Below are 140,591 nucleotides of genomic sequence, written 5' to 3'. Positions count from 1 at the left end.
ATCCATTACTTAGTATTCTAACTTTAAAAGCAAATAAACAACAACAATAAGTTTATTTATAGAGCCACCAACAGACCCAGATATTCCTCTACTGAGCATTTTTATCCTAAAGGCTCCATGCTCCACTGCAGAGATACTTGCTCAACCATGTTTATAGATGCTCAATTCAAAGTACTTAAGAACTGGAAGCAACCCAGGTGCCCATCATTGGATGAATGGATAATGAAGATGTGGTACATTCACACAATGGAATTCCACTCAACAGTAAGAAAAATATATATAATGAAATTTGTAGGGAGATGGACAGACTTGGAACAGATCATACTCAGTGAACTCACACAAACCCAGAAAGACAAACGCTGCATGTTCTCCCTCATCTGTGGTTCATAACCTGGAAGAGCTTAAGTTGTCAGCATACCTGACAGGTGACTCAAGGGCAGGGATAGAATGATCTGTGGGAGGCGGGGGGAATGGGATGTTAGGGAGAAATAAACACAAAACTAAACCCAAAATGTACTGGTACCAAAGAAACCTTTCTCCTGGATAGTAGACTAAGATATAACCCTCAACAGGAGTATGGGGGTTCACTGAGTAAGAAAGGCCCTGAAGAGGGTGGGATGAAGCCTAACCCTAAAACATCCAGCTCTGGCCTGTAACTCCCGGTACCAGAAATTGGTTCCTACCCACATTGAGCCGTTGATCAACGAGATCCAAGAGGTTCCCAAAAACAAGACAGGCTTCTGTCAAAGCACTTGAGGTAAAAAGGTAAGACCCTATCACTGAATACATGACATGCCGTCAGCACAGAGCACTGAGAGACCCAGCTGGGATCTGCAAGAGAGCCACTCCCAAGGTAGTTAGCCCACTCAGTACTGGAAAGCACTACAAGAGATACTGGGGGAAAGTGGCCAACAGCATTGTGAACAAGCAGGGGTCGGTCACAGTTTCTCAAAAGCAACTAGCCTGACAAGAAGCACACACCTATGCAATGGTGGCACACAGTCGTGGTGGGTAACCAGTGGCTCTCTGATTGGCTAAGAGATCTGCTTGGTGGAAAGGAACCCATAGCTGGAACTGGGAACCAGGTCACAATCCTATGGAGACCAAGATTAGAGTCTCCAATGACAAGCTCCTACTAGTCTTTGGCCAAAAGAGGGGCTGCATCCATTAGAATCTCTCTAAATTAACACGTTTATCCTGTTTAGCCTACGCTGACTTTATTCTCCAATGGAGAATCTATTTTTCTTGTTCAGAAGGTAGCAAGACCCAAGAAGATAAACCACCCCCTACTACAGCCAGGGCCCAGATGCAACCACAGAAGAATTAGCGAGATGAGCAAGAGTGCTGCTTCTGTGAGGAGCCTGACAATCTGCGCCAGGGTGAAGGAGAGAGACACTGAGCAAACTCAACACAGACCAAAGCAGAAATCCAGAAACTCCTGAGAGCTTAACACTGAAGTAGACATAAAACACACCCACCACAACTCAAGGAATTTTGCAGAAAGGGGACGGAAAGATTGTAAAGGTCATAGGTTCAGAGGGCATATACAGAGGCATTGCCCCCTGAACAACGACTGCTGCTCTCACAATACATGACCCACAACCCTATGGGGAGTATGAGAAACCCCACTGAGGAGGGACCCCAGCTGAACTGGGGCAGGGAGGAGGGAAATGATGGGACCAACACATGATGTGTCCATACAAATTATGTTCTTTTTTTTTTTTTTTGGTTTTTCGAGGTAGGGTCTCACTCTGGTCCAGGCTGACCTGGAATTCACTCTGTAGTCTCAGGGTGGCCTTGAACTCATGGCGATCCTCCTACCTCTGCCTCCCGAGTGCTGGGATTAAAGGCGTGCGCCACCACGCCCGGCCAAATTATGTTCTTAATAAGAAAGAAAGAAAGAAAGAAAGAAAGAAAGAAAGAAAGAAAGAAAGAAAGAAAGAAAGAAAGAAAGAAAGAAAGAAAGAAAGAAGGAAAGAAAGAAAGGAAGGAAGGAAGAAAGAGAGGAAGGAAGGAAGGAAGGAAGGAAGGAAGGAAGGAAGGAAGGAAGGAAGGAAGGAAAGGAGGAGGGAGGGAAGGAGGGAGGAGATAACGTTTAGTTTCTGTATCCTCTCGTGAGAGCTACTAGAAAAGATGTTCCTCCTCAACTGCAGAGTACACCAGGACTAAGGAAACTAAGGGTGCAGGCAGTACATGATCCCAGATGGTTATGGAGGTAGATCTCAGCCCAGAGGAGGGAGGGAAGAGGTCTGAGAGAGGGGTCAAGTTGAAGCTGGAGCAGAGCAAAAGGCTCCAGGAAGGACGTTCCCAGGCAGAGAAGATGCCAGGATACCCAATGCATCCAAAACCATTGATAAAGATTTAAACCAATGACAAAGGCTTAAAAGTAAAAAGCAGGGGCTGGAGGGCTGGCTTAGTGGTTAAGGAGTTTGCCTGCAAAGCCAAAGGACCCAGGTTCGATTCCCTAGGATCCACGTAAGCCAGATGCCCAAGATGGCGCATGTATCTGGAGTTCATTTGCAGTGGCTGGAGATTCTAACACACCCATTCTCTCTCTCTCTCCTTTCTCTGACTCCCCCTCTCTCTCTCAAATATATATAACTATATATGTATGTACATATATATATATATATATATATATATATATATATATATGGATTATCATCTTTTAAAAAGTAAAAATAAGACAAGGGGCTAGAGAGATGTGGTGGTTTGAATCAGGTGTCCCCCATAAACTTAGGTGTGCTGGATGCTAGGTTCCCCAGCTGATGGCAATTGGAAATTAAAGCCTTCTGAAGGCAGTGTATTGTTGGGGGCGGGCTTATGGGTGTTATAGCCAGTTTCCCCATGCCAGTGTTTGGCACACTCTCCTGCTCCTGTTGTCCACCTTATGTGGGCCAGAGGGTGATGTCCATTCCTCTGCTCATGCCATCATTTTCCCCCGCCATCATGGAGCTTCCCCTCGAGTCTGTGAGCCAAAATAAACCTCTTTTTCCCAAAAGCTGCTCTTAGTTGGGTGATTTCTACCAGCAATGCAAACCTGACATCAACAAGAGATGGCTTAGTTGTTAAGGTGCTTGCCTGCAAAGCCTAAGGACCTAGGTTCCATTCCCCAGTACCCACATAAGCCAGCTGCACATAGTGGTACATGCATCTGGAGTTCATTTGCCTTGGCTGGAGACCTTGGCATGCTCATTCTCTCTCTCTCCCTCTCTCTCTCCTATATCTCATAAATAAATAAAAATTCAAAAATCTGTTAAAAAAATCAAACAAGGCAACTGTGAACTCAAAAGAAAAGGAATTTATGCAGGAAAATAGAAGTAGTCTTAGTTATATATGTGGTTTTGTCATGAAGAACATGTCCATTGACACAATATTTTAAACACTGAATATTAATTTAACCAACAGTAAACTACCTTGAAAAGAGGGACATAGGATGGGTGTGCTAGGGATGAGGGTAGAGAACTAGGGTTTTGTTTCCCATAGATGAGAGTACACCCAAGGCTGAAAAAGCAAAAGGAACCATACAGGCATATAACTTATAGACAAAGGCAGAAGCCCACATGCATGTGCGCGCACACACACACACACACACACACACACACACAAAGAGGTGAAGTAAGAAGAAAAATGGAAGAGAATGGGAACATCTGTTTAATTTTCCAAAAAAAAAAATCTGGTACAAATACCTGACTCTTTGGACTAGTTTCACATAAAACTGGCAAAACCTCAAGAAAAAAAATTGAGAAGAAGTAGAGAGGAAGAGTAGGCTACATACAATACTATTCCCTTGATGTTTGCCAATAGTGGCACCTCATAGAAGTAAGGATTCATTTTCTTCTTGCAGTTAGGCTTTGGACTGCTGTCCTCCATGAACAGGAATCATATGATCTAATACTGGTAATATCATTAAAATCTTCCAAGTATGTGTTTTTCATAATCATTTGGAGAAAGAAAGGGCAGAAGTCAACATGAGTCATGTTGCTGAAATGTCTTAATCTTCTGGCTTAAAATGAAAAATCATAATCCAAAATTTCCATGTTCCATATGATTATTTTCTCCTGATTTTTTTTTTTACATTTAGCCCTCTTCCTTGTCCCCCCCACTCTGGGAGCAGCACCCCCACACACCATCACACCTAGTAAAGAGGGGGTGTTGTGACCACTGAAGATGGAGTATCTTCTCCCTGGAGACACAGGCATGGGGTGTTGTGACCACTGAACATGGAGCATTGTCTTAGGGTGAGGACACAACATGGAGACCTCCATACCACTCTTGGGTAATGCTGCAAATGAAAGGCTAAAATAGAGGTGAATTAAGAAGCGCCCATTCTTTTCCAAAAGTCATGTGGAAGCTGGGCATGGTGGTGCATGCCTTTAATCCAACTCTTGGGAAGCTGAGGTAGGTGAATCCCAGTGAATATGCGGCCACTCTGAGACTACATAGTGAATTCCAGGTCCACTTTGGCTACAGCAATACCCTACCTTGAAAAGCCAAACCAAAAAAGAAAAGAAAAAGTCCCAGGAATCTCACACAATTCCTCTTGAACTCAATGGAGAACAGCAGTAAATAAAAACATTCCCAATCATTCAACCTCTCCCAAGAATCCCCACAGAAGATCCTCATCAATTTGATTGTCTGCATGAGGAAGAGAAGGGTTTCAGTGTACCTAGACAGGTAGCATTTCCCGCAGGAAACCCAGAGAGACATTTCTGATGGCTGCAGAAACACCAGGTCTCTTCAGTGTGAACCAGCAGTAGCTGGGCACCGGGCTTCCAGGTAGGTGGGGCTGGTGTGTGCGCTCATTTTCTTCCATCACACCAGGAAACAAAAATAAAAGTTAGAAAAAATAATTTTTAGCTTATGGGCTGGGAAGATGGCTCAGAGCTCATGCTTCAAGCAGGAAGGCCTGAGGGGGTCTGGGACCCATCAAGTGCCATTCTCCAGGACCCACATACACAGCTGAGCATGTCCGCGTACTCTGTAGCCCCAGTCCTGCAGGGAAGAGAGACTGGAGAATCTCTGGGGCTCACAAAAACTGTAGCTCCTTGTTCTGTGAGAAACTCCTTCTCAGGAAATACATGGATGAGTGCTGGGGGCAGGACATCTGACTCTCCTCTGGCCTACAAGTGAATCTGACCATGTATGTGCTTATACCACACACACACATACCACATACTACACAAACAAACAAACAAAAAGACAAGGACTGAGCATGGTGGTACAAGGCTCTAAACCTAGCACTTAAAAGGCTGAGAGAAGGATCATCACTAGTTCTAGACCAACCTGAGCTACAGAGTAAGTTCCAGATCAACCTGGATTAGAGTAAGACCTCACCTCAAAAAAATAAAACAATCGGGCTGGAGGGATGGCTTAGCAGTTAGGGCATTTGCCTGCAGAGCCAAAGGACCTAGGTTTGATTCCTCAGGACCCACGTTAGCCAGATGCACAAGGGGGCACACACACCTGGAGTTTGTTTGCAGTGGCTGGAGGCCCTGGTGCACCCATTCTCTCTCTCTCTCTCTCTCTCTCTCTCTCTCTCTCTCTCTCTCTCTCTCTTCCACTTTCTCTGTCAAATAAATAAATAATAAAATATTTTTAAAAAGAAAGAAAACAATTGCAAGATATTCAGTAAGTCTAGAAAAAATAAATAATAATACCATCTCTGATTGATCTAACCTGTTTTGAAAGCCTATATAGCCAGCATTGAGTTAAACATATTTACATATTTGCAGCCATCACTTTTCTCATTGAATCTTATTTAAGAATGCCATATGTGCTCCAATTTGGCTCCTTGTTAGATGCATGATCTATGTTCTGTTTTGTTCTTAGAAAAAAAATAAGGAAGCTTGGGCACTGATCACCACCTTTTCCTGAACTATTTCCCATCTCCTGGTGGAGCAGGTGAAACAGGCTGTGTCTCCTTGTTTTTCAGCAACAAAAATCTCAAAGTTCTAGGCCAAGATTGCCATTTTAAGTAACTAACAACTGTTCTCTCACCTTCTTGCTTCCCCAGTTCCTCATAATGTTTCTTGTTTACCACCAGGTGGCAATGAATAAATACGCCCAAGCAGGCAAACACTAGAAACAGTCTGAGAAAATAGCATGACATTCCAAAAAAGTTACAAAAGCAAAATGCGCATAGAACTGATTTGTGATGAAAAGGCATGAACTTTAGATTCAGAAGACATGGGCTTGAGATTTACTTTGTGTGTGTGTGTGTGTGTGTGTGTGTGTGTGTGTTTAGTTTTTCAAGGTAGGGTTTCACTCTGGTCCAGGCTGACCTGGAACTCACTATATAGTCTAAGGGTGGCCTCAAACTCACGGTGATCCTCCTACCTCTGCCTCCCAAGTGCTGGGATTAAAGGCGTGTTCCACCACACCCGGCTGTTTTTGTTTTTGTTTTCTTTTCGAGGTAGGGTCTTACTCTGGTCCAGGCTGACCTGGAATTAACTCTGTCATCTCAGGGTGGCCTTGAACTCATGGCAATCCTCCTACCTCTGCCTCCCGAGTGCTGGGATTAAAGGTGTGCGCCACCAAGCCTGGCTCACACCTGGCTTTTTTTTTTTTTTTCTAATTTTATTTTTATTTATTTATTTGACAGGAAAAGTGGGAGAGAGAGAGAGAGAGAGAATGTGTGCACCAGTGCCTCCAACCACTGCAAATGAACTCCAGACAAATGCACCCCTTGTGTATCTGGCCTACATGGGTCCTGAGGTATTGAACCTGGGTCCTTTGGCTCTGCACGCAAACACCTTAACCTCTAAGCCATCCCTCCAGCCCACCAGCCACCTTTCTTGAGACAGGGTCTCACACTGACTTGAAGCTCACCCATTAGGCTAGACCTGCTGGACCTGAGCCTCAGGGACCCTCCCAGCTGCCTCCTTGGTGCTGGGGCTCCAAGCACACAGCTCCACGCCTGCCATTTCACACGGGTACTTGAGATCAACCTGGGACCTTCTACTCCTGAAGCAAGCGTCTTCTCAGTGGCATTATCTCCCCAGTCCTCTGAGTTTTATTTCTGTCATTTCTCATTGTAATCTAGGATGCTCCTTTTTTAAAACTCACTGGAAGAATAAACACTTGGCAAGGTCATGAATATTTGATCAGGAAATATATATAAAGATATTTGTGCATTGCTAAGCTCTTTATACTCATTGCTGAGTAAGATAGACACAGTACAGAAAAGAGAAAGGATTTGAAAAAAAAAAAAAACAAAAAACAGAATCTAAACCTTATACATTTTCCATGGTGTTTTCTTCTTCTGAAGGGAAACTCTCCCACCATGTTCCTATTACAACATTCTTCCAAAATCAAGAAAGCCTTCTTGTACTGAAGAGATGGCTCAGTTGTTAAGGTGCTTGCCTGCAAAGCCTAATGACTGGGGTTCAATTCCCCATTACCCACGTAGTCAGATGCACAAGGTGGTGCACGCATCTGGAGTTCATTTGAAGCGGTTAGAGGCCCTGGTGGACCCATGTTCTCTATCTATCTATCTATCTATCTATCTATCTATCTATCTATCTATCATCTATCTCTCATAAATCAATAAATAAAATATTTTTTAAAAGCATTGTTTTGGTTTGGTTTGGTTTTCAAGGTAGTCTCACTCTAGCACAGGCTGACCTGGAATTTACTATGGAGTCTCAAGGTGGCCTCCAGTTTATGGCAATCTTCCTACCTCTGCCTCCTGAGTGCTGGGATTAAAGGCATGTGCCACCACACATGGCTTCTATTTCTTTTTGTAAATGTATAAATTTTCCTTGACAACTTCTATACTTACAGACAATAAACCATGATTACTCCCTCCCCTCCCCCGCCTTCCCCTTCACAACTCCTCTCTCATTACACCCTCTCCCTCTCTCCATTAGTCTCTCTTATTTTGATGTCATCATCTTTTCCTCCCATTATGAGGGTCTTGTGTAGGTATTGCTAGGCACTGTGAGGTATTGGATGTCAAATATCAAGGCCAATTTCCATCTGGACAGTTGCATTGTAAAGAGTGGTACCCTCCCTTTGGCTCTTACATTCTTTCTGCTACCTCCTCTGCAATGGACCCTGAGCCTTGGAGGGTGTGATAGAGATGTTGCAGCGGTGGACACTTCTCCATCCCTTCTCCTCAGCACTACGTTGCCTTTGGGGTCATCCCAGTGGTCACCACCACCTGAAAGAGAAGCTTCTTTAACCAAAACTAAGAGTAGCGTTAATATATGAATAGGAACGTTAAGTGCAGTGTTTACGGGACAGTTTGGTGAGTGTAGTATACGCATTTAGCCAGACAGGAGTAGGCTTTATACCCCTAAGGCTCATGACCTCCCCTGCCATGGGCTTTTGATTAGGTTTTCAGTGTCTTTTCTATTTCTTAACAACTCTGCAGTCCTCTACGCGCCTCTTGCTAATGTTCTAGAACCTTGCTTCTTTCTTTTGGAGCCCTCAGCGGTACCCTCCTTCACCACAGTGTCCACAGGAAGCTCTCCACTCAGGCCACCTCACTGAGAACCAGGGCTCATCCTCCCACTGCCAGCGCAGTCCCGGGACCCTTAGCCCACACTGTCTTTGCCAGGTGCGGGCCTGGGACATGCCTCGTGTTCTGTTTCCTTGCTCTCTCTGGGGACAAAGCCCAACTTTACCACCTGTCTTGGCCCATTTGTTCTGCTCTAAGCTGCGTTACTTATAAAGAACAGAAAATTATTTCTGACAATTCTAGAGGTTAGGAGATCCAATGGATGCTGGCATCTGGAGGTTTTCTTGCTGTGTCATGCAATGTCAGAACACTGGTGGGTAAGAGATGGTAGCAAAGATACTCTCGTAATGGCATCAATGTGGACCCTCCTGACCTCATTGACTCTTAAAAGAAAGTCCCACCTTTCAATACTGATGCACTGGGGATTAAGGTTTAAAACGAAACATTTGTGTATTTATTTGACTTGAGATGGGGTGGGGGATGGAAAGAGAGAAAGAATGAGCAAGCCAAGGTCTCCCACCACTGCAGATGAACACCACAACAGATGTACCACTTTGTGTACCTGGCTTTATATGAGTACTAGGGAATTGAACCCAGGCAGTCAGGCTTTGTAAGCAAGTGACTTTAACCACTGAGCAATCTCTCCAGGCAGGGATTAAGTTTCCTACACATGAACTTCGGAGCACATGCCAAACCACAGCACAGCTTCTTCAAGAAATGCCTTCAAGCCATTCAGTTTTCAATATGTACAGTCAAGATTCCTCATTAATCAAATGCAACCTCATCGCATTAGTGTCTGCCTGCTTCACTCCAGTCCTAAACCTGACATTGGTCTAAGTTGTGGCACGCCCGCCAAAGGGGTGGGTGTTCCACAAGAGATTCAACCTCACTAGGGAAATTATGCATTCAATTATAAAGCCGAGGGCACCATCCTTGGAAGAGCGGGGTGACCTCTGTGAAACCATGAGTGTGCCTCCACCCTGATACAAACAGCTTCTCCAAAGGGAACACTGGATTTCCGAATAAGGAAGGAGACCACCACTGTGGAGGAGGTGAACCAGGTCAGGAATCACAAGCAGGAGGAAGGCAGAGGGGTGAAGCAAAACATCTCCTCTGGGAAAGTTGCCCCACGCTAGGTACGAGGCCTAAGAATCAAGCTCCTTAGTTGAACTGCCGTCAGCCTCACCCTCCCTGAGGATATATATCTGACAACACACAGGAAGGAGTATCTGAGGAAGGTCCTTGCTGCTTAGTTTCTAACAGCAAAAATGTAGAGAGGAAAAACAGAATCAATACCAGGACTAAATCATTTCTGCTCAGTGAGGACAGTGCCACCTCAAGAAACTGGTACTTCTGGTGGTCACCATCTTGGGAGTCACTACTAGCAGCATTTATTGGTTGGGGCCAAGATGTGTCCCATACAATGAAGAATTTTCCCGCATCCGTCAAGGACTTTGAGTTTCCTACTAGACATCTGTGTGGGAGAAAAACATCTGAGCTAAGGATTTAACTGCACTAAATATAAACACAAAGTAATTTTTTTTTTTTTGCACAATTCTCAGACGTAATGGCTTTTCTAAGAATAGACAAACCAAATAAGTTCAGAACCTTTAGAATTTTATTTGATTTGAATTTTACCATGAATTGTTGCTCATCTGATAAAAAAATTAAAACACTGGTGGCAACTTCACCCCCAATATTTAAATCAGCAGCAAAGCACACCTAAGTTTATCTGTTTGGATCTTCACAGAGGGCTGAGTGTTATTACTCTGGGTCTGCATCTGTGCACAGGGGTGAGTATTAGAAGTCTATGGATCTTCATACAGGCATGTTATTAGACTAAGTTTGGATCTACATACAGGGGTGAGTGTTAGTAGTCTGCCTCATAACACCATCTGCTGTGTGTATACATCAAAATGAGCACTGCTTTGCTGTAGATTTCATTATATCCTTATGTTATACTTAAGATACTATTTTAGTTTTCACTCATACTTAAGGTAAATTGTATTATTTATTAACTTAATTTCAGCAGGGTTTGAGGGACATTCACTAATTTTTATAGGAAAAAGGCAACGTTAACTAGCTTCACGTTGCTATGACAAAATACCTAAGAAATATATCTGGGAAAGAAACATGTTCAATTTAACTCCCAGTTTTGGATCACCAAAGTCCAAGACCAGGGGACCCTGAATGGTCTGACCTCTAGTGAACATGGTAAATGACAGCATAGTGTACCCAGGGGAATGAGTGGTCACAAGTAACCTGCATGGGGAGAGAGGAAAAGACAAACAACATGGGTCTTATTACCCCTTTTGATGTCTTGCCTGCACTGGCCTAAGGACCTCTCACTAGGCTCTATCTCACAAAAGCTTCTCCACCTTCAAGCTCCCCTTCCCTAAGGACCAGCCCTTTAGCATATGGGTCTTTGGAAAACCCTATTCTTATGCAAACCATGACAGAGGTACTGGGTAACCTTAAGTGTAAAGATGTAGTTCAGAACACATGCTAGAGGACAGCCTGCTACAGTCAAACGAGTCCACTAACCCTGCATATACCGATATGGAGAAGGCTCTAAGACCAATAGCTGAGGGGAGAAAACTATTTCAGAAAAAATCCATACAGCGTATACATCTGATTATCAGTTATAGAGAAACACATGAATACAAAATGTCGATGACTGGATCAGAGCAGTCACACTGAGGCAGGCAAGCATAAGGAACAGTGGGGCCAGCCACACGCTGCTTGCCTGCGGAGTAAAGACACCCTTCTCCTGAACAACGCACTAGCCACCTGCTGGGAACCCCCACCTGTGCTGAGCTCACTCACACCCTGGTCCACATAATAAGCTGGTTTCCTGCTCCCATGCAACCATTATTGGTGATCAATACTTATTCGAATATATTCTTAGATAGATGAGGATTGGAACAGCAGAGAGAAGCCTTCCATCTGAACTGGTTTGGGGTACCGGTACAATAAGGCAAACTATGTCCTCTAAGTGAACTTTTGTTTTTGTTCATTTTGAGGCAGGGTCTCATCAATGTGAGGCTGACCTGGGACTCACTCTGAAGCCCAGACCACCCTCAAACTCATGACTATTCTTCTATCTCAGCCTCTGATAATTGTGTTTAAAGGTATGAACTACCACAACCACCTCTAAGCAAGCTTCTTAAAAATATTTTGCTTATTAATGAGAGAGAGGCAGATAGAGAGAGAGTATCAACTCACCAAGGCCTCTAGCCACTGTAAATGAACTCCAGGCACATGTGCCACGTTGTGCATCTGACTTATGTGGGTCCTGGGGAATCAAACCTCTATCCTTGGGCTGTGCAGGTAAGTGCCTTAACTGCTAAGCCATCTCTCCAGCCCTCTAAGGAAGCTTTTTTTTAAAATTTTTTTTATTTTTATTTATTTATTTGAATGTAACAGACAGAAAGAGAAAGAGGCAGAGAGAGAGAGAGAAAATGGGCACACTAGGGCCATCAGCCACTGCAATTGAACTCCAGACGCGTGCGCCCCTTTGTGCATCTGGCTAACATGGGTCCTGGGGAATCAAGCCTCGAACCGGGCTCCTTAGGCTTCACAGGCAAGTGCTTAACTGCTAAGCCATCTCTCCAGCCCCTAAATAAGCTTTTAAGGAGAAATCCCTATTTATCGTCTTTTCTATGTATAACTGTGTGTGTATGATTAAAATCAAATGCATCATGGGAAGGAACACGCAGAGTACAGAAAATGTGATAGAACCCAAACCTGTCCTTCAAGCCAGAGGAACACCCAGGCTGTGTCTCCAAAAAAGATCTATCCTCCCTCCTCCCCCCCCAAAAAAACATCCTATTAAGAAAAGCCCCAGGCTGTCTCCCTTGAGTGGCCTACTGCCCTGGGAGAGTGTATTCACACCGTTACTATGGCTTTACTCTTGATAGAGTTTCTTTCTGCTTAACCATTTGTGTGTAACTTTCTTCAGTTCCTTGAGGAAGATGTGAGGAACCTAGAAACCACCAGAGAGAGCAAGACCACCATGAACCTGGGGGGCGGGGGGGGGGGCAGCTAAAACACATTCCCTTTCAGGAGCTCAAGTAAGCACCGCCCATGTCAGGGACAACAGAAGAACCAGCGCTCACATTTGGCCAGGCAGGACCAGGGCTCCTTCACCTTCGGAGCCCAGTTTGAAGGACGATGTTTACACATAAAAGATCTATCTGTATGGGATCCTAACGGCCATTTCCCCGGAACCACAGCGGGGGGCACAGGTAACACGTCACTGTGACTCACTGCGGCCCTGTCGCGTGGGTCTCCAGCCCCAGCCCCCCGGGGCTCGCACATCCCCTCACAGCTGCTCAGGGGTCTGCTGTGCTCCAGCTGTTGCTATCTGTCTCAGCTGATTCCTTCCAGCCCTTGACCTCTCATCTCACGACCCCCTTCCTGCAGCTTCTAGACAGGAGCCGGCCAACCTATCAAGAGGACACTGGGTCCACTCCTTTGTACATCCTTTAAGTGATCACTGGGACCTGTTTCTCAGGAGGGAACCTTAAGTTTTAAATATTTTATTTATTTATTTATTTGACAGAGAAAGAGGAGGGGAGAGAGAGAGAGCATGGGCGCACCAGGGCCTCCAGCCACTGCAAACGAACTCCACACCCATGTGCCCCCTTGTGCAGCTGGCTAACGTGGGTCCTGGGGAATTGAACCTGGGTCCTTTGGCTTTACAGGCAAATTTCTTAACTGCTAAGCCATCCCTCCAGCCCAGAAACTTTACTTTAGATGGGCATCACACCCTGCCAAAACTCTGACGGCACAAGCAGTGGCCCATGTTAGCTGGCTGCCTTCACTCTCCCAACACCTAGATGCACAGTCCTGTCATCCAGTGATGCAGAGAGGTCCCTTCTTCGCCACTGATTCATGTGCTGACTCCTCAAACCCCAGGATTCCAAGAACCTGGCCATCCTTACCAAGCCACTCACATGAGCCAGATTCCTGGTGTCTACACGGACAAGCAGGGCGTAAAGGCAGTGGTTGAAACTCTGCTGTCAGGTCATCCAGGTTTGAGTTCTGCGGGTGTCATTCGTAGATGCAGGACCTCAAGTTAGTCGCTGAACCTCTCCTGATTTCCATCTCCTCATCAGGAAAATGAGCAAAGCACCTGAGTCCCTGTGAGAGCAAACGGTGTTATTTGTGGGATGCTCCGGGCAATTGTGCTCAATAGGGCCCAGCAAGAGAGCCAGCCATGCTGTCCCAGAGCCCACTGGACGCGCGTGCAGACGAAGCTCCTGCCCGACTTCCCTGCAGAGCAATGTGCACGTTAGAAGTCAACAGACCACCTCGTTTCCTGTATGTTGTTTTAACTCAGAAATCTTCCACGAAAAAAAAAAAAAAAGAGTGCTGAAATTGTGCTGGGTCATTTGTGACTTTGTTTCTGGTTCAAGTAGACGATATTCTTAAATTCTTAGAATTAATTATCTTCACTGTGAAGGGCCTTTGACAAATTGTGACGTTTTGCCTCAGACTTCAGTTAAGAGCTTACCCCCACCCCAAAGCCAAGAGAGATCAAAAGATTTTCCTACTGTCTCCTGGCTTGTAACGGGTGAAGATCAAAGGCAAAAAGAAGCAGGATTGACCAATAAAAATAGGACATTTGATCTCTTCCACTGTATGTGCGTGGCCATGGATCACATTACCAGACTTTCGACAGAAGAACTCTGTCCCATAGTTATGTCTGGGCTGAGGAAATGGCTCAGTGGTTAAAGATGCTTGCCTGCAATGCTCCCTGGCCTGGGTTCAATTCCTCAGTACCCATGTAAAGCTAGATGGACAAAGTGGCGAGTGCATCTGGAGTTTGCCTGCTGCGCCCATATTCATACTGTGTGTATGTGTCTGTCTGTCTGTCTGTCTGTCTGTGTCCCTCTCTCTCTCTACAAATGAATAAACTTATTTTTAAAAGAGTTATGCTTGTCCATCACATACGTTGGTTAATTACAATTAGGTGTTTCATAAAGATTTGTGATAAAGGTCATAATCATTACAACAGTGCCACGGTAACTGGCATGTTCCGGTAGGGTTTTCAGCTCTAAGCATTGTAACAAGGCAGCCAGGGATGTATTTCCAGCAGGAAAGGTGGTAAAGGAAGATGAAACAAATCCTCCCAGGGAAGTAAAAGACGAGAAGAGCAGAGCAGAGAGCACCTCCGAGCCCCGTTGGACAAAGACAACCTGTTGGCAGAAGGCCAGGCCCACAGGGGGTCAGGACTGTGGGGAGGCTGGCACTGAAGGAAAGGCCGGAAGTGAGCTGAGAGACAGCGACCTTCACATGCAATCCAGCCACTGCTGGGGAGACTCAAAGCAAAGCGCAGAGCACCATGCAGCAGCACAAAGCCAGGAGCTGGGCTGGAGAGCAGATGGCAGGGATGAGACGCCTGAAAAAGAGTGAAAAATAAAAACGATATCTGAGTTCAGCGGGAATTTCCACTTGCTCTGTTCTCCAAGCAGGTACCAAGCAGCAAAGAAAACAAAAACTGTCCTCATCAAGGCCCATTGCTCTTTGTATCCTGCCCCTCCAAGCAAACCCGGGCTAAGACCAAAGCCACCGTCGACGACTTTGTTGTTGCAGACATCCATGCGGGGAGACAGAGGAGGCCAGGTCCCACCTCCCACCTCCCTGCAAATCCTCATCAATGCTCTGCCTTAGTACCCTAGTCGCTTTTGACCAATTCTGTGCTCCTGAAGGCATTCAACACGCCTGACCTTTGCAGTGCTTCTCTCACAGAGACCCTTTGCCGGCCTTTCTGGCTCCCTGCCCCCCATTCTCCACTGTCAGCCCCGTTTCTCAAAGCACTCCCCCACAATAGGCACACATCCTTGGACAAACGAAACTCTAATTCACCACCACCATGTCTAGAGCATCTTCCCACATGGGGGTAAGGCAGAGTCATTCCAGGATCACCGCTTTCACACTCAAGTATGTTTTTATTTTTATTTTTTTTCCCTTTTTTTAACTTTTAGAGAGCGTGAGCATGAGAGAGTGAGAACTGGCACGCCTCAGCAGCTGAAATCGAACTCCAGACACCTGTGCCACCTAGTGGGCATGTGCAACCCTGCGCTTGCCTCACCTTTGTGCCTCTGGCTTATGTGGGATCTGGAGAGTCGAACATGAGTCCTTAGGCTTCTCGGGCAAGCGTCTTAACCACTAAGCCTTTTCTCAGCCCTAAAGTATGCTTTTAAGTGAGTCATAACTGTCAGTGATGCTAGGCATTGGCTCACTTCTCTAACTTACACATCTAACCAGATAAGATATCCCATGAGTCTACAAGTGGAAGTCACATGTCCCTCTCTCTCTTTCAAAGCATGGCTCAGATGTAAGACCTTCTTATTTCTTCTCTGGACCTCTGTCTCCCTGACCAGCCTCTGTTCTCTGCCTCCACTTGCTTGATTTAGGCACCATAGGTCAGAACACACATCTGAACACATGACTCACATGTGCAAACCTTTTGTCGGCTTTGGGTCTCCCTCAGCAAGCTGGTCCCCAAAGCCAGCCCCAGCCTGTATTGCTGAGCTTATCTTGCCTTACCTTCTCACCTCAGCCCACCAGCTACCACACCACACCGCAGTTCCTGGGCAGACGCCACTCTCCCAGCGTGGTTATCAAGCTTGCCTGCCTAGGCCTGAAACAGGCAACTCCCGTCTCCGGCCCCAGCATGTCCCATGGAAACCCTGCTTCAAGCCTTCTCCTTTCCCTAACTAAATCAACAGCCTCTTCACTTATTCCTGCTGCTTCCCTGGCCCTTGACACCTGCTCTTCTCTCCAATAACTGGTGCAGCCCATTCCTGACACTCCCCAACCCTCTGCTTTGTCTATATGGTATGCGTCCCCTCTGAAAGTCCTGGCTCCCCTTCATCTGTCTTAACTCTTCTTCCAGGATTTCTTATCAACTGAAAAATGTGATTTGTTATTTATTTAGGCAATGTCTATCTCCTCCTACTATCAACATGTTCACTGGGGCCAGGAACGTAGGGTTTTCTACTTGTTTACCAGCATGTCCCCGCTGCTTACAGTACATTAGCAATGGCCTGTCCATCAGAGGGGCTCAGTAAGTTTTTCTTGAGTAAACAGGTTAAATTTTTCCTATATTGATGGGCTAGAAAGATGGCATAGAAGTTAAGGAATTTGCTTGAAAAGCCAAAGGACTCAAGTTTGATTCCCCAGGACCCAAGTAAGCCAGATGCACAAGGTGGCACATACAACTGGAGTTCATTTGCAGTGGCTGGAGGCCCTGGTGTGCCCATTCTCTCCTTCTCTCTCTTCCCCTCCCCCCTCCTTCTCTGTCCCTCTCAAATATATAAATAAAATACAAAAAAAATATTTATTGCTTAGGTATCCTGACAAAGTTAGTTGCCTGTGTTCCCATGGCTATGTTTCTGCCTCTACCGAAATTGAATTTCAAACAGATGCAGCCCCTTGCCACAGAGGTGACAGGATCATAGACTGACAGATTATATTTGAAGAGGTATGGTCTCAGGAAGGCTGGGGAAATGTTCAAGGTCTGCACTTGAGAGACAGACAGCTAGGACTCTGCAGAAACCACACTTGGTAACCTTTCTACTAATAGTTCTCATAGCAAACAAATGAAAACTAACTATATTTAACAATACAGTGGGTATCAGATTTTCATTTTTTAATGTATTTTATTTATTTACTTATGTCAGAAAAAGAGGGAGAGAGAGAGAGAATGGGTGCACCAGGGCCTCTAGCCACTGCAAACGAACTCCAGATGCATGTGCCACCTTCAGCATCTGGCTTACGTGGGTCCTGGGGAATCAAACCAGGGTCCTCTGGTTTCATAAACAAATACCTTAACTGCTAAGTCATCTTCTCCAGCCCAAGTTTTCATTTTTAATACATATTTTTAAAAATCAGAGGAGAGTAAGAGAGAGAGAAAAAAAGAGAAGGGAGAAGGGAAATAAGGAAGAAGGAGAAGAGGAGGGAACATAGAGAAGAGAGAGGCAGTGTGTGTGCATGTGTGTGTGTGCATGTGTGTGTGTGTGTGTGTGTGTGTGTGTGTGTGTAACAGTACAGGAAGAAAGAAATACTCTAGAAGCCGGGAGTGGTGGGTGGCACACGCCTTTAATCTCAGCATTTGGGAGGCAGAGGTAGGAGGATGGCCGTGAGTTCAAGGCCACCCTGAAACTCTATAGTGAATTCCAGGTAAGCCTGGGATAGAGACCCTACCTCGAAACCCCTCCCCCCAAAAAAAGAAAGAAAGAAGGAAAGAAATAAAAGAAATAAATGCTCTAGATACCTTTTCTTCATTTGTGCCCTGCTCAGAACCTAAGACACATACTCAGTAGGGAGTGTTCTTTCCTCTCAGAACACTCCTCCTTGATGGCTTAGTCTCTGCTTTTTGTTGTATCTGAAGCAGGAGGGATCAAAAGTAACACTGCAGCCGGGCGCGGTGGTGCATACCTTTAATCCCAGCACTCGGGAGGCAGAGGTAGGAGGATTGCCATGAGTTCGAGGCCAGCCTGAGACTCCATAGTGAATTCCAGGTCAGCCTGAGCCAGAGTGAGACCCTACCTCAAAGAACCAAAAAAAAAAAAAAAAAAAAAAAAAAAAAAAAAAAAAAGTAAGATTGCAAACTCCTCCCTCCCTTCCTCACCTGCTCAGGGATACTGCAGTCTAGAAGGCTACTTTCTACCTAAGAGCTTACCCACTTTACTAAGAATATGTGAAAGTTGCTATCATTTTCATATCACATTGGTAAGGAGCATACCTGGAATTTGAAGATGCAGATGCAGTTACAGGTCTTGCTCACAAGGTGGCGCACATATTTTCTCACCTGTGGTCTGAGCGGCTGAGTTGGGCAGGTTAGTTTCTTGCAGAAGGATTACCCACCTGCCCAAATGCGTATGTGCTCTCGTGCATAAACATGTAACGGTAGTTTTCTGACTAGAACTTGGAATGTATTACAAGATGCTTGGTAGAGTCCCTTGATGAATAGCTCCTTAAAACCAAAATTTATGAGAAATACAATTTATGCCCAAATCTCATACTGACCAAGTACCTCTTTCACAAGATGAGCAATACACTATGACTTCTAAACCATGGGACCTATAAACTTAAAAGCGTGTGAATTAGCCGGGCATGGTAGTGCACACCTTTAATCCCAGCACTGGGGAAGCAGAGGTAGGAGGATCGCTGTGAGTTCGAGGCCATCCTGAGACTACAGAGTGAATTCCAGATGAGGCTGGGCTAGAGTGAGACCCTACGGCGGGGGGGCGAGGGGGGGGGGAGTGAATCACGCCAGTTGTCTTCCCAGCTCTCTGTGGAAGAGGACTCCCCAGAACTTCTAGCTTGAATGAGCAATAAAACTGGACTTTTTTTTTTGTAATGTGTATCTTTTTTAAATTTTTTTGTTCACTTTTTATTTATTTATTTGAGAGTGATAGACACAGAGAGAAAGACAGATAGAGGGAGAGAGAGAGAATGGGCGCGCCAGGGCCTCCAGCCACTACAAACGAACTTCAGACGCGTGCGCCCCCTTGTGCATCTGGCTAACGTGGGTCCTGGGGAATCGAGCCTCGAACCGGGGTCCTTAGGCTTCACAGGCAAGTGCTTAACCACTAAGCCATCTCTCCAGCCCAAAATTAGACATTTTTGAAGGAAACTGTAGTAGTTTCATTCAGAAGATGGAGTGGTGCAACATTTTATCTATCTCCTCTTTCATGCTCTCAACACTAAAGACCAACTCTAACACCTAGTTGATTTGCTATTTTCTCTTCCCCTCCTGAGATCTAACTGAGAAACCTTTACAAGAACCAGGATCTTACTGTGTTCCCGGGGGATTCTGATACTTAACACTTGTCTCAACTTGATCTCTTGAATTTTTGACATGCCCTGCTTCACAGAAACACATTTGTTCCCTTCCTTTCCCTCCCACCTTCTACCTGCCCAAGCATTGACACCACACATGAATGCCTTAGCATCGCTGTCTTCTCGGGCAGTCATGCAAACAAGTCAAGATGGAAACACAAAGGTTTCTCATGAGACACACAAATATTGTCATAAGTAATTGTAACTTACATCTCCCCCACATGCCTGAGCACTCCACCTTCTCATTTCACTGCTGTAGAAATAAGTTGGAATAATAAGATGATTGTGATTCGGATTTGGTTTTGTTTTTGTTTTTGTTTCCTGAGGTAGGGTCTCACAGCCCAGGCTGACCTGCAACTCACTATCCGCCTCAAGCTGGCCTCAAACTCTCACAGCAATCCTCCTACCTCAGCTTCCCGAGTGCTGCAATTAAAGGTATGCACCACCATGCCCAAGGGTTTTATTTTATGTTGATATGAGATATGTTAAGAATGGAGGGCTGGAGAGATGGTTTAGTGCTTAAGGCACTTGCCTGCAAAGCCTAAGGACCCAGGTTCGATTCCCCACTATCCCTGTAAGCCAGATGCACAAGGTAGTGCATGTGTCTGGAGTTCATTTGCAGTGGCTAGGGTCCCTATAGTGCCCATTCTCTCTCTCTCCCTCTCTTTCTCTCAAATAAATAAATAAATAAAATATACTTTTTAAAAAAGAATGGAGGTAAAAGCTCCTAACGACATGACTATAGTCTCCTCTTCCATGAGGTTCAGAATCAGCCCTGTGTCCTCTTTGGTGTGGCTGCCCACCCTGCCCCCCACCCCATCATTGAACTTGAGACTCATCTTCGATATAGCTCACTGCTTTTCCACCCCCTTCTTGCCCCTGAAAAATGCTTTGGAGAACTTTAATACTGCCAGGATAGATACAGAACTTTAAAATATAGATAGATAGATAGATAGATAGATAGATAGATAGATAGATAGGGACTAGAGGGATGGCTCCGTGAATAAAGGTGCTTGCTTGCAAAGCCTGATAGCGCAGGTTCAATTCCCCAGTATCCACATAAAGCCAGTTGTACACAGTGGAGCATACAACTGGAATCTGTTTGCAATGCTAACAGGCTTTGGTGCACCCGTTCTCATTCTCTCTCTGCTTTTTTCTTTTTTAATTATCTTACTTATTTATGAGATGAAAGAGAGAGAGTGGGCATGTCAGGGCCTCCAGCCACTGAGAATGAACTCCAGACACATGTACCGCCTTGTGTATCTGGCTTTACATGAGTACTGGGAAATCAAACCCTGAGTCCTTAGGCTTTGCGGGCAAGTGTCTGTTATTTTTCTTGGACGTATGATTTCATTCTAGCCCAGGCTGACCTGGAACTCACTGGCCTCAAAGTCATTGTGATCCTCCTACCTCTGCCTCCCAATTAAAGGTGTGCACCACTACGGCTGGCTAGCATTTGCTTTCTTAATGCTGCACGAGGTAAGTGAATCAAGAGTGATTTGTCTCAGTTCCTTCTAGAAGTTTCATCCTCTCCAGCCTCTTCTTGGGATTTGAGCTTCAGCCAGGCATCCTGTTTAATCAAGGGGCTTCTTTGAATCAGTGTCCGCCTTGATCCAGCAGGCTTTACCATGGGTTCTCACAAGTAAACCTGTGTATAAGAATAGATATGAACACGAAAAGTCTGTACCTTGAAGCTGCACTGTGGGGCAGGAGCTTCTGTCCCCATACTTTAACAGGTTTCTTATTTCCTTATCTGAGATCAACATGATCATCCCCTTAGCTTGTTTTTCTGTTGCTATAAGAAAGGACCTGAGACTGGGTGGTTTATGATAAACAAGGAAGGTTTGGGCTGTAGAGATAGTTCCATGGTTTTGTGTGCTCTGTTCATAAGCATGGTGGCCTGAGACTGAGCACAAATGTAAAACAGTGAGGTGGAGACACGCACACCTTTAGCCCCAGTCCCATGGGGGACCAGAGACCCTGGAATCTTCAGAGCCCAGGCAGCCCCAGAAGGAATACAAGGAAACCCTGGCTCCAGACAGGTGGAAGAGCATGGAGAGATTCACCACAGATTCTCTCCTACCTCTCCTGCTGCAGGCCAGCATACGGGGCACCACAAAGGCACATGCACGTACATACATCACACACCACGCAGTACATCACACACACACACATACACACTCAACCAAAACTAAATTTATAAGAAAGAGAGAAAGGCCCATTCAGGTTCTGGAACCTTTGGGGACCGAAGCATGGCACTGGCATCTGAGTGTCATCTGCTGGGGACCTTCTCACTGCACCCTAACATGGCAAGGCAGAGTACAGGTGATAAGTGGGCTGTCCTCCTCCTCTTTTTTTTTTTATTTATTTTCTTATTTATTTATTTATTTTTAAATTTAATTTATTAGTTTTCTTTTCAGCAAATACAGGCAGTTTGGTACCATTGTTTAGGCTCATACCTCCTCCCAATGGCCCCTCCTTGTTGATGTAAATGGGTCATGCATTCTGGAGTTAGCCCACAGTTATTTGTATGATAAATGTCTCTGCATATCATGACCCAACATGTGACTCTGACATTCTTTCTGCCCCCTCTTCCACAAAATTTCCCTGAGCCATGTTGGGTTCATTTTTGGTCTGCTTCAGGGCTGAGGTGTTGGGGGCCTCTGAGGCTCTGGCTGTCTGATTTGTTAGGAGTTGATTTTTCTCTGTGTTGGTCTCCTTTGTCCTCCTCTTCTTATAAAGCCACTGACGCTTGCACGGGGACCCACCCTCTTGATGTCATCTCATCTTAATGGCCTCCCAAAGACCACGCCTCCAGATACCACGACTGACTTACGAACTTGGGGATTAAGCTCCCCACATATTCAAGCTGTCGCATCACCAATGACCCTCATTTTGCAGGTGAACCAGCTGAGGCTAAAATAGCCCTTGACTGACTCTTTATCACACAGCTACTAAGTAAAATATTACATCCTTCTTGTAGACAGCACTGGTGAGAACACAATGAAAGCTTCAAATTGCCTCGATCTCAAATCGATCTGGTATCTGATATGAAGCCCCAGTACCTGAACAACGTCCCGTGTCTTCTTCCTGGTGTGGACCAAGGGAGGAACATTCCGTGGAGGGGGTGCAGCCGCCAGGCGCCTCTGTGTATATTAATCAACCAGTATTTGTTTGAGTTAACAAAATTTGCCCTTTGAAGATGGAAATACCTTCCGGTGGGACTAAGCCTGCTTAGAAGTCTCCCAGAAAGTCGGACAAGCCGTGGGTGTCACCCAGTGCTGCAGGAATCCAAGTGCAGAACATTTAACCACAAATCAAGAGGTCTTTAAGGTGATCTTCATACAATGAATGAGAGTGAATCATTGACTCGAGAACAAATCAACACACAACTTTATGAATAAGTCTCACACACACGAAGGAGAAGAAAGAACTCAGAAACCCAAGAATACATTCATTCCAGGCGACTCCCTTTTGCACAATTCAAAATCAGGAAAACCCTAACCATGATGCTTTGTGACAAGACACTTGTTACTTTGGGTGGAAGGAGATGAGAGTAAGACCAAAGTGAAGTGTCCCTGACATCATTTCCTCTTAAATCCTTGAGTTAGGGTCATTCAGCAATGAGTTCAAATCCTCACTCGACAACTGGGGAATTTAAGAAGTAACTCATGCTGCCTGGACTTTAGATTTTTTTTTTCCATCTATAAAATGGACTAATAAGACCTTGCTCAAAGGGTTGGTGTGAGAAGTAAGAGAAATGATGCGTGTAGGGCGCCCAGCAGCATGCGTAGGTGCTGTAATAAATGGTGACTATTATTATCCCCACCCCTGAGCCTGATGTAAACCAGGATCAGAGAAGAGATAGGTAAGCGCACAGGTGAGAAGGAAAGGAGAGGACCGGCCCAGGCTAAGATCAAAGATGTGTACAAAATCCACCCCAACGCTGCTGCACAGGAACGAGCTGCCTCTGCCTCCCACAGGCCACACAGGCTCCACAGTCTTGCCTGCAAGTGTGGGCTGGCCCTATGCAGTCAGCAGTTGTTTTGGTCCCAGCGGCACAGGACCCGACCTGGGCTGCTCGGGGAAGGGACACTGATCTGATAAGTTAATTTGTACTAATGGTCTCCTTACGGTTACCAGCATCTTCGTGAGTTACACCCCATCATGGCATAAGTTGCATTTTACCCAGCGCCTTATATAGACATCCAAGGCCTTGACCTAAGCTGGATGTAATTTCACCTCCCCCTGGGTCAGAAAGGAACCAGGTGGACAGGGAGGTGAGAGACAATATAAACAAGTAGTGTCAAGGTCAAGGCTGCAGGAACAAGCCAGGGTTGGGGAAGTTCCCCACTCTAAAGACGCTGCAGCTCTCCTTGATGGCAGAGTGAACACAGTAGCAGAAAGACTGGGTCCTTCCTAGGTAGGGAGGCCGGAGGTGGAGTCGTTCTGGGAGGTCCTGTCACCTCCAAGGCCTAGACTCCTAAGACATCAGAAAAGAGGAAGAACTTTGAGTTGTTACGTGATGTCGCCTTAGGAACTCCATACGGGAGATGCAGCTTAGCAACAGGAGCAGCTAAAGCATGCAGAGCAGACGGATCCTCAAGACATCTTGTGAAAGGGGGAAATCCAGAGCCCACAGACAACACAGAGTTCTGGAAAAAACCCATATTTATCAATACTGACGGATGCCTGAGGCAGGAAGTGGAACTGATTTGCAGGGGCATGAGGAAATGTTCCCAAGTGAGGGAGCAGTCTGTAGCTCTACTGAGGTGGCAGTAATGAGGGCGTGTGTGACTGTGCGTTGGTCACAGCCCATCAAACTGTACTCTTGCAATGGGTGCAATTTATTTCATGTACGTGACCCTGTCATAAAGTTAATTTTAAAAGGAAGCGTTTTCTATCTTAGCCGTAGAGGTGGTTTGGCTGGGTTAGAGTAAGCAGAGAGGGAGGCCATGGCAAGTCCCAGCCTCCGTCAGTCGGCTAGCAAGTCAGCATTTGCTCAGTCCTGAGGAAGAAAATGCTTCCCCACCCTGTTGACCATCTTCTGATCATAAGGTGGACATGATGACTCCCGTTTTGTAAGGAAACTGAGGCACAGAACAGCTCAGGGGACTGACCTAGGTTTTCCAACTCCAAGTCCTGCTCGGGCCATTGTCCAGGACAGGACTTGGAAGTGGCCTGCAGCATGATGCGGGCCCAGGAAACTGAAACCCCAAAAGTATAAACACCCTGACACAGCTACACTGTTAAAGGTGGATCTCCTCTCACTGAAAAACATAAGGGGGATGGGGAGATGGCTTAGCAGTTAACATGCTTGCCTGCAAAGCCAAAGGACCCAAGTTCTATTCCCCAGGACTCACATAAGGCCAATGCACAAGGCAGCGCATGCATCTGGAGATTGTTTGCAGTGGCTAGAGGCCCTGGTACTCCCCGGTTTCTTTTTTTTTCTCTCTCTCCCTCTTTCTCTCTCTTTCCACCTCTCTCTCAAATAAATAAAAATATAAGTATATTTTTTAAAAAACATAAGGAAGCAGGGCATGGTGGCACATGCCCTTAATCCCAGCATTTGGGAGGCAGAGGTAGGAGAATTTCCATGAGTTCAAGGCCATCCTGAGACTACATAGTGAATTCCAGGTCAGCTTGAGCTAGAGCAAGACCCTACCTTGGGGAGAAAAATAAAGAAAAAAAAAAACATAAGGAAGGAATGTCACATCAGGATCGCCATTAATAGAGGTAGAAGATTAGAGACTTTCAGACCAAGATAGAGAATTTTCCCTAAAACAAAAGCCAAGCTCCTTTCCAGGGCTCGCGACTCCACCTCTTGCTGCATGGCTCAGTCCCTCCCCACCCCCCATTCCCTTGAGTCCCAAGGGTCTTCTAATTTTAACACACTCCAGCAAGCAGCCCATGCATTACCTCACCACACTCTGGCTCCTTTCCACGCAGCGATTGTCCAAAGCTTGCTCCATTTCCCCCATCTGTTGGCTCTGCACCCTTCGCCCATTCCTCCCTGCTGAAATCACAAAGCACTGACCCCAGAGAATGGCCCTGATTCTCCTCCTCCTCCTTCTTCCCAGATCCTGAACATCCCCAAAGAAGGCTCGGTGCAGGGTGTATCTATGGGCCCTCTTGTGCTCAGTTTAAAGGCGCGCAGGTCGGGCGAAAGGCAGTGCGCTTAGAGCACGGCGCGCAGAAAGGGATGAACGCCTGAAGGCAAGCGCAACAGCAGTTGGGAGTTAAACCTGCCTGCGGATCCTAGTGAGCGGGAGGAGGCAGAGTTTTACTTCCCACATTTAGTTTCTGTTCAGATGATTTTTTCCTTAAAAAAAAAAAACAGAGCTGGAGGGATGGCTTAGAGGTTAAGATGTTTGCCTGCAAAGCCAAAGGACCCTGGTTCCATTCCGCAGGACCCACGTTAGCCAATGCACAACGTGGTTCAAACATCTGGAATTTGCAGTGGCAAAAGGCCCTGGTGTGTGCTCGCTCTCTTTTTCTCCTTTACCTCTTGAAAATAAATAACATGCTTTTTAATTTTTTTTGTTATTTTTATTTATTTGACAGCGACAGACAAAGAAAGAGGCAGATAGAGAGAGGGAGAGAGAATGGGTGCGCCAAGGCCTCCAGCCACTGCAAATGAACTCCAGACTCGTGCGCCCCCTTGTGCATCTGGCTAACGTGGGTCCTGGGGAATGGAAACCAGGCCGGCAGACTTTGCAAACAAGCACTTTAACCACTGAGCCTCCTCCCCGGCCCTCAAGGTGACCTTTCTAATGAATAGAAATAGACAAATATAGATTACATTTATTTATTTGTGCCAGTGAAGGGTATAAGATGGGGTATGCCAAGAAATTGGGGACCACTTTTATCTAATAATATATCTGTAAAGAAGGGGAAATGAGGGCTGGAGGGATGGCTTAGCGGTTAAGACACTTGCCTGCAAAGCCAAACGACCTTGGTTCGATTCCCCAGGACCCACATAAGCCCACATAAGGTGGCACATGATCTGGATGATCTGGAGTTCGTTTGCAGTGGCTGAAAGCCCTAGTGTGCCCATTCTCTCTCTTTATCTCTCTTAAATAAATAAAAATAAAATATTTTTTTTAAAGGAGAAATGAGAAGCATTAATTCTAAAAATGAAATAAATACCTATAATCTACCACCCTGTCTCCTTCACAGAGACCAAAACATGCAACAATTTAAATGACAAAAAAAAAAAAGAAAAGAAAAAAAAAAGCTGTGCATGAGTCACAATGGGCTGAAGCCAGGGAGGGGTGTAAAGGAGGGGCCCAGGTGTGGAACCTTCCAAGGCTGCATCTACCGACCTGGAGCCACTGTCCCCCCCCACCTTGCACCTTCCTGGGGTGCCTGCCTTCTAGTCATCCGTGTGTTTGCCCAGGGCTAGCAACCACCCCTCTTCAGTTTGTCTGGTGCAGGCATGGCTTAGTCTTCCCTGCCGCCTTCAGAGCTCAAAGCACGCACAGTAGAAGCTGGACACGCTTACTGGGAAGGGCGGAAAGCAGTCTGAAGAGAAGTGGAGAGCCCAGGATTGAGACCACTAAGGGAGGCAGCAAGCTCCTTCCTTCTCCATTCCTCCTGGGAACCCTCTCCGAGCCCCTCCCGTCGGCTCTGTGGAAGCATCTCAAGGTTCAAACTCCTCCCCTGCTTACCAGGGCCTTGTCAGTGGACCCGTCTTTCCGCCCTGGCTCTCAGGGCCGATCCTGTGCCCCAGCCAGCAGTCAAACTGGTCCCTTCGCCACTCCCTGGGCGCACCTTGAGGCTCCCTGCCTGCAGGCCCTCGCCCGGTCCCTTTCTCAGGCTCTGCCACTGCGCACCCAGGTCACACCGGCTTCTGCCTGGACGCTCCCCCCGCGAACCTCCTTTCCCCGCCTTGCTGAAGGCTCTACCGGACTTCCCAATGCGCAGGATGAAGGAGGTCTCTTACCCTCTACCTTCCCAGAGGCCGAGCGCGGATCTAGGGTGTGCAGCAAAGTTGGGGAGGAGGAATAGGCAGGAGCTCAATTCAGGGAGGTAGAATCGCCTAGCAATACTTTCACAAGAGACCCTCATAATAGAAAAAAATCGATGACATCAAAATAAAAGAGAGACTAACGGGGCTGGAGAGATACGCTTGCCTATGAAGCCTAACGACCCCGGTTTGAGTCTCAATTCTCCAGGACCCACGTTAGCCAGATGCACAAGGGGGCGCACGCATCTGGAGTTCGTTTGCAGAGGCTGGAAGCCCTGGCGCGCCCATTCTCTCTCTTCCTCTATCTGTCTTTCTCTCTGTGTCTGTCGCTCTCAAATAAATAAATAAAAATTAAAAAAAAAAAAAAGACAGACTAACGGAGAGAGGGAGGGGATATGATGGAGAGCAGAGTTGTGAACGGGGACGGGGGGGAGGGGAGGGAAATATCATGGTTGTTTATTGTCTGTAAGTATAGCAGTTGTCAAAAAAATTAAATTAAATTAAACTTGGCCTGGCGTGAAGGCGCATGTCTTTAATCCCAGCACTTGGGAGGCAGAGGTAGGAGGATCACTGTGAGTTCGAGGCCACCCTGAGACTACAGAGTGAATTCCAGGTCAGCCTGAGCTAGAATGAGACCCTACCTCGAAAAATACAAGCAAATATATATATATATATATATATATATATATATATATATATATATATATATATATACATACATACATACATACACATATTTGTTTATTTATATATTTAGAACTTAAAACAAAACAAAATAAAAAGGCTGGAGAAATGGCTTAGTGGTAAAGGCCTATGCCTGCAAAACCTAAGGACCCAAGTTCTATCCTCCAGGTCCTACATAAGCCAGATGCTCATAGTGGGGCATGCGTCTGGAGTTTCTTTGCAGGGGCTAGGATCTCTCTCTCTCTCCCTCTCCCTCCCTCCCTCTCTCTCTCTCTCTCCCTCTCTCCCTCTCTCCCTCCCTCCCTCTCTCTCCCTCTCTCTCTCTCTCTCTCTCTCTCTCTTCCTCTCACTGACTGTAATAAATAAATAAAAATAACATTTATTTTTAAAGAGCCTGATCAAACCCGGGTTGTGTGGAGCCTCAGCCCTGGGAACGTTTAACCAATTCCTGGTCCCACCCGCCAGGCGGCGCCCGCAGTCTCGCTCCTGTTCCGCACGCACGCCTGCGAGGTTTGAGAAGTTTATTACCTACCTGTCTAACAAGTTTCCACGCCGCCCCGCTGGCCCTTTAAGAAGGTGAACCAGGTGAGGCCGAGGCCCCGCCCCCCGGCGCTGGCCCCGCCCCCCGCCCCCGCCCGGCCGGCCAGGCTCCCCCCCCCCCCCCGCGCGCGCCACCCCGGCCCCCCCCAGTCCCTCGGCGACCTGGTCCAGCCGTCGGGGCCCAGGTCCCAGGTCCCGGGCGGCGGGCGCCATGGAGCGGCGCTGGGCCCCGGGCAGGCTCGGGCTGCCTCCGCCGCCGCCGCCGCCGCTGCTGCCGCTGCTGCCGCTGCTGCTGCTGCTGCTGCGCGGCCCGCTGCCCCCGGGGGCGCGCGCCGAGGAAGGTACCGGGTCTCCCCCGCCGCGCCGCCCGGCCCGCCTGCGTGCAGGAGCCGGCATTCCAGGGCAGGCCCTCGGCCGCGCTCCGGTGCCCCCTGCTCGCTCCGCCTAGCCGGGCGATCGATTGGCCTGGCCGGGCTTTTTTGCTCTTTAACCTCAAGCTCCTGCACTCTGGGCCAGTCACCCCCCAACTCCTACTGGAGTGCAGTTATTTGCCTGGGTGTTTCTGGGGGGGGGGTTGCGCGGGGGGTGCAGAGAGAGTTGCTGGTCCCCAGCCAGGGAGCTGTATCCAATCCCACCCCCACCCCCCCCACCACCACCACCACCACGCACGCACGCACACACACACACACACTCCTGCATTTTGGGACCCTCCGTTTGCCCGGCCCAGAGCTAGGAGCCCTCCGAAATGCCAGCTTACCTACCCAGGACAGCGAGGAAAGTTGCCAAGGGTGGGGAGCGGGTTGGAACCTGGGCCACACTGGGCTTGCTAGGTTTATAATAGGTGGCCCAACGCGAGCTCACCGAAAGCCTTGCACACCCTCTGTGACCCACTTCCCAAAAGCGGAGCTGCGCCTAAGCACCCCAGTTCCTAGCCGACCCCCACCCAATCATAGGCCAGACCAGGCCTTGGACAGTGGGAGTCAGGCAGGGGTGTCCTCCAGGGTGTCCCCTCGGGTCTGACGAGAGAGGCCCAGCTTCCCCTGCCATCTACCTGTGACCGGTCAGCAGCAGATACCCCCCTTTCCCAGCGGGAGTGGGGACTGGGGGTCTTGGCTGGTATAGTTTCCCCAGGCTGTTCTCAAGCTTACAGTCCAGGCCCCGGCACCCTAACCCTTCACGCTCTGCAGGAATATGGTGTGACCCCTGCAGTTTTCCCGCTCCTCATACTCGGGCTCCTTTGCTCCCCTAAGCCTCGGGATATCACACTATTAGGAAGAAGATGTTGTAGCCTGGGGCTGGCCCCCCCCCCAGAAGGCGGGCTGTGGGTTGTGGGGCCAGAGGTGACAGCCCCCTTTGACTTCCCGCCTTCAGTCACTCTGGTGGACACCAGCGAGGCACAAGGAGAGCTGGGCTGGCTGCTCGATCCCCCGGAAGATGGGGTAAGTGTCTGAAGGAAGGAACTGGGAAAGTTCAAGGCCGAAGGCCAGTGAGAAATGGGGTGGAGAGGTGGGTGGAGGAGCCGAAAAGAGCAGGAAAAACTGGAAGTGTCTCCTCCTGGGGAGGCGGTGGGGGGGGGGGGGAGAGGCTGAGTCAGAGTCTACTGAATGGGACTGGGGGGGGGTGTCCCACTGTGAGCTGCTCGGGTGAATACCTGTGATGAGCGGCGGGGAGTGGGGGGAGACGCTCACATTCCCCAGGGAGATCCTGCCCACCCCGCGTTGAGGAAGGCTGAAGGGTGGGCCAGAGCCTGGAAAGCATCTTCAGGAACTCCATCCACCCCACACAGAGCACAGATAGATTTCAGGGAGTCAGGGAGCTCCACAAAAATACAAATGATGTATGGACATTTTTTTTTTTTTCTGGAAGAAAAAAAAATAAGAGAGTCAAAGCTTTCATCAGATTCTTCAAAGGGCCTTAGACTGCCTCAAAGCTAAAAGCTGCTCCTCTTAAAGGCCCCCTTGCCCTTGGCATGTTCATGTCCCACGCTGGCCAGGTGCGCACCACGCATGCCAGCCCTCTCAGAGCATTTACAGCCTCCTGCACGTTCCTTCCCTCCCCTAGTACCCCCCAGAACCGGTGAACAGAGGTGGGTGTGGGTGTGTCCCAGGAAACACAGTCGGAACCCAGCCGAGCTGGCCACCTGGGTGCTGGAGGCAATTCTTGGCTTTCCCTTCCAGTACCGAGGCTGTGTCTGGGATCAAGGTTACTGCTTGCCTCCCCTCTTTTTCCGAGGGTCAGGGCCCCACTGTGTTCTCTCCTGCGCTGTGCCTTATAATTAGAGTTAATAAACTAAGCCATCAAGTATCCTCCAGGAGGGGCTGTTTGGAAAATCCTGGATTAAGCCAGCCCTAATAGGCAGCTCATCTCATAAACCAGCTAATCATTCCACGAGGACCGTCCATCTGCTGGCTCCCACGGGCCCTTTCTTGTGCCCGGCCAGTCCCACCCAAATAACTCTTCTGCTCTGATTGGACCCCGGTGGGAGCAAGTCCCCTTTCTCGGCCTTGTGCCAGGAGGACAGTAAGACATCCAGCAGCTGTGCATTCCCTTGTCCACCCCTTGTCCTTCCCACTTCCTAAAACAGACTTGCACCACGCCACTCAGGAGAACCCCCAGAAGGCGCCCATGTCGCCGCCAGCAGCTCCTGAGTGTTAACTGAAAGGATCCTTCAACTGCTCCTGGCCTGCTGGCTCTTCCCCATCTGTCACCCCTGGAGCCAACTGGGAGAGAGTCCGTTCCAGCTGGGAACATCTGCTTCCTGGGGTTCCAGCTGCGGCCTTGACAACCTGGCTACCCAGCTAAACATAACCGCCCACCACCGCCCTGTCCACCTGCCCTGGCCCCAGCCCTGCCCTGGGCAGCTTCCTCACAGCAGGCTCTCCGTGCCTTTGCATTCCGGCTTCATTGCCATTCAGACACCCTTTGCCTTGTCTTTGAACTCTGACATCACCCAGAAATAGATACTTCACAACCGCTTGTATTTCTGTCCCACCTCACCACTAATGCTTAATTAATGATGGCTATTTCTTCCTTCTTTCCTTTTGCCTTATCCCAGAGCTGAGCATAGCCATGGGGAGAATGTGCCCTGGGGTGAAATAAAAACCTAGGAAATATAGACTTTTTTTTAATGGCCCTGGTATCTTCTTTACCAAATGATGGGGTAGAATCTAAAAATATTAGTGAAGCAATTTATAAACTTTGGAGGTTTCTTTCTTAAGTATACCAGGCAGGGAGAATATTTGAGAATGGCAGTAGCTTTGTGGAGGAATGATATCTGTCTTACAACATCTGCAGTAACTAAAACCTGGGTGTTGGCGAGAGTCCTTGCGCCTATGGAATGGAATACAAAGTCCAGAAACAAACCTCCAGATATCATACTGTAATGTGAACGCCACTGGAGTTGCAAATCAACGTGGAAAGTATTATAGGGGTCAGAAAATCTGCGCTGTGTCTCTGTATGTGCGCCCATGAAAGTGACAAGAGGTGATAAATGAACAGGTCTGTTAATTCTGGGGTATTCACAGAGGAGACTTCAGGAAGGGATGGACAGTCGAGGCTTTTCATCCAGGGCTTTGGGAAGGAGTTGGGGGAGGGGAGGTGTTGACAAGCTTGAGTGAAGCTGCCCTGCTGTGCCTAGGGAAAGAAGTCTGTGGGACACCGACTTCTCTCCGGTCAGCTCTCTTCCTGGTAGCAACACCTTACTGATGCAGATTTCCTTCAGAGATGGAAATTTCTTTCACCCCAGGACAGCTTGTCGGGGCTGCTCCAGTGTCTGAACGTTTTCCAAATAACCATCCCTAACTAGGCCAAAAGTATACTTTGGGGTGGTAAACCCTGAGCCCCAAGAGTGTTAACTAGTCACCATGCTGACAACTAGGTGTCCGTAATTTTTAAGAAAGGAAAGTAAAAATACTGCTGCACACTTAACATACAAAATTGAATTCTAGGGAGATTAAAATATAAACTTAAAAACCAAACCTATAAAAATTTTAAGACAAACAATAAATGAACGTGACAGTCTTGGCATGGGTGAGTTTTCCAGCCAAAATACATAACCCAAAACTCGTGATGTTATGGTGTAAAATATTAAATATGAATCTACTTGAAAGATACCATTATCATGCCATTTCAAGAAGTGGCATGGCAAAGACTATTTGAAAGTTACATATCAAGCAGTCAATGTCTATAAATGTTTGAAAAACTCATCTGAGTGAATAATGATAGATAATAAGATATAAACATGATCTGTAAAAATATAAATTACCAATGACCGAGAGAAATACATAGCCTTCCCTTAAAGTAATTTCAGGAAAAATGGTGAGAAGATGTTTTGAACACAGGACTGGCAAAATCACAAGAATATTAATCTCCAATGCTGATGAGCTGTCTGGAAATGAGCCCTCATGCAATGTTGAGGGAAGTGAAAACTGAGAGAACCTTCTGGAAGACAGTTTAGTCATACCTTATAAAAGTTTGTAGCATAGTAGTGCTACATAAATCTTATATTCACTTGTATGTTTTTCTAAAATTAAAAAAAGTTATAAGCTGCCTAATTGCCAAACAATAGGCGAGTGATTAAATTATTATGATTCGTCCAAGCAATAGGGCACTATGTAATTGCTACAGGAGAGAGCTCCACACATGCTCGTGCAGACATTGCTGCAGAACATTATTTGTTAAAACAAAGTAGGTTACAGAATAAGCCTTGTATGAACTTACTTGTATTAAAAACAAAACACAGAAACATTTAGACATTTCTCTGGAGGTGTTGAGAGTAGTCTGGAAGGCCTTCTTCCAGACTCTGAGGAACAGCTGCCTGTCAGAATGGGGGAGGAAGAAGGGAGAACTGACCTTTGAAAGTCTACCCCTTCACCTGTGATAATAAGTACACGTGGCCATGCAGATTGAGAATATAAACTCTGGGCCTAAAGTACCCCTCTTTACACCCCAACTCTGCTTCTGGTAAGTTAAACAGGTTCCCTCAGGTCACTCCATTCCACAAGTCACTCCACAGTGGCTCTGCCTCAGCTTTCTTGTGGGAAATGTGTAGAATAGAGGCTGGCATGTTGTAAGTGCTAGATTAATGCCAACCATTATGATTACTAGCTTTAAAAATTCTTTCAATATAGAAAGAAAATTAAGGGGGTCAGACTAGATCATGCCTGAGAGTCCAGCCAACCCTTAATTGAGGTTTTGAAAGCAGCTGTAGTAGGAAGGAATATAGGAAAGGGTGAGATCCTTCATTCAGACAGTTCTGTTCTTATTCTCACTCTTCTAAAGCCTGGATGTTTTAATGTTAAAAAAAAAAAAAATATTAAGCCAAGTCAGGCATGGTAGCTCACACCTTTAGTGGATTTGCTGTGAGTTCAAGGCCACCCTGAGACTACATAGTGAGTTACAGATCACCCTGGGCTAGAGTGAGACCCTACCTTGAAAAGAGACAAAAAAAAAAAAAAAAGAAAGAAAGAAAGAAAGAAAAGAAAAAGAAAAAGAAAAAGTCTGGGCTGAAGAGGTGGCTTAGCAGTCCAGGTGCTTCCCTGAAAGCCTAAGGACCCACATAAGCCAGATGTACAAGGTGGCCCATGCATCTGGAATTGGTTTGCAGTGGCTAGAGGCCCTTTTCCCATTCTCTCTCTCTCTCTCTCTCTTTCTCTCCCTCTCTCTCTTGTCATGTCTGCTTTTCTCTCAAATAGATAAATATTAAATATATATGTAAATAAGTCTCCTCTGGACAGGCAGGCAGGTTTTGAATGGGCTTTGCCTTTAGGGGTACCTACAAGTGTGCTGGTAAAAATAAACTAGGACATTAAGGATATCTACCCCATATCAAAGAAAAGCCCCAGCCTTAAACACTTAATCCGCTCTCCTGGGTGAGGGGTCAGGTTAGACTTGACGGATCCCAGGGACATGAGGGATGTGCCCCCCGTCCCCCCCCCCACGTCCTCTTCACTGGTTCTGGTCCCTGACTCTGATTCTCTTCCCACAGTGGAGTGAGGTGCAACAGATCCTGAACGGAGCACCCTTGTACATGTACCAGGACTGCCCACTGCAGGAAGGTGGGGACACTGACCACTGGCTTCGCTCCAACTGGATCTACAGAGGGGAGGAAGCTTCGCGGGTCCACGTGGAGCTGCAGTTCACCGTGCGCGACTGCAAGAGTTTCCCAGGAGGAGCCTGGCCTCTGGGCTGCAAGGAGACCTTCAACCTCCTGTACATGGAAAGTGACCAGGATGTGGGCATTCAGCTCCGACGGCCCTTGTTCCAGAAGGTGCCACTGCCCTTCCATGCTCCCTCAGTGTTCACAGTGATCCCTGCCTGCCTCTTCCCCGTAACCCAGCTCAGCCAAGAAAAGCCAGAGTGGGGTGGGGCTGGAGAGATGGCTTAATGGTTAAGGCACTTGCCTGTGAAGTCTAAGGACCCAAGTTCAGTTCCCCAGTACCCATGGAAGCCAGATGCACATGGTGGCACATGCATCTGGGGTGTGTTTGCAGTGGCTGGAGGCCTTAGTATACCTTCTCTCTCTCTCTCTCTCTCTGTCTCTCTCTCTCTTTCGCTCTGTCTTTGTGTCTCTCTGAAATAAAGTATATATATTACAGAGGGAAGAGAGTGTACATGTAAAATAAGGAAAAGAATGTTGGACTGGGCACCAGGAGGGCTGGATTAAGTACCTTTGGCTGTGCCCTGACTTTGTCATTACACCTCTCCAGGCTTTGTGTGCCTTGTCATATAGGGCCAGCCTTTTCACCTTACAGGCTGATACTTGCGGTCACTGAAAGAGCAGGATGCCACAGTGTTAAAAGTAAGCATAGTGTGGAGGTTTTCAGACTGGTTTTTTTTTTCCCCCATCTGGCATGACACACCCTGTGAGTGCAGCTGGAATTCCATAGCGCGGTTCCTCGCTGCCAATCTCCAGTGCCGTCCTTCTCTGTCCTAGCATGGAAACACATTGGGATGCATAACAGTACGGAACACGTCATGATAGGATGTGCTCTCGTTTCCTTCCAAAGAGCAAAGGTTGTAAAGTTTGTTATTGGTAATAAATTAGTTATGACTCATTCCATAACTGATCACCTTGTTGGCATCAGGCTTGGGAACACTCCCAGGAGTGGAAGTTCCGTGGGTTTTATAGTGTCTCGCTTTCTGCAGGAGTCTCAGCCCAGGCCTCATTGTAGCTGTGTGGTGTCAGACAAGATCTGTGATTCCTCTTAGCCTTGGCTTCCTCATCTGCCAAGTAAGATGGCAAGACATCCATGCCATCAGATGATAACTGTAGGATTACTGCATGGACTAAATGTATACAAAAGTGCTTAGGTTGGCACCTCATATAAAATAAACTTAGATCATGGCTATGTAAATTAAGTATTCCTGACCCAAACGGTTTCAGATTTCAAACTTTCATGGACCTATTTCTTTTTTTAATTTGCAAGCAGAGAGATAATAGAGAGGAGACAGAGAGAGAGAGAGAATGGGTGCACCAGGGCCTCCAGCAGCTATGATCTCCAGAGGCACACACCACTGTGCAGCTAGCTTTATGTGGGTACTGGGGAATGGAACCTGGGTTATAAGGCTGCAGGCAGGTGCCTTATCTCTGCAGCCCTCGTGAACGTTATTTATCTTGGGAACACAGCCCAAGTTTAAACATGAAAGACATTTAGGTTTCAAATATACCCTTTATACATAGCTTAAAGATAGTTGATACAATGATTAGTGTACCTGTAATTTTGTCACCCATACATGAGGTCATGTATGCAATTTTCTTTTTTTAATTAATTAATTAATTTATTTATTTATTTATTTGAGAGCGACTGACACAGAGAGAAAGACAGATAGAGGGAGAGAGAGAGAATGGGCTCGCCAGGGCTTCCAGCCTCTGCAAACGAACTCCAGACGCGTGCGCCCCCTTGTGCATCTGTCTAACGTGGGACCTGGGGAACCGAGCCTCGAACCGGGGTCCTTAGGCTTCACAGGCAAGCGCTTAACCGCTAAGCCATCTCTCCAGCCCCATGTATGCAATTTTCTATTTGTGGCATGACCCGGGCACTCTCAAGTTTAGGAGTGTCTCAGGTTTGGGGGTTTTGGCTAGGGATTCTCACCCTGTGCGGCAAACAATTGTTTCTGTGACCTGGAAAGGAGTTTATCATTACATCTTCTTCTCTCTCTCCTGCCTCCCTCCGCCCTGGCCCCCAGGTAACCACAGTGGCCGCCGACCAGAGCTTCACCATCAGAGACCTGGCATCCGGCGCCGTGAAGCTGAACGTGGAGCGCTGCTCCTTGGGGCACCTGACCCGTCGGGGCCTCTACCTTGCCTTCCACAACCCGGGAGCCTGTGTGGCCCTGGTGTCCGTGCGAGTGTTCTACCAGCGCTGTCCCGAGGCTGTGAATGGCTTGGCCCGGTTTCCCGAGACTCTTCCTGGGCCTGCCGGGCTGGTGGAAGTGCCTGGGACCTGCCTGCCCAATGCACAGATGAGCCCCGGGGCCTCAGGTGTACCCAGGATGCACTGCAGCGCGGATGGCGAGTGGCTGGTGCCCGTGGGCCGGTGCCACTGCCAGCCTGGCTATGAGGAAGGTGGCGGTGACGTGGGATGCACTGGTAAGGAAGGAGGTGGGGGAAACTGAGGGATGAATGCCGGGGCTCAGCAAGCTTTCTCTTTCAGCACGGTCCAGCACCCCCGGCCCATGCAATGGGATGGACCACAGCTAGGGTGCCTCTTCCCACCTCCATTAACCTAGAAAACCCCTAACAGATGCTCCAAGAGACCGGTTTGAGAGGACAGGGACCAGTTTGACGTCACAGTCTCAAGGGGAAGCTTCCTGATGACGTGGTGCCACACTGGCTGGACATTACTTCTGCCGCAGCACTTAGGAAACAGCCGCAGCAGAGTGAGCTGGCTGTCGCTCGCCAAAGCCCACTCCAGCCACACACCTCCTCCAGCGAGGCTCCCCCCGTTCACACTGTGTCTGGGGACCAAGCGTTCGTGGGACTTCAGCGTGTGGGGGACATCTGACCCAAGCCACCACACAGGGTGATTCTAAATCTAAATTCTAAATCACCACAGAAGCTGGATAGTCCATTTCAGTGATTTTTTTTTTTTTTTCAACCTGAGTGGTAAAGGTGCAAGGGTGTTCCCATATAAGAGATTGGAATAAACTGAATGTGTGGTTGATTCTTGCTGTAAAAACAACAACAGGTCTGAAGAGATAGCTTAGCAGTTATGGCACTTGCCTGTGAAGCCTAAGGACCCAGGTTCAATGCTCCAGAGCCCGCGTAAGCCAGATGCACAAGGTGGTACAGGCATCTGGAGTACGTTTGCAGCGGCTGGAGGCCCTGGTGTGGCCATTTTCTCTCTGCTTGTTTCGCTCTCACATTCTCTTTCTGAAATTAATTCATTAATTTAAATTGAAAACAAAAAAAAAAAAACCAGTTCTGCATTCTCTCGCCAGCCTGCCCTAGTGGTACCTACCGGACTGACATGGACACACCCCATTGTCTGAAGTGCCCCCAACACAGCACAGCTGAGTCTGAGGGAGCCAGTATCTGTCCTTGCGAGAGTGGCCACTACCGAGCCCCTGGGGAGGGTCCCCAGGCCGCGTGCACACGTGAGTCCCCACGTCAGGGTCTGGCCAGTTGGCAGCAAGTGCTGAACCTCTGCTGACGCCCAGTCTGGTCAGGATTTTCTGGAGACCACCCGGCGTGTCAGGCACCGAGTTTGCAGCCGTGCCGCTGAGCTCTGCTCTTTTGGGGGGAATGCTGAGGAGGTGTCAGTACACGACTCCGTCTGTGAGTCCCATCTCTCATGAGACGCACCGCTTACTTTCCTTTTCGCTGTGACAAACCACCTGATGAGAGGCAGCTCACAGCTCTGAGGGACACAGGCCATCTTGGCAGCTGGAGCTGGAGGGAGATGGTCACGCTGCTGCATCCACAGGAAAGCAGCAAAGCCACCGCCAGTGCTCAGCTCACTTCCTCGGTGTTTCGTGGTCTGAGACCTCCTCAGCCTATTGAATTGCGCCACCTATAGACAGGGTCTCCCCCCACCTCAGTTAACCTAATCTAGAAACTCCCTCCCATGCTCAGAGGTCATTCTAGATCCTGTCCAGTTGGATCAAGATTAACCATTCACAGAGGCTTTGGAAGACTTCAGAAATTGGGGTGACGGGAAGAGGTGGGGTTCAGTAGCTTGGGTGATGGAAAAGCTGACACATACTGATGGCCTTTTCTTCCCCCACAGGTCCCCCATCTGCGCCCCGAAACCTGAGCTTCTCTGCGTCAGGGACTCAGCTGTCCCTGCGTTGGGAGCCCCCCTCAGATACAGGGGGACGCCACGATGTCAGATACAGCGTGGAATGTTTGCAGTGTCAGGGCACAGCGCAGGATGGGGGCCCCTGCCAGCCCTGTGGGAAGGGTGTCCACTTCTCCCCAGGGGCCAGGGGACTCACCGCCCAGACTGTCCGAGTGGAAGGCCTCGAGCCTTATGCCAACTACACCTTTACCGTCAAATCCCAAAACAGGGTGTCGGCGCTGGACAGCTCCGGCTCCACCAGCGCCTCTCTCCGGGTCAACATGGGGCATGCAGGTGAGGAGTTAGGGAGGGAGGGCCCAGGGCCGCGGGGATGAGCGGTGGGAAGGAAGCAGTGGAAATGCTGCTTGAATTACTCCTTCTTCCCTTCCCCGCCCACCCTAAATGCACAGAGTCGCTCTCAGGCCTGTCACTGAGGCTGGTAAAGAAAGAACCGAGGCAGCTGGAGTTGTCCTGGGCAGGGTCCCGGCCCCGCATTCCTGGCGGCAACCTGAGCTACGAGCTGCAGGTGCTGAACCAGGTGAGAAGGCTACCAGACCTGCCCGGGTGCACCCCATTTTCCTAGCCTGTGGCGGGGTGTGGGGACACGCCCAGAACGAACTGGCTTTCTCAGGGTAAAGATCTGCAAAGACCCTTGCTCATACCGTGGTAATGCCAGCACTGCCCAGGAGCTCCCATGTCTGCCCATCATCTCCGTCGAGATCTGGCTCTGCACAGCCTCGTTAGCTCGAGTCCCGCCCGCAGGATGAAGAATGGCACCAGCTGGTTGTGGAACCCAGGGTCTTGCTGACCAAACTGCAGCCAGATACCACATACATCGTCAGAGTGCGGACACTGACTCCACTGGGCCCTGGCCCTTTCTCACCTGACCATGAGTTCCGAACGAGCCCACCAGGTAGGTCACCTGAGGCCGCACGCTCCCATGGAGGTACTTTAGCCCCTCTTCCAGTCAGTGACCCTTGCTCTGTGCTTAGATGCACACACACATATGCTCAGTCATCACCCTGTTTTAGGGGACAAACATGGATCAGGTGTCCACTGAGAGAACTGACCCTGGGCATATTCAGGGCCCTTCTTTGTTATTTTATTTTGTTTTGTATTTACTTATTAGAGACAGAGAGAGGGAGAGAAAGAGAATGGACAAACCAGGGACTCCAACCACTGCAAATGAACTCCAGATGCATGCACCCCTTTGAGCATCTGGCTTATGTGGGACCTGGAGAATCGAACCTGGGTCCTTAGGCTTTGCAGGCAAGTGCCTTAACTGCTAAGCCATATCTGTCTAGTCCAGGGCCCTACTTTTTTGTATTTTATTTATTTATTTGAGAGAGAGAGAAGTAGGCAAGTAGACAAAATGGACATGCCTGGGCCTCTAGCCACACTGCTAATGAAATCCAGACACATGCACCCTCTTGTGTATCTGGCTTGCATGGGTCCTGGGGAATCAAACCAGGGTCCTTAGGCTTCACAGGCAAGCGCCTTAACTGCTAAGCCATTTCCCTAGCTGAAGGGCCCTACTTTTAAAACCTCCACCCGTCCCCCATGGGATACTAGCTCCCAGACTTCCTCACCCCTTTGCCCAGTTTCCAGGAGCCTGACCGGTGGGGAGATCGTGGCCATCATCTTTGGGTTACTGCTTGGTATAGCTCTGCTGCTCGGGATTCACATCTTTCGTTCAAGGTGCTCACTCTGTTCCCCTTCCCACCCACCCCTCCTGGGTCCCTTGGCCTGGTGAGAAGCCCCGTCTGTAGCCCTGATGACCTTCCCGTCCCCTAACACCCAAAGTGTGGGTGGTTCCCATACTCATCCTACACACCTATCATGTGGGTTTGAGGGAAAATTCCTCCAAAGTTCTCTGAGTCCCTAAAGAAGTTTCCCCACAGGAGAGGCCAGCGGCGGAGACAGCAGAGGCAGCGTGAACGTGTCACTGATGTGGATCGAGGTGAGCCAGGAGCACCTGTGCGTGCTCTTGAGTGTGTGTGTGTGTGTGTGTGTGTGTGTGTGTGTGTTAGGTTAACTTGGAGTGTGGGTGGGGTTTATCATCCCCAGGGCTCTCATGTTTTGCCACCTAATTAATTTTGATTAATTAACTCTGCCCCGCTAACTGTCAGCTGCTCTGAGGCAATCATCTGCTAGTCCTTGGTGCCAGTGCGCGGCCACCCTCAGCTCTGGGCAGCCTTCCCCATCCTGGTGGCCAGGTCCGTGGGCTGGAGCCAGGCAGGAGGGGAGTGAGGCCCTTGAGGCATGTGGCTTCCTGCTTGTCACCTCGTTAGGTAGCTTTGCCAGATGGGAGCCTGCTGTCCTGTCTGAGTGGCTGGAATGGGAGGGGAGGCTTTGTCGGTGAGTGAACGAGGTGTGACTGACTTGAACCAGCATGGGGACAGAAGCTGGGTCACTGAGCTGTGGGAGGATTAGGTAAATCGGGACAGGGAATGTGCTCCAGGGATGGGTTCTGGCCACTGGGTGGACAGAGCTCAGGGGTGTAAAGAGAAAGAAGCAAGCCGGGATAGGGAGGCTCCCTGGTAAGAGGAGACGTGCTCCTGGCTTGAGCCGAAGCCAGAAGAGCATGGAGAATGGGCTGGTCCTTTCTCCTTACCTCCCATGTGCTCTGAGCCCTGAGGCTGATCCCCATCTTTCTCAGAGGACAAGCTGTGGCTGAAACCCTACGTGGACCTCCAGGCCTACGAGGACCCTGCGCAGGGAGCCCTGGACTTCGCCCAGGAGCTGGACCCGTCCTGGCTGGTGGTGGATACTGTCATAGGGGAAGGTGAGCCCCGCTGGGAGTCCTGGCTAGTCTCTCACGTGTCGCAACACAGTTCTGCCACCAGCAGGCCCCTTCCTTCCAGTCTGAGTTCCCGGGTGAGCCCATACCTGCTCTGCCCGGTGTCCTCTTTGAACGTCTGTGTTCATAGCAAAACCCCTATCAGGTGCCCCCAGAAAAGCCTCTACCTCCCACACACTTGGCTCTGCGGTTGTGGGGTTTCTGATAAAGAATGATAAACGCATCGTCTCTGCCCACAGAGGTATCGCCTTGCTCGGGGCAGGCTGCTCTCAGACAGGACAGATTCATCAACCTCTAGGCCTTCATTCCACCCCATCAGGAACCCAGTGTCCTTGGGCTGCCCTGGTCCCCTGGGTCACCAGGGGAAACGGATCTGAATGGAGAACAAAGCTTGGCAGTGTCCTTGCCACTTGCGCAGCCAAGCTGGTCAAGCGTGGCCAGGGGGCTCACTCGTGGAAGACAGGCAGGGGTCAGCTCCTGTTGCTCGGGCACTAGCCCTGGACCGGCCCGCCCTTCACAAGAACGGAGGAGCAGCCGTCCCCCTGCACAGGGATGATCCCCTCCACTTTGGTTTGCTAAAACGTTTGACAGACAGAACGTGTGTGCGTGTGTTTGTGCACCAGAGCTGCTGCGTGCCAATGAAAACAAACTCCAGGCCCATGTGTCACTTTGTGCATCTGGATTTCTGTGAGTTCTAGGGAATCAAACCCTGACCAGCAGGCTTTGCAAGCGAATGCCTTTAGCTTTAGCCACTGAGCCGTATCTCCGGCCCCCCTCAGTCCCTTCATGTTTAGTGAGCACACTTACAGTAAGCCAAGCACTGTGAGAACGGTGGAAGAAAATAGTGATTGGTTCCAGACTCTCCCTTTCCCAGAGTGGATAGTCCAGGCCCTGGCCCAGGAAGCTCAGGCACACAGCGCTGTGGTTCTCCAGAGGTGCTGAAGGACCGGAGGCCATCGCTTTCTAGTCAGGGTAGCCTGACAGCGTTATCTAGCCACAGCCTTGTTTTCCTCCCACCTAGGAGAGTTTGGGGAGGTGTATCGGGGAACCGTCAGGCTCCCCAGCCAAGACTGTAAGATTGTGGCCATTAAGACCTTGAAAGACACATCCCCAGATGGCCAGTGGTGGAATTTCCTTCGAGAGGCAACTATCATGGGCCAGTTCAGCCACCCACACATTCTCCATCTGGAAGGCGTCATCACAAAGAGTATGGACGGCGGCTTCCCGGGGCTGGGGTGGGGGTAGGAGGGAGTGCCAGCACCAGAAGGGGGCAGTGGGCTGCCAACGGCATGAAGCCTGGTACCGGCTGTGATGCAGTGTGCTCTGTCTCAGGAAGACCCATCATGATCATCACAGAGTTTATGGAGAATGGAGCTCTGGATGCCTTCCTGAAGGTGAGGCAGGCAGAGGGCCAGCCGGAAAGGGGTCGTACCAAGGGACATCGTGCCTTGTGGGGCAGAAGGGACCCTGCCCATCTCCTGACTCACCCTGTTGCAGGAGCGGGAGGACCAGCTGGGCCCTGGACAGCTAGTGGCCATGCTGCAAGGCATAGCATCTGGCATGAACTACCTCAGTAGCCACAATTACGTACATCGGGACCTGGCTGCCAGAAACATCTTGGTGAATCAGAACCTGTGCTGCAAGGTGTCTGACTTCGGCCTAACCCGCCTCCTGGATGACTTTGATGGAACCTACGAAACCCAGGTTAAAGCCCCCCACCCCCCCCCAAACACACACCATGTATACCTTCACTGCCCCATTCACAGTTACCCGGGCACACACCCACAAGGGCTAGCGCTTGTGTGGGCACAACCTCTCCTGTCCCCTTCACGCATGGTTCCTTCACCCCTACCCATGCCCTGAAGCACACTTCTGTGCTGTGCCCTCTCAGGGAGGAAAGATCCCCATCCGTTGGACAGCCCCAGAAGCCATCGCCCATCGGATCTTCACAACAGCCAGTGACGTGTGGAGCTTTGGGATTGTGATGTGGGAGGTGCTGAGCTTTGGGGACAAGCCCTATGGGGAGATGAGCAATCAGGAGGTGAGCCTAGATTACTTCTTCCCATCTCCTCCCAAATCCTCCTCCATCACCACCACCTTCCGTCCATGGTCTTTTCCTGAAAATGCCTTATTTTTTAATGACTTTTTTTTTTTGCACTCCTATTTTCTATGGTCTCTTTACTTTTTTTTTTTTTAATTATTTATTTATTTATTTGAGAGCGACAGACACAGAGAGAAAGACAGATAGAGGGAGAGAGAGAGAATGGGCGCGCCAGGGCTTCCAGCCTCTGCAAATGAACTCCAGACGCGTGCGCCCACTTGTGCATCTGGCTAACGTGGGACCTGGGGAACCGAGCCTCGAACCGGGGTCCTTGGGCTTCACAGGCAAGCGCTTAACCGCTAAGCCATCTCTCCAGCCCCTCTTTACTTTTTGTTCAGTACAACTTCTACCTGTGTCAGGTCTGCTTAAAGGTGACATTGTAATAGTCTTGCACGAACTTTTCTCCTGGGCTTCCAAGTTACTTTCCTCAAACTTAGGACAGCCTTCTGGGTTCCTCCCTGCAGGTAATGAAGAGCATTGAGGACGGATATCGGCTGCCCCCTCCTGTGGACTGCCCTGCCCCTCTGTATGAGCTCATGAAGAACTGCTGGGCATACGACCGTGCCCGTCGGCCTCATTTCCTCCAGCTGCAGGCACATCTCGAACAGTTGCTTACAGACCCCCACTCCTTAAGGACCATTGCCAACTTTGACCCCAGGTACCTATGTTTGGAAAAGAATAGGAACTCAAAGGGCAGAGCTGAAAAAGCAGAAATGGACATTCCATGATCTTCAACCGAGGCTGGGCCCTGAGAAGCTCTGGAGAGTCCTCCACACCTGCTGAGAGCGTCCAGGCTGACTTGAGTAAGGTCCCATCCACTACGGCTAGCCGTGGTTGGGTGGAAGGCAGGAAGCCAGCCAAGTACACTAAACATGGCAGTTTTTACAGGTGTAGAGAGGTCAGTTCTAGATTACCTGTATTTCATCCAGGACCCTTCTCAGAGTGCCTTCCTGCCCCACTACGTTGCATCATTACCAGAGGCAAATCTCTGGGGTGTTTTTGTGACCATCTGGAACTTGAGATACAAGTTGCTCCTACAAGTATTCTTGCATACGTAGAAGAGGCCTGTACATTGGGCCTGTGGATGCCCTTCTTACCAGCACAAGCTCTGTGCTGGACACTGGCGATGCAGCAGGGCCCAGAGCTTGCACAGCTAGGTGAGGGTGAGGCAGGAGGGGCTCTGGGTTGGCCTCTGACCACACAGAACTGTGACAGGAGCCCAGGCTGACAGATTGCAGACAATGACCAACATCTAACTTGGGGAGGGGGGGGGGCAACAGCTCTGAAACTATGAGGCCACACAAGGGGCTGGTGAGTATCAAGAGCCAGAACTGCTGAGAAAATGGGACCATGACAGGACACTGCCACTGGCCATTTCCCCAAGCTTCCTATAGAAAAGTCAGTATCAAAATTGTATCTGACCAAAAACGTAGCCAAAACGGAAGTGGAGGGAGGAGGTTAAGTGGGTGGGGAGCTGGGCAGGCAGGGCTGGACTTTTTAAATGCTTTTATCGGGTAAGGCAGTCAGTCTGGTACACTGGCCTCCGTATCAAACCACCATATATAACCTTGTTTCTGCGAGAAACGGCGCTCCCGGTTCCAACTTCTAAAACTATCTTGCGGAGCACAACTCCCTCGGACGGACGCTGGAGACTGTGTGCGCTAATCTTTCTGGAATGTTGGATATTTTTCCCGGGCAGATTTTCTTTGCTAATGGTTTTTGGCTCTGGCTGCCTTTAGTACAGGAACACTCATTGTGCTGTGGGAGCCTGAGCGCAAGAACAACGGCGTGGGTCAGTCGTGGAAGAGCAGGGCTGCCCCCCGGGACTCGGGTGGCCAGCGTCGGGGCCTGTTCGGCTTTCAGCTTCCTCTCGGCCCAGACGCATTGGCATCTGAGGTGCCAGAGGCCCACTTCCACTGGGGATTCCCTGACAGCCACCTTCACCAGGTCTGCCCATGTAGCAACATGTCAGTCCACTGCTGCCTGCTGACTCGAGCAGAGCACACCAGGAAACAGGCCAGGAAGTTGGTTCAGACAATGGCCAGCTAATCCGCAGGGCCCGGATAAGCCCTGCACAGGCACCCCCGTCGATGCTGGCTACAGTGTGGTGGCCCAGGCCAGCCAGCTTCTGCACTCCTGGGGGACAAACAGCCTCATACTCCACAGGGTGACCCTCCGCCTACCCAGCCTGAGTGGCTCCGACGGGATCCCGTACCGCAGCGTCTCCGAGTGGCTGGAGTCCATCCGCATGAAGCGCTACATCCTGCACTTCCGCTCGGCCGGGCTGGACACCATGGAGTGTGTGCTGGAGCTGACGGCCGAGTGAGGACTGGGGCCGGGCAGCCTGGGCGTGGGAGGGCGGCAGGGGCCCGAGTTTCCAGACTCAGAGCTCCATCCCTCTTCCACAGGGACCTGACACAGATGGGAATCACCCTGCCAGGGCATCAGAAGCGCATCCTCTGCAGTATTCAAGGATTTAAGGACTGAGTGACCACTACTGAAGCAGCTCAGCCCTCCGCCAACCTCAGGGAGCAAGGACAGGGCTGGTCACTCCCTGCGCCTTTCCTCTGTCTAGCAGACAAGAGGCTCTTGGTGCTGCTCCTGCCCGTTTGTTCAGGACTTTGCTTCTGGACCCGGGAGCTTTATTTTTAAAGAGGATGTTGGGGGGGGGGACACGTAAGTGAAAGGGGTCATGGGTGGGCAGGGGTATTGGGGGAGGGTTTAATATATAAACTTACATATGCATATCTATTTTTGTAAATAAACAGGAGCTGAGTTTCATCCCATCCCCTGGTCTTTTTTTATCTATCCCCTCCAATGTTCCCCTTAGGAGTGTTTGTACTACCAAAGAATCAAGTACTAAAGAGTCTGGAAAATGAGGTTTTTAATCTGTCGCTGTGGCCACAACCTGGCGTCCGAGGCGGGGTGGGCATTCAGGCTGCTGGGGCCAGGCTCCCAGAGGGTCAGGCTTCTCCCACCCTCAGCAAGCACGTTGCAGGGGCTGCTCGGGTCAGCTGAGGGCATCGGTGCGGCGGTGCAAGCAGCAGCACTGGCCTGGTGTCCCCCCTTGGAGTGGGGACCTCAGGACTGTGGGCGATCCCTGCAGGACAGGCAAGGGCTGGACCTCAGCACCCTGAGGCCTTAGGTCAGGGCACTTGAGATACCAGGGAGGGGTTTGGAATGGAGGGAGGGGCAGGACGGTAGAGGCAAGGATTGGTCTCAGTATGGGTGGCCCATGCCCACGATGGGGAATGGGCCTGCCGTTCCTCGGGGAGGAGGCCTCTCCTCGCTCAGGTCTGGGCTCGGGCAGAGTAGCACTTCCGACACAGGACGTGGCCGTCCAGAGGGAAGCAGCCGTTGTCATCTGCCTCGATGGAAAGGGGCTTCCCACAGTCCTAGAACAAGGGAAGGGGGTGTAAGCGGGGCACTGGCCAAGGACGTCCATGCTCCTCTGCCCTACTCTCCTAGGGCTCCATCTGAGACGGAGGAGAACCGAAATGCCTCGTACGTCTCAGGGTGGAGGTCTGCGTCTTGCATGTGCTACGGTCATGCCATCCCCCACCCCACTCCTCTTCCTCCCCAAGCCTCTCCTATCGATGGGGCAGCGGACAGGCAGCGTTTCCAGGGTGCCCGCTCCCCTACCACTAAGGGGCTTCTCCCGTCCTGTCTCACCTATTCTGACTGCTTCATATTTCTGTTAACTTCACTGACTAAAAGTACTTCCCTTCCATTGGGAAGTCCCTTCCTTTGTTTTTCTATGGCTCAAAGTGACCTCCCCTCCCCAAGACAAGAGGGATGGCGGACCTCACACTTGTAACATTTCATGTGGAAGTTCTTGTCCAGAGCCACCACGCGCACGGTCTCATCTCGGCCAGGCTCGGGCATGATTGGCTCGGCGCACACGGAGCACCTCGGGGCGTACTGCCTGCAGGGGCGGGAAGCAGGGCCCGGACCCGGGCATCAGCAGGACTCCAGCACCTCAGGTTTCAACCTCCAGCAGGGTGCAAGATAGATAGAGACCAAGGTTGTCTGGCCACGTGGCACACCTGCTTGTCCTACACTGCTGGATGGAGGAAGTTCCCAAGAAAGGCCAGAGACCAGTGCCACAGGCAGAAGGAGGGCTTTCCTGCCTCTCAAACGATGCCCATCTCCCACCATCTCCCACGTCTCCAGCACAGGTGTTCCTTCCCACCACGCCTTCGTCCCACCCACATCACAGTTCAGCAGGAAATAAAGGAGGCATGAAAACTCCTCCCTCTGCATGGAGATGTCTCTACCCCAACTACAGAGGGGCACAGAATCCCGTTATTCCCAGACAAGGTGGGAGACAAGACCAGTTTTCCCAGCCCAGCCTGTAGATAGCTACAGGACCGTGCCTGCCAGCCAGCGTGATGAAGAAACCAGTGCCCCCAGCAGTGAGCTCCGAAGGAACTCACAGCTGCCCACTCCAGCACACGCTGCTGAGCATATAAAAGCCTCCCGAGGCTCAGCAGCTGTGGTCAAGCACAAGACTCCTACCCAGGCCCGGAGCCACACCTAAGTCCAGACGTCAAGATGTGGACCAGAAAAACAAGACGTGGTGTCTGGGGCTGACTTGGGGGCCCGGGTGGAAGGCTGGTTACCGACCAGATAAAGCATGAATGGGACCCAGAAGATCCCAAACGGGGGTGGGGGGGGAGCCCTCACTTGTGGTAGTCCGGGACGCAGTGGGGCCGGTTGGCCTGGTCCACAATGAAAGAGGTGCCCTCCAGGGGGCAGGCGCAGACCACGCAGGTGAAGCACTGTGGGTGGTAGGCTTTCCCAGTGGCCCTCAGCATGCGGTCAGTGATGGGCTGCCCGCAGGTGTTGCACTTCTCCAGGGTCTCCTAGGAGTCACACGCAGCAGGTTGGCGGGCGGTCAGGTACACCCCAAGGGCCAGCTTTCGGAGACACGGCCGCCCCACACTGCAGCCAGAAGCCCCAACCCTCCCAGCCGCGACCCGACTCACCGTGTAGCAGCCCTCGCAGAACGGCGCCCCTTCCAGGCTGTAGAACTGCTGCCCCTGGAGCTGCTGCTCACAGTGGTGGCACGTGAAGCAGGGGATGTGGAACAGCTGCCCCAGGGCACGGACCGCAGGCTGTGCCCGGGCCAGAGGCTGATGGCATCGGCCACAGGACTCTGAGAAGGCCAAAGAAGGGCATCTCAATGGGGGGGGGGGGAGACACAAGCTCACAAGGGAGCTGTCAGCAGATGCCCAGCGCCATAGCAGAGACAGAGCCCCCCCTCCACGACAGCGGACAGGGGACTCACCACTCACGGCCACGGTCTGCCTTTGAGGGTGCTCCATGTCCTGCATGAGCTGCTGGGTCAGTTGCTCCAACTCCTCCACTTCCTTCAGGGTCAAGGGCCCTGGGGTCCCAGGAGAGCGCACCTAAAACCCAGTCCTTTTCGTCATATTATCCAGGATCGCTCCCTCCAAAAGTCCTCCCTCTCCCGCTGAGCCGCGGCTGGCATCCACAGATGCTCAGCACGGGCCTCTGAAGCTCCTCGTCCCCCTTCCCTGCACCAACCCCAGCATCACACAATTAGCAGAGAGGCAGATGGGCCTTAGGCTGCATCTCTCAAGAGTGGGACATCGCCACCAGCTTAGCCCAAACCCCGGGTACCCCCAGGCAATCACAAGACAGGCCAGAACAACTGAGCGATGGAGGCCACACACAGGATAGCTGGGTTCACTGAAGCGTCACTGACTTCACAGAGCATGCTCAGACAGGGTCTCCCCACAGATCAGGGGCACACGACGCGTGCACATACGCGCGCGTGCACACACACCTACCCGGCCCGCCTGCTGCTGAGCAGCCCCTGTCAGCATGAGGGTGCAACACAGGCAGGAAGTGCATGTTAGACCTCCCCTCCCCCCCAGCTGGCTGCAGGAGCCCAGAGCCCAGCTCCTCACAGACACCCTGGAGTTGATCTAAGGGAGGGATTTCTGGTCTACCTCCCCAGTAGGCTTCAGAAGCAAAGGTCCAAAGGCCAGTCCATCCATCCTATGTATAGGGGGACCCTCAGTGCTAGAGACTAAAGGAGAGGGGAGGGGGGGGTCCTTAGATAACAGGGCATTTCATAACCTTCCGAGCTTTGTGAGGGGCACCAGCATGTCCATGAGACAATCAAAGAACTCTGGCTGGGTCTTCTCTACAGCTGGGTTAAGTCCACCCAGCACTGTGACCAACAGCACTTGCTGACCGCCTGCACTTCTCCAATGCCTAGAATCCCAAAGCCCCCTGTGCGACCTACTCCCCACCCTCAGAGCTGAGCTCCAGAGCCGGACCTGCCCAGTTAGATTCTCCCCAGGGAAGCAGACCCAGAGAAGTCAAAACCCACCCCGCCAGAAGACCAGAGCCGTCTCCCTTACAACTCCCACCACCTCTCTCCCTTAACCGACAGGGGCTCTGAACACAAGCTGCACTTTCCTCCTTTCACTAGGATTCCCTTCCTGGCATTGCAGGGGGCGGGGGGGGGGGGGATAAGGAACGAGACTCAGCCCACCGCTGCTCTCTGTGAAGTGTCACTGCGTGTTCCTCTGGTTGGAAAGGTAAACTCATCATCCACACACCTCCCCATGGGACCCCGCGTCCTTCCCGCAGGACATGAGTGGTCACTCTGCTGCCTTCTCTGCCTGCCATCCGAAACATCACTGCTTAATTCCCACGGTTCCAATTCTTTCTCCCTCCCCACCCTTGACCTTAAACCTATGGTTTACAACTTTCTTGGCCCCCAAGATCCTTCCCAACCACCTCTCACCTCTTTTCTGGTCATTCATCACACTAAGTGAACCACAGAAGGGTTTGAATGCTTCCATGACTCCCGGCTGCCCCCGGTGCCTGGCCCACAGCGCTGTCAGATTGCCTTTGTGACCAGCTCTTTCTACAAGGCCAGTCAACCTCAGCCACCCTGGGTTATCGGGGCCCATCTCCACCCCTGGGCCGCCGCCTGCTTCCTGTCTCTGCCCTGCACACGGCCGAGGGAAGGTGGAGAGGTCACTGAACAACGCTGCAGAGTTCTCAAAACACCGCAGCACCTGCCACACCCTCCAGCCCCAGCTCCCCCCCCCCCCCCGTGGAGATTTGGTTCCAGCAGTTCCCCAGTTCTCTTCCCCACAGCAGCTGCTCCAAACCTCTCCCACCTCCCCAACCCCCTAACGACTCTGCCCCCCCCCCCAGGATCGTGGACAGGTGATCTCACTCCCTAAACGACTGGCAGCCAGCCAGAGCAAGCTCCCTGATCTGATCATCCTTCCTGTCCACAGTAAACACCATGTGACCCTGTCCTCACTCTCCTGAATGCCCCTGCAATCACTCCCCACCCTCAGGCACCAATAGCCTATTCCCAGCTGGCTTGTGTCTCTGGGTTGATATGCACACCTGACCACCCCCCTCCCAACCCCAATCACATAGTCTTTCCTTTTACTTCCAACCTTTTGGTTTTGTTTTGTGTTTCTGAGATACAAAGTCTCACTCTGTAGCCCAGGCTGACTTGAAACTCACTCTGCAGGCCGAGGTGGCCTTGAACTCTGCAATCCTCCCGCCTGCCTTGTGCTGGGATTACAGACATATACCACCAAGCCCGGCTTCACTGTCAATCTTTTGAGATGGGAGTACAGTACCAATTCCACGTTCTCACTGCTCAGACAAAGCTGCCCCTACCACAGGGCACAAATGAGCACCCCAAGGCCAACTGTGATGTCCTAAGAGTCACATCCAGCCATACTTGAGCCCGCCTACTTCATGCGCACCCCACTGGTTTGGAAGCCGCTGCTCGTCCCCAGAGTGACAGGCCCAGCTGAACTCAAGTGCCCACACGCGGGGAGTCTGTTGCTCAACATGCCGACAGCTGGACCCTCCTCTTCCCCAAACCGTATCCCCTCCAGCACTTCTCTATTTTGTCAGCAGTGCCATCACTCCCCAACACGCCCAGTCTCAGATCCTCCCTGGCACAATTTCTCTCTCCTCACTTGACTGCTTATCAGCTGCCTCCTCCTGCGGACTCTTCCTTTGTAACAGTTCTCAGGCCTAGGTCCATTATTCATTGCAACTAATATCGCTGTGACCTAGGACTGAAATCACCTACATCCCAGATATCCCTGCCTCGAAGACACATCTCTGGTGGAGAATGTTTCTAGAAAGCTTCCAAAAACCACTGCTTTCACCAGCCCCCTTGACCAAGCCATACACTACTCACTAGTGGCACCCCAATACGAACCAGCTCCCTGGTGGCACTTTCATTCCCTAGTCCTTTTGCCCCCACCACCCTCTCTACGTACAGCCTGATACTTTTCCCCCCAAGAACCTTCTGCTTTCTGTCCCCGAACAGCCCTTGTGTATTTGCACCTTCGCATTTTGCTCCATGCCATACCCATCTGGAAACTGCCCTCCTCCCCTCCCTAGGCTCTCAAGTGCCCCCATCCTTGAAGGCAAACCAACTGTAACTTGCCACTCCCCATGTTAGCTCCCTGGTCTATGCTGCTGAAAGTCACCAAACTCTTGAGGTACAGAAACTCATTAATACTCCTTATACTGTGTCCGAGCACACGACCATCCATGCCAGGTGAACTCTATGGACAGTTGGGCCAGAGATGCCCGTCAGGGTCCCTTCAAATTGGACGATCTCTTCCCCTGAACCAGAGGGCAACGCCTGTACCGCCCGCTTCTCTTCTGAGCGTTTAGAAAGCATTAGCTCACGTACTCGTCACTGCACTGTTTGGGACAGACAGTGTCATTTCGAAGATGGAGACAAGTGAGGGGCAAAGTTCGCCCTACTTGACTAGGATCTAACAGCTCATGAGAATACGAGCCTGGAATTCTACCCCGGAGCCATCAACTCTGGAAGGCTGATCTCTCTTCTCCCATGCCCCAGATGTCCCAGCCTCCAACACACAGCCACGTCCCCTGTCCTCAGCTCAAGCAGCTCCACAGGTATCTTACTAGCGCTAAAACTCTTATCTTCGGACTGGCCCCGGGGCACACTGAAAGTCCAAGGCCAAAGAAGGAAAAAAACCAGGGCTGTATTGGTGAGCTCATCCACCCCTTTGACATTCTGCAGCAGGGGTACAAGGGAGAGCTGACCCAACCCTTCTACGTCTGAGCCCTTGTCTCCCGAGTCAGGCAAGCCAGGTCCCTCCTACAGAAAAGCTTTCTCTTCCCAATATCCCACCAAGTAACCCCAGAGGATGAAAACTCACATTCCCCTACTGCCACACCCACCATGACTCTTGCTCCCCCTAACACACAGAGAGAGGGAGGGGGGGCAGGGAGAGAGACGGGAGAAAGAAAGAGAGGGAGAGAGAAGGGCATCACTTTCATTCTCCAGCTCTTGATTCAGCCCGACCCCAGCCCAACGGGTTCCTCACCTGGTTTTGGTTTTGAGCTGGAGGAGGCACTGGGTGCTGCTTCTCCTGAACCGGAGGCTTCTCCTTTTGCTGAGCATAGGTGGAGCTGGGGGGCTGAGGGGAGCCTGTGCCCACGGAACCTTCCTGAGAGCCCAACTTTTGATTGGGCTGTGACCCGGGTCCACTTGGAGAACCAGGGCTGAACTTGGAAGCCACAGGAGTAAACTTAGGAGCCACTGGAGCAAACTTAGGGGCTGGGGCTGGAGCAAGGGGCCCACGGGGCGGCTGTGTGCTAGGCAAAGACGCCTGCGGCATAGGCGGCTGCTGCGGGTGGGCCTGGGGTTTGGTCTGGGGTGGAGGCTGGACTTGAAACTGAACCTGAGGCTTGGCCTGGGGCTGAGGTGGGGACTGGGTGCCAGGAGTAGCCTTCCAAGGAGGTAGGGGTGCTGTAACCCCAGGCGAAGGCTTTGTGCTGGGCTTGGGAACAAATGGAGTGGCAACTGGTGGGGGTATGTATCCAGAAGACACCTGCAAGGAGAGGCAGGGAAGAAAGGCATTTAGAGGAGGATGTTGCTCCCATAGCTTTATGCCCCTTCTCGCTCCTGGGGCCCAACTTTTCCTCCTGTCCTGGCCCTTACCCGGGCTTTGAAGGGATCATTCTTGGTCATGTCATCCAGCAGTGAGGACAGAGAGTCGATCTCCAGGTCGATACTGCTCACCTTCCCCCTGGGCTAGAGGGCCAGGGGTCAGAGCACCCATGCCTGGAATCCCTTCCAGTCCCACCCGCCATCGGGGAAAAGACCCTCGTCCTCTGACCTTGGGGGTGTCCCCCGACAGCTGCCCTCCAGAGGCCTCCCTACCTGTGGTGGGAGCGGCGGGATGGAGGCCTCAGGCGCCCCCTCCTCCTCCAGCGGAGGCGGTGGGGAGGGGAAGATGTCCTCTTCCAGGGGCGCAGGGGGAAACTGATCGAAGAACGGCTCTTCGATCGGGGGAGGCGGAGGTGGGAAGGCACCTCCCAGGGCACCCTCCGAGTCGTCGCCGTCCCCAGGGAGTGGAGGAGGAGGCAAGGGGAAGTCTGCGTAGAAAAGGAGAGGACCATCAGGATGGGCTTTCTTCTCCCACTCCCCTCCCCTCCGCCAACACATCCAAAAACTCTTCTGCAAACCAGAGTTTGTGAGGACGACAAAAAGGCGAGCAGGGCACCCCAAGAGCACCAGGCCAGCAAAGGCACCCCCCCCCCGCCAGGGTTCGGTTAGAGGAGCCTTGCAGCTCCCGTTACACTTCGGAGAACAGATCCAAACGGGAAGATTCCTGGCCCACATTCCCGCCTCCCACCCCCAGGCGGGAGACTTGGAACCGTACCAAGGGCCCTGGCTCCCAGCCAGGCGCTCCACGATGAGGTAAGAACATCTGCTTGGGACAGGGAGGCTGCGCCCAGCCCCCTCCGCAGCGATCTTTCCAGACGACCCCAAATTCCCCCAAACCACCATCCCCCCCATACACACACCCTGGGCTCAGGAGTCCGACCCCCCAAAGCCCAGCCAACATACCTTCGGGAGGCGGCGGGGGGATCTCACCCACCCGGCCCATCTGTGCGCGCTGGGCCCCAGCCGCCGCAGGAGGCTCGCCGCTGTCCCCGGGCCGGAAAGGGTTCACTTTGGGTTTGGGGGCCACCACCGGGGCAAACTTCTTCTGCGGGGCGTAAAAAGCCGGCGCCGAGACGGACACGGAGATGGCGGGAGGCGGGCGGGGGGCCGCCATGGCCGGGCCGGGCCGTGCTGCTGGAGAGGGGACAGGAAGGCGCAGGGGGGTGTCGCCAGGTTACGCAGCGCCGCACCGGCCTTTAAGGACACCGGGCCAGTGACGAGGGGTCCCCTCGGCGACCCTCCCGTTCCCGGTGCACCACCCCTCACCCCTCACCCCCCGCCGGGCCACACACCCATCCTCTCCCCCCACCAGGCCCCGGCCGCCGGGCCTCACCGCCAACCGGAGCGCGCGCGCGCGCAGCGTCCCGGGTGACCGACCGCCTCGGCGCACAGTCAACTCTGCGCCCCGGGTCCGTGCAGCCTGCAGCCCGGCGGGGAGGCGCGCAGCCGCGGCGAGCGGGGCGGGAGGGATGGGCGGGGAGAGAGCGGCGCCCAGACCTTACAAGGAGCGGCCTGGAGAGGGGGCGGGGAGAGCCGGCGAGGACGGAAACACCCCCAGGAAAGGGGCCCAGATCCTGCCCCGGGGCCGGAGGCTCTGCAAAAGGTCCGCCTGCCTCCCTACTCACCGCCACCCCCGCCAGGCACAGACCACCCTTCCCCTAGCACAGGCCTCTGATGTCATTTCCTGACCTGCACCCCCCCCCACCCCGCCCTCGAGACCAGGCCAGACCTGCGGGTGCTCGAGATGTGACTCACGCACCGTCCCCACTCGGGGCCGAGCGGGGAGACGGCTGTCCCAGAGGTCCCAGCTCCCCCACCCCGTCTCCAAGACCGGGGTTACCTGCGCCACCCCCGCCACCCCCTGCTGCTGCTCCTCCACCGATCAGCCCGCTCTGCATCCCAAAAGCCCTCCGGTCACCCGGGGACGGTTCGAACGGGGGCTGGAGCCCGGCTCCGGGGTGGGCGGGGATTACGAAGGGGGCGTTCTCCCTCTCTGCACCCCCCCTCACCTCGCCCCACCCAGTCTTCGGCGGCCCGCGGGTTTGCGTGCACGTATCTGGGCGCTCCTGGGGGCGTGCTGACGTCCACGCTGGGCAGCCTCTTCCTAGGGCTTCGAGGAATTCACATCACCCGCGCCCCCACCCCCGGCCTGCGGATCTGTTGCCCGAGGGAGAGTCCGGCGAGGCCGCGGAGGAAGGTGCGGCGGAGCCGCGGGGCGAGGGCCGCCCTGGAACTGCGAACCTGGGAAGCTCCACGGAGACCAGGACACTGGTCCTCCACGGTCCTTGCAGCGTCCGCCGTCACCCCCGGGAGACTTTGGGTGACAGCGGGGCTCTGGGGGATTCCGAGTCGGAGCTCGGTGGGGCCCTCCGCTGGTCCGACTGGATTCCCCAGCCTGCGACTCTGCGCCCCAGGCTGCAAGAAAGAAAACTGATGCCAATTCTTTCCGATCTTTTTTCCTTTCCTTTTTTATTTATTTATTTTTGTTTAAGTTTTGCTGCCGTAATTCTTCCGCATTCACTGTGTCCAAAGTGTGGAGTCATGCGATTTGCCCTCTATTCCAATATCCACCCCCACGCCCCCTCCCCCGCACTTCCTTTGCCCTTACGCTGTCATCCCTGAATGGCATGTGAGGCAACCTTTGCCTTCAAGTCTACTCCGTTTCCAGGCGCTGGCACTCCAAACCCGCCTTACTTTGCAGTCTAGAAACTCTAACCCCGAGAAAACGGCTGGGCGGAAGGGTGAGCTGAAGATGTGGGCCCAGGGCTACATGCTGGGTAGAGTTAATTCCCTGCACCCTGATGCCAGGTGAGACCCAGCTTGATGCCCAAGGAACAAGTAGCCTCCATTCGGCCGCACTGTCTCCATGTGTAAGAGAAATAGTACTCAGTCCATCTGCCTCATTGTGTCACGCTGAGAAATAAGTGAAGTGGGCTGGAGAGGTGGCTTAGCGGTTAAACGCTTGCCTGTGAAGCCTGAGGACCTCGGGTTCGAGGCTTGATTCCCCAGGACCCACGTTAGCCAGATACACAAGGTAGCGCATGTATCTGGAGTTCGTTTGCAGTGGCTGGAGCCCTGCTGTTCCCTATCTATCTCCCTCCCCCCCCCTCCCTCCCTCCCTCTTTCTCTCTCTGTCTGTCGCTCTCAAATAAACACAGTTAAAAAGAGAGAGAAAGAGAGAGAAGTGATGAAATGCCATGTCTGAAAATCCTATGTAGAACTCAGTATTATCATGCAAGCCCCAGCTCTGCCCAGAATGGAAATACCCACCCAGTCTTCCCTGACACCATCTGCTCTACATGTCTTGCAATATGTGGTGCCGTTTCCTTCCTTTAACCTTAAGTCTTTAATTATAGTTATGACTATACCTGCATTGTCTTCCCAAAGCCTGGTGGTCTTTCTTTTGTATGGCATCTCACTGTTTTGTTTTGTTTTGTTTTGTTTATTTATTTATTTACTTTGGTTTTACGAGGTAGGGTCTCACTCTGGCTCAGGCTGACCTGGAATTTGCTATGTAGTCTCAGGGTGGCCTCGAACTCATGGCGATCCTCCTACCTCTGCCTCCCGAGTGGACTGCTGGGATGAAAGGCGTGCATCACCACGCTCGGCTTCTCACTGTTTTTATTACCAGTATGTATGCCCAGGTGCACATATTCTCTCTGACACGCACAAGTAGGTCTTAACTCTGTCCTGATGAAGGTCTGTTGCAGATTTGATGCTGGATTTCCTATGTATGTTGGAGATTGTTCCTTGGGCTTTTTAGACCAAGTCTCATCACCATCCATCCAAATATACCCACTTGAGAACATGAAGATAGGTTTCAGATAACTGCACAAGAGTAAAGGCCGCTCACCCTCTGAAAGCCTCCTTAAGGACCATGCATACGCGTAATTGTGAGACAGCTGAGCCTATTTATAAACCAAGAATAGGAGAGTGCGTAGGCAGGCTTGGTTTTACTGACAACTCACGAGCATTTTGAATGCAGAATACTGGAGCTAAGAGTTTTAAGCCAGACAGCCTACATACAAGTTGAAGCACACAGAGGTTCCGGAAAGCTCAGAATGACTGGCAGGTTGTCTCAAGCAGAGGTCTTAGTGCTATTCAAATGGCCACAAAGAACTACCCTAATGTTTCTTAGGTATTTTCTTAAGCAAGCAGTTGTATTTGACATTCTCAGGTAGCAGAGTGTAGGAAATAAACAGATGTCTCCTTCTAGAGCAAAATAAACAGCTGGGGTCTAGGCTAGGGAGAAGTAAGGAAATGGTCACTGATCTTTGCTACCTAAAACAACTCTACACACCTCCAAGTACTACTGGCTACCATGTACCCGGCAGTTTTCTTTTAAGGGATACAACATAAAATAAGAAGTTCAAAGCATCCAAGTGTGAAACGATGATCAAAAAGTGAATTTCAGCACCAGGTGTGGTGGCACACGCCTTTTAAATCCCAGCACTTGGAAAGCAGAGGTAGGAGGATCACCATGAATTCAAGGTCACCCTGAGACTACATGGTGAATTCCAGGTCAGCCTGGGCAAGAGTGAGACTCTACCTCAAAAACCAAACAAAAAGAAAAGTGAATTTCATAACAAAAAGATGCTCCTGATAGGAGGCCCTTTCCATATGCTGGCTGCAAGTGGGCAGGAGAGCAAGGACTTCAGGGGCCTCCTTAAGCAATCTGCCAGCTGCAGCTGTAGACCATGGAGACATTAACCAGGACTACAGGAATTGCTCATGTAGGGCTGGGTGGAGCTCAGTGGTAGAGTGCTTGCCTGGTCTGCATGACCCCCTGGGTTTGATGTCCAGCAGCGCACACACCTTTCATGCACACACACAAACACACACAGAGAGTACACTGTAGATTGCAACATGATTCTAAGATCAATAAATATATTTCCTCCCTGTGGTGGTTTGATTCAGGTGTCCCCCATAAACTTAGGTGCTCGAATGTTGGGTTCCCAGCTGATGGCAATTGGGGAATTGAATCCTCTTGTAGGCAGTGTCTTGTTGGGGATGGGCTTATGGGTGTTATAGCCAGCTTCCTTTTGCCAGTGTTTGGCACACTCTCCTGTTGCTATTGTCCATCTGATGTTACCCAGGAGGTGGGTGATGTCCACCCTGTGCTCATGCCATCATTTTCCCCTCCCATCATGGAGCTTCTCCTTGAGTCTGGAAGCTGAAATAAACCTTTCTTTCCCACAAGCTTCTCTTGGTCGGATGTTTTCTACCAGCAATAGGAACCTGACTGCAACAGGAAAGTTGGTAACAGGAGTGAGGCTGTTGTTAGAAATGTGACTCTGTGGCTTTGGCCTTTTGGGACTGCTTTGCAGGATGGATGTGGATGAATTTGAAGTTGTGACCTAAGAGATGCCTTGCAGTGCTGTTAAGTACAGCTTGGTGGACCATACACGTCAGAGTTGAAAGACCTGAACGCAGTAACAATGAACTGTGAGGTTTGGCTTATGAGGGTGACAGAGAATTTTGCCTGGACTGGGCTAGAAATAGTTTGCATGAGAGGCTGCCGTTTTACCCATGCCCTAAGAACTTGTGCAGGATTTCATTGGGTAGAAATGGACTGATGTGAGCAGAGAGATATGGCACAGAAAAAAATTAAATCTTTGGGCTGAAAATGCTGCCCATTGAGCTGCAATTGTTTGGGAGATTACACTAATTAAGATTGGGCCAGCCGACCTACATTGAGACAACAAGAAGAATGCAGACTCTTTTGAAGGGGCCAGAATGCTGAAGGAGTGTCCCGTTCTTCAAAGTCTGCTTTACTCCCCCTGGATTAACAAGCTGGCAGCCCACCTGGTATTATGGAGTATAACAAAAGCAGGAAAGAGAGGGTCATTGAATTTGCAACATGGTTTTGTATTTTGGAAATGGCCATGAGCAGTGTGAAGCCAGGCTTGTTAGATTACCTGCATAGAGACGCTATGGAGCCATTAGGATAGATTGTGGGTTGCAGTGGAGGCCCAATGTAGATGCCAGGTCTATGAGTGGCTGCCAAGGAGAGCTGCCAGCAATGGATGAAGTTTTCTCAGACTGTGAGTAGCCTAGCTGGAGGGGTGGAATTGAAACTCCAGAGACTTGTCACTGGTTAGAATTATCAGACTTGGAGACTCATCACTGATTAGAGTTGTTGGAATTGAAGCTAGAGTTTGATGTCTGCCTTCTTTAAATCCTGTATTGGTTGAATACTTCTTTGTTATGCCCAATGCAATTTTTTGCAGTTTGAATGTTTGTTCTGTACCCATGTGCGTTTTGGGGGACTTTTTTGGTATTGCAGCTTAGTTGAAAGACCTTGAACTGTGGGGATGTTTGAACATCATTGGGAGTGATAAAAACTATGGGGACTTTTGAAGTTGAATGAATGCATTGCATTTTACATCATGGATGGTTATTAGTTTGCGGGAGCCAGGGCCAGAATGTGGAGGTTTGATTCAGGTGTCCCCCATAAACTTAGGTGTTCTGAATGCCATATCCCTAGCTGTTGGAAATTTGGGAATCAAAACCTCCTGGAGGCAGTGTATTGTTGGGGGCAGGCGTATGGGTGTTATAGCCAGCTTCCTCTTGCCAGTGTTTGGCACACTCTCCTGTTCCTGTTGGCCATCTGATGTTGCCCAGGAGATGACGTCTACCCTTTGATCATGTCGTCAATTTCCCCTGCCATCATGGAGCTTCCCCATGAGTCTGTAAACCAAAATAAACTTTAACAAGATGTTGATATTCACCTCCTAAGCTGCACAAATTATTTGCAACACATATATTATACTCTTTAAAAAATATTTTATATATTTATTTACTGGAGACAGAGAGAGAAGCAGATAGAGAAAATGGGTGTGCCAGGGCCTCAAGCCATTGCAAACTCAAGATGCATGCATCACCTTCAGCATCTGGCTTATGTGGGTCCTGGGGAATTGAACCTGGGTCCTTAGGCTTCACAGGCAAGTGCTTTAACTGCTAAGCCAACCATGTTTCCAGACTTATTTTACCTTTTTTTTTTTTTTTTGGTTTTTCAAGGTAGGGTTTCACTCTAGTCCAGGCTGAAATTCACTATGTAATCTCAGGGTGGCCTCAAACTCACGGCGATCCTCCTACCTCTGCCTTCTGAGTGCTGGGATTAAAAGCGTGCGCCACCACACCCGGCTCTTATTTTATTCTTTTAAGCATTCCTGCCTACTCCTCTTTGCCACCTCCAAGTCTCTTCTCATGCCCCAGACTGGCCTTCCATAAACTTTTCAATTCTGCCTCCACTAGACCCCCACCAGCTTTTCTTTCCATCACATAACATCAAATTGTATCTGGCCCCCCACATGATCATTATGTATCTGAGTTGTATACAGTGCTTTTGTATGGCAGCATATTTCTAGAGAGTTTCTCGAAAAATTGTTAACAGAATTGGGATGGCAAGGGCTTTTATACAGTTGTAGTTTCTCTTGTAATCAGGTATTGATTTTATAATCTAAGAAATAAAAGAAAGGCAATAAATGACACTCATCGTGTGTCTGCTTTTGCCTGGTGTGTTCCCTCCCCCCACCCTCTCTCTCTCTTTCTCCCTCTCAGTCTCTCTCCCTCTCTGTCTCTCTTTTCTTCCAGTGAACCTTGTGGGCACCATGTGCAGTTTCCCACCTGTGGCCAATTTGTTGCTCTGCAGATCCCAGTGGCACTTGCTGGTCGTGGAAGTGAGGCACATGCAGAGCTCGGGTGGGGACCGGGATGACATGAGGGCGGAGCTTTGTGGCCAAGGCCCAGGCCAAGCGGCTTCCTGCTGAACCCAGTGGCCACACCCTCAACAGAGGGACAGAAGTGACAATCACAAATGCTACTGGGACATCTTTCTTCCAGATCATTCCAGAAAGCTGCTGATGTCACAGTTCCCATCCTCCTCCTCTAGACACTTTCTCTTCCTCTTCCCCAGCCTCAGGTCAACCCGTATTTGCCAAAGAGATACTCCAAATATAAAAATACATAATTCTAATTTGTGCCCTAAGTAGGAAAAAGAAAGAGAGAGGTTTTTGTTTTGTGGAAGGGTCTCAGTCTAGCCCAGGTGGAGCTAGAACTCCGTCTGTACCTCCGATTTTTAATGCTGGGATGATAGCCCAAGCTACCACGCCTGGCTAGGGTGGGTTTGCGTCTTGCTTTCTTTTCAGTAGCTATCCATCCAGCAGTGCTTGCATGGTGAGGATGCACTCACGACCAGAACTACGTGGCCTTCTCACCACATAACCTTCAAAACCAGTCCCAACGCTGCCAGTTGACATTGCAAGGTCATGAGAGCTGAATTTGCCGGGGTCGGAGGTGGAGCAGAAGCAAACAGGAACCCTCCTTTTCGACTGCTGGGCCAGATGGGCACCCAAAGGCACCGCAAGCGTCAGCTCACCAGAAGTGTGGGGGCCGGAGCCAAGCAGATGGTGTGACGGTGAAGTCATCAATGCTTGGAGCTGTACAGGGCACACAGGAAAAGAGGCCCGCCCAGGGCGCCAGAGCACCCGCAGGTTGCCGGCACAGAGGTCACCACCAGCGGGTCATCTGCCCGCTTGCTGCTTGCTGCACCCAGAGGAAACCAGAATCTGGAGAGCCTGGCCCAGAAGCTGCAGTGTTTGTCACTAAAAATAGCTGAGCAAGTCATCAGAGGGCGAGCGCACTTCAGAGTGGGGTTTGAGTATGGACAGATGCGGGTCTTGAGTGAGATGAAACACTGATGTCCCTGCTTCCCACCTCCACTCCCTTTTCAGTGAAGCAAGCCTTGTGGACACCCACGGGATGAAGCTGACCCAGGAAGTGGGCACTCCCGGACTGACCCATGGAGCTTGTTCAGGCTGCCCTCCCTGACGCTCCTTTTTGTTTTGTTTTGGTTTTTCAACCGTACCACCCATAGATGGGACCTATGTAGCAAAAGGAGTGTACCAAGAATGGCAGCTGCTGAGACTGTCACCTTGCTCAGTCAAATCAGTACAAGCCTTGTACCCCAGCGTGAGCTATGACACTTGTGCCAACCAGCAACCTCCCTTGTTGCAGCCAGGTTGACGCAGTCTGCTTCGTAGCAACCCACCACACTGTCTGGAGCAAATCCACAGCCGTGTGGATGCTCACGAACGGAGGCTGACTTCTGGAACCATGGGAACTGCATAGTGGACCAACGCAGGCCCCATACTTGATGATGCTTTGGGGGATTTTGTTGTTGCTATTTGAAGTAGGGTCTCCCCACTATAGCACAGGCTGACCTGGAATTCACTATGGAGTCTCATGTTGGCCTCGAACTCATAGTGATCCTCCTACTTTGGCTGGGATTAAGGCTTGTGCTACCACGCCCAGTGCTTTGGATTTTTTTTTAATTTATTTGAGAGAGAGACACACACAAAGAGAGAAAACAGGTGCCCCAGGGCCTCCAGCCACTGCAAGTGAACTGCAGATGCATGTGCCACTGTGTGTACCTGGCTTATGTGGGTACTGGGGAATTGAACCAGGGTCCTTAAACTACACAATCACTAAGCCATCTTTCCAGTCCTGCTTTGGAAGTTTTTTTTAGTTTTTTTTTTTTTTAAATTTTTATTTATTTATTTGAGAGTGACAGAGACAGAAAGAGGCAGATAGAGAGAGAATGGGTGCATCAGGGCCTCCAGCCACTGCAAACGAACTCCAGACACATGTGCCCTTTCGTGCATCTGGCTAACGTGGGTCCTGGGGAATCAAGCCTCGAACCGGGGTCCTTGGGCTTCACAGGAAAGCACTTAACTGCTAAGCCATCTCTCCAGCCCCTGCTTTGGAGTTTTTAATGGCATCTCAAATCATTCATTTGTTAATTCAAAGGACCTACTACGTGCAGGGCATTTTGTGCTAAGACATTAGGATATTTAACTTTACATAGATCCTATTATATATGATATTAAACAACGAAATCACTTCTTAGCCTTTTGACCAAGACTATGTCTTGTGTGACACTGAGCAAAGATGGATATGGCCCTCCCGGAGACGCCACGTCCTCAGGGGCTTTGTTTCGGAAGATAAATACTTATCCAGTCATGACGAAAGTTAGCCTACGGATGTCTAGGAACCTGAAAGAGCGTAGGACTAGGAGATACTAGCTGGCTGCAGAGCTCTAAAAAGGGACATCCAAGATCAAATACGACAGGAAAGCAGGAGTTACCTACCCATGAGACCGCCAGAGCTCGTCGCATGGAATCCCCTGTGAGTGTCAGGAGGGGAGAAGGTCCTACAAGGCCCGTGGGGGCTGCGGGCAGAGCTGCCCAGGTGTCTCCCAGTGAGGGGCAGGGCAGGGTGAGGAGGGCTGGGAGCAGAGACAGTTCAGAGCTTGGGGAAGAGCCTTGGCTAGATCCTGAGGACCATGGAGAGCCTCGGCAGAGTTTTTGATGACAGAGAAAGGCTTACAATGCGTTGGGGACGTTGAAAATACCTTAGGCCAGTGTGAACAGTGGCAGGGACCAGACACATGCGAACAGTTAAAAGGCAAGTGGGTAGAGACACTCCCCAAACCTGCCAACCTGGACGCAATCCCCCAGCCACCCACATAATGCAGGGTGGGCATTTATTTGCAGTGGCAAGAAACAAACATACATAACACACACACACACAAATTAATTAATTAAAATTACCAAAAATCTTTAAAACTGTTATTTATTTGCAAGCAGAGTCAGAGAGAGAATGTGCACACCAGGGCCACTAGGTGCTGCAAACATACTCTAGATCCATCTCCCACTTTTTATGTGGGTCCTGGGGAATCAAACCTGGGTCGTTTGGCTTTGCAGACAAATGCCTTAATTGCTAAGCCATCTCTTCAAATGCCTCAAAAGAAAAAATTCTTTGTTTGCTTTTGTTTTTCGAGGTAAGGTTTCACTCCAGCCCAGGCTGACCTGGAATTCACTATGTAGTCTCAGGGTGGCCTTGAACTCACGGCGATCCTCCTACCGCTGCCTCCCAAGTGCTGGGATTAAAGGCGTGCATCACCACGCCCGGCAAAAGAAATTTTTTTACAGGCTGTGGAGAAACAGGAGGAGCAGTGGGGAGGTTTGTGTGACTAAACAAGATCGACAGGTTAGAGCATTTAGGGACACTAAATGTGGGCGGAAACTAGTAAAGGACTGAATATGAGGAAAAGACAGCACAGGCCTGGCCGAGCATCTGCCTCATGGCTTCGCCATGGTGCGACATTTTCCCTGGACGGTCACAGTTCTGGGAACATTCTGGGACAGGCACGGAAAGAGCACGGTACAGAGTCAGTGTGATGTCCTCACCAGGGGCACAGAATCACACTGAGGTGTCACCTCTGTAAGTGATCTGGCTCTGAGAAGTTTGAGTAATTTGAGGACATGATCGGCTAAAGAAATCAGCCATTGCCAGGCATGGTGGCGCACGCCTTTAATCCCAGCGCGGGAGGGAGAGGTAGGAGGATCACTGTGAGTTCAAGGCCACCCTAGTGAATCCCAGGGGAGCCTGGACTACAGCCAGGAGACACTACCTCAAAAAAAAAAAAAAGAAAAAAGAAAAAGAAAAAGGAAAGAAACCAGTCTACAAGTTGAATTACTTAAAGGGTTTCAGCCATGGCCTCTTGTACCTGTGGCAGTCCAGGGCATCATGGCATAAACTCTCATTGTGGCTAAGAAGAGTGCAAGAGCTAGGGACCAATATTTCCTTCAACTTACCCCCCCTCCCCAGGACTTAACTTCCTTCCACCAGGCTACACCTCCAAACTGTGCCTCACAATAACACCACAGGTTGCCAAGGCAGCCTTTAGCGTATGGGCCTTGGGGGCACATTTAGTATCCAAACATAAGGTAAGTACTGCATAACAAGTGGAGAGGGCCTGGGAGATGGGCTCCATGGTGCCCCAGCATTTAGTGGCCAGGCAATACTCCCTCCACCCCCCCCACGGGTCTATGACTGCTCTGTCCCACTTCCATGTGTCCCAGCAGAAATCCCTCTTAAAGCCTTGCCTCCATTCTCTGTGCCTTGAGACTGCTCATCTCACTAAGTCCCCTACACGTCAGTCCTGCCCCCCACCCCCAAGAAGCCCTAAGCCTTCAGCTCACCCTACTTCTCCCGTCTCTGCTCAACTCCTGAGCCTTCCAGGGGCTTCTGGAGCTCGCTGAGCATTCTCAGCCAAACATCAAAGTGTTCTCTTCCCTTCCTGCCCTCTCTGGGATCTCCTGGGAGGACACACCTCCCCTGTAAGCCTTTTCAGGTAGCCGGAAATGTCCTTCACCGCAGCTCTCTTACCACTCCCCCTGACTATGGAGCAAGTATCTTTCTGGCTTCTTGTTGTGAGGTCCAGACAGTTCCCCTTCCCTCCTCCCTAAGGCCTCCCAGCTTTGAACCGCCTGTTATCAAACTGGATGCTATTTCCTGTTCTCTTGTAAAGCCATCTGTCACCCGTGCCCACACAACCTCCCTTCTTGAGCATGGCTGTACTATAGCTCGCTGTCCAAAGTGACTCAGTAATGTCAACACCCGTGTAGAAGATTCCTCCTTTACTTGTTTATCTGTTGATTGGGTTTCGCTGCTTAAATAACTTCACCCTATGGTCCACCACTCCCCTCATGAAATATAACAGAAATATAACATGAGCCACTCGTAACCTTTTTGACAGTAAGAAATAAATGTGTGGTCTTACTTTTAATAGCATACCTCACACCAACATGACAAAAATATTACCGTTTCAAACATGCAATTGATGTTTTAAAAATTAGCGAGCTACTTTCCATTTTCTTGGTGCTCCGTCGTGGGGATTTGGTGTGTATTTTATATTAATAGTGTATTTAAATCGAGACAAAGTTGCATTCGTGTGCTCAACAGCCACACTGTGAGGGGCTGCTTTACATAGCACAGGCCCCAAAAGACGTCCCATCCCTTCACTAGCTTCGCTTTAGTCCATCTCCCAACCACCTCCTTCTATTTTCAGTTTCCTCTCTTCTTCCAATGTAACACAAAGACCCTTTAGACCCCCAGTAGCTACAACATATCGGCTTTCCTTTCCGCTTTCCCCCACCGCACCTCCCTATCAGTTTAAATTCCTTGGACAATTTTCAAAGCCACTCCCTTGAATCTGCCCATAACGCTCTTCTCTCTCCCCTTCCCTTCCCCCTCCTGCCCTCCCTCCCTGTTTCCATGGTACTTTCAAAACCCAAGCTTGGTTAAACTCCACCCGACCAACCCCAGGCCTGCACCTACGTATCTTGGTGGAGATGAAGAAAAACACATAGCCCTTCTAGATAGTTCTATTTTAAAATGCATGATCATGAATTTCAAGGGTTTAGCAATTCCACTTCCGGGTAAGCATCTCCATGGTTCACTCTCCGCACCTCTAGGGAGACTTCTAGACCTCATCTCTTTTGCTTTTCCTTCTTAATCCTCACACACAATGGATGGCCTGGCTTCCAGTTCCCCTGGGGAAACTGAACAAATTGAAACTATTACCCAGGTCCCACTCTTACGTGCCCGCAGTTCTTCTTGGCTTCATCTTTTACTCACTGTGCTCCACCAGCATTGGCTGCCCGGCTGTCCCTCCAACATTCACGACACGTTCCCACCTCAGAGCCTTGCACTTGGCATCCCTGAGACCTAGAATACTCCTCCTTAAAGATGGGCATGGTGGCACACACCTGGAATCCCATGTAACATGACTTTTCTGGGGTACACAAAGAAATGTCTGTTGACCCCCAAAATAGGCACTGAGAGACCAAACAAATCATGCTATCCAGGCTGGAGGCATGGCTTAGCGGTTAAAGCATTTGCCTGCAAAGTCACAGGACTTCGGTTCAATTCCCCAGGACCCACGTTAGCCAGATGCACAAGGGGGCGCACACATCTGGAGTGCATTTGCAGTGCTGGAGGCCCTGGCATGCCCATCCTCTCTCTCTTTCTCTCTCCCTCGTTCTCTGTCAAATTAAGTAATTAATTAATTAAAAAAAAAGAAATCATGCTATCCAAGTTCACCTTGGGGTTACTTAAAAGGGCATGAGTAACTCAAAGGCAGCTTGTATCACCTAAAAGCCCAAAGATGATGTCTCACAGAAACAACTATACTACTCAACGGTCCAAAATGATGTGCAGCCTGGAAGCAGGAGAGAGTGGTAAACAGAAATGCTAAGGAGGATCTTTCTGTTTAAATATTTTTCTTAGTTATTTGTGAGGGGGGAGAGAGAGAGAGACCAAGGACTTGTGTTGCTGCAAACAAACTGCAGATGCTTCCACCACTTTGTGCGTCTGTCTTTACATGTGTGGTGGTTTGAATCAGGTGTCCCCTTAAACTTGTGTGTTCTGGGCTGGAGAGATAGCTTTACTGTTAAGGCATTTGCCTGCAAAGCCAAGAGGACCTTGGTTTGATTCCCCAGGACCCACGTAAGCTGGATGCACAAAGTAGCGCATGCATCTAGAGTTCATTTGCAGTGTGGTTGGAAGCCCTGGCATGCCCATTCTCTCTCTCCTCTCAAAAAAATAAATAAATGGGTTCTGAATGCTAGGTCTCTAGCTGGCGGCAATTTGGGAGTGGGAGCATCCTGGAAGTGATATATTGTTGTGGGCAGGCTTATGGGTATTGTAGCCTGCTTCCCCTTGCTAGTGTTTGGCATGCTCTCCTGATGCTGTTGTCCACCTAACGTTGGCCAGGAGGCCTCTGCTCAGGCCATCGTTTTCCCCCTGTCATCATGGAGCTTCCCCTCAAGTCTGTAAGCCAAAATAAACCTTTTCCTCCCATTAGCTGTTCATGGTCTGATGTTTGCTGCCAGCAACACAAAGCTGATAGCAACAACGGGGTGCTGGGGAGTCAAACCCTGGGCTGGCTGGCAGGCTTTGCCAGCAAGCACTCTGCACTGCAGAGCCATCTCCCCAGCCTCTCTCAGGAGGATCTTCTGCGAGGGAATGGTAACAACCTCCTTACCAGGACCTCAGTCCTTGGACGGAACCATCACCGCACTCTTCCGCTCGCTCCATGACAGTGACTGCAGGAAAAGGTATTCATTCTGCAGGTTACCAGAGCAGCGCTGCTTCATGACCCCTTCTGGTCAATGCACACTCGGAGGAAATAGTGGGTACAACATCCCAGGAATCAGGAGGCAGAGGTAGGAGGACTTAGCATTCCAGGCCATTCTGAGCTACATCGCGAGACCCTGCCTCAGAAAAGCCAGCATGGTCTTCATGAGGAATTAGTTACTCTTAGGTCTCCGTGAGCTGGCACCTGACAGAAGCAGCCTGTAGGAAGGAGGAGTTAGTTATTCTGGCTCGTTGTTCCGGGGGTGAGAGCTCACACGGGGAAGGGAGGCACAGCAGAGGGCTTGGTCTAGAGCGGCGGGAGCATTCAGCAGCTGTTTATTCCCAGGGTACCAACCAGGACATGCAGAGCTCCCGCCAGACGTGAGGCTGGGGTATAACAGTCAAGGCTCCACCCCTAAGTGACCCACTTCCTCCAGATAAGCCTACCTCCTAAAGGCTCTACTGACCTTACCTTACCAAAGAGCAACTAGTGACTGGGGACCAGTGAGCCTATGGGGGAGGGGTATTTTATATCCCAACCAGCCTTGAGGTAGGGTTTCACTCTAGCTCAAGCTAACCTTGAGCTCACTATGTTCTCAGGGTGGCCTTGAACTCATGGTGATCCACCTACCCTCTGCCTTCCAAGTGCTGGATTTAAAGGCATGTACCCTCGCACCCAGCTATAATTTAGGGGGTTTTTTGGCTCTTAATTTTTCAGCGCGTGCACACACAATGTTCCAGAGTTGCTCCTCATTGTTTAAAATTATTTATTTGAGAGTGATAGACAGAGAGAAGGAGGCAGAGAGATAGAGAGTGCACTAGGGCTTTCAGCCACTGCAAACGAACTCCAGACGCGTGCGCCCCCTTGTGCATCTGGCTAACATGGGTCCTGGGGAATTCAGCCTCGAACCGGGGTCCTTAGGCTTCACAGGCAAGCGCTTAACCGCTAAACCATCTCTCCAGCCCATGCTTCCACCTGCTTTTGAGGCTGGTCTCTCTTTCTCATTGCTCACCATTGTAATGGGGAAACTGGGGTTCTTGGGTGCTTCCTGGAACCCCAATACCTGAGTTCATATCTGTAAACTAGCCAAAGAATTGGCAATTCCAGATTCAAGAGGATGATTTTTTTAAAATACCACATTTTATTCAGATTTTACAAAGGAGTGCAGAAAGGGGAAGGCTGGGAGGTAAGGGGAGATGGGGGGAGGGGGGAATACACCACGTGGAGCCCAAAAGCCTATGTGGGCCACGTGTAGCTCAGGGGTCCATGTGGCCAGATACGGAACTAGGGAAAACAAACAGCATGGAAAGAAAAGAGAAAAGAAAGTTCAAGGATTTCCTGCCCAGTGAGGAGCTGGAGGAGATAAAGAGCCCATGCGGAGAGTAAAGCCAGGGGCCCTCCTGGCTGGGCCTGAGTCCACTTAGCCCAGGCCCAGCCCCAGCCCAGGGGAAATAAAATAATTCACTCCCAGCTGGAAGTTCCCGAGTGATCAGAGAGCAAGAGCCTGCCCTCCCCTTGCAAAGGTATTTATAACCTTAGGGCGGGCTGTCTTTTGGCCCAGGTGAACCAGAGGGAGAGCTGCTTGGTCAGAGCTAGGGGCTGTCTCAGGAAGAGGTTACTTCTGGCTCCAAGTTCCAGGGGCTGAACTTGACCAACCACAATGTTAAATCCTATGAGAGACCTCCCGCCCAGGAAGGGTCCTGTCTGGGGGGGTGGGGGGGGGAAGCCTAGGCAAGAGAGATAATAAGTCAGATCATCTTGGATTTCCAGCCAGTACAAACTTTCCTGCCCGTTTTTCCTTCAGGGGTCCAGTAACCATAACTCTACCCCCCCCCCCCCACACACACACACCATGGAGGAGCATTCTTCAGAGAAGCTGACCTGTGAGCTTCTGGGAAATTCTCCTGTCCGGTTCCCATCTCGCGTGCTCGGGTGGGTAACAGAGGCCCCCCATCCCCTCCAGCTTTTGACACGTGCCCGGGGTTCTGCTTCTGCCCTCAGTCCTTTATCCACTGAGCCATTTCCACAGCCAGTGTTTTGGTCTTGTTTTCGCTTGTTTCATAATTTTGTCTTCCTAGTCAATTTTCACTTCACTCTAAGCCCCCGGGGCCAGCACGAGCTTGGGCTTCTAGCGTCTGGAGTAGCGTTGAACCATGGCAGGTGCTACATAAACACTTACGATGTGGGACGGATGGATAACAAACAGAGGAGGCACGGTGGCAGCCAGAGAGGGCAGAGGAGAGCACAGACCCAGCGTTTGGGAGTGATTAATTGTGTGAAGCACTGGGAGCTGTTTCAGGAGAGTGAGGATGCCAGACGAGGGGGGCTGCAGGCCGGGGGGGGGGTGGAGTGATGAAAAACTGGGGTAGCAACCAAAGCCAGCCAAGAGAAAGGTGAAGAGAAATAACCCATCTCCCACCTTAGCGAGCTCGCTGCAAATCCTGCCTTTAATGGCTGTCCGCCTTCAGTAATGAATGCCAGTCTCTATGACCATCAGTTGCCTGCTGTGCATGGACGTGTGTGTGTGTGTGTGTGTGTGTGTGTGTGTGTGTGTGTGTGGGCGCGCGCGCGCACAAAACTGAAAGGAAATGCACCATGGGTTGGGAGATTGGTCAGGGGTTGAAAGCACTGGCTTGTGGCTTTCTTTACACTAGTCTTTACTGGTGTGACTTTTCTGCATTACAGAGAGACATGCATCAAAGTGAAGTTTGCAGCCTCCTATCGGCTGGGTGGGGCGGCTGGCCTGCAGGACAATCACGATTGACTCACTGAAGGCACAGCCTGGAAGTGGACCCCACCCAGGAGAGTCATGGCTGTCCCCTTCACCTTATCACTGTGACAAAACCTTAACCAAACAATGACCCGAACACACACCCCAGGACTACACAGACCTAGTTAGCTCTGGAACGCCTAAGTTAGAACAATAGTCTTTTTTTAAAAAAATTTTATTGTGGAAAAACACCATGAGATCTGTTCTCTCAAAACATTGTTCATTTAAAAATATTTTATTTACTTTATTTATTTGAGAGAGAGGGAGAGAGAAGAAGAGGCAGAAAGAAAGAGAGAATGGGTGCACCATGCATGCACCCCTTTGTGCATCTGGCTAACATGGGTCCTAGGGAATCGAACTGGGGTCCTTAGGCTTCAAAGGCAAATGCCTTAACCACTAAGCCATTTCCCCAGCCCAACACTGTTCTTTATAGTTCGTTTTATCTGCAAGGAGCTGATCGGTCTCTAGGAGCATGTGAGGATGAGGGCTGGTTTTATTTCAACAGTGTTTCATTTTATGGCATATGAAAATTCATTTTAAAAAGTCACCATGTGGGGGCTGGAGAGGTGGCTTAGTGGTTAAGTGCTTGCCTGTGAAGCCTAAGGACACCGGTTCAAGGCTCGATTCCCCAGAACCCATGTAAACCAGACACACAAGGTGGCTCATGCATCTGGAGTTCATGTTCAGTGGCTGGAGGCCCTGGCACACCCATTCTCTCTATCTTTCTGCCTCTTTCTCGCTCTGTCTGGTGCTCTCGAATAAATAAAAATAAACAAAATTTTTAAAAAGTCACCATGTGCCCCCCCCCCCCCATTCCTCTTTAGATCACTCCTTGCTTTGTGGTCTCTCTCTGCTTGGGAGCTTTTCTGCTTTACTTCTACTACCTTTTATTTCTACTCTCTCTGAAAATAAATGTTTCATAATTTACCCTTAAAAGTCAATAGAAACAGCTGGGCATGGTGGTGCACGCCTTTAATCCCAGCACTGGGGAGGTAGAGGTAGGAGAATCTTCATGAGTTTGAGGCCATCCTGAGTCTACATAATGAATTCCAGGTCAGCCTGGGCTAGAGCAAAACCCTACCTCAAAAAATTAAAATAAATAAATAGGGGCTGGAGAAATGGCTTAGTGGTTAAGGCATTTGCCTGCAAAGCCAAAGGACCTCAGTTCGATTCCCCAGGACCCACGTAAGCCAGATGCACAAGGAGGAACATACATCTGAAGTTTGTTTGCAGTGGCTGGAGGCTCTGGCACACCCATTCTTTGTCTCCCTCTCTCTGCCTCTTTCTCTCTCTCAAATAAATAAAAATAAAGTTTAAGAAAAAAAGAAAAAGAAAAAAAACAATAAATAAATAAAATTCTACAGAAAAGTAGTCTAATAGAATGCCTAGGGGGACATCATAAGATAGGAACAAAAAAAAATTGAAAGAGAAAACCAGGGTTTTGGTCAAAGTTCAGCCACTGACTAGTGTCTGAGAGATGAATTTTCTTTGTCTTTGAGAGGTGAGCAAGGAAATTGATTTCTGCTTGCCACACTCAGCAGTCGGTATGTACTTAATGCCTTGTGTACACAATGCACTTGTGTGTGTCTGTTGCTGTTGTGTGGATTTGATTTCTTCTGCTTGAACCAGGAAGACCTCACTATGCAGCCCAGGCTGGCCTTCCGAGTTAGTCCTGAGTGCTGGCATCATAGGTGTATACCACCACATGCAGCGTCCTCTATTGTGTAACTGCCAGAAAATTGTCTCTGTGTCCTCTCTCTGGACCTGGTGGGCTCGATCCAAGTAAGAGATGGCAGACGGGATCCATGGCTACTCACTGTGTAACTCAAAGAGGTTTTGGACAGGTAGACTTTTCGGCAAAATCAGAGCCTCACCCAAGCAAGTATTTACAGGGCATCTCCAAATCCAGGAGGATTTGGGATACGGGGTCTTTTCTAGGGAATTCAGAAAAGAAATATGTTGGGGCATCTGTAAAGTGGGCTGGCAGATGTTATGTGGAGACAGAAAAGCCCGGCAGGCAGTGAGAAAGTCCGTCCAGCAGGCTTGTGAGCAGCAGGAAGGGGCAGCTCCACTCAGAGCACCCTAATGAAGGTTGCGGGCTCCGGGGTCCCCAGCAGAGGCTTCAGAACACGACAAAACGTCTGATGATTCCTCCTGAGTGCATCAATACAGTCTGCTGTGATCGAGAGCCGCCTTCCAGTACCAGATTCACCCTGGAGGGAAGGGTGTAAAACTGGCAAGTAGGGCACAGAAGATGGGGTAAGGAGTCCTCTGTGCTGCAGGCCAGATCCTTCTCTCTCTCTTCAGCTCTTGGACTTGTGGAAGTTCAGCAGTTCTTTGACTCACGAAGATTCCATCTGGGTCCTGTCTCTAGGACTCTGACACCCTACCTGGTCTGCTGCTGCTGCTGCTTGTAACCTGGTCAAGATGATAGCACTGATTATGGTTAGCTTTCCTTGTCGAGGTGATAGGATTCAGAATCACCAAGGAAACATACCTCTGTGTGGGTGTTTCCAGGAAACCTTAACACAGCAGGGAAGACCCACCCTGAATAATCCCACCATGAGCTGGGATCTCTGGACTGAATAAAAAGGAGAGAGCTGGGCTGGAGACATGGCTTAGCAGTGAAGGCACTTGCCTGCAAAGCCTAAGGACCCATGTTGCACTCTACAGAGCCACAAAAGTGAGGCAGGCTCAAGGTCGCATAGGCCCACTAGGTGGCACAAGTGCCCGGAGTTCCATTGCAGTGGCTGAGGCCTGGTGTGCCAATTCTCTCTCTAAAATAAACATAAAAAGGAGAGAGGCAGCTGAGCATCAGCATTCACCTCTCTCTGCCTCCTGACCATGGATGTCATGTGACACGTGGCCTCATGTTCCTGCCACCATAACTTCCCCGCCATGAGGTGCAGAGCCCTTTACATGGGGGACCTGCCCTGAATTGTTTTGTAAGGTAGTTGTCTCAGAAACGCTGTGCTTTGAAGTGTGAGGGAACACAGCAGAAAAGCACTGACGTTCTCTTAGACCTTTGGAGAGATGCAGGCTATTCATGGCCCAGAGCTCTTGGGCTGGCCTTTCCCATCAAAATGTTTGGATGGTGTCTTAATCCATTTTCTGTTCTCTCATAACCTATCTGAGAGTGGGAACTTTATAAGAAAATGAGGCTTATTTACCTCATGGCTTTGGAGACAGACAAGGGCACATCTTAGGTAGCCTGGCTGGGGTGCTTCCTGGAACCCCAAATCCTGACTCCATATTTGCAAATTAACTAAAGCAATGGCAATTCCAGACTCAATAAATGATTTTGTTTTTCTCTTTGGTTTTTCAAGGAAGGTCTCTCTTTAGCCCAGGCTGACCTGGATCTTATACTGTAGACCCATGTTGGCCTTGAACTCAAAGCAATCCTCCTACCTCTATCTCCTGGTTACCGGGTTTAAAGGTGTGCACCACCATTCCCATCAAGAACATGACTTTTAAAACACCACATTTTATTTGGCTATTGTGGGGAAAGGGCAGAGGAAGGGCAAGCAAAATGGGGAGAAGGGAAATACACCACGTGGTCTAGGAGCCCATGTAAACAAACGTGAACCTCAGATCAAGAACCATGAGAAGGGATTAAAAAACAAATCTTCCAAAAAGATTAAAAGCAAAGACAGTAATAGAAAGCGTCAGGCTGGAGAGATGGCTTAACAGTTAAGGCACTTGCCTGCAAAGCCTAAGGACTCAGGTTGAATTCCTTAGTACCCACATAAAGCCAGATGTAAAAGGTGGCACATGCATCTGGAGTTCATTTGTAGTGGCTAGAGGCCCTGGAGTGCCCATTCTCTCTCTCTTTCTAATAAATGAATGAATGAATGAATAAATAAATAAATAAATAAATAAATGCCAGGGTGGGAGAGGGAAGTCTCAACAATGTGAAGACTCAAGCAAGTTGCTACAACAGTTCAGGAGAGAGAGCGCTCTTGCCCTCCCCTGATAAAATGTATTTATAACCCTATGGTGATAGGTTTCACCTTCAGGTTCAGGTGAACCAGAGAGACCACTGATTAGTCTGGTTAATCAGGACCCAGGAAGAGGCCAGCCACGACACTAAGTTCTGGGGTCTAAGTTTGACCAACCACAATGTCAGGATTCTAGAAAATAGACCTCCCTCCCAGGAAGGGGCTCAGGTATGGGAAAACAGGACTAGGGAACTAAGCAAGAGATAAGAAGTCAGCTCATCCTTCGATCTCCAGCAAGGGAAGACCTTTCTACTTTCAGCGGCCCAGTCACCCTAACTGCCTAGCAAAGCTGCCTGACTCCTTCTCAACCTCATGCTCAGTGAGAGATGGTGGAGTCAGCTGGTCTCTCTGTGCAGTGAGGAAGTAGAGAGACGCTCGCCAGTGTTCTGCTGCGTTCCTCCTTCCATCCATTCCAGCACCCCGGTGCACAGGATGATGCCACCCACATTCAGGGTGGCTCCTCTGTCCTCAGTTTCACTTCTCTACACCACCAGGGGTGTGTTTCCTAGGCGATTCCAGACCCAGTCACGCTGACAGTGACGATTGACCATCACACCCCTTCAGGAGACCTGCCACCCGGGCCTAAGCCGATAAGCTTCCTCACTGAACTACACGTGGGCATGAGCCCATTAGAGCCTCAATACTTCCCAAAGGTTTCAAACTGCATCTAAATGTCAAATAAGCAGTCTGTGCTGGCCTGAAGGTTTTCTTCCTCACGTCTAGCAGAGCAAAGATTGATGAGGTGAGGCCCGTGTGGTCCCCATCACCACCAACAGGAGCCAGAGAGCTTCTGCTCTGGGTCATTTCGCCCCAGATGGCTACCCGCTTGCAGCCATCCAAGTGTCCTCAGCAGCCTTGCTCCCCATGAGGTGGGGCCCTGTCCCGGCACAGAGGTCGGAAGCCTCCGCTAGTGATCGCCCTGGGAACCCGGGTGAGAGTGCCAGTGGTGTGTGAGAGAAAACTCCACAGACTGCCGTGGCAGATCTGCAGTCACGTTGACCTGCTCCGTGGAAATGTACTGCACACTACTACCAACGCCCTCACTCATCTAGGACGCAGCTCCGTGTCAGCTCCGCTGCAGGAACAGGACCTCTTGTCGGCCAACTAACCCCCAGCACCACTCTTTTGTAAAATTACTTATTTATTTATTTATTTAGGGATGTGTGTGTGTTTGGGGAGTATATCAGGGTCTCTTGCCAAGCACATCCAGCGTTATGTGGGTGCTCGGGAAGCACGTGTCTTTAACTGCTGAACTCTCTCTCCAGCCTCATAGTCCCGCTCTCGATTCCCCCGTTCTCTGAGTGAGAAAAATCTCATCCAGGCATGTTGGCTCACGCGTGCAACTCCAACACTTGAGAGGCTATGGCAGGAAGGCTGCTGTGAGTTCAAGGCCAACCTAAACTACATAAGGAATTTCAAGGCAAACTTGCCTACTTGTGAAACCATGTGCCAAACAAACAGAAGAACAGAGGCTGGGGAGATGGCTCAGTGGGTACAAGGCTTGATGACCTGAGTTCAGATCCCCATAAGCCATGTAAACCTGGACACAAAAGCGCATGTCTCTAACCCCAGTGTACCTACGAGAAGATGGGGGGCAGAGAAAGGAGCATCACTGGATCATGAGCCAGAGAGGCTGGAGTATACAGGTGCAAACAACAAGAGAGACCCTGCTGCAAACAAGGTGAAAAGCAAGAATGACACCCAAGGTTGACCTTGAACTCTACATGTGTGCTGTGGCATCACACACTAGCACACACACACACACACACACACACACACACACACACACACACGCGTGCGTGAAACAAAAACTAAATATAGCTAAATAAATAGAGAGTGGGTAAATAAAGATGACTGTCTTTAGTTCTCAGACGTGTGATTTCCACCAGACCCCAAGGTTGCTTTGACCAAGGTTTGGCAGCATAGTACTCCCATTTCTTTCTTTTTATAAAAATATTTTGGGGTTTGGAGGGATGGCTTAGCAGTTAAGTTGTTTTCCTGCAAAGCCAAAGAAGCCAGGTTCAATTCCCCAGGACCCATGTTAGCCAGATGCACAAGGGGATGCACGCATCTGGAGTTCATTTGCAGTGGTTGGAGACCCTGGTGCACCCATTCTCAATCTCTCTCTCTCTCTCTCTCTTTCTCTCTCTTTCTCTGTCAAATAAATAAATAAAATATTTTAAAAAGAATACAGCATTCTTAAACATTGAAAGACAACTTTAATCCCAGCACTTGGAAGCAGCAGTAGGAGGATTGCCATGAGTTCAAGCCCAGCCTGAGACTACAGAGTGAATTCCAGATCAGCCCGGGCTACAGTGAGACCCTACCTTGAAAAGCCAAAATAAATTAATTAATTAATAAAAAATAAAAATTTGAGGTCCGGAGAGATGGCTTAGTGGTTAAGATGCTTGTCTACAAAGCCTAAGGACCCAGGTTCAATTCCCTAGTACCCATGTAAGCCAGATGCATAAGGTGGCACATGCATCTGGAGTTCATTTGCAGTGGCTAGAGGCCCTGGCATGCATCCTCTCTCTCTTTCTCTCTCTGTCATTCTCTCTCTCTCTCCCCCTCTTTCTCTCTCTCTCAAATAAATAAAATAAGCTAAAAAGTATTTGAGGCTAGAGAGATGGCTCAGTAGTTAAGGCAAAGCTTAAGGGCCTGAATTCGAGTTCCCAAGTACCCACATAAAGCCAGATGCTCAGTGGCACATGCATCTGGAGTCTGTTTGCAGTGGCTAGAGGCCCCAGAGTGTCCATTCTCGTTCATATTTTCTCTCTCTCTGTCACACACATAAACAAACAAACAAACAAACAAATGTTTTTATTCACTTATTTGCGAGGAGAGAGAGAAGAAGCATGGGCATACTAGGGCCTCTTGCAAATGCAAAAGAACTCCGAAGCATGTAACCACTTTCTGCATCTGGCTTGACTGGGTTCTAGGGAACAAAGCCCAGGCCAGCCGGGTCTGAGAGCAAGTGCGCTCGATCCACTGAGGCACCTCCCCAGCCCAGCACTCCGCGTCTACCGCGTTAAGCAAACCGGTCTCCTGTGAACACCTATGAGCCCCAAAGCTACTGAGCTGGGGACTGCCTGACTATCTTCCTCAATGACCCAAAACACAAACTCCTCTCACAGACCCTGCTAAAGCAAGAGCTGAGACATCCACCTTGAGCTCTACATGACTGCACTCCTAGTACTGCAAGTTGCTTTGAGAAAAAGGAACTGCTTTTCACACTTCAAAACTTAGAAATGTGGGCTGCAGAGCTGGCACACTGGGCAGCGCACTCACTGCTTAAGCTGCAGCACCTGAGCTGGCTCTGCGGACCCCACATCCACAGCCGACCACCACGGCGGGCTTCTGCAGTCCCAGCGCGCTGGCCCTGAAGCTAGACGAGAGGCAGAGGCAGGAGAATTTCCTGGGACTTCAAGGTGAGCCCAGCGTAGAACAGCACCGTGAAAATCCAGACCTCTGCCTCAGAGGAGGTGGACTGGACAGAATCAACCCCGGAGTTGTCCCGTGACCTCCATGTGCAAGACGTGGAGCACGCACCCCCAAGCTCACATGCGTGTGTGCACGTACACCCACACAAATAAATAACTTTAAAAATGTGTCAAAGGACAAAGTGTAGGGAGATGCTCTCTTCAGCTTTTATGCTCACCTTAATTAGAGAAAGTCAGGAAGGTGTATCAACCAAAATCACCCCCAAATAATAACAAATTCTTTAAAACTAAACCAACAAATACATACCTGAAGCTCTTCCCTGCAGCATCCAGGATGGATTTTCTAACAGAGGAGTGTGTTTCAGCTTGGACCCGTCTCCTTCTAGCTGGGTAGGTAATCTTGGGGATAAGACAAACTGATCTCCAAGTCCCAAGTTTCCCTACAGAAAGGTTACATCCTCCTCAGAGTTCTGCTATAAGTAGAGATGGAAAACCCATGCCTGTCTTCAAAGTATACTGACATCTTCTCCCCTCCCCTCCCCTCCCCTCCCCTCCCCTCCCCTCCCCTCCCCTCCCCTCCCCTCTCCTCTCCTCTCCTCTTCTCTTCTCTTCTCTCCTTTCGTGCCCTGGCTCTCAGTAGGCAACTTGTCTCCTATTTCTGACAGAATAGGAATGTAGGAATGCCATCAGACAGAAATCAAACATGGGGCCTGCCGGTATCCAGCCCATCTCCCTCAGCTGGAATGGAGGAATAGGGCAGAATCCCTCCGTGGGAGTCTTCTCCCCTCGCCTTGCCTCCTGGGGAATAAGTCTTCCTTTCTCCTGGACTTCGAACCTCCCTGCCACCTGGATCTTTTCCTAGCCTTTCACTGCGGACTGATGTCTCTCGCTAAAACCCAAGACCAGGTGAGTGGGCTGTGGAGTTCTGGCCAAGTGTCTTTGTTTGCTGAGGCCATGGTCCCTTTGAGGCTGTCTACCCCCCGAGCTGTAGCGCCCCCTTGCAGTCCTGCAGGTGAGAGGCGCGCCTCCCACCCATCTCCAGGGTCTGGGTGTTTTGTCTTCCTTTCACTTGTGACTGTTAACTGGGTTAAACCCCTGCAGAACGACAGAGTCCTCCACCAAACACATACTTGCTCTTCAGACGGTTTGAAACTTTTGAAAACCATGGGCCCCAATAACATATAGCGGCTTCTTTGTCTTTTAATTTATGTGTGAGACAGGGGTAAGAGAGAAAGAGGTTGAATAAGCAGATAAAGAAAGAGAGAATGGGCACACCAGACAACTCCAGACACATGTGCCACCTTGTGCATGTGGCTTACATGAGTCCTGGGGAATTTCACCTGGGTCCTCAGGTTTCGCAGGTAAGCGCCTTACCCGCTAAGCCAGCTCTCCGGCCCTTGTTTGGTTTTGAAAGAGAGTCTCGTTCACGTACAGGCTGGTTTTGAATTCCCCATCCTTCTAATGCTGAGGCAAATGGGGTTATTGGTGTGTGCCACCATGCTCAGTGCAAGTAGACTGGTGGTACTGGGGACTGGACATCATGTAGGCGAGGTCAGAGCTCTATCACTATATCCACGGCCTCACTGTTTTCATTTTTATTTATTTGTTTGAGCTGGGGGAGGAGAGAATGGGCGCCAGGGCCTGTAGCCACGGCAAATGAACTCCAGACGCATGCACCGCCTTGTACATCTGGCTTAAGTGGGTCCTGGGGAATAGAATCTGGGTCCTTTGGCAAATGCCTTAACTGCTAAGCCATCTCTCCAGCCCTAAACATTTTTTTGAATTGAGAACTTTAAAAAAAATTTTTTTTGTTTATTTTTGTTTATTTATTTGAGAGTGACAGAGAGAGATAAGGAGGCAGAGAGAGAGAGAGAATGGGCGCGCCAGGGCTTCCAGCCACTGCAAACGAACTCCAGACACCTGCGCCCACTTGTGCATCTGGCTAACATGGGTCCTGGGGAATTGAGCCTTGAACCGGGGCCCTTTGGCTTCATAGGCAAGCGCTTAACCACTAAGCCATCTCTCCAGCCCAAATTGAGAACTTTTATATAAACATACTGCATGAGTGCTGGGATTAAAAGTATGTGCCACCATGCCGACACCCAGCTTATTATTTCATTTAAAAATATTTTATTTATTTATTTGAGAAAGAAGCAGAGAGAAAACGCATGAGAGAGAGAGAGAGGAAGAAAGAGAGGGAGACAGGGAGAGAGGGAGAGAGGGAGAGAGGGAGGGAGGGAGGGAGGGGGAAGGAGAGAGAGAGAGAATGGGTTAACAGGGCCTCTATCTACTTCCAAACGAACTCCAGACATATGTGCCACCTGTGCATCTGGCTTTAGTGGGTACAGCAGAATAGAACCTGTGTCCTCAGACTTTACAGGCAAGTGCCTTAACTACTAAGCCATCTCTCCAGCCCCTCATTTTTCTTAATAAAAGTATTAAGTAGCCAGACATGGTAGCAATGCCTTTAATCCCAGCACTTGGGAGGCAGAGGTAGGAGGATCGCCGTGAGTTCAATGCCACCCTGAGACTACTTAGTGAATTCTAGGTCAGCCTGGGCTAGAGTGAAACCCTACCTTGAAAAAATAGCCCCCCCCACCCAAATATTAAGTAACAATTAAAGGCAGATCCAATAACGTAATAATTTCAAAGGAGTGTCGAACATAAAGGACATCATGAAAAAGTAAAACTAGGCTGTGGATGTAGCACAGTTGGCCAAGGGCTTGACTAGCGTGCATGAAGCCTTGGGTTTGGCCTCAGCCCCACATAAAGCCATGTGCGGCGGCACATGCCTGTAATCTTGGAGCATAGGAGGTTAAGGCAGAGGAATGAGGAATCTGAGGCCGGTTACATGAGATCATGTCTCAGGAAAGAAAACAAGTTGTGACATTCCTTAAAAAGTCACAGCATGAGCTGGGGAGGTGGCTCTACGGTTAAAGGCACTTGCTTGCAAAGCCTGCGGGCCCCGGCTCCGCTCCCCAGAATCCATGTAGAGCCAGACACACAACGTGGTGAATGTGCCTGGAGTTTGTTTGCAGGGCCCTGTGTGCCCATACTTCCTCTTGCTCCTTCTTGCTCTTTTCCTCATCTTCAAAATAAATAAATGAAAGTGTAAAACAATCTGCACCAACCGCCTTGTAAATTTGTAATCATCTACGACTTTGTTGTCAGTAGAAACCCAAAGCCTCTACCAACAAGGTGGTTTGCTGCCTACATGCACAGTTAAAATAACTAAAAATTTCACTTAGCAGTTAGTGAATATAATGATGCAATTTTCCCCCAAGGTTATGGATTTTTTTTTTTTTTTTAATTCTGTCCATGGATCCAAGGACAAGAATCCATGTAAAAAACAGTACTGACATTGAACTTGATTGGCTCCCTGTGCCTAAGAGCTACTGGTGATAGACCGAGTATGTGCCAGCAACAACACAGAGGGTAGAAGGCGTGCTTTCACCTTGGAATTGTGTCCCAAAAGGAACCAGTTAGGAAGTACCACACTGGGGCATTCTGCCAAAGTTCTGTATTTATTTTTAGATTTTGGAAATGAGCCAGTTAATATTAGGATTTCATTGAGGGTCAAACTGTAACCTATAAATTGAGTTGGAGCTTTGTAGAACATAGGCTTTTCTCAGAAAATTCCATCAATTACTTGGGGTGGAATGACTGACAAGGCAGAAAGAATGTACAATGCTTTAAACAAAAACTACTACATATACTAGCATACTGTCTTACGTTATAGCCTAGTTTTTAATGATATCAAGTTCTAGCATGCATAATTTTCCATGTCAACTGATGTAGTTATAAAGTATTATTTTGCCATAGGATGAGCCAAATTTATTTAATTAGTCTTCTGATATTATATAAACAGTGCTACAGGTAGGTTTTTGTCCACATTCTACTTTTACTTCCTTAGAATATTTGTACAAGTGAAACAGTTGTAATAACAGCCCTACAATGCACATATTGATGAGTGTGTGTGTGTGTGTTCCTTGGGCCTGAACTCAAGGGTCTACTCACCGAACTATATCTCCAGCCATTTGTTCAAATTTCAGTTTTTAATATTTTACTTTTATTTATTTGAGAGACAGAGAAAGAGGGAGAAAGAGAGAGAGAGAGAGAGAGAGAGAATGGGTGCACCAGGTCCTCCAACAGCTGCAAACAAACTCCTGGCACATGTGCCATCTTGTGTATCTGGCTTATGTGGGTACTGGGGAATCCAACCTGGGTCCTTTGGCTTTGCTGGCGGGTGCCTTAACTGCTAAGTCATCTCTCCAGCCCACAGATTTCGTTTTGAGTTGGTAGTCTCAGTAAGTTACGCAGGTTGGCCTTGAGCACACTATGCAGCCCAGGCAGGCCTCAAACTCCGGATCATCCTCCTGATGTTAAGGATTTTTAAAAAATCAATTCTGGGCTGGAGAGATGGCTTAGCGGTTAAGTGCTTGCCTGTGAAGCCTAAGGACCCCGGTTCAAGGCTCGGTTCCCCAGGTCCCACGTTAGCCAGATGCACAAGGGGGTGCATGCGTCTGGAGTTCGTTTGCAGTGGCTGGAAGCCCTGGCGCGCCCATTCTCTCTCTCCCTCTATCTGTCTTTCTCTCTATGTCTGTCGCTCTCAAATAAATAAATAAAAAATGAACAAAAACAAAAAATCAATTCTGTCAAATTGTTTTCCGGCAATCTTGGCACAAAGACAGGGAAATGAATGGAAGAATACCTCTAGGAAGTAACAGTGTCACCGCAGGAACCAGAAGGAAGATGGTCAGGACCAAGGCACAATCTTCTTCCTGTCTCTGGTGCTGAAAATACCTTCAGGATGGAGCGTAGCATGGGACAGGCCCTTTAAGACCCAAGGTCCTTCATATCAGCTAAGTTTAAATCATTTGGGTAGATCCAGTCTTTGTGCTAAGGGGACCAAAGGAATGGGTTGCTACCCTTATTGGGACCACAGGACAGTACATATGTATTACTCATTGGAAGGGGACAGCTGTTTTCTATGTGGGATGCCATGAAGTAGCAATGGTCACTTGGTGCCTGGCCCTGTATCTAGCCATTCCCATGTCGATATCTCTGCACAAATAATAGGCTTGTCAGGCCGTGCTAGGATATGGGAGACTTCTTGCTCCTCCTTCGCACCTCTTAATCGTCTGTTTTCTCTACTTTGCAGCTTGACAATGTATTTCAGGAGGACTGAAACTATTTTATATTTCCTTCTCATAATTAACAGCAGTATAAGTAGGAGACAGGGTTTCACTCTAGCCCAAGATGACCTAGAACTCACTCTGTAGACCCAGGCTGGCCTTTCAAACTTGGTGATCCTCCTACCTGTGCCTCCAGAGTGCTGGGACTAAAGGTGCGCACCACCACATCTAGCTGACAATACTGATTACACTGTTAAGATAAAGTTGTTAAATCCTTCCACAAACTAGGCTGGACTGTTCAAAAGTCCAAGCAGACCTGCCACTGATCATCCTCTGCTCTTCCTCATGGCTTCAGAAATGTAGGTTTGGTTTTTAAAATTTCCTCACGTGGACCAAAGGATCAGTTTTGGCTGAGAAATTCCACATCTGCAACTAGCTTATTATCTGCTAGGGTTCGAATGTGTCCCCTTAAAGCCCATGGGTTGCAAACAAATTCCCCACATTCACATAGCATGGTTACTTGGTGATCCGGCTTTAGGGAGGTAATGAGGATGAGATGATACCACTAATGGCTTTCAAGAGACAGGCTGAAAGCAGCGTACTCACTCTGTCCCACCACTGGATGCCCTTTGCCAGCCATGATGCAGCCAGGCCCTGTACCAGACTGGCAGCAGATGCTGACGCCCGGCTGTCACCTTTCACAGCCAAAAGAACCAAGCAACCTTCTATTCTTTCTACATTTCCTGTCCTCTAGCATTTTATTAAAGCATCAGAAAATGGACCATGTATGCTTTCCCATGTCTCCCTCTGATATGCCATAGCATATGGCTCCCTAATCACGATCTTACACAGATCGTAGTACTACAAGCTACATCCATACCACTTTTAAAAAAATTATTTTTATTTATTTAACAGAGAAAAAGGGAGAGAGAGAGAGAATGAATGGGCGCGCCAGGGCCTCCAGCCACTGCAAGCTCCAGATGAGCCCCCTTGTGTATCTGGCTAACGTGGGTCCTGGGGAATTGAACCTGGGTCCTTTGGCTTTGCAGGCAAAGGCCTTAACTGTTAAGCCATCCATCCAACCGCGTACCACTTTTTTTTTTTTTTAAAAAAATGTTTTCCTTTTCCCCTCTGGTGACCTCTGGACCACTGTCCTTCTGACTCACCGAACTCAGGAAAAGACATAAAGCCTATAGGAAAACAAGCCAGCCCTGAATTGTCATTTGTTTATCTTCCGTGGTGCAACCCTGGCCTACTCTCTTAGGCTTTGGACTTGCTGGTACCGCTGAGACAAAAGGGACTCCTCACCCCCTCTCGTGTTGTCTTTAGTTCTAGATTCTTCTTGCCCGGTGGTGACAATATAGTGCCCCCCCCCAAACCCTCGCTACCGCTCTCTCTCCTACCCAAAGGGGTCCTTGGTGTAGTCCTGGGCCCTCTGTCTAGGATGGGGGCAGTGTACCGTTTGCCAGCATTCGCGGGTCTCCTTAGTCCGAGGGAAAAGTTGAGTTGGGTGTATAACTCCGTCTTCTTGCCAGCCTGGTGGGGGGGATCTTGGGTCTTGACACTTTCACGTGCCCACGGCTGCGACAGAATCATTGCCATTCTTCCTCCGCCTGCCACCCCCCAGCAGGCCGGGGGTTGTATTATGTGAACCAGCGCCACGTCCACCCCGGGACCGCCGCGAGGACAGAGGAGCCCCACGCACGGCCCACCCGCAGAGACTCCAGCCATCTGTTAGGGTGGACAAAAGCAGCGCACTCGCCACGCGGGGCCAAACGCCCCATCCGATCCCGAAGCCGCGAGTCCCAGATGCAGCCCCGGGCGGAAAGCAGGTGTTTGCGGAATTGAGTATCCCAGGCCCTCCGGCCGGCTGCACCCCACCCCACCCCACTTTCTATCACGGCCTCCCCCGTCCCCCTCCCCAACCCCACGCCTCTAGCCCTCCGAGCTCATCAGACCGAACCCTCGGCTGGGGTCCTGGGTTTCTCAACCCGGCTCCGGAGACCCAAGTCGGTCATGCTCCGGTCTCCACCCAGCTGGGGGGTGGGGGTGGAGAAACACTGGGCGAGGAGCCCCGGGGGACGCCAGGCTGGCAAGGACCGGGCGCAGGGGCGCGGCGGCGGGTCGGGGGGCAGGGCGGGGAGACGCGGGGAGCAGCCAATCCCCGGGCCGCCCCCTCCCCGGCCGCCCGGAGCCCGGAGCCCAGCGCCGAGCCGGGGCGGGGGAGCCTGGCGGCGGCGGCGGCGGCGGCGGCTGCCGTGGGGAGGGATGGAGAGGGGCGGGGGCAGCGGAGCCGAGCGGAGACAGCCGCGGCGCTGCAGAGCGGCTGGGGCGGCGGCGCGGCTCCCGGTGCTCCCCCCGGCGCGCGCCCCGAGTCGGTGAGGGCCCGGCCCCGGAGGCCGCCCCCGCCCCGGAGCCATGGGTTGCATCGGCTCGCGGACTGTGGGTGGGTACCGCGGGCCGGGGGGTGGGCTGGGGAGGCAGGCTCGGCCCCTTCCCCCATCCCCTCGTCTCCCCTTGGGGACCGGGTTGGGATGTGCGGGGGGGGGGGGGACGGGGGAAGAGGGGGAGACACCGTTCTCCGCGCCTTCACTTTTCCTCCATCCGCCTGCGGTGCTTCCATCCATCCCTCAGTCCACCCATCCCTCCATCCCTCCATCCACCCATCCCTCCATCCCCGCGTCCTCGCGCTCCCCTCCCGCGCCCCGGGCATCCGTCCCTCTCCACTCTTTCTCTCCCTCCTCCCCACCGCTCTCCCGCAGGCGCGGTCCTCACCCCCCCCCCCCGTCGCTCTCCATCCGCCTTCCCTCGCTCCCCCGTCGCGCTGCCCTAGTCCCTGTGCCTCCCCCCGACCCCCATCCCTCCATCCCCACGCCGTGCGAGTCTACTCCGCCGTGCCCAGCGCCCCCTCTTTTTGCTAAGAACCCCTTCCCCAGCCTCATCTCCCCCCCCCGCGCTCCCCGCGTCTCTCCCGCACGCTCCTTCCCATCTATATCCCAGCCCCCCGCCACCCTCCATCTGCCAGGGAGCGCTTTGCCCCCAGCCGTTCCCTCCTCGGTGCCTTTTCCCCGCCGCTCCGGCCTCCCCCGGCCGGCTTTGTTCACGTGCGCTTTCCCGCGGGGGCGGGGGCGGGAAGAGCCGGGGCGGCGCGGCGGGGAGGCAGCGGGCTCCACGCCCGGAGGGGACCGGGCTGGGCCGGGGTGCCGGGAAAGAGCGCGTGGACTCCGGGAGCACGTAGGGGCTTGGATCCCCCCGCCTCCCCACTCCGGCCGGGGTCTGGAGTCCGCTTCCCAGAAGGATGGGGCCCACCCTGGAGTCCCGGAGTCCTGAGACTCGCCTGCACCTGTCAGCGGGTGGCGGGGGGGGGGGGCGCTGGCGGGGCGGGGCGGGGCCGCCCCTTTATTGACCTTTCACTGGGAGAGGGAAGAAAGGAGGGTCCTGAGTGGAGGTCCTCCTGCAGCCTCAGCCTTACTACCGGTCCCCTCGGCCCCCCATCCCCCACCTCACGCACCCACTGCACTACTAGGGCTTAACAAATTAATCCCGTCCTCTCCCAAACACCCCAATTTTCTCCTTCCCAACTCCCAGTTTCTCCCGCCTACACGCCCCAGTGACCTCAGGCTGAGGGAATAATTCGTATTATTACTACAAACAAACTCACCACCACCCCCCATCCCGGAAGCCTGCTTTCTGAGACCCGGGTTATTTCCATGGAGACCCCCTCCTCCTCAGCTCTCACCTCTTTCTCGTTCTCTTTCCCTCCCCATCCCTGCCCCCCCCCGCACCCCAGGCTCTGACTCAGCTCTCCCTCTTCCTCAAAGGCCACCTCCCCTCCCGCCCCTCTCTCCCGCTGTTCTCCTGCGTGCCCAGTTATTGATGTTTATATCCAAATGCCTTTCCTCCTCTGCCCCAGCCACAGGTCCTGGCCCTACCCATCTCTGGTGCGGTCCGGTCACCCTGAGTCCTGTAAACTACCTACCATCTCCTTCCACCTGCACTAACTGTATTGTTGCATGTTGAATGCCTCCTCACCCCCCAAGACCTCATTCAATGCATTCCTTTCCCAGAAGTGATTTGTAACCGTAAACCCAAAACTTCCTATGTGCAAAGGATCTGTAAGGAGACATGACTCAGGCAGCCATTCCATGCTTGGATATCTTTGTAAATACTCAAGACGTGCTTCTTCGGAACATCAGTGCCTTCCACCCTGTGTTTGCAGCAGGAGCCTCCCTAGGGTTCCCTGGTTTTCCATCAACCTCAACCCTGTCCACCTCTTCCATTATCCCCTATTGCCTCCTTACCTTGAATTGCTATTCATCGGGTATTCTTCCTCTGCTACAAAGGCCTCTTGTCTCCTACTCTGTCATTCCTCTTGAATCCATCCCCTGATGCCCAAGAGACCCCGTTCAAAGCCTTCATCTCACCCTTGGGTCTCTACTCTAATGGGTTCTTTTTTTTGGGGGGGGAGGGTGCGGAAACAGGCTCAGTTTTCCTTACCCATCACCTGCCTATATCCTCACCAAGTCATATTCCTGTGTGCCAAGTTCACCCACCCTTAGGAGGGCCAAGGAAGGAAAATGATTTTTTTCCAGTTCCTCAAATAACAAAGTCCTTGAGCAGAGAAGCGTCCCCTAGACAGCACTGCGTTTTCTTGGACGGCTGTAAATGGGTCCAATCCCACGTAGACACCCTCAAAGATTCCTCAGCACAGAATGGCTTTCCTGCTAAATCCCAGTCTCCAGTCACTCCCCTTTCTATGTAAACAACCACCACCAATGAGGCCATAAAGCAATTTTTCCAAAGGTGCTATTCCTGGTTGAATTCAAACTGAGTATTTTCACCCAACAATATTAATTTCACCAAAAATTTGGGGACAGTAGGAACATAGAAGGAAATAGACGGCATCTATTTCAGATCAGAAGGCATGGCAGCTGGGGGAGGGGTGGGGGGGAAGGGCAGGTCCCAGTGTGTGGCCTTAGCAGCAGTCAGCAGGGAAACTGCATGCATGAAAGTACCCAGGAGGCGAGGCTGAGTGACTAACCTTCTGGCCACTTCAGGGAATGAGGTGATTGCGGTGGACTGGAAGGGCCTGAAGGACGTTGATCAAATCCACATGGACAGCACCAGCTCCCTGCACGGCAGCAGCCTCCATCGGCCTTCCACGGAGGTAAGGCTGGGTGTTCGTGAGCCCTTAGAGACAATCATTTACCACCAATAGCTCCCAATTCCCAGCTGCCCCGGGCCTCTTCCTAAGTTCCACGGTGGCAGCATCCCAGACACTTCTTCAGACTGACACAGACCACGTCTCCCTGTTTTCCTGAAAAAACACACAGTGAGGTGTTACACAGCCTTAGGAAGGCCTGCCTCTCCTTGCACACTTTAGGAAGGCTCTCTGAAGAAGGTGGGGTTACTGATATCCCTGGATGTGCCCAGATACCATTCTCTTTCATCTCTCCTACAGCAAACACGAACTGATTTCTCCTGGGACGGCATCAATGTGAGTGCATCCACTCCAGCCCTCCCCGGTCCCCCCGACCCTTTCTTCTTATGTGCTCTGGGACCCTTCACCCTCCACAGAGACAGGCTGCCCGACTTCAGGCAGCATGAGCCCTATCTGTTTTGCCACCCCACCAGTTTCAAGGGCACGTGGGGGAATACACCTCCTCGGTTTTCCGTGTCACCTTCTCCCTTGGGTATCCTTTCTCCTGGGAGCCATGAATCTATTTCACGTGTAAGACGCCCCATACCTTCTCTTTCCTCTGCCCTTCCTCTCACATATCTGTCCCAGCTCTCCATGGAGGACACCACTTCCATCCTTCCAAAGCTTAAGCGAAACTCTAACGCCTATGGTATTGGAGCCCTGGCCAAGTCATCTTTCTCAGGTGAGATGCCCTCCACCTGGAGGCACACCTAGACGGGAATACTTACAGGCTCCTCACCTGTCTCCCTGTTCCTCGGCCCTCATGAGATTCCTCCCCACAACCGAGAATCATTTTCATGTCCCGCGAAGCCTCTGTCCTAAAACTACTACTCCTCCTGCACGGGGGTCCTGGGGGACACTTGCCCCAGTGGGTGGGACAGGGCAGGGATGGTGCGGGAAGCTCTGCTATGGGTTTGTGAGATATTCTGGAGTGCTGAGGGTTATCTGGCTCCTCAGGGATCTCAAGGAGCATGAAGGACCATGTGACAAAGCCCACGGCCATGGGACAAGGCCGGGTGGCCCACATGATTGAGTGGCAGGGTTGGGGGAAGGCGCCGGCCATTCAGCCACAGCACAGTCACGAGGCGGTGCGCAGGGACACAGATGCTTACTCTGACCTCAGCGACGGCGAGAAGGAGGCACGTTTCCTAGCAGGTACTTTCGCTTCCATTTTAGTATTTTTTTTTTTTATTTGCATGTATGCAGGTGTGTATGGATGTTCCAAAGCCTCTTGGCACTGCAAAGGAACTCCAAATGCATGTGTCACTTTTTTGTGTCTGGCTTTATATGGTGCCTGGGAGTTGAACCCTGGGCCAGCAGGTTTCACAAGCAAGCACCTTTAGCCACTGGCCCTGATTTCTCATTTTGACTGGTATTTCTGATAGGGGCCCTCAAGCATATTTTCATTACAGCCTCAGAATACAGGAATCAGAATCAGACAGGATTTGTGAGGGCCACATGTACCAGATGTTTTTTTCTCCTTTGTTGTGGGAATGGCAAACTGTTCCATGACACCTGTGAGAAGATGTGCTAACACTGGGATCTTAGTATAGGAGAACACGGCGGCCTTGGCCTTCCAAAGACTCTGCTTGTGCTTGTTTCCTGAAAAGGAAAGAGAGGCCTTGGGGATTCTGTAGCCTTGTCTGTCAGCATTTGGTTTCATGAATTCGCTTACTGGAGTCATTACCGTAACAACCAGTAGATGGTCCAGGGAACTGAGCTTGGAGACCGTGGTCCACAGGAGAGGTTTCACTCCAGGAAAGCAGTCCAGGCCTGATTCCAGGCCTTTGGCCCAGCCCTGGGTGCCAGCTTTCACTAAGATGCTTAAGAATAGGGATGGATCTGGGAGGCAAGAGAAGAATGATTGTCTTGTTGCTAGTATGGTTGGTGGGGGAGCTCTGAGAAGAGTGGGGTGACAGAGATGGAGGGTAGGGAGACAGGGCAAGGTGGTAGCAATGCCAGCTTTAGCTCGCTCAGACCTTTGATCTCTTGACTTGTCAGTTTTATATCACTGTGGACGCATATTTCCACAATGCTCCATGGAGGAGGATAGTTTGTTGATCTTAAGTCTATCATGTAGATTCCTCTGTCCTCAACCACCCAATACCAGGCTCCATTTCTAAAACCTCCAAAGACAAGCTCTGGGATCCCTAACTTTAATCACTGACTCTCTCTTTTCCCTAGGAATCCTAAGTCTGACTTGAAAAATCCCCCACACTGCCTAATATAATAGCCACTGGCCACGTGTGGGTATTTGAGAATTTGAAATATAGCCAGTCCCAATGGAAGTGTGCGATCAGTAGAATGTCCATTGAACTTCAAAAACAGTACATATAAAAGGATGTAAAACAACTTATCAATAATGTTTATGTTGATTATATGTGTAAAAGAGAGAGTCTTCCACATATTGAAGTAACTAAGAAATATCACTAGAATTGATTTCACTTGCTTTTCGTTGTCTTAGCTGCCACTGCTGGAAAGTTTAAAATGCCACGCGGCTTTTTCACTGTCTGGAGGTGCTCTGGGGTGTGGCCATCCCTCTTTCTTACGTCTGGGAGTTCCCTGGGGAATCCTGTGGTGATAGTGTTTCTTCTCACAGGTGTTATGGAACAGTTTGCGATTTCCGAGGCCACACTCATGGCCTGGTCTTCCATGGATGGTGAGGACATGAGCGTCAACTCCACCCAGGAGCCATTGGGCTGCAACTACAGTGACAACTACCAGGAGTTAATGGAGAGTCAAGGTGAGAGGGCTCCAGCATCCAGCGGCCAGGGTCTGCGAGGCTTTCCAGCTATTGACACTCCCTGTATGTCTTATTCTTTTGGGACGTTCCTGTTTGTCTCAACTGCTGCAGTGTCCGCCCCCCCCCCCAGCCGCCCCTGTGTGCCCTGTGTGCCTCACCCTTGGTTCTGTGGGCTCTTGCCCCTGCCTGTGATTCCCCACCCCACCCCCGCCCCCGTGGATCTTCCAACCTTCTGTGTTCTCTACAGATGCCCTGGCTCAAGTTCCCATGGACGGCTGGCCTCACTCCTATGTGTCCCAGGGAATGTACTGTCTGGGGTCGTCGGATGCCTGGGAAGCGAGTGACCAGTCTCTCATTGCGTCACCAGCGACAGGATCCTATCTTGGCCCCGCATTTGATGACTCACAGCCCAGTCTGCACGACATGGGGCCCTCCCAACCTGCTTCGGGATACTCTGTTCAGGATCCCACACCTTTGATGGGCACAGACACTGACTGGGTACCTGGCATGGGCGGGGTGGACCTGGCCAGGGGTTCTACAGAGGAGGAGAAGAGGCCACTGGCCCAAGAGGAGGAAGAGGATGCGGGATGCAGAGACCTGGAGTCGCTCTCTCCACGAGAAGACCCAGAGATGTCCACTGCTCTCAGTCGGAAGGTGTCCGATGTCACGTCTTCAGGTGTACAGTCCTTTGACGAGGAAGAAGGGGATGCCAACAACTAGCTTCCTCCCACCCGAGGGGCATAACCGCAGCCCATACCCTCCTGTGCTCTAGTACAGGTAAAACCCAGGCAGAAGACAGCAGGGAACCACCGGGAACTTCCAACCCTCATTGCCTGCTCATCGGCCCCGGAACGTGGAAGACCAGCTGGGGGGGGGGGGGTTATGTAGGCTTGCGCTCCACCCTTCCTGGAGCTGAGACCCAGGCAGCTGATGGCCGGTGGACCTGGCGTGGTGATGGGAGGTGAGCCGCTGCCAGGGCTTCCGGGTCCGTGCGCAGGCGCGCTGTGCTGGAGACTGGACCTCAGTTCTTCCCCCCTTTGCCTGGTTTCGTCTTCCAGGAGCCTTGGCTGTGTTCTCTGAATGCCTCCTTTCCCTATTTCACTCTTGCTTTTCTGACTCCGTTTTGTCTGCCTGTGGCCCCCGGCCCATACCTACTGCGAGGAGCTGGTCTCAGGGGCTGTTTGGCGGGCACAGGGGAGTGGCCTGAAGGGCTCATCCGCGTCCAGGCTGGACAGCCTGCCCTCGGTGGGTAGCTTGGCTTCTGGGATCAGGAAGCAAGGAGGTGGTAGATGTGACAGCTGGGGTTTGCAGGGAGCGCAGCATGATTCTTTATCCTGAGGCCTACCCAGAAACAAGAGGGTGGCTGACGAGACAAAGAGTGAACACTGTCGCTGTCCGGTGGCTGGGAGGAGGGTCCTGAGGCTCTGGGAGGAGACCCAGCAGAGCTGGCAGCTCCGGCTCCTCCGGCTCCCCTCTTGGCCTGCTTCCGTCTGCTCCAGGAGCGTAGCCCTGAGAAGCGTAAGGGGGACCAGCCTCCGATGGCTGACCCACTGGGGGAGGGGGAAACATGAGGGTTGGGCCTCCCCTAATTCTCTGGAGCTGTTTACACTTTTCTCTTTGCCTTTTCTACATTTTTTATAACTTCTTGGGGACTCAGGGTTGAGCAGGGTGGAGGTGGGGGGCGGGTCTGGTGCTGCCACTGCCTTGGCTGGGCTGGGCTGGTGGCTGAAGGCCCAGGGTGGGCACTGACTTCTGCCTTTTGTCAGCTCCTGCCAGGGGCCCTCCCTCCTCCCTTCTTCTTTGCGGGATGGGGTTGGAGGAGGGGCTGCAAGCTTGCCCACCCATGCCTACTTTCCACTCGGATCTGGAGTGGGGCGTGGGAGCGCGGGGGCGCTGCTAGGAGGGTGCTGAGGCGAAGGCAGCCCCCGCCCCGGCCCTCAGCGTGGGCAGAGTTTGGGTAGAAGCAGCCTAGGCTCATTGCCCTGTGTTCCTCTTTCCTCTTGTCTAAGGCTCCAGTCACAATGCCTTGTGTCCTACTATGACTGTCAGGGGTCCTAAACGAACCCTCTCCCCCCGCAGGCCCTGTGTCTGTAGCTTTGGAATGGCAGGGCTGAGGGCCGGGGTGACTGTGTCCATCTACCCCATTCCTCGCCAAGTTCCTGCTCACACACACACGCACCCCTGAAGCGTAGCCAGGGTGGGTGAGCGGAGTGTGCAATCCTGAGGAGCCGCGGGAGCTGAGGTAGGTGAAGGTGAACAGTCACCCCGTCTAACGCTGCCGGGAAGGGAGGAGATACCTCGCGTTTGCTGATGCGTTGTGATGTGGCATACCAGAACCTCATTTCTAGGAGATCTGGGAAGGGCTGGCCTGTCTATCCAGGCAGCTGTCCCTGGACCCAGTCTCCTGCCCCAGGCCCCTGGGAATTTGCATGCTCCAGCTAACCTCCTCCCAGGGGGTCTGTTTCTTCGCCTTGTCCATCCTGCTCTGTGAACACATCTTCTCGTCCGTCTCGACCTCTCGGTGCCCCGTGTCCTTTCCTCAGATCATGGTGTGTACCCAGCCCAGTGAGTGAGCTCACTCATGATGGTTCCCTTTTGCTCAGGGCCCTGGCAAGTTAGGAAGGACGGACAGTAGCATCTTTCTTTTCCTCCCTCACTTTCCCAAGGAAGCCAAATGGTCCCTAGTGAGAGACTCCTCAAGACCTGAAGGAACCCAGTAGGGTCTGCACCTGAGCTGGGGCTTGGCTTCCCCAGAGCACTAGCACATTGCCTCAGTCGGGGATGGGGAGCACCCCACTCAAGAGAAGGGAGAAGACTGAAGGAGCTGGCCCAGGACCACTTTGAACTCTTCTGGAGAAAGGGACCACCTCTCTGGTGCTGGGGAAGGATGCATGGGGGGGGGGGTTGCTTCTAGCCTATCTTAAGGGGAGGGGTGGGGCATGTGCAGGAAGAGGCTTTTGGGGGGGTGGGAAGGGTTGCTTTTCCTTTGGGGTTAAAGGCTGTGCAGCACGTTTTACAGCAGCTCTGGAATGGAGCTGTTTTTATATATATATATATATTCTTGTGAATGAAACTGCTCTTGCTAAATGATTTTTTTTAGGGGTGGTGCACTTTCATTTTCAATTGACTTTATTAAATGAAAATCCAAACTTTCCATTCCTTCCCTTCCAGTGTCTCCCTCTCCCCACATACCTCCCTTCTTTTCCTTGTATTAAGGAGGGAATCCCAAGGCCGAGGGATGAGTTCGTCCCCTTGCCCCTACCTATACATCCCAAGTTCTATCTTCCTGCTCTGAGAAAGACCCACTTTTATGGCCAGTCTTAGCATGTTTTCTTAACGTGACATTTCCACCCCAAGCCCGAGAAAGAGAGAGAGAGAGAGAGAGAGAGAGAGAGAGAGGGAGAGAGAGAGAGTCTATGACATATATTACAGAGAGAATTCTATATAAATATATATATATAAACATTATAGATTATGTACACATGGGCTTGGATGTCCCCTGCCAATCCCCCTACCTAGGCCTTGGTGTCTCTCGGACTGGGGAGGTGGAAGGTGGAGAGGGCCAGAGGCTGTTTTCAATGACACTAAACAGAATGTGGTCCATCCTCTGACTATGAGTGTCTTATTTGGGGGGATGGAGGAGATTGGGCGCAGCCAAGAATGCCTGAGGGCAAAACTACTGGGCTAAATAAAGCACACAGGGAGGGAGGGAGCAGAGCCTGGGTATGGACCAGGGCGTGAGGATGCTCAGAACACCTGGCATCTCTTCCCAGGGGAGGCAGGCTAAGGCTGTGGGCCACAACTGCCAAGCTCCTAGTGCGGGTTTAGAGGACCCAGATGTGACTGCCCCAAGGGTGCGGAGCACCAGTGAGGACTGTCACCCTGAGGGTGCCCTGAGTCCCCTCCAGAAGCATCTACACAGCTATTATAAGAGGGGTGAGTCTGAGTGACTCACGGTGCTGGCTCGGAGCCTTGGTACTCCTTAGGAGTCCCAGGGAGAGTGGCTCCAAGGCAGAGCCAACCTCGGCAGGACAAGTAGGCCACTGCGGTGGGCAGACAGAAGGAAGATGCACGTTCTGCGGGTAACCTGGAAACGGTAGTGTGCCTGCCCTGAGACGGAAGAGCGAACGGGAAGGCTTTTTGATGGCAGGGGTCAGACACCACCACAGAGCTGGATTTGTGTGGCATCCGCCCCTTCCACACGGCGCTTTTGGTTACCTCTTGAAATAGAGAACACAGGAGGTGGGGCGGATTTGGCCTCTGCTTGCCCTAGCACTGGCTCTGGCCTCGGCAGCAAGGACAGGATTTGGGAATAGATTATGAGGAGCAGACGAGAGGTCTGGCTGGGGGCACATCCAGAGAAACATGCTTTGGAGGACACTGTGGGGTAGTCAGTCCACAGGGCAATGACGTAGTCCCACATTTACTGACAGTGTGGCATCTGCAGGACCAGTCACTTTGGACCTCCCCTCACCTACCCCCTGTGACAGCTGAAGAGGAGACAGGCCAGGATAGTTACTCACACAACACTGGGGATTGTGAGGAAGGGGAGGTGGGCAGAGGAATGAGGGGAGCAGAGACTACCTGCACAGCAGGAAAACCCAGGGGCCCTTCATGGGGCAGGGGGTTTGAATCCCATCTGGGAATGGGGGAGATAGTCGAATGAACTGACCCAAACTCCTCTCTCCCCAGTGCTGAGTCCTTCTAGAGATCATCATCACCATTGCCTTTGACAGTGCGGGGTAGGGAGAAGATGTACACGTGTCCTCCCCAACTTATGGACACCTGTCACACATAAGTCCACCTTCTGGCATGGGCCTCATGGCTTAGAGGGTCTGAGTTGGGGGCGAGTGTCACAGAATCAGCTCATCTTCATCCTCCTCATCAGTGGACCTCAGGCTTGGGCCCTGTAGGATATCAGCCAGCTCCTCTTCTGGCCCTGGGCTCTCCACCATCTCCAGTTCCTCCAGTTCCCCCTCCAGCCTGGCTGGAGCCAGAAGTTGTGGGGGCCTTGGGGATGGGGGCGGCACAGGTGTCTCTGGCGTGGTAGAAGCAGCCACCTCTGCCACGCCAGGAGCCCCAGCCCCAGCGTCAGGCAGGTTCCAGCCCTCTGCAGGAGGGGGTGGCCCCCCGGGGCCCTTTCGCGTTGAAGTTGTGCTTCGGAAGCTGGCAAGCGGAGGGCGGAGCTGCACTCCGGATTTGGTGTGGCCCTCAATGGCTTTCTGCAGCTGGGGAGAAGCGGAAGAGCGAACAGGTGACAATAGGAAAGAGAAGACGGAAGGCAGTGAGAAGGTCGGTGGAGCAAACCCGACACAGCAGTCGGAAACAGGAATGGGAAAGAGACAGCAGGGGACAATGACAGAGGAAGACAGAGTAGAAGAGGCCAGGAAGGCCGCGACACAACAACTTCAGTTCCCTCGAGCCAGGTCCACTAAGGACCTCTTAGTGACCCCTAGTGGTCTCCTCACACCCAGCCCGTGCAGAGCTCGTCCCCCAGTCCTCTCTGTAACACACGTTCCTGCGAAGAGAGGCTCATACCTGTTCCCATCCCAAACCCTCACAGTTAGGAGATGGGGTCCCATCTGAGGTGCAGAACCGTGCCCCTCACGGGACTTTGCAGTTTCTCCCTCCTGGAGGGACTCGTGAGATGTCAGCTTCATCCCTTCCCCACTCACATCCCCTCATCCCGTCGTGTTCACCCTTCCCTCCCACTGGTGAAGTGGGACCCGTCCCTCTTACCTCTTCTAGTGCCAGGACGCCCCTGAGCTTCCCCATGCTGGTTATGTAGGCAAGATGGAGGCCGAGAAGCGAGAAGAGCGTGTGAGTCTGAGTGGGGAAAGCACAGGTCAGCTCATGCCCCGCTCTCTCTCCCTGCCCGCCCTGAAGCCCTGAGCAGTGGGCAAGGGCTTGCCTTGTGCAGGGTGGTCTGCTCCACCAGCTGGAAGGGAGACTGGTCGATACAGCAGCAGTCGAAGCAGACAGTCTGGCTCAGCTGCTCCTGCTCCCAGGCCTCAATCTGCGGGCAGAGGATCACAGAGGCCCTTTCTACCTCAGTGCTTGCCTTTGACCCACCCAGCTCTTCTCCCCGCTGTCCAGAGTCCTAAGTCGTACGCGAACCATTGCAGAGACTCATCATTGTACCCTCACCTCATCAGGCCCAAATCGATGGTTCACCTGCAGGCACCCAGAACATGGCTCCTCAAGTCCTGCAAGTGCTCCATCCCTGGGCTCTCAAACACTCATCTCTAATCTTGAATGTATTTATTTTATAATTTTTTTAATATATATATTTTTTATTTGAGAGCGACAGACACAGAGAGAAAGACAGATAGAGGGAGAAAGAGAGAATGGGCGCGCCAGGGCTTCCAGCCTCTGCAAACGAACTCCAGATGCGTGCACCCCCTTGTGCATCTGGCTAACGTGGGACCTGGGGAACCGAGCCTCGAACCGGGGTCCTTAGGCTTCACAGGCAAGCACTTAACCGCTAAGCCATCTCTCCAGCCCTCTTTTATAATTTTTTAAATTTATCTATTTATTTGACAGAGAAAGAGAGAGGGAGGGAGGGAGACAGAGAGAGAGAGAAAGAAAGAGAATGGGTGCACCGGGGCCTCCAGCGACTACAAATGAAGTCCAGACATGCACACCGTGGGTCCTGGGGAATTGAACCTGGGTCCTTTGGCTTTGCAGGCAAATGCCTTAGCTGCTAAGCCATCCCTCCAGCTCTTGAAGGTATTTCTTTTCCTCATACTCCTTCTCTTCTAATCTCTATGGTACTTTGTCCTTTTCAGACCTAGTACTGGTCTTCCTTGGCCTCACGCTGGCACCCGTCTTTACCTATTGGATGTAAACTCCTTGAGAGGGTCATATGCTATTAACTGTTGGAGACTGAGGAAGCCGGTGGTCATTACTCACGAGGAGAGTAGAGCACCGTGAATATCAACTGAATCTGAGCAGACTTCCTGCACTGCGCAGCAGGCCATGCTTTGATTGCGTTTGTCTTTCAGTCTATGACAGAAGCATTCAGGACCAAAGCCTGACTTAGGTATGCACACCCATACCTCCAAGATATCAGATAAGCCATCGTGTCCCTGTATCCCTGGGATTCATTCATGAACCCAGGGTGTCCTTCAGTCCCGCCATCTGAATGATGTGCTACTTCCACTCTTTATTTTCGTATCTGTCCAAACTGAAGCTCTAACTTTTAGAAAGCACCAGGGAAGGCCAGCACCTTGCTCCAGGGGTTCCGTCCACAGTGAGGCTCCTTCTATGTGTCCGCTGCTCACATTTCTGGATGTGCCAGTGCAACCAATAAACTCTCATCCTCCCGACTAAGGGTTTGCATGAGACAGCCAGCTCTTTGCACAGCAAGGAAACCACTTAACAGGAATGTTGCACAGTGGACTTGGGTATAGAATGGGTTCGGAGGACTTCTATAGCATGGGGTTGGAGGACTTAGGTATGACATGGCATTGAGCCTGTCTTCGTGGTCCTTTCTGAGATTTTGTCAGGCCTTCTCAGCTTCCACATTTGCCTTTCTATAACAACAACAGCAACATTCCTATTGCTGTACATGTCTCAGCTCACTGAGTCCTGCCAACAACCCAATCTCCAACAGTCATTAAATAACCACACTCATGGGCTGAAAAAATGGCTTAGTAGTTAAGGCACTTGCCTGAAAAGCCAAGGGACCTAGATTCAATTCCCCAGTACCCACGTAAGCCAGATGCACAAAGTGGCACATGTGTCTGCAGTTCATTTGCAGTGGCTGAAGGCCCTGGCATGCCCATTCTCTCTCTCTAAAATAAATAAAATAAAATAAAATGAATAAATGAATAAAAATATTAAAAAAAAATAATCACACTCACCAACTAGCTGGCTTTTACTCTTTTTGTTGCAATAATGTGTTGTGTGTAGATATATATGTATATGTAACAACATAACAAAGTACTCCTTAAATGTAGTTATGGCTCATCTATACCTGGGCAGAAAGAAGGGATCCTTGCCCCTGTGATCATCTATGTGACTATGCTGGTTTCAATCAGATGTCCCCCATAAACACATGTGCTCTGAATGAGTGGTCCCAGCTGGTAGCATTTTGGGAGGTGGAACCTTGCTGGAGGATGTCTGTCTCTACAGGATGTTAGAGCCAGCTCCCCCTTGTCAGAACTCAGTTACTCTTTTGCTGCTGATGTCCACCTCTGCTCATGCCATTCTCTCTCCTGACACCATGGAGCTTCCTCTCAAGACTGTAAGCCAAAATGAAAACTTTCCTCCCATCAGCTCCTTTTGGTCAGGTGCCTTTCCCCAGCAACACAAAGGTAACTATAACAGCAGCTCTTCAAAAGTCACTCAGGCTCTGGAGAGATGGCTTAGCGGTTAAGCGCTTGCCTGTGAAGCCTAAGGACCCTGGTTCGAGGTTCGGTTCCCCAGGTCCCACGTTAGCCAGATGCACAAGGGGGCGCACGCGTCTGGAGTTCGTTTGCAGAGGCTGGAAGCCCTGGCGCGCCCATTCTCTCTCTCTCCCTCTACCTGTCTTTCTCTCTGTGTCTGTCGCTCTCAAATAAATAAATAAATAATTAAAAAAAAAATAAAAGTCACTCAGCAGAAGTATGTGCTTGTGTGGGTAGTAGGGAAGAAAGGGAAGGTTCCCTTCCTCCCTCCCTTCCTTCTTTCCTTTCTTCCTCCTCTCCCTCCTTCCCTCCCTTCCTTCTTTCCTTTCTTCCTTCTCTCCTTCCCTTCCTTCTTTCCTTCCTTCCCTTCCTCCTTCCTTCCCTCCCTTTCTTCTCTCCTTTCTTCCTTCTCTCCTTCCCTTCCTTCCTTCCTCTCTTCCTTTTTCCCCTTCTCTCCCTCCCTCCTCCCCTCCCTTCCTTCCACCCTTCCTTCCTTCCTTCTCTTCCTTCCTCCCTTCCTTCCTTCTTTCCTTTCTTCCTTCTCTTCTTTCCTTCCTTCCCTCCTTTCCTTCTTCCCTTCTCTCCCTCCCTCCTTCCCTCCCTGCCTCCCTCCCTCCCTTCCTCCCTCCCTCCTTCCCTTCCTTCTCTCCCTCCCTCCCTCCCTCCCTTCTTTCCTCCTTCCCTCCCTGCCTCCCTCCCTCCCTGCCTCCCTCCCTTCCCTCCTTCCTTCCTTTCTCATCATCACCATAAAGGCTGAGCAGTATTACTTTAACTCTCCTGTGCAGATTTATGCTGGATGTCCAGTAGATATGTGTTGCACAAGAGCACCCACCATGGTTTCTGTCAGCTGCATACTTTAAAAAGCTCTGGCTTTTCAGCCTTCACAGACAGCATGCATTCTTTCTGACTACATAGAACACTCACTAATGGATTTTTTGTCCCCCTACAACCCCTAGGGCCTGGTGTGACTGGGCCGCCAATGGCTGCTGCACATTGTGTTCACTCCTCAACCAAATACCCTTCGTATTTGCCTTTTCTCTTCTGGACTTGAGAGCATCCTCTTCTAGGAAACGTATTTCTCCAAAAGGCATCACTGTTCTATTTGTCCTCCACACGCATGCCTTCCTAGCCTCCATGTCTGCTGTGTCCCAGGATTTCACTGTCTCGGGGCCTGACCAGTGCAGCATAGTTTTGCTACGGTTCTTCTTGTGATGGTCAAGGGCTGTCCCTCTGGGGCCATTGTCTCTGTTAGATTCCTTCCTTGCTAAATAGCTTCTGCCTGGTCTAGAATGCCCTGCAGAAAATCCAAGCATTATCCTAGAGCTGTGGTCCCATCTCTACAAGGAGCCTCAGAATGTTCTTTCCTGAAACAACTCTGTGCCCCTGGGAACACCATTGCGCCCCATCACCTGCTCCTTGCTGGCTCCATAATCACGTCTTATTCTAACATCTTAAAGTACCTCTCTACTTAGACTAATGCTTTGTCCTTACAATATCAAAATAAAGCAGAAACGTAGCCATGCCATCACTGGACAGAGCAATGCACCCCTAGGCGGTGGTTTATCTCACCTCTTCAGGTGACATGGTGTCCACTAAATCTGGGGTGTCCTAGGGGAGAAAGACACAGGTCCAAGTTCTTTGCCTTTTCTTCCCATGCGAGTTCCAGGCAGACAGGGTCACAGTAGCCTCCTTGCCAAGTCATCATCCTTTGGGGGACCTGTGCCCTCCTAATCAAGGACCATGGCTTCTCGCTCCTCAAAGACACGCTGCGCCCTGCCGGCTCTGTAAAAACACCTCTTACCTGGGTTGCTTTCTCCTTTGTGGGACGAGCTCTGCCCAGCAGGCAATGAAGCAGACACTGGAAGACAGAGACTCTCTGACCTGCAATGAGAGTTGAGCAGATGGGGGTGGTGGCCAGGGCTTTTCCAGTGGTCGTGCCACTCACGGACAGCCCTTCCCAGACACTGAACCTCCAGAGTACTCCTGTTGCCTCTACCCCGAGTCCCTGGGAATAGTCAAATGGGGAATTGTTGAATAAGCGTCACCTCTTACGACCCCATACCTCCTTACAACGGGAGCTCTCAGGTGGGAGAGAGCCCAGACATCACCCCCAAGACATGCTGGGAGGTCTTCACCTGCAGGCCGTGGGGCTTCCAGCGGCTGTTTGTGGCTTGGCAGCGGCCCGTTGGGCTCTTCGGGGGACAGTGGAGCCGCAGGAAAGGGGGAAGGTGCAGGAGGGAGGGGAGGAAGCTGAAAGAGACCGCAGAACTTCTCAGTCCCAGAGTTGAAGTTGACTAGTGCTCCACTGCTTTCACTACCACCCCCCCCCCCCCCGGAAATCTACCTCTGCGGCCCCAGCTCAGAATTCCTAGGACCCTCTGGACCCCCGAGGAACTGCTCCCTGGCGCTTTTTTTTTTCCCCTCCCAGGCATCGCCCCTTCTCTGCCCTTCCCTTCCTTCCCACGCCCATCACAGCAAGCCCAGCTCAGCCATCCCTGCCCGTAGAGGTGTCGCTGGCGACCCCTGCCGACGCCTTTCTCTTTTCCTCTTGCCCGGGGCCGGCTCGGTCACCTCGGTCTTTCCGCAGAGGTCCTCGTCGTCATCCTCATCTACGAAGGCGAAGGACTCTGGCCGGCCCTGGCAGGGTGCCCCCGCAGCCGGCCGCGCCTTGCCGTCGTAGGGCAGCTCCGACAGCCTCCGCGCCACGTCCTGGGCCGCCCGCAGCCTCCGCTGGGGACTCAGGTGACGCTGCAGGAGCGACTGCAGCTCGGAGCGCTCCACCGAGCCCAGCAGGATCATGGAATCTGCGCGACATTCATTCCCCCATGGAGGGCCACTCCACACACCTGCCCGGCTGACGGGTCTGAAGCAATCCCCTTCTCTTCGTAAACACTCCTTTCAAACATCCTCCAGGGTTGGCCTCAGTAGACCTCTTTTTACTTCACCCATTTAGCGCTTACAGACCCGCCGCAGCGCTAATCTGTACTATTTGGATGCTGCCCTCATAGCGTTTACAAATTAAGTGAGCTCGGTATTAAAACAAGCTGCTCAACTCTATCGAAATGTAATGAGAGGGCTGGAGAGATGGCTTAGCGGTTAAGCGCTTGCCTGTGAAGCCTAAGGACCTGGGTTGGAGGCTGGATTCCCCAGGAGCCAGTTAGCCAGATGCACAAGGAGGCGCATGTGTCTGGAGTTCATTTGCAGTGGCTGGAGGCCCTGGAGCGCCCATTCTCTCTCTCTCTCTCTCTCTTTCTCTCTCTCTGTCGCTCTCAAATAAATAAAAATAAACAAAAAAAATTTAAAAAAATGTAATGAGACTCTGCAAGCCCTTGCTACCAATCTGAGCATGAACACCTTCTCCAAGAAGTCCACAGGCAGCTCTAGCTTCTGCCCAGGAAGAAATCTTTTAAAGAGCCCCGGGCCTTCTACGGTATAAACAAAAGTCCCACTATTCCAGAGAAGGTCTTTTTTACGTTCATAGAAATTTTGCTCTAACGCTTAGCGTTGTCCTCTCAGTTGGAGGCCATGACTGGATGGCAGTGGTACTGAGACCCATCTCGCTGCTACGTCTTCACACCTCACTGGCTGTCCCCTTGCTCCAATGAGGAGCTTTGCTTTAGAAACACTTAGAAAGAGTCTTCCAAGAGCTCAGCGGAAACATTTGAATCTCTTCAGAAATTTGGATAGTCTGGGTAATCTGAAAGCAGAAGTCTTAGTGGCTCCAGATCGCCCCCGTGGGCTTTTTCTGTATTGTGTGAAAGCATAGGCTAGAAGACTGTGTAGCATCTGTTATTAAGTACTTCGAACTGTGGCCATCCAGCCGTTATAGTCGGAATATATAGGAATATATAGGAATGCCTAACCTAGTGACAAAGACAACATGAAAACACATAAACCACGGTAAGACAGAACACAAGGCGGGGTGAGGGAAGGATGGCAAATGGCAGGAAGGACGGAGTCACCCCTCACTCGGACCACTCACCATCCCTAGGTTGGGCACTAACGACTAGGTGGGGTTTAGTTAAGCAGGAATGGCCAGAGCGCTGCAGCTGGCCCACACTGTTTATGAAGTGGTGCAGCCACTAAGTACATGTACAACTGCGAACCAACACTAGAGGGGCTGTGCTTGTAGCTCCCAGACAAGCCCAGAACCACAAGGCATCTGACTTGCCTGATGGCCACGTTCCCAGCCGAGGCTGAACAAAACAGCGCTCAGCCTTCTCCTTCCAGCTTGAGTAAACAAGTGTTCTTTTACAGTCTATCAAATGCCTCATTGTTGTGTTTTTTTTTTTTTTTTTTGCATCCTTGTGCTTTGTGTGGTAATTGTGGAAAACGGCCCCAAATGTATGCTGCCGTTCTGCTCAGTGTTCTGAAGCCCAGGAAAGGCTGTGCTGCGCCTTACTGAGAAAATCCATCCAGGCATGGTTATGGTGCTGTTGGCCATGAGGTCAGTGTTAATAAAACCAAACATGTCTATTAAACAAGTGTCTGAAAACAGAAGTGCACATGGAACATGATCATGTATCGACTGGTTGACAAAAACGCTGTGATCAGAGTCTCAAAGGAACCCAAGCTGCATTACCCCCCCCCACCCCCGGGAGCAAATGTTCCGTAAACTGCTCATTTTAATCCCACACTCATGAAGACTTAGAAAGCATAGCTTACATGAATAACAAGACTTGACTATATGACTATGCCTTTAATTGAATTCTAGCTGTCTTTGCGTGTATGCATACTGATCCTTCCTCAAAGCTCCTGCTGCCCAGTGCGCGCAAGCTGGACATCTTATAGTGGTCAGGATGACCCTGAAGACAGGCCCATGCCTGTGACCATTAATCTTTATTGTCAACTTGACTGCATTTGGAATCACCTAGGAGACTGAGAGGTGTAACCGTGAGGAAGTTTCTAAAGAGGATTAACTGAGGGGGGAGAGAATTGTAGATCTATTCTGAATGATCCCATGAGTTTGGGAGTCATAGAAAACACAAGAGAGAAAAGGAGGAGGCCAGTAGAGCACCAGCATTCCCCTTTCTCTGCCTCCTGGCCCACCATGATGCGCATGGCTCTGTCCTGCCCTGCCTTCCTTATCCTAATAGGCTGAACTCTGTGAAGCGGCAGCTATGGTAAATCTTTCCTCCCTTAAGTTGTTTCTGGAAGGGGCTTTAGTTACAGGGATGAAAAGCAGCTGGTGTTGTCTTGACTCCTTTGCGACTGTAAAACCCGCCTTAGGTCAGCAGCCTGGGAGTGGGCTTCCTTCCTACCCACTGACCTTTGGAATCAACCAGCGGCAAGGTCTTGACAGTAGTAGTCTGGAGCAGGCTTCGCAGTTCTCCGTAAGTGCAAGAAGATGAGACAAACTTCACATCCCGCACCATGATGTCCTCAACAAAGATGGTGAATTTGCTGTGGAGGGAGAACATGTCCCGGGTTAGCCTCACCGCGCGTCCACGCCTTTACTGCCCCTTTCTTCCTCTCATAAGGCCTGCCATGCATTTGGTCACTCACACTGCTGATTAAGTACATGAAACCAATGGCTCCCCAACACTGACCCTAACCTCATTCCTCACTTGAGAACCTCCCACATCCCATCCAATCTAAACTAGTTCCAGCTACTGCCCCTGACCTGAGCTGGTTCCAACCAAGGTCTGGCAAATAGGGAAGCTTCTTGACCTGGATGATGCTGTCATAGAGGGAAGGCTGCAGACTCTGGGCCACCATGTTGGCCAAGATAACAGCCACCATCATGGGCAGGATGTGAGCAATCTGACCCGTTAATTCAAAGCAAATCACAGCTGTGGAGACTGTGTGGGAGACAGCCCCCGTGAGTGCTGCCGCTCCTGCAAGGACAGGAACATTGTAAGGGTTAGGGGTGCCACTGCTGGCATGGGGATACCTGGGGATGTGACAGGAATGATACAGAGATAGGACTCTAGTCAGTGAGAAAACAAAATCGTTGCGTGTGTCAGAATTTTTATTTAGAACATAAAGAAAGTGGCGTCATCCATTCTTTTCTTTTTAGAGTTTGGATCAATCTTACTGAGCATTTAAAAATACAATGATAGCATTTTACATTTGGCTTCAGGTACCGATGCCAATAATTCATGAGTGTAAAGACCCAAGGCGCATGCTGCAACTGGGTGCAATGAGACCTACATCTGATCCTGATTCTGCGTCTTCACTCTATGAATAGAGCTTACTTTCTCTGGAATCTCATGTTGTCATCTATAGAGTGAAAGGGTCATTAAATTTTTCTAGATTCTATCACCAAAGATAGAATCTATCTTGCTTATCTTTTTTAAAAGTTGTTTTCCTATAAATCCAAGTAGTCCCCCCTTCACTAACTGTATTTCTTATTTAAATACAAGGGGCATATCCTGTGGTAAAAATACTGGGGAAGTGAAAAGGCAGCAACAAAAAGTCACAAAGGTCGCACTCCTGGGAGATGCATACAACATGGAGCAGGAGCGCCAGGGTTACACACCAGGGAAGAGGAGGAGAGCCACCTGCGGGGCATGCTGCTGGAGAGGGCCAGGGAGTAGGGCACCGCATGTAGCTCTATCTTAGAAGTTATTTTAGAACAAAGAAACCGAGGCTGAGAAAGGCAACTAACCTTCTCCATGGTCACATGGCAACCCAGGTAACAAGTGGCAAGGAAGGCCTAGGTTTGTGCTTCTCAGCTCAGAGGTTCTTAGTTTTCATCAGCATTAGCATACCTCCAGTTGGAATGACCGAGGCAGTCGCCTGCATTGTTGGTTCATTGATCCTTAGGAAGGAGACTACTAAACATGCAAACACAATCCAGGATGCCTTCCTCCTTATTTTCTTACTTATTTCCCATCATTCCTTTACAATAGTCAGAAACCATGGCCCACAGAAGTTCAATAAAAACCAGTGAGAGTTGGTTTTGAACAAAAGTTGAATCAGTGTTAAATTTATACTATATTGTGTGCCTGCGATGTATATTAGGAGAATTTTAATGCATGGATTTGGGGTGCTCAATGTTTGGTTACTACAGGGTAGGAATATGTCTCACCAATTACTGCATAGCCCCCAGGTAGGATCTTATAGATGACGTCATCAAATAAGATACCGTCAGGGAAGAGCATGGCCATGACCTCGCCTACCAGCCTTCCAAAGGCAGCACCTGAAGGGAAGATGGAAGAAGGGAAAGGCTGTGCAATGCCAGTTCCTTATCTCTGTGTTCTCAGGACCATAGTGCTTAGCCACTATGACCAACGGCAAACTCCCAGCACCCTCGGTCTTTTCCTTGTTTTCCCAGACTGTGGCTCAGCAGGATGACATCGGACCTTACCTAGTACAAACACAGGCATGAAGCCTCCGCAGGGTATGGGCATAGTGGTGGCCACAATGGACATCCAAAACTATAGGGTGAAAAAAAAGCATTAACACATCCTCTCTACTCTGCCTAGCAAGCACACAAAACACACACACACACACACACACACACACACACACATACACACACATTCACAGACTCCATTCTCATTGTTCTCCTTCTTCCTTCTTCAAGAATCCTAACAGAAACCCTGGGAAAGCTAAGCTCTGGAAACCTTCCTGTCTGTCACCTTTCTTAGATCTTAACTTGGCTCTTTCAGGTTGAGAGAGCACTAAAGACATGAGGATAAGAAAGTTCCACCAGATGGCTGACACAAATCCCTCTAACTGTGTGTGTGTACATTTTCCCAGAAGACCCTTTTTTCACTGCTCCTAAGGGATCCCCATCCACTGAACTTGGCCCAGAAAGTTCATCTCTGTGGAAAGGCCTGAAACTCTTGAGCTGGAGGATTGCTTTTCCAGCTCAGTGTATGTTTCTGAAAGGGATCCCCAGCTCCCTGTGGCCGATACCTTAAAGTCCAGTGACTTACTGCATGATTAGTTTAAAGGCAAGCCTCATGGGGACCCTGCTCTGTATTAGCCACTTTCTTTGGTATCGAATCACTTTAAACAAGGATCTAGAATTGGGTCTGGAGTCTGAGGGTGTAGCTCTGTAATAGTACTCTTGGCAATTGCAAATCCCGTGTTCAAACCCAAGCCCAAAACACCAAATCAATCTGCTCCAGCTGTACAGAAAGGACAAGCTGAGAACCTTGTTAATCCTCCAATATAATAGAAAAGATATCCAAGGCCAACTTTGTAAGGTGGTATTACAGCAGAAATTGGTACAATTTTAGGAAAAGCAGTATGAACATTCTTAGGCAAAGAATACAAAGGAACTGAGAAACAGAATGAAACAGGAATAGTAGTTGAACTTCTGAAATATCGAAAGAAGTAAACACATGGGACCTAGTTTGGAAACTAAGCAACAGGTTTACATATCGCTTCCACTGTAAGCTAGCCAATTCTAGAAAAGAACCTCAAATTAGGTGCAAAATGGTAACAGCTAAAGTTCAAACAAGCTGTGAAGAGTGTTTACAATTTTAAATGGTACCAATTGTACTGTAAACTAGTGAACAATAAATTTCTTTTTTAAAAATATATTTTATTTTATTTTTTGAGAGAGAGAAAGAGAGAAAAAGAATGGGCACACCAGGGCTTCCAGCCCCTGAAAACAAATTCCAGATGCATGTGCCCCCTTGTGCATCTGGCTTACATGGGTCCTAGAGAATTGAACTGGGATCCTTTGGCCCTGCAGGTAAATGCCTCAACCACTAATCCATCTCTCCAGCCCAGAAATAAATTTCTTAATTATATGGACTTTAGAAAGAACTACCTTCAGCCAAGACTAAAACCAAGAGCAGCCATGAAGACCCAACACTGCACTGCAGAAGCAGTGAGAGGAGAAAACACGTGCCTCTTCATGTCAGAACACGACCATTTAAACAGTTGAGAACTGCAAAGTGCAACCTGCAAAACGAAGAGAACACACTGCGAATTTCTCAAGGGCAGAGGATGTGCCTTGTTCACTGTGCCCTTTCCACACTGGCACAGTGCTCCACAGTGTAAGAAGGAAGGAAGGAAGGAAGGGAGGGAGGAAGGAAGGGAGGGGAGGGAGGGAGGGAGGGAGGGAGGGAGGGAGGGAGGGAGGGAGGAAGGGAGGGAGGAAGGAAAGGAAAGACCAACATGCTAGTCAAATCATATCCGCATAAAGCGGCCAATAGTCACTAAAGCATCCACCTGCAATGCTCTCCAAAGGGAACTTAATAATCTAAAAGCGGCGCTAAGACAGATAACAGGTGACTCTCAAGGTCTGACTTCAGAGGATGAACAAGATTACCCTTCGAGATAAGTTTAACAGCTGGGTCAGGGTCAGAGGGTATGGAAATCATCACGTCCTATAGCACAGAGAAGGAGCAAAGAGATGAGCACACTCTCTTCGTCACTGGTCCGTGGAGAAACGGAAGTGAGGCGGAACACAAGCGACGTCCGTGTGTCTAAACATCCCGTTCTAGAGAACCAGGAGAGGAGAGGCTGACCACAGATTCCATCCCGTCTGCACTATTCAAGAAGGATCAACAGGAAAATCAGGCAAAAAGAACTCTACAGAGCCTAACGTTTCAGTTACTAGAAAGGAAACAGAGGCGGGAACCACATTCAAATCTGTTGCAAATCTCTGGACACTGAGGCAGACGGAAGCCCCCTTCACTGATATTGACAAAGAGCTGTACGGGCACTGTCATCTGCCTGTACTGACATGGCCAGGGACCCCACGGACTAAACCTCAAGTCCGCTAGTGGAAAAGTCGTTTCAGCCACTGCAAGGGTTTGTATAGTGTATCAGCTACTTTCTAATTTCTGGGACAAAATACCTGACCAGAAGCAGCACAGGGAAGGAAAGAGTTGATTTAGGCCTAGGTTCCCGGATGGTGGAGTTCATCACGTCGGGGAAGGTAGGGCAGGCTGCAGCCGGGAGCTGGCAGCACGATTAGGAAGCAAAGAGCAAACCTGATGTGGAGCCAGTCTCAAGGCTGGACCCCCAGTGACCCACTTCCCCCAGCAAGGCTCCACCTCCCACAGTTTCCCCAAACAGTGCCTCTAGCTAGGGATTAAGTATTCAAGCACGTGAACCTATGGGGACATGTTACCTTTAAACCACCGCAAATATGGGTTGATTGTTCCCTGAAGCTTACTGTTTTGAAATTCAGTCCTTGATGGGAGGTATTAAGAATGTGGAAACTTAATCCCATGGTGACTGTGATGCTTAGAAGTGGGGCCTTTGGAAACTGGATAGGATTAGGTAAGATCATCAGGGTTGAACACTCGGGACAGACTGCTAGCAGCTTTGTAAGAATATGGACAAGTGAAAGAAATGCATAGACACATACACGTGACCTCTCTTGCCCCATCTTAGTACTCTGCTAACTAGAGCACCATCGTTAGATATGGCCCTGCGACCCTGGATGTCCAAAACTGAGAGCAAAGTAAACCGCCTTTTGTTATAACATAACCAGCCTTGGGCACTTAATTGTAATAATGAAGAACAGACAAACAGAACTACTTTCATATTTTAATTTTACTATCAATCTCCTTTCTCACATTTTGGAAAAAAAAAAATCAAGGAATGGCTCTGCATGCAGTGACGAGGAACTGACAACGCTGGGAAGCAGTGACAAGTAGATGACATTACAGATTTCTAGCGACAAATACTTTTGCATTTATAAATATCGAAGAATGCTATAGACTTTTTGAAAACTGTTGGCCTTGAAATGTAGCCTAGAACATATGGGTTTCTTTTTCTTATACAATTAAATGTAAATATTATCAAGGATATAATTCAGTGGTAAATTAGCTATAGTGACATACAGTTAAGTCCTATTATGTCATCCAAATAGGTTTCTGAAAATAAGCTTTACTTAGTGAAGTGTAATCCAGATATATAATTGGAAAGCTGAGGGAGGTGGTGATGGAATGAGGTGAAAAGGAAATGTTGAAAAATATACAGTATTTTGTTTCTATGAAAGTTTTCAAAATCTTAACATTTTAATAGTATGCATGATCCCAACATTACCATATAACTCAGACCTAGCCCCATCATCCCTGGACTGTGAACTTTGACGTCAGGGACATGCGAATGCAGATGGGAATGTAGCCTTGACAACCTGTGCAGAGCCTGGATTTGGAGACTCGTGCCTACGATCCTCGCACTTAGGAATTTAAGGCAGGACGATCACCGTGAGTTTGAGGCCCGACTGGGCTCCAAAATGAGACCCTACTTAAACTCCTGATCCCCACCCACTCCGCAAAGCCCAACCAGACTTTATACATTAAGACATGATGCTCATTATAATAAATCTCCAGAAATCAAATCTCTAACAAGATGCAAGGAAGTTCTTGATGAAAAATTTTCAAATATATTGAAGACAGAAATAAAGAAGGGCTAAAAATAATAAGTGAGTGTGCAGAAGAAGGAAACTATAGATGCAGCGGACTCGCTCTGAGTGAGGTGAGAGGCGCACACACACCAAGAAGCCCACAGCAGGCCCTGAGAGTGTAACTACGGAGCTGAAACCTGGTGTGAGAAGCACTGAAAATGGCATTACACAGGTAGCAAGAAAAACAAAGGAGAGAATTTAAAAATGCTTTCAACTACAAGAATAGAATTAGCCAAAGAGCAATGATCAAGAAATATGTATTAAAAAACACTTATTGAATAAATGAACTCATTATTTTGCAATAACAATACAAATATAGCTTAGTGATTCATAGTCTGGGAGGATTTAAATTCATTAAAAGTATCATAAATAATAGCAAGGTATTCAAAAGTATGAACATTCAGTGTGGACAAATATATATAATATATAATAATATATATGTATATATAATATATATAATATATATATATATATGAGAATCCTACTGTATAATAGGAAAGTACTGATTATTTAGGCAAAATATACTGTTAGTAAAAATCACCCCAAGAGAAAAAACAAAACAAAACAATGGCAACCAGTAGGTAACATCACCAGGTTTGAAAATGAGAAAATGTCTTTGCTTGAGGCAGCAATTGAGAAACTAGTAAATTTACGTGGACAGTCAAGAAAAGGAAAGAATGTAGTTATCAAAAGTTATCGGCTTTTGTTTCCTAATTTAAGTTAGAAACAATGTCTGAGCAAGGCAGTAGTCTTATAGGCTCACTACCTATGTGGGGAGTAATCATATTTGTAAAGGCTATTTATAGTCACTAATAAAGTAGATTGGAATATTTTATCTGTTCTCTAATTGTACAAATGGGACTGCCCCACAGGTAGACAGGGGTGCATGTGTAAATCACCTGAAAATGAATAATCAGACACATGGGGAATGAAGTATCTAATTATCTAATATGTGGGAGGAATTTGGTTAATGAATCTGAGGCCCTTACACAGTTATCTATATTGCTAAACTCTGTCTTGCTCCTGTTTACTTGGCTGCTGAGATATCTTAACAAGATAACAAGTGAAACCGTTACAAGGGTTATTATAATTATGCCAAACACCACTAAGCTGATGTGAATGGAGCAATTAACTCAGATAGTGGTTCACTTTCACAGATGAGCAATTTACTTATGCCGTGGCTTCCTGGTTTCTTTCCAGGTTGGCCAAAGACCAGATGAAGCTCTACCCTTTCATGGATGACACCCTACCTTCCTGCACTGAAAACACATGGTCTACGGTGGGGGAGCAGTACCTTCATGATGAAGAAGAGAAAGATGATGATGACCACATTGACCTTGGGGTGAATCCACACAGCTGACTGGCCCAGGCTTTGGGGGTCACCAATGTGTTTCACCCATGTGTTGTTGTCAAACAAGGTGCTGATGGCTTCACGGGGCATGAGCTGTGAGGGAGGAAGCAGAGAGGACGGCTCTCCTAGAGTATACTGTGTGTGACCAGCCTCATTATTCCAGGATCTATTTTGCCCTTTTCGCAGGGAGAAAGTCTATTCCTACGCAAAAAACTACAAGAACCCCAAGCCTGAGCTGCCTCCCCTTCCTGGCTTAGAGTCCACAGTCATCTGGACCCCTCTCACCCCACCCCCACTCTCAGACTCCCCTAGAGCTGACCTCTCCCGCCATGAATTGGCCCATTCCTGGTGGGAAGGTGAATGAAGCGATGACAAGGGTGACGATCCCAGGGTACAGCAGGCCGCTGGAAAAGAGACCATGTCAACCCTGATCCCCGCTCCGCCAACCCACAGTGAATAAGGCCACGTGGGGCTCCGGCAAGCTGTGGCCTCCTGTGGCCCAGTGACTCAGTTCTTCCAACAGACAGCATTCTCCGCCAAGCAATCATCCTTTTACTGCTTGCCCCTACCACAGTGTCAGAGATTCCTCCTGTTTTAACACACACACACACACACACACACACACACACTGCACCTTACAGCATTTAGTGCCTGCCACAAAGTTGAAAACTCCGGGAGGAAGCAGAAGATAAGTGGGTAGGGCCAGGGAAGGGCAGTGACTCACTGCTTAGCAAATAGCTGGCTGAGGGCCTTGTGCTTTCGGATACCCAGCATGACTTGGCGGTGCAGATACACAAAAGCAGCTCCCAGTAACCCGCAGAAAATCCTGAGGGTGCAAGTTTACCGAGGTGAAACCATCCATGACACCCTCATACCTCCGACTCAGCCTCTGCAGGGAAGCAGACAGCAGCACCCCCCTTCTCTTTCTACCTAGCTCCCTTTGAGTGAGGTCCACCCACTTTCTTCCTAGCTCCAACCCCTTCCAATCCACAGCCTTAGCCCACTTCCGGTTCCCCATGCCCAGAGAAGACGGTTCCACTGACCCGATAACAGCAAAGGCTGGGAGCTCCTTAAGGTCAAAGGGGAAATCCATTCGGAAATTCGTTCTGAACAGAGCAGTGATGGTGACTATAAGAAGAACAGGCTTGGGTTGGAGAGATGGCTTAGTGGTTAAGCGCTTGCCTGAGAAGCCAAAGGACCGAGGTTCGAGCCTCGATTACCCAGGACCCATGTAAGCCAGATGCACAAGGTGGCCCACGCATCTGGACTTCATTTGCAGTGGCTGGAGACCCCGGCGCACCCATTCTCTATCTGCCTCTTTCTCTCTCTGTCTGCCGCTCTCAAATAAATAAATAAAAATTAACAAACAAGAAAAAGGAGAAGGAGGAGAAGAGGCCAACGGTCGGGTGGGAGGTTCAGAGACAGCCACAGATAGTGAGCGTCCAACGCTTCCCTCCCACCTCCCTTTCCTCCTCCCCCTTTCTTCCTCCAATTTCGGTTTTCCTTTTCTGGTTAATTTCCTTCTTTCTACACACCACCATGGTTACAAGTCTTACCCTGTGACCTCACCTGCTCCTACACCCTTGGGCCTTGGGCCTGCTTCCCAAACAACACCAGCCTTTCCTCCCCTGAAGCGCCCACCCCAGGGCCCCCGCCCCCGCCCCGCCCCCGTGTCTAATTCACCCCGCCGCCCCCCAGGCCTCCTGATACCTGCGTCCTTGTTCCACACCGCCAGCACGCGGAACACAAAGGCACTGAAAGTGGCGGCAAAGAATCCTCGCCAGTAGTTCCGGACAGCAAAGTAGGTAGAGGTGACCTCGATGCTAAACAGCACTCCTGTGGGACAGGGAAGACGGGTCACGTGCACCCCTAAACCTCGCGCGGTTGAGACCTCAGGAGCTCTGGCTGACACCTGACTTTGAGAAGCAGTAGTGGGAAGTGGAGATCTCTCATTGTTCCATGCTCTCAGCCACCGATCTGCTCACGTTAGCTTCGCTTGTGGGGGTGGTGTTTTGCTTCTAGACCAGGGTTGTGGGTCAATGAGCTAGAGGGAAGAAGGGTCATGGGGAGGCCTTCCCTCAACCCCCCAACACATGAGGCTCAAGTGGCTGTGCCTGCTCCACCCCTTAAAATGTAGGACCAGGGCTGCAGAGGTGGCTTAGCAGTTAAGGCACTTGCCTGCGAAGCCTAAGGACTCGTGTTTGAATCGCCAGGTCCCTCGTAAGCTAGAGGCACAGTGACACAAGTGAGCAACGTCTCACATGCACACAAGGGGGCCCACACATCTGGACTTCAATTACCATGGCTGAGGCCCTGGCGCTTGCATCTCTCTCTCTCTCTTTCATCAAAAAGAAAAAAAAAGGCCAGTTTGTTGGGCTTGCCTTAAAAAAAATTTTTTTAAATGTAGGGCTCAAAACTTCCAGATACTCATATTTAGAGGCAATAGAAGGACTTTGCAGAAAACAGAAGAGGAGGAAGCTTCTGGAACCAATGCTCAGCAGAGTTCACACAGCTGGAAGTCAGGATCGGCAGATTATTTGAAATGCCTTTCCAACCCTCCCGCCCCTCGCTTACCCCGGAGCAACTTTATGATAAAGAAAATAAGAAAAATATGACTGCCCATTTTGCAAGGTGACAGTATGCAATATTTCAAGAAAACAAAGCAAAAGAGCCTTCCCAAATAATAATAATAAAATAATCACAATAAAAAATTAACAGAAAATTTGACTCACAGGGACCAGAGCAACGTGGGAACTGAGGCAGAAAGAAGTGAAAACAACTATGCTTAGGGAAGGTGACTGAGGTCAGAGAAAAGTCGGCTAAGGGTCCTCACCAGTTCTAGTTCTGATGGGCATGGTGAAGCAGGGCCCCTCCCAGCGGTGGGAACAAATAAGAACGGCTAACGAGGCCCAGAAACACCACATTTAAGACAAATAAGAAGAAATCACTGACAGTTAGGAGTAAGAGGGCTGATCTTTGATTAGATGCAAAGTGAACATTGATGGCACACTCAAAACCTGGCTAGGCTTCATGGCCCTCCAACACAAGGAACCAGAGATACAAGCTGAGATGGGTGGGGGAGAAGGCCCAGCGCCAAGGCAGAATTTGTTTCCTTGCCATGGTGAACAGTCATTGATCCGCCCAGGGTCTCGATATCTCACATGCTAGGAACTTCTTTTTCCTGTCCTAAAGTCAAAAGTCACGCCTTTCAAATATATCAGGACCTCACTGTCTTTTGCAAGGGCCAGTGAACTGGTCACAGCCTGAGCACCAAGAGTCCGGCCTGTGGCTACTCCTTTATGCGTTCTGGCAGAGGTTTCCTCTGTCCCTGGAGAGCTGTCCCCAGGTCTCTTCTCCAGGCAGAACCAGCCCTCTCTCAGCATATCCTCTGCGAGTTCAATGACTGAGTACATCCACTTGCACATCTAGTTATTTGTCCATACTCCTGAGCTCCTCCTTGGATTGGACGTTCCTAGAAAGCCAAGACCTAACCAGTAGTGGGCTTGGAGTTGGGGCTTGATGCCCGCACTAGGGGTGGGCAGGAGAGGAGAGGCTACAGAGGAAAGAGAACCCAGTGAGGGGGCTTCAGAGAACAGAGCCAGGCGGTGCAGAGCCAGCCACCTGTCTTGCCCTGCGCTTCAAACCCCACCAGGGAAGGCAGAGCTACTGGGCCTGGAGGAAGAATGCATGCAGCGGCCATCAGGGTATGTCTCTCTCTTTTGCTTTCGTTTGACTGCGTGAAATGACTCAGCTCACATTTCACAGGTTTTTGAAATCCTGGGCTTGGTTTTCTTTTTCCATGATGTTGATCTGGGGACACTTTCCCCAGCAGTCTGCCACTTTGTGCTCAGGGATGAGAACTAATTTTAATATTTAGCCTGAAGCCGGGCGTGGTGGCGCGCGCCTTTAATCCCAGCACTCGGGAGGCAGAGGTAGGAGGAGCACAGTGAGTTCGAGGCCATCCTGAGACTATATAGTGAATTCGAGGTCAGCCTGAGCTAGGGTGAGACCGTACCTCAAAAAAACAAACAAAACAAAACAAATTAGCCTGAGCCAAACATAAACTGTGCTGCCAAGATGAAACAGAGCTCTGAAAACACAAGCAGCCCTTGGAAGCTTCTAAGCCTTAGGTGTGTACTACGCTGCTATTCCCTCACTGTGGGTCCCCTGCTGGTCCTGGGTGTCTCTCACCAACCCAGCTCTCTACTTGCTATCTGGCTACTCCATAGAAACCTCATTCTCTGCATCCTCAAAGTGAAATGTATCAATTCTCTTCCCAGATCTGTTTCACTTTTGTATCCAGCTCCACTGTCATTCACACAATTGCCTTGATTGCATGTTAGCCTAAAACTCTCCTATCAGTCAATTTCACCTTTCTACCACTGAAATTTCTCCTCTTCTCTGTCTTTTCTGCCTCTGCCCAGTTCAATCATGTCATCTAGCATCAAGACTACAATAGTCTTCTTGTTAATCTTAGATTAATCCTGTTAATCCACAGCCAATTCTACCCACACACATGTGCCAAGGGGATTGGATGGGCACACAACGCTGGCCGTGTCACTTCCTTGTAGAAAACTCTTGCGTGGTTTCACTTTGCCTACAACAGCATCTCCCAAGTCAGTCCCCTGAGCAACTACAGGCCCCATGAGATGATCCCTGCAAAAGCAGTTTGGCGGGAAATGCTGTTAACAGTCATTTTGGGTATTCACAATGCATGTCAGCATCCCAGACGTTCTGATAACCTTTCTTTCCAGTGTATTTATTTTTAACTGCCTAATTACTCGAGCATTTCACACATTACACCTATTAACACCATAAAGAACTGTGTTCTATGAAGCACATTTGGGCAAATCCCAGCCAAGAGAACAAGCCTATTTTCTCATCATGCCTTCTGACGACCTCCATGACTCAGCCCTGTTCACCTGTCCAGACTCGTTCCTATGATCCTCTCCTGTTTCACCTACTGTAAATGGAGACCTTGACTTTACATGTTGTCCATTTTGTCCACAGCACCCTTTCTTCCTTGCAAATTCCTACTTATTATGTTTAAGCCAAATGCTATCTCTTTTGTAAAGCCTCAAAGGCTTCCGCTTTAAGGCAACCTTAAAGGCTCCCACCGTATTTTCCTTGGAACACCGCTGGGGCATTTACCTGGCTGTGGCGATCTGTGTGTCTGGCTCATCGAGCCCTCTGTGAGCATAGGATTGAGCCCAGTGCCTGGCACACAATATGGGAGCAAAAGGACATTTGCCAGTGCAGTAGGATACTGAGTTGTATTTCTTTTTGTAAAATTTTATTAATTTATTTTATGGGAGAAAAAGGGAGAGGGAATGAGAATGGGCATGTCACAGGGCCTCTACCCACTGCAAACAAACTCCAGCTGCATGAGCCATCTTATGCATCTGGCTTTACCGTGGGTCTTGGGGATTCGAATCTGGGTCATTAGGCAAGTGCCTTAACCACTGAGCCATCTATCCAGTTCCTGATTTATATTTCTTTCACCAGCATGAGGAGGTTAGGAGTTGCCTAGGCTGTGAATAAGTGATCTTAATACTAGCCTTTGTTTTTTTTTTTTTTTTTTTTTTTTTTCAAGGTAGAGTCTTCTTCAAGCCTAGGCTGACCTGGACCTGGAGTTCACTATGTAGTCTCAGGGTGGCCTTGAACTCATTGTGATCCTCCTACCTCTGCCTCCTGAGTGCTGGGATTAAAGGTGTGCCACCATGCCTGGATTAATGTTAGTTCTTTTTTTTTTCTTTCAGAGTTCTTCTATATTCATAAAAAAATCAAGCAGTGCCACCTGCAGATATGTTTGCTATTGGCCACTTAACAGAACAGCCTGAGTACAGCCCTCAACTTCCAAGTACCTAACAATTTTTCGTGTCAAGAGCAATGTTGTGTCTGTGACTCTCCTAAGGGCTCTGCCTTTCCCATACTCTACACAAGACCAAGAGAACCTTCCTCACTCATCTCAGAAATATCGCAGCTTCAGGGAGAACACACCCAAGAAACACATCCTGCCGTAAGAACACTCTTTTGACCTCTATTTGGAAGGCTAAGGGACAAATAAAGGCAGTGTGTGTAATGCAGGTGTGACTACTTAACGTGTGTAGAAATGCAAAGGCATTGCTGGTTCACGGCCAGGGGCTTGTGACTTGAATAGCTACAAGTGGCAACAGAAGTGCAAACTGGACGCTGGCCGAGCGCTTGCTCACTGACCTCCTCATGCTGCCGGCCTTGGCATGGTGGGAGCACAGGGAGGAGACGTTTCCATCAACTTTGAACTCTTACCCATACATCACTCCAGAGCCATGCCATTTTATGTATCCGGAGGACTCCTCCATGGAATGACTTCTTGTCCTAGTTGAAAATAAACCCCTAGCAGCTGGTCATTTAAAAAGCGTATGACCTTCCTGCAGCTGTATCCTTCAGTGATCAACCTGGTGTCTTTTTCATCCCCAGTGACTCCAGTGACTGACCCATAGACTCCTGTCCTGTTCATATAGCTAAAACTCAACTCTGATGAATAAACAGATAAGCTGCCTTTTGAGGCCATGTCCAAATGTTAGTAACCCGTGAGAGAGACCACTGTTTTCCTTAAATGTGTAGAAAGAGCTCAAGTGTAAATCGCAATCACACCAAGGAACAACTTTCTTTTAAAACTCTCACTTAAAGCTCATTGAAATTATTAATCTATATAAATTCCACCTAAATTACCTTGTCCTAACTAAAAGCCAACTTTTCTCTTGGAGAAGGAAGTACATAGAGTTTTCTGTTACAAGACATAACACACGAAGGGCAAAAGTATCCAGAAACAAAAACACATTTTAACGGAAGCCGGGGGGACCTCGAAGACTGCGGTTGCTCTGACCCCTGGCTGTGCACTTGCTGAGAGCACACCCTTGCTCCATTCTCTGGCCTTCTCTGTGACGTGCTTCTCGCTGTCACACGGCGTTGGGCAGAAACCCACGTAAAGTGGTTAGAACACAGCTAGGCATATAGTAAATGTTAAATGAAAGCTAATGGTTTCTGTTCTGGTAAGAAAACTGTAATTTAGTCCTAGCACTTGGTGAGACTGACAAAATCCAGTCAGTGAGAAGGCCAGGTTAGTGGGTTGATGCATTGGTATTGTGGGGAGGGGGGACACTTGCCTCCAAGTGGTGTGCCAAAACAGCAGCCGACCCCCACAGCACAGCCCACCGTCAGGATGTCAGTGTAATAGTATGGCTGCTACTAGGGAGAGACAGACAGACAGACAGTGGGAGGAGAAAGGTAAGGGCAAGGGGGGGGGGATGGAGAAAAGAAACGGGGCAGAATGAGAGGCTTACATCGCAGAGAATGACCGTGACCCTGCCACCCCCCCGCGTCTCCCCGGCTAGGAGAAATGCAGTGAGTTTGGCAAACAGGAAGTGACCTCATAAAGCTCAAGGCCAACAACAGAAATGGAACAAAAATGTTATGCAAATGAAAATCAGCAATCATGTCTATAGAGGGCTGAAGGGAAGCAGCAGTAGCCAAGAGGCAGGCAGGCAAGGACTCCGGGTAGCCAAGTACCAGTCAAGCCGGCCTAAGAGAACAGCCAGTCTTCACAAGAACACTCAGCCCTTCTGGAGGAGACAGATGGGCCCCTGGAGACCAGGGGCTGTACCCCGCAGTCAGTCACTCCCTGGATGCCGACCCAGCAGTCCCTGCAGCGAGTGTGGCCCCCTCTGCCCCGACGCTATGGCAGCCCCCCGACTTCCCCCTCCCAAGTCAGGCTCAGGCAATCCAGGTAGGGAGGAAGTGAGACTTGCCTCCGACGGGGGCTGCAAAGCAGCACCCCACGCCCACTGCACAGGCTGGCACCAGGAGGTCAAGCTGCCCAGGCACGGTCTGCAACAGAGAAGCACGACAGGCAAGGCGGATGGTAGCAACGTGGAAGCCAGAGTGGGGTGGGAGACAGGGCGAGGGACAAGGCGGATGGTAGGCCACAGGGAAACTAGCGGGTGGGAGGCGGGAAGCCCAGGAGGGCACGTGGAAGGGAACTGACAAGGGTCCACGCGGATTAGGACAGAGCATGCGCACAGGCCCAGCTCGGGGTGCCTTGCTGGGGCATGGCTCAGGAAGGGCTGGGCACCAACCAGAAGGACAGACAGAGGCACGCTGTGGCCAGGACAGAAGCCCGCGTCAGCGCTATGCTCCCTGAATTCAGCACCGCAGCTAGCCCCCCTCCCCAACCTGGCGCCCTGGGCATGCGCGGCTTCCTTCCACCAGCTGGCCCCTGCTGCGTGGCACCTTCTCGCCCTTACCTCGTAGACCCCACAGAACATGGACATAAACTTGCTGAGGACAGCGGCACATATGCTGGCGATGTGGACAAAAGGGCCCTGGAAGAGAGGAGCAGAGCTGGAACTCAGGTTAAGAGGTCTGGAGGGCAAGCATGGAGGCCTCGCTGAACTAGTATGTCCTGCCCTGGAGGAACCTCACTCCAAGAAGGAAGGGAGATGATAAAATCAGTGTCTTATCTCCACAGATAATGCCAAGGGCTAGGAAGCAAAAGCGAGGAGAGAGAGAGGATGGGGACATGGGCTTAGAGAAAGTTGGTCTGTGGCTGGCCAACTACAGCTGAGTTAGCGCCTTGATTGATTGCCTGAGCCTCCTGGGTGCCAGGGGAGGGAGTTGCAGGCAGAGGAGACGCGTGGCATGGTGGAAGGATGGGAAGAGAGCCACGTGAACCTAGCACAGGAATGGGCCAGGCTGAGGCTCCAGGCCTCAACGGAAGCAGCAGCCTTGCCTACGTTGAGAAGTGTTGATTTCATTAAGTGGTACAAAAAACTTCTTGAGAAGTTATTGACCAGAGGTCAGAAGTGACCCATTTCATGTCTGAAAGATGTCTGTGGCCACTGTGTGGAATATGGACAGTGGGGGGCAAAGTGTCTCTGTGAGGACCAAGGCTGAAGAAACCCTGAGATGCCACCTCGAGGAAGTACAGCCTCTTTGTACGTCTCTGAAACAACGGGAGGAGCCAGGCACGGTGGTTCACACCTGTAATTTCAGCTCTCAAGGGAGTGAGGTAGGAGATATGCCTTGAGTTCAAGGTCAGCCTGGACTATATAGCAAGTTCCAGGCTAGCCTGTGTTTCAGTGATATCCAGTCTCAAAATAGAGATAGACTTGCTGGCTCATGCCTCTAATACCAGCACTCAGGAGGCTGAGGTAGAAAGATCACCATGAGTTCATGGCTAGCCTGGATTAGAATGACTTCTAGATATACCTGGGCTAAAGTGAGACCCTTCCTTAATCAATCAATTAATCAACCACAAACAAACTAACAAAGGGATCAGCCTGAATTGAGTTTACCCCCCCAAAAACATTCTGGCACTCTGAAGGCATTTTGGTCGTCACGACTAGGGGTTGCTGGCATCAGGGTCAGAGTCAGAGATGCTGCTAACACCCCACAGTGTGCAGAGCAACCTACACCCCCAGCACAGAAGGACCCAACCCCACATGTCAACCATGACTGCCGTAGGCGTCCCAGCATTGCCATTCCTGCTATTATATCTTATACTAGGGTACAAGGACCTTCCAAGCTTTCTTCTTATGTTCCTCAGCCCTGGTGTAGTCCTGTCCCTTCCTGTCCACTTCTGTTCCCAAAGTACCCTTCTAGATTGTTCTCTCTCTGTGTCTCCCCTACCTCCCTACGTAACCCCTGATGGCACCTCTCCCATTCTGTGCCTCAGCTATGTAGACCTACCTCTTTCCCCACAGGGATGCCGCTGCCCAGCCCAGCGGTCAAGGCTACCACCTTGGCCACGAAGGCCTTGAGTGTGAGGTATTCCTTCAGGACAACCCCACGGAGGATTGTCTTCATTTCAGGGATGCCAGAGCCTAAAAAAGGGTCAGAACAGGTTCAAGTGTGAGGTGAAATAGGAGATGAACCTGGAAGTGGGAGTGGGGAGGGCCAGGAGGCAGCCACAGAAGACTGGAGAGGTTGGGCTGGTGGACAGGAGGTCACAGGGCAAGGTCTGCAGGAGACTAGATTGTGTGGTCTTATAGGAAGTTCTCACCAACAGCCTGGGGAGACACGAGATGGCAGAAGAGAGCGCTGAAGAGGACGAGGACAAGTGGGAAGGTGACCCAGACCAGGTACTGCAGGGGGATGTTGGGCTGCATCTGGGCATAGCTCCACTTGTAGGCTGCAGGAACACATGTGCATGTCAGTGAGTGTGTCTCACGCTAGCCTCGTGTCCACAGCCCCGGACAGCATGGGGGTGTGCTTTCATGCCCTGGGTGTCTCGTTTTCCCCAGTCCGGGGCACAGCTCTCTTTGTACATGTGGAAACTCTGAGCTGAAGGAGGGGACCTCTCTGCTCACGCTCCCCTGGCTGCGGTATAGCGGGCTGTGCTCTGTGAGTCACGGGTGAGTACGAAGCTGTACTTAGCCTGGCTACAGGTTTGCCCGCAACCAAGGGTTTCCTGGGATGTGGGACTTTCAGCGCTGAAAATGGGAAGATTCCAGGGACACTGGGGCAAGCAAGCCATTAATTTAGGGGCACTCACAGCTGGGGGTGGGAGATCTGGGTCTCGTTTGGGGCCACAGCCACACACCCCCCCAAGCACTCATGCAGTATCCTTGCCCCAAACACACCTAACATGCCTCAGGCAGAAACTCAGAAACAGTCTCCACATGGAGGAGGCTGAGGGCAGCAGACCACCCGGACCTACCCTGAAGGGTCTTGGCACTGACATAGTCCATGCACCAGCTGACCAGAGCCATCAGTAGGCCCAGGAGCACGAGAAAGATCCAGTCTTCCCCCAGCTGCCTTCTGATCACGCGTTCCAGGCGCTGGACACAATCTGGGAAGAGGGCAGGGTAAACAAAGAGGAAAGCAGCTCCCCATCACTAGCTTGGGGCGTGGCCGGAGAGGGTGGGGGAGTTGTCCACACGTGTTAACGCTGGCTCTCTTTCCATCTCTGCCGGTTGCTACCCCGTCCTTTTGGAAAATGCCCCTCTCCACCCCCCCCAACACGCACATCTCCCACAAGCACATGCATTCTCAATCTAAAACTTGCTTCTTGTGGTTGGGGAAGGAACCGTAGGGAACAAGGCAAAGTATGAAGGAGGTGTGTGTGTTTTAGGCACAATGGAAATCCAAGTTATTCTACTAATCCCTGTACCTCCTTCTATTCCAGATTCTTTTATTCCTCAGTCCCCATCACCTTGACATTTAGAATAGTGGTCCTCATCCGTCCTGTCCAAGGAAGAGCTGGAGCCCATCTTCTTGGGCATTGCTCTGTTCTTGTGCTCCTTGTCTGAATAAGGTACTTTGTGATGCCCATATATCTGTATGGAAGGAGAATGGTCAGTGTCTGTCTTGAGTGTTTAAAAAAACACAGAAGTCAGGCGTGGTGGTGCATGTCTTTAAAGCCAGAAACCGGGAGACTGAGGTAGGAGGATCGCCGTGAGTTTGAGGCCAGCCTGAGAGTATGCAGAAGAAGGAGGAGGAGGAGGAGATGAAGAAGAAGATACAGAACCCAGCATTGTGGTGCATGCCTCTAATCCCCACACTTAGGAAGCAGAGGTAGGAGGAGTGCTATGAATTTGAGGCCAGTCTGGGATTACAGAGTGAGTTCCAGATTAGCCTGGGTTTAGAGTGAGACCCTGCCTTGAAGAAAAATAAATACAGAGGGCATCATGCTCAGAGAAGAAGAGTTCTTTTGGGCTGTGGACATTGAGGACAGAGTACTTTGTGGTCCTCCTGCCCTCCCCTCTCTCTTCACATGTTTCTTGTTTTGTTTTGTTTTTCCTCTGTCCTTCCATCCTCATTTTTTTTTTTTGTAAACCAATGCGTTTATTGGGTTTAAAAAATTTTATTGACAACTTTTATAATTATAGACAATAAACTTTGATAATTCCCTCCACCCTCACTTTCCCCTTTGCAACTCCACTCTCCGTCATATCCCCTCCCCCTCTCAGTCTCTTTCATTATCTTTTCCTCTTATTATGATGGTCTTAGGTAGGTAGTGCCAGGCACTGCAAGGTCATGGGTATCCAGGCCATTTTGTGTCTGGAGGCATGCATTATAAGCAGTCCTACCCTTTCTTTGGCTCTTACATTCTTTCCACCACCTCTTCCACAATGAATTCTGAACCTTGGAAGGTGTGATAGAGATGTTTCAGTGCTGAGCACTCCTCTGTCACTTCTTCTCGGCACTATGGTGTATTTTTTAAATTTAATTTTATTTTTCTTTTCACAATTTTTTTAAAATTTATTTATTTATTTATTTGAGAGCGACAGACACAGAGAGAAAGACAGATAGAGGGAGAGAGAGAGAATGGGCGCTCCAGGGCTTCCAGCCTCTGCAAATGAACTCCAGATGTGTGCGCCCCCTTGTGCATCTGGCTAACGTGGGACCTGGGAAACCGAGCCTCGAACCGGGGTCCTTAGGCTTCACAGGCAAGCGCTTAACCACTAAGCCATCTCTCCAGCCCTCTTTTCACAATTTTTATTAACATTTTCCATGATTATAAAAAGTATCCCACGGTAATACCCTCCATCCCCCTCCCTGCGCTTTCCCCTTTGAAATTCCATTCTCCATCATATTACCTCCCCATCTCAATCATTGTAGTTACATATATACAATATCAGCCTATTAAGTATGCTCCTCCCTTCCTTTCTCTTCCCTTTATATCTCCTTTTTATCTTACTGGCCTCTGCTACTAAGTATTTTCCTTCTCACACAGAAGCCCAATCATCAGTACCTAGGATCCACATATGAGGGAGAACATGTGGCACTTGGCTTTCTGGGCCTGGGTTACCTCACTTAGTATAATCCTTTCCAGATCCATCCATTTTTCTGCAAATTTCATAACTTAATTTTTCTTTACCTCTGAGTAGAACTCCATTGTATAAATGTGCCACATCTTCATTATCCACTCATCAGTTGAGGGACATCTAGGCTGGTTCCATTTCCCAGCTATTATAAATTGAGCAGCAATAAACATGGTTGAGCACGTACTTCTAAGGAAATGAGATGAGTCCTTCGGATATATGCCTAGGAGTGCTATAGCTTGGTCATATGGTAGATCAATCTTTTGCTGTTTTAGGAACCTCCACATTGATTTCCACAATGGCTGGACCAGATTGCATTCCTACCAGCAGTGTAGAAGGGTTCCTCTTTTTCCACATCCCCACCAACATTTATGATCACTTATTTTCATGATGGTAGCCAATCTGACAGGAGTGAGATGGAATCTCAATGTAGTTTTAATCTGTATTTCCATGATGACTAGTGATGTAGAACATCTTTTTAGATGCTTATATGCCATTTGTATTTCTTCCTTTGAGAATGCTCCATTTAGCTCCATAGCCCATTTTTTGATTGGCTTGTTTGATTCCTTATTATTTAACTTTTTGAGGTCTTTGTATATCCTAGATATTAATCCTCTATCAGATATATATCTGGTGAAGATTTTTTCCCCATTCTGTAGGTTGCCTCTATGCTTTTTTTCACTGTGTCCTTTGCAGTGCAAAATGTTTGTAATTTCATGAGGTCCCAGTGATTAATCTGTGGTTTTATTGCCTGAGCAATTGCGGTTGTATTCAGAAAGTCTTTGCCAAGACCAATATGTTAAAGGGTTTCCCCTACTTTTTCCTCTAGCAGTTTCAGAGTTTCAGGTCTAATGTTAAGGTCTTTAATCCATTTGGACTTAATTCTTGTGCATGGAGAGAGAGAAGAATCTATTTTCATCCTTCTGCAGATATATATCCAGTTTTCCCAACACCACTTGCTGAAGAGGCTGTCTTTTCTCCAATGAGTATTTTTGGCATTTTTATCAAATATCAGGTGGCTATAGCTACCTGGACTTACATCTGGGTCCTCTATTCTGTTCCACTGATTCACATGTCTGTTTTGTGCCAGTACCACACTGTTTTTGTTACTATGGCTCTGTAGTATAGGTTAAAATCAGGTATGGTGATACCACCAGCCTTATTTTTGTTGCTCAGTATTATTTTAGATATTCGAGGTTTTAGTGATTCCAAATGGATTTTTGGATTGTTTTTTCTATTTCCATGAAGAATGCCTTTGGGATTTTGATAGGGATTGCACTAAATGTGTAGATTGCTTTTGGTAAGATTGCCATTTTCACAATATTGATTCTTCCAATCCAGGAACAAGGTCCATCCCCATTCTTTATTCCAGTCAGTATGAAATAAGAGTTTGGGGACTCTTTCCCAATACACCAATATGCCAATGCACCAACAAATTTAGGGTACCCCAGATTCTTGTCTTACGAATTTAAAGAATTAAAATCCATAGACTACAGAGTAAGGTTTAGAGAGCCTTTATTAGATTAAGAAAAGGAGAGAGGAGACAGGGGGGGATAGAAAGCCTATGTGGGATTGTGGGGGGCTTACCAGGACCTGGAAGTTTAGGCAGCAATAAGAGAGACCTCCCACCTGGTAAGCAGTTACTTACAACCTTACTGTGGTGGGCCTCACCTTCAGGCTCAGGTGAGCCAGAGCGAGGGGCTGATCAGTCTGGGATAGAGGCTAGCTCACAAAGAGGTCGGCCATGAAGCCAAGGTTTTCGGGCTGAGCTTAACCACAGTGCTAGGGTCAGATTTAAATTTTAGAAAAGGGATACTTCCTCCTAGGAAGGACTCAGGTTGTTTATGGAAAAACAGATCTCTAGGTAATTCCTTTAGTCAAGAGATATGGAGAGGAGAGATCTCTTGATCTTTAATAAAGTAGAGATGGCAAGGTCAGACTTAAGGACATTTCTTTCTGCTTCTTTACATTCAGGTCCCAGCAACAAAGCTACCTGACTCTCTCTCAGTTCCTCAACCCAGATACAAGTTGGCCCACAGTGGCTTCATCAAAGAGGCTGATCTCTATTTGGAAGAAGAGGTAAAGAAAATTGTACTAAAACTGGGTATCCATATCAGGTGGGGTGCTACTTATGCTTTCTGTGTGTCTGTACTTAACCAGTACTCCCTGCCTTGTCTTCCTTCCTTTGCAGCCCAACTTGAACAGGGCCAGGCCAGAGTGGCCAAGCCCCCAGATGATCGTCTTGACTTTTCTTTCTTTCTGTTTTTTTTTTTTTTTGAGGCAAGCCCAACTGACTACCTTTTTTTTTCCTTTGGTTTTTTGAGGTAGGGTCTCACTCTAGCCCAGGCTGACCTAGAATTAACTATGGAGTCTCAGGGTGGCCCTGAACTCATGGCGATCCTCCTACCTCTGCCTTCCGAGCGCTGGGATTAAAGGCATGCTCCACCACGCCTGGCTCTGACTGCCTTTTTTTTTTTTATGAGAGTAAAAGAGAAAGAGAGAAAATTGGCATGCCAGGGCCTCTAGCCACTGCAGTCGAACTCCAGATGCATGCGCCCCCTTGTGTGCGTGTGCAACCTTGTGCTCTTGCGTTACTGTGTGTCTGGCTTATGTGGGACCTGAAGAGTCAAACATGAATCCTTAGGCTTTGCATGCAGGCGCTTTAACCGTTAAGCCATCTCTCCAGTCCCTTCCCCCTTTTTTGGCTTATGAAACATTTGCATCTTCAAGGGGCCCCTTAGCTCTTGCTGGCATTTTGTCATGGTGTGCCTGACTTCCCTGAGGCAGTTGGGTCCTCTATCAAGCTCAGAGAAAGGCCACTGATCTCACACTTCTCAGAGTTTGTAGGCACAGACAGGAACCAGATCTAAAAGGAAAGTCATTCTACTTCCCATATTCCATATCGAGGAAGGCAGATTTATGTTAGCATATATGTCTGTAAGGGGCATAGTCCACTGGCCACTCTGATCCTGCCTCATACCCCTACATTAACTTGTCCTATCGGTAAAGTGCTATAAATTTGCCAGTATGTGGAGGGCTGAGGGTAGAACTGGAAAGGAGCAATAAAACAATCCTGAGATAATATTGATGACTGCTGTATACTTGTACGTGAGGTTCATTATGCCATTTTCTCTTCTGCATATGACATTTTCCATCACAAAAGCTTGCCTGGGGAAATGGCTCGGCACTTAAGAACACTTGCTGCTTGTGGGAGGCCAACATGTTTGACTCCCTAGAACTGATGAAAATGGTGGGTGGGCCAAGAACATCTGCACCCAGTGTGCAGTGGAGTGGACATTGGAAAATTGCTGAGGCTTGCTGGCAGACAGCAGCTCTGGGTTGAGGGAGAGAGCTCATCTCAAGGAAACTCACACATAGGTGGTAAGAGGGCCCTTGACTTCTCTGGCACACACATCTGCACATGCCACATCCATACACAAAATAAAATCTTAAAAAAAAGGAAGACAAAAACTAACACCGAACCCTACTTGCTTTCAGGGTCCTGTGGATGCAGTCTGCTCCCCACACTAACTTGCCAGTCATTCTCACATCATGCTCCTCTGGCCAGCGCGTCCCCCAAACAGCACTTGGCTCGCATCGCCCCTCCTGCTCTGGAAACGACGAGCGCTGCGTGGGAATGAGCTGGCCCTGACGTCTACGACCGGTTCTCCAATAGGCCCCTCTCCCCACTGCCTGTAAACTACCCCTAGACCCAGGGAGAATGGAACCTCTTGACCCCAGTGTTGAGGTCTCCTGCATAGCCCATCCCTCGGGTTCTCAGCCCAACACCTGCAGGAGCTTGGCTCCATCAGTGACACCCCTTCTGGTCAGATCTCCCTCCTGTCCTGTCGCACTGCATTCTTTGAGAGAAAGGAGCACTTCGCTGTGGCCTGTAACTCTGCCAAGGCAATTTCACAACCTTTCCTTCCTCAGCCCATCCCCATTTTCCCCTCTCTTGAACATTGGTTGGCACCCTACTGGTGCCAGCTCTGTTGACCCCTTTCCGAGGCTTCATGCTCCGCAGAATGTTTTATTTTGTTCGCTTTCCCCTCAGGGCGAGGCCTCAGGTACACTTAGGCAGGCTCGCCCCCAAGCCGCATTCCCTTGCTCTGCTCGTTCTGACACTGGTCTGTGGCCACTGATGGTCCAGTGTGCTTCCCCTCTCCCCAGCTCCTTTCCTCTCCCTTCTGGAGAAGTGTTTGTGTAGGGGTGTGTTTGTCTGTGCTCTGCAGGACACTGACGGGGTCTGTGAGTGTGAGAGGGTATGAGACACCCGTAGCACGTGCAGCTCCTGTCCGAACCACTCTGGAGGTTATGTAAGCATGCCCCCCTCACGCACGTCCCTCTCTTGCTGGTTTCCCAGAAGGCTCAGTTCTTCTGTCAGTAAAGGCTTTGTGAACATGCGTACATGTCTCTATAAGTGCATACTTGGACCAAGCCTAGATCTTTGTCAGACTTTCATATTTTGAACACATTACCATGTACTTTAAGTTGAAAAATAATCACTGTACTCTAGTCTCGTGGGTAAGTTCCACCAATCCCTGATGTCCCTCCATTGCTGCCCTCCACCCGGGACTTTACCTGTGTGGGGTGAACGTTGTGCCGGGGATCTGTGTCCTTTCGGAGCCGGTGCTGAAGACCACCATTCTCTGAGGGCAGTCCATAGCTGGTACAGTGTTCGAAAGACATGTACTGGTACTGGGGGGCACTACCCCACCAGCTTTGCTCACTTCCATGCTGCTGGGACTGGGATCGCTCCATGGGTCCCCCCCCCAGCCCCAGCCAGGCCTTGGCCTGTTTGCCCCCACTCTCCTCACGGTGCAGTTCCTTAAGCCTCTGTTCTCACTTGTCCCCAAGGCGTCTGGGGCACCATGCCCACCTCCAGCTATTTATAGTTGCCTCTCCATCACATGACCCCCCCCTGCTGCCACATCTGATCTGCCTGGGGTCGAAGCAGGTGTGAGTGCAGTGTGGGGTTGGGGGTTGGGACGAGAACCTGTGGGACAGCCCCACAGGGAATCCCCTCCGCCAGCCAGCGGCATTGTCCTCTCCCGAGGAGACCTCCGGCTGCAGGCCACTGGTTCCTCTATAAATATCACTGGGACCAGGATGGGAAACAGACCGTATGCTGAGCTGAATCTTTCCTGTAGTCTGCCAGGGTAGACATGCCTCCTTGAGCATGTAGAAGGTGATAGGTGTGGTGGCACTGGATGAAGTCACTCAAAAGTCTGAGACCACTGGACAGGTAACTCACCTGGGAGAGTAACTGGCGTCTCTCTGCCATCTCTTTCTCTTGGACTCTTCCAGGCGAGGTTGGTATCTGTACAGGGCTCAGTCCTCATCTGGATCTGGAATGGTATGGCCACCCCATTCCTGGCTCTCTCCAAGCTCTCTGCCTGTCTGCCAGAGCCTGCTAATAACACTCTGGTACCATCTTCTGATCCCACCTTTATCACCCACTAGGTGTGGACTGCTGTGGGAAGCGGGGCTGACGGCCTTGAGTTCTGGAATAGCTCCCACTTCCCAGACTCATCACTGCCCGGTTCTAGGGGGAGGGATGGAACTTCCATTTAGACTGGGGTACCCACACATGACACCTCTCCCAAGGTTAGTTAGATAATAAGGGAGAAGAGGAAGTACGCCAAGGCCATTGGGAAGGTGGAGGCTGGGAGTGTTTCTCATTCCTGATGACCCCAACAAACCAAAAGGTGAGGAAGTAACCAATTCCCTTTTCTGGCCAATAAATAATATTTGACCAAGGTCGAAATGCTCCATCTGCCATTGTGCTGCTTAGGCATTCGTGCCTTCCCTATAAATTCCTCAGTGGAGAAGAAACTGAGGAAAACTCAAGTTTAGGATTCCTCAAGTGGGGTCCCTTCCAGGACAGCCCAGGTCTAGGAAGTGCAGGGTACAGACACCAAGCATCTGGTCTACTGTGTAATGTTAACCTACGCTAAATGGGATTGCTCGCAGCAAGTGGGAAGATGGATGCTAGTAAAAGAACCTTCTCCAGATGCTCAGCACCATGGTCACGAGGAAGTGCAGATCAAACCACAGAGGGGTCTGACAGTGGCAAGAGAAACTGACACAGGTCCTTACGGAAGACACTATGGGAATTCCTCCAAAAACTACACACAGAAGCTACCATAAAATCCAGTAATCCCAATCCTGGCTATCTATCCTGAGGAAAATAAACCATTATCTATCTCTAAGAGATATTTGTACTTTTGATCATGGCAGTATGACACTTAACAGCCAAGACATGTCAGATATATTCAAATACTGTGTGATCTCATTCCTATGTCGAATCTAAAATAGGACTCATAGAAAAGAGTAGAAAGGGGTAGTTGCCATTGACTGGACCAGGGGAGTGGGTAACAGGGAGACATTGGTCAAAGGGTACAATGTTTTCAATTATGAATTAAGTTCTGGAGATCCAACGCATATGGTGGTGATGTTCAGTAACACTGCACTGCATATTTGAAATTTGCTACAAGGGTAAATTCAAGGGTTATTACCACATAAGGGTAATAATGTAAGGTAATGGTTACCTACCTTGATTCCAGCGATCATTTCACATTGTAGGCATATACCAGTGTGTAAGGTTGCAAACTTCAACTGTGTACCATTTCTACTTGTCAACTATATACCTGTACAACTGAAACAAATAAACACCTTTCTAGCATCAGTCCTATGATCTCAAGGCTAAACAGTGCAGCCTACAAAAATGGTTGAGCGAGTAAAAGTTCTGTCTTTTCTGCAGACAGAAATGAAGGAGAGATCAAAGGATGGATGAGAAATGCAAGGAGTAATTTCCCAGTGAAGACATTAGTGCACCAAAGTGAGATTATGCTCTTGGAGAACTTCAGAGACAGTGATTTGTTTTCACCCACTTGTGGAGTTTGGCTCTCTGAGAAAACCACAGTCTGTAGGCAACTTAAAAATATTAGCCAGAGCAGGGCTTGGCGGTACACGCCTTTAATCCCAGCACTTGGGAGGCAGTGGTAGGAGGCTTGCTGTGAGTTCGAGGCCACCCTGAGATTACCTAGTGAATTCCAGGTCAGCCTGGGTTAGTGTGAGACCCTACCTTGAAAAACAAAACAAAAACAACAAAAAAAATTAAAAAAAATATTAGCCAGGTATGGTGATGCAAGCCTTTAATTTCAGTACTTAGAAGGCTGAGGTAGGACGTTGGCTATTAGTTTAAGGCCAGCCTGGACTCCAGAGCGAGTTACAGATCAGTCTGAGCTAGAGTGAGACCCTACCTCAAAAAATCCAGAGAATAAATATCAGATTCAATTACTGCTTTCCTAGTATTCCTGAATAAATCGTGTCCCTACATGGGAGCAGTGAGGTCATGGACTGAGATCTGAAGGCAGAGACTGGCAGGGTTCAGAAGGGGAGCACATCTGCTCAAGAGGAGTGGTCCACAAGGAAGGTACTCACCACAATTCTGAGACCTACGTTTTCAAGTGAGCAGAATCAGACGTACCTACAGGCTGCTAGGGCAGCACAAGAGGGGTTTGAGAATAATTATCTTGTGTTCAAAACTAGCAATGACTTAAATCCCATGAACTAAATGTCAACTATGCCCACCCTACGCTCCAACACCCCATTAGGCCTGATGCGTAGGTTCTGATTTGAGGGGCCAACGATGGGCTTCTGGGGAGCCCACTGAAAGCTGAGAGCAGGTTCATAAGCATGAGTGATATTGTACTCTTTTAGCTTTACTCAGATTCTCCTATGGTCCATGTCACTCAAGTAAAACACTGTGGCATACACAAGGCAGAACTCTTCTGTGCAGTACAGGTAGTTTTATCTTTCAGCATCCCCAACAAATGTGAAGCGCAGATTTTGAGTTATGCCATTTTCTAGCTGTACACTCTACAAGCCTGGCCTCTCCAGTGTGTGGGACCATAAACAGGACCACTGCTCTGGGTGCCGGGGACTGGACTACCAGCGCCCTCTTCCTTTTATTACACAGAGGTTATTACAGAGTAACGCTCAAGGGTAAAGCTGATAACCAATGTTCCTTTTTTTTTTTTTAAATTTTATCTATTGTTATTTATTTGCAAGCAGAGATAGAGAATATGAATGAAAATGAAAATACGTGGGTAGTCCAGGGCCTCCTGCCACTGCACATGAACCCCAGGCTCACGCACCACTACTACCCTGGGCGCCTGGCTTTACATGGGTACTGGGAAATTGAACATGAGCCTTCAGGCTTTGCAAGCAAGCGTCTTTAAGTGCTGGGCTATCTCTCTAGACAATGACAACCACTCTTTAAGGTTTTTTTTTTTTCCTCATTCCTCTCTCTCCCTGTGTATACCCAGGTAGCATGGGACCCAGGCCTATCTATGTTCTGAAATTTTAGCAAAGCACCCACTTTATTGACTCTCATTTTTCCTCAACTCCTTAAAAGGCCCGGGAGTTCCCATGCTGTGCAGATTAGCCTTCAGTATAGTGTGCCACAGCCTTTTACTCCCTCCTGCCTTGTCAGACACCACACACTTCCCCTGCATCATCACCTTTAATATTTACAGGAATCTTTTAACATATAATTTTCCTTTTTTTTTTTTTTTTTTTTTTAAGTAAGGGCAACTGAGACAGCTCCGTGGCCAAGGTCTCCAGCATCTTTAAAGGCAGACCTAGAAGCTGGGGAGATGGCTCAGTGGTTAAAGGCATTTGCAGGCCAGGTTCAATTTCCAGGTATCCACGTAAAGCTAGATGCACAAAGTGGCACATGTATCTGGAGTTGGTATGCTCATTCATTCTTTCTCTCTCTTTTCTGCTCACAAATAAAAATATTAAAAGGAAACAATAAACATAGACCCAGCAGTTCTAGAGTTCATGCTTAACACTACCTTTCTTTCTCTTTTGATAGTTGCCTTATTTTCCTGTTCCTTAAAAAAAAAAAAAAAGCAGCCTGTGTTCCATGGAAGGGTGAAGAATGCCAGGCCCTGAGCTCCGGCTGCAGCAGCAGACCACACACTGGTCAGGCTTAGCTCTTCTTCACAAGCCTCCTCCCTCCTTTCGTAAACCTCGGCTTTGCTCTATCAAGCACTTGTTCCATTTCTTCCTGTCTTTCTCTCCCTGTTTGAGAAAACAGGATGGGGAAGGGCAGCGGAGGGCAGCCCCCACCTCAGGGAGGGGGATAATTTTAGAAGAGAATCCCCTGGCAGAGGTAAGTGGGGGAAGGGACTAGAGCTGTGAAACTCAACCTGACACCCTCCTCATTCAAGGGCGGGTGGGAAGGACACGGGACTGCAGCTCAGGCAGACATGCTCTGAAATGGCCAAACATACTGCACCTCCTGTAAACTTGTACTTCCGCCCATGAAATCTACTTAAACCGGAGACTTTCGTGCCTCACCCTCCCTTGGAACTACCTGTCTAAAAGCACAACAAAACAGTTTATGTCCCATGCGACTGCCCCACTGTTCCTTCACCTTTAATTCTCTTCAGTGTGGTGATATTCAGCTCAGCTCAATGCATTTTGCTTCAGTAGCCACCACTCTTAGTTTTGGCAACTTTCCATGCTTGTTTACTATCCACATGCAACTTTCTAAACAATATTCTGCCTCTTACTAAACCTCCCTAACACCTATACCCTGTCCAGGTATGTAACCAAAGTAACCCCCAACTCATGATCCATTGCTTACACCAATTCTCTAATCATTTTGTCTGGCCAAGAAAACCTTAAATCTCATTTGGACCTTGTTGAGAAATGGAATCCTCCTCTCCTCTCTTCTTCCTCCAGTCCCAGCCCCACCTGTGACTCCAGCCTCCACCCCGTAATCTAAAGAGCCAGAACCACCAGTGCCTGCTCTTTCCTCTCACCCAGCCAAGAGAAATCTCAGGGCTCTGTCAACCTAGGGAAGAATGAGGGCAGGAGAGCGCCTCCAATGGAATAGGGGCAGGGACGAGGAAAAAGAGTGCCAGTACATGATGTATCCATATGAAATATATTGTTAATAGTACTTGGGCTGCAAGGTCACTGAGAAATCCTGCTGGAGCTGAGTTGAAAACCTCCTCCATGTAGACCAGCTCACAGAAACTGCTGGAATAAGATACACTGCATGCAGTTCAATGGGAGAGAGAGAAGTAACCAGTGAAGATACTCAACAGTGGACACTGCAAGCCTTACATTTGGCCAGCCAGACCAAATGAGCCAACAGGTGCAACAGTGGCACATCTGTTATAGGGGAAACTAACTGCCCTCTAATTAGACTGGAGACCTGCTCCATGGGAGAGAATAGATCTTGATACTGAAAACCTACAAGAGGGGTAGTCATGAGCCCTAAGGGGTGTAATGACTGCTGGTGTCTAGCTAAATGTATATACTATGCTCACCAGACTGCCCAGTAAGCACTTCTCTCAATGTTCATACCCTTATGTTAATGCTTCTTTCACTTTTGGTTAGAGATCCTTCTCTTTTCAGATGGCAGTGACCTTGGAATAACTCAGAAAGCATCATTGTGCTGAGAAGTGACAGAAGAGTGCTCAGCACTGCAATATCTCTACCATATCTTCCAAAGCTCAGGGTCCAATCCACAGAGGTGGTGGAAAGAATGTAACAAACAGCCAAAGGATGTGTATGACTCCTTACAATGTGCTCCTCTAGACTCAAAATGGCCTGGATATCCATGACCTCATCATAGGAGGAAAAGATCATAACATCAAAATAAAAGACTGATTGAGGGGGAGGGGATAGGATGGAGAGTGGATTTTCAAAGGGGAAAGTGGGGGGGGGGAGTGTAGGGAGGGAATTACCAGGGGTTATTGTCTACCATTATGGAAGTTGTCCATAAAAAATAAATAAATAAAAAATGGGCAGAATTAAGAAACAAAAATTAAAAGAAAAAATGGGCAAGGGAATGGGACACTCTGTGTTCAGCCTGACCACTGTGAGTCAGTGTACTTCACAGCAGCCCAGCACATGGTGGGGCATGGGCACACCATACACGTTACACGTACAAGCAAGAACGGGAAAAGATAGTGGCAGCAGAAACAAGGGCTTTTAAGTTCCAGGTACACCTTGTGAGGCGCGGGAGAGGACGGTGCTGTGTAAATGTCTAAAGAAACGAAAACCCGCGGCCTCAGCAGACCGGGTATCGACAGAGACAGACACCAAGCACACGGCAGCAGCAAAGATGAACATTTATTTGGCACCTGATGGAAATACAAAATCTTGGCAGTGGGAAGTGGAGAAGTTCTACCACTCAAATACCTCCATCCTATACCAACCCAAAGGCAGGACTCGGCAGCAAGTCTTCAAACCAAATCAAATGAGCACCGCAACTACTGGAGGCCTAGCATGTTGCTAGGCACCATAGGAGATGTGAAGTACGTCGGGTATGTGTTCAAGGAGCTGAACAAACACCCCAAACCCAGTGAATAAGAACAAAACAACCGGTCCATACAAAAAATGAAAGCATGAGGAGAAAAAAGAACAAAACACCTAAAGCATGAGTAAAAATACTAAACTATGTATATTGTCAAATGGGAAAATCTGACAAAAAAAAAAAGAAGGATTCTAGCTAAGATTGGCTGTTTTCATCCATCCTTCATTCAGCAAACACTTACCAAAAATCTAGCTGTGTCAGACACAGGGTACGCAGTGGTAAGTAGGAGAGCCAGGGACTGTGCTCTCTTGGGCATACAGTCTGTGTGTGTGTGTGGGGGGGGGACGACAATGGACAAGTCAAGAGCACAATGAAACTTTGACAGGGTGCAAAGATCACGAAGGCTGAAGGCTGTTTGTAGACAGACTGGTCTGGGAAGGCCTCCACAGACTTGCAGAATATGATGCCACCCCAGAGAACAGTAGGACAAAGAGCTCAGAACACCTGAGAAGCAGAAGGGCTGGAACACAGTGAGAAACCACCACTTAATGAGATTCAAGGGGAAGACTGGAGCCATATCACAGAAGTCAGGGTAAGGAATTTGGATTTTATGAGATGTAGCTAAGAAGCCCAAATGTCCCAAACAGGAGAGTGACACCATCAGCTAAAAACTACTGGTATGAAGAGAAGACAGTAGAGGTGGAAAGAATGGAAATGCAAAAGGCTTGGTTTCCTGAAAGCAGAGACTATGGTTTCTGGAGAAGAGGAGTAGCATGTCTATAACATCCTCACTCAGGCTGAGATGTGAGAAAGGGAAATAAGGCCACCAGAAAGCAAAGGGGTTCCACCGAAGCTAAAGATAGGGGCAAAGCACTGCAGCACGCCTCCAGTGGAGGAGAGACTAGGCAGAAGCGGTGAACAGGATCAAAGCGAAGGGGGACCAAAGCAGGAGGTACTGGCTAACACTCCGTAGACGTCTAGACTGCATGGAAGAGACCACAGTGAGGGGAATTTGTGACTGTCACCTTGTCTTTCTTCTGTTGATGCTCACTTCTAGGCCCGTTTCAGTAACAGTTCAGGCAAAGAAAGACCAAGGGCGATCTCTAAGACTGTCAGAGGCCAGGCATGCGGAACCCCGCTCTGCTCACAGACCAAGTGCATGAGCCCGAAGGAAGCAACGGGACAGCTGAGAAGACGCGCTTGCCCGGGACCTGCAAGCAGCACACATACTTCCGCCCAGAGGCAAAGCGAGCGTCCCAGGCCCATGTGCCTCTTCAAGCCACAAGGAAACGCCGACATTAAAGGGATATGAACACAAACAAAGAAAGAAAAAGGTAATTTCGGAGATACCTTAACTAATGCAATAAAAGCAATAACCAAAGTGTCCCCCCCCCACCAAAAAAAAAGCCCTAGGGACAGAAATACAAGTACTGGGCAATCAGCATGCCCTCACCCCATGACGATACTGCATTCACAATGTCACTTGCCAGCTCTTTGGCTGCAGCTAACACTCCTGGCAACAAATCCATCTAGAGCCGGCTGTACAGGGAGAAAGAGTCACCCAGGAGGAGCTGTCCTCAAGTCTCATCCCCAGGCAGAGATGACTGGCACAGGAAACCGACATGGGAGATTTCCGCATCCCTGAGAGGGCAGAACAAAAATGGTGCGTCCTGAAGAGAAAAGGCTCCACTGTGCCTCCTATGGTCCTGAGAGGTGGCATCACGTGGGCGGGTATCCGGGGAACAGGTAGAAGTGACGGCACAGAGTGCTGCAGTACTCAGACATCTCCTTGCACCTGTGGAATTCCGTGCCGGGAGCATAGCCCTCCCGCTCCTTGATGAGGGCGTTCACCTGAGAAGGCAGAACCAACAGTCCAACTTGTGTTTTCACAATACAGCCCAGCCAGGAGAGTGAAGACGACAGAAAGCGCACATAAGAGGAAGGGAGGGCACTGTGGAGACGCAAAGGTTCGTGCAGCCACAGGAAGCTGACCTACCTTAACAAGCATGTCGGCCACATGCATGTCACAAGCCCTTTCAGAGAACACCTGACTGAGTGCCTCAATGTACCAGGAACCCCGCTTGGTGTTCCGCATGGCAGCAGTACCTGCAACCAGAGGTGTGAAGATCATGGGGAATGCCCAACAGCTGGATTTTTCTGCCTTCTTATACCCTCCCAGTCAGACAGCCAAGCAAGAGCTCCCCAGCTGAGGGCAGTATCATCTCTGCACCAGTCCTCTGGGGCTCAGCACACCTTTGAGGCAGGCATAACCACATATCATATCGGAGCGGGTGGGCAGCCGTGTCTTCAGCAGCTGCTCTCTGCCAGCGTCGCTCTCCTCACACCCCGGGGGTCCTGCATGCTTCTTCCCATCCTGCTGGTCAACCCCGCGATCAGTCTCATCTGTAAAAGACCAACAAATGGACAAACATGTTACTTCTCTCTCTCCTACAGGACTGTCACAAGTAAGCCCATGTCCCCTATGTGCTTGACTGAAGAGCCATTTTCAGCTGTTGTATCCAACCTATGGCTGTATTAAAAAAATCATTACTTTCCCAGCATGCATCCATTACTCAAGGGTGCCTTAGGAAGGCCGGGCACATGCACACACACAGCTGGAGTATTTCCCATTCTGCATATGAAAAAGCAAATGCCAAATTAAGTACTCTTTGTAAATGGAATTAAAAATCACCTCTGTTTATACGCATGGGATAAAACAATATTGGGCCACTGCAGGTTGAGGTGAAGCGTTTCATCTCTTCTGCATGGTCTAGACATTGTTAAAAGAAAAAAAAAAATCACCTCTGTGTTCAATGAGTCATAGCAAGCTTTCTCTGTATCACATGATACTGACACTCAGCCTTATTACAGAAGCAAAAGATAACAAACCAAGTCTGATTCTTTTTTTTTTTAAATATACTTTTATTTATTTGAGAGAGAGAGACTGGAAGAGGGAGAAGAAGAGAGAATGGGTGTGCCAGGGCCTCTAGCCACTGCATACAGACCCCAGATGATACGCCACCTTGTGCACCTGGTCCTGGGGAGTTGAACCTGCATCTTTGGCTTTGCAAAAGGCAAGTGGCTTAACTGCTAAGCCATCTCTCCAGCCCCCAAGTCTGATTCTTATACACACCATAGAAAAATTATAGTCTAAAGATGTATTACCAGTAAAAGAGAACTGAAACTAAGTATGATCAGAAATTTTCAAGGTAGTTTTTACATTTGAGTCTCTTACCAATTATTGAATTTGACATGACAAATTATAGCAGGTATGTATGATTTAAGAGAAATTCAAAAGGGGAAGCACTTAAAATTGGAACAGTCTCAGCAGTTTCTCTTCCAACATGGACAAAGAGCACCACCATCCTGCTTCATCTGGGGCTGGGCAG

At 49.9% G+C, this 140,591-nt stretch overlaps 5 protein-coding genes, 1 long non-coding RNA gene and 1 other non-coding gene across 16 annotated transcripts in view; 3 read left to right on the top strand and 4 right to left on the bottom strand.

Moving 5' to 3' along the window:
* Nucleotides 1-28,785: 28,785 nt before the first annotated feature.
* Epha1 (EPH receptor A1) lies at nucleotides 28,786-46,356 on the top strand (the record flags this gene model as incomplete). The annotated part of the gene is made up of 18 exons (XM_045160275.1): nucleotides 28,786-28,855; nucleotides 29,886-29,953; nucleotides 34,501-34,782; nucleotides 36,702-37,104; nucleotides 37,956-38,111; nucleotides 38,744-39,088; nucleotides 39,205-39,332; nucleotides 39,557-39,707; nucleotides 40,396-40,492; nucleotides 40,696-40,754; nucleotides 41,454-41,579; nucleotides 42,616-42,801; nucleotides 42,927-42,988; nucleotides 43,092-43,298; nucleotides 43,486-43,635; nucleotides 44,160-44,353; nucleotides 45,862-46,017; nucleotides 46,104-46,356. Coding segments are annotated over 18 exons (2,919 nt in total), but the record flags the coding sequence as incomplete, so codon positions are not given.
* A 206-nt stretch (nucleotides 46,357-46,562) lies between these two features.
* Nucleotides 46,563-54,839, bottom strand: Zyx (zyxin). 2 transcript variants are annotated; one of them, XM_004661142.2, is made up of 9 exons: nucleotides 54,614-54,839; nucleotides 53,924-54,138; nucleotides 53,702-53,794; nucleotides 53,085-53,591; nucleotides 48,986-49,106; nucleotides 48,684-48,853; nucleotides 48,382-48,560; nucleotides 47,500-47,620; nucleotides 46,563-47,090 (listed from the first exon to the last, which is right to left on the bottom strand). In XM_004661142.2, exons 1-9 carry the CDS (start codon nucleotides 54,822-54,824, stop codon nucleotides 46,986-46,988), a joined length of 1,722 nt encoding a protein of 573 aa, XP_004661199.2. In that variant the 5' UTR covers nucleotides 54,825-54,839; the 3' UTR covers nucleotides 46,563-46,985. The 2 variants fall into 2 exon arrangements, with proteins under 2 accessions (XP_004661199.2, XP_012804820.2); XM_012949366.2 differs by lacking the exon at nucleotides 53,702-53,794.
* A 17,880-nt stretch (nucleotides 54,840-72,719) lies between these two features.
* Nucleotides 72,720-85,880, bottom strand: LOC123464121. Its single transcript, XR_006639370.1, has 3 exons — nucleotides 85,499-85,880; nucleotides 79,212-79,344; nucleotides 72,720-73,884 (listed from the first exon to the last, which is right to left on the bottom strand). It is a non-coding gene; the product is annotated as an uncharacterized LOC123464121 (long non-coding RNA).
* On the top strand, nucleotides 85,719-93,083 carry Fam131b (family with sequence similarity 131 member B). 5 transcript variants are annotated; one of them, XM_045161068.1, is made up of 7 exons: nucleotides 85,719-85,871; nucleotides 89,097-89,206; nucleotides 89,423-89,536; nucleotides 89,828-89,921; nucleotides 90,197-90,394; nucleotides 91,839-91,982; nucleotides 92,230-93,083. In XM_045161068.1, the coding sequence occupies exons 2-7, from the start codon at nucleotides 89,153-89,155 to the stop codon at nucleotides 92,700-92,702; spliced, it is 1,077 nt and encodes a 358-aa protein (XP_045017003.1). In that variant the 5' UTR covers nucleotides 85,719-85,871; nucleotides 89,097-89,152; the 3' UTR covers nucleotides 92,703-93,083. The 5 variants fall into 5 exon arrangements, with proteins under 5 accessions (XP_045017003.1, XP_045017002.1, XP_045017001.1 ...); XM_045161067.1 differs by lacking the exon at nucleotides 85,719-85,871 and adding an exon at nucleotides 86,382-86,485 and having other exon boundaries at nucleotides 89,501-89,536; XM_045161066.1 differs by lacking the exon at nucleotides 85,719-85,871 and adding an exon at nucleotides 86,382-86,485.
* Nucleotides 93,084-96,835: 3,752 nt separating this feature from the next.
* Clcn1 (chloride voltage-gated channel 1) lies at nucleotides 96,836-130,619 on the bottom strand. The gene is made up of 23 exons (XM_004661145.2): nucleotides 130,440-130,619; nucleotides 124,247-124,370; nucleotides 123,752-123,883; nucleotides 123,095-123,223; nucleotides 122,782-122,915; nucleotides 121,338-121,415; nucleotides 120,201-120,279; nucleotides 114,763-114,888; nucleotides 114,096-114,180; nucleotides 113,777-113,878; nucleotides 113,372-113,456; nucleotides 112,996-113,145; nucleotides 107,685-107,754; nucleotides 107,406-107,516; nucleotides 105,996-106,209; nucleotides 105,642-105,775; nucleotides 102,944-103,176; nucleotides 102,508-102,622; nucleotides 102,174-102,253; nucleotides 101,942-101,980; nucleotides 97,894-97,998; nucleotides 97,722-97,808; nucleotides 96,836-97,210 (listed from the first exon to the last, which is right to left on the bottom strand). Exons 1-23 carry the CDS (start codon nucleotides 130,617-130,619, stop codon nucleotides 96,836-96,838), a joined length of 2,967 nt encoding a protein of 988 aa, XP_004661202.2.
* Nucleotides 130,620-136,998: 6,379 nt separating this feature from the next.
* Nucleotides 136,999-140,591, bottom strand: part of Casp2 (caspase 2) — a 21,442-nt gene continuing 17,849 nt past the window's right edge. For 3 of the 5 annotated variants that reach the window (XM_045160453.1, XM_045160450.1, XM_045160451.1), the window contains exons 10-12: nucleotides 139,456-139,616; nucleotides 139,199-139,308; nucleotides 136,999-139,053 (exon numbers count right to left, since the gene is read on the bottom strand). In XM_045160453.1, the coding sequence (XP_045016388.1) occupies nucleotides 138,922-139,053; nucleotides 139,199-139,308; nucleotides 139,456-139,616 (403 nt within the window). In that variant the 3' untranslated portion in view covers nucleotides 136,999-138,921. Of the gene's footprint in view, nucleotides 139,054-139,198; nucleotides 139,309-139,455; nucleotides 139,617-140,591 lie in introns of those variants that run through there. The other 2 variants (XM_004661146.3, XM_045160454.1) reach the window with 2 other exon arrangements.
* LOC123464277 lies at nucleotides 139,826-139,982 on the top strand. The gene has a single exon (XR_006639506.1). It is a non-coding gene; the product is annotated as a small nucleolar RNA SNORA20 (small nucleolar RNA).

This window comes from Jaculus jaculus, chromosome 10, assembly GCF_020740685.1.
Source record: "Jaculus jaculus isolate mJacJac1 chromosome 10, mJacJac1.mat.Y.cur, whole genome shotgun sequence".
Lineage (NCBI taxonomy): Eukaryota > Metazoa > Chordata > Mammalia > Rodentia > Dipodidae > Jaculus > Jaculus jaculus.
This window is presented reverse-complemented; position numbering and strand designations above follow the sequence as displayed.

Coding starts and splice junctions, on each gene's coding strand:
- Fam131b (XM_045161066.1), top strand. CDS start 86,458: ATGGGTTGCATCGGCTCGCGGACTGTGG. Junction 89,537..89,827: donor TCTCCTGGGACGGCATCAAT/GTGAGTGCATCC, acceptor TATCTGTCCCAG/CTCTCCATGGAGGACACCAC. Junction 90,395..91,838: donor GGAGGCACGTTTCCTAGCAG/GTACTTTCGCTT, acceptor TTCTTCTCACAG/GTGTTATGGAACAGTTTGCG.
- Clcn1 (XM_004661145.2), bottom strand. CDS start 130,619: ATGGAGCGATCCCAGTCCCAGCAGCATGGAAGTGAGCAAAGCTGGTGG. Junction 122,916..123,094: donor CGTGTCTCCCCAGGCTGTTG/GTGAGAACTTCC, acceptor ACCCTTTTTTAG/GCTCTGGCATCCCTGAAATG. Junction 102,254..102,507: donor GGAAGCCCCACGGCCTGCAG/GTGAAGACCTCC, acceptor CTCTCATTGCAG/GTCAGAGAGTCTCTGTCTTC.
- Zyx (XM_004661142.2), bottom strand. CDS start 54,824: ATGGCGGCCCCCCGCCCGCCTCCCGCCATCTCCGTGTCCGTCTCGGCG. Junction 53,795..53,923: donor TCCCGCCGCTCCCACCACAG/GTAGGGAGGCCT, acceptor CTGGCCCTCTAG/CCCAGGGGGAAGGTGAGCAG. Junction 47,091..47,499: donor TGAAATGTTACAAGTGTGAG/GTCCGCCATCCC, acceptor CCCTTGTTCTAG/GACTGTGGGAAGCCCCTTTC.